We start from the raw sequence: 144,179 nt of genomic DNA, 5'->3' as shown, positions 1-144,179 counted from the left end.
GCACGTGGATGAAGCATTTCAGAGTTGGGATTCGAACGGGGGTCGCTAGAGACAACTGCCTCAGCGGTCAGCTTGAACACAGGTCGAACTGACAAATGTTCGAACATCATCAGTTGTGAGTAGTGTGTAATGTGTATTCATTCATAAGCAGGGGGAGGGGGGTTGGCGGCTGCATGGACATGTGTCTGAGATTATGTACAATTGATCAATGACACGTGTTATTGAACCGGCCTACTGAACCAGCCAATCACAACGCATCCCACTTAGCGTACTTAGCGTACGGCGTACTTAGCGTACGGCGTACTTAGCGTACGGCGTACTTAGCGTACGGCGTACTTAGCGTACGGCGTACTTAACATACGACTGAACGGCAAGTCATCCTTCTGGACCCAGGAACCGAGATGTGACACCCAACCCGTCCTCCTAATAACACGTCGCATTTTGACGTATAGTCCACCCAAGTCCAAAAATCGTCGTACTAGAAAATGGCAGCGGCTCGCGAAATCGACATACTGTCCCGTTATTCTGTTTTGGGTCCTCTGATAGGTTAGGATAAAGGGGGCACTTTAGTACGACACTTTCTTGACGCTGGGGAACCCAAGGAGGACGGGCTGGCCAGTGACGTACTGGAGTAGAGAGAGAGAACAACAATGTGTGCAGGCGATGAGTCACAATAACGTGGCTGAAGTATGTTGACCAGACCACACACTAGAAATTGAAGGGACGACGACGTTTCGGTCCGTCCTGGACCATTCTCAAGTCGATTGTGAATGGTCAATCACTTGAGACCGACAATCGACTTGAGAATGGTCCAGGACGGACCGAAACGTCGTCGTCCCTTCAATTTCTAGTGTGTGGTCTGGTCAACAACAATGTGTCACTATTTGTGACCCGAAAGGTAACACTGGTTAGGAGTTACGGACCATTACAATGTGCCTGAGACTATATGTGTACCAATAGGCCACGATAGTGTACCATCATTGTGCCAGAGAATCCGGTTAAACCAAACTGTGGTTCGGTTTAACCTGATTATGTGCCATACTGTGCCATAACTCTACCAGTTAACCAAACCACTGTGTCATAACTGTACCAGTTAACCAAACAACTGTGCCATAACTGTACCAGTTAATCAAATATCTGTGCCATAACTGTACCAGTTAATCAAATATCTGTGTCATAACTGTACCAGTTAACCAAACCACTGTTCCATAACTGTACCAGTTAATCAAGCAACTGTGTCATAACTGTACCAGTTAACCAAACCACCACAGTACCAGTGCACCACCACCACCACCACCACAGTACCAGTGCACCACCACCACCACCACCACCACCACCACCACCACCACCACCACCACCACCACAGTACCAGTGCACCACCACCACCACCACCACCACAGTACCAGTGCACCACCACCACCACCACCACCACAGTACCAGTGCACCACCACCACCACCACCACAGTACCAATGCACCACCACCACCACCACCACCACCACAGTACCAGTACACCACCACCACCACAGTACCAGTACACCACCACCACCACCACCACCACCACAGCACCAGTGCACCACCACCACCACAGTACCAGTGCACCACCACCACCACCACCACAGTACCAGTGCACCACCACCACCACCACCACAGTACCAGTGCACCACCTCCACCACCACCACCACCACCACCACAGTACCAGTGCACCACCACCACCACCACCACCACCACAGTACCAGTGCACCACCACCACCACCACCACAGTACCAGTGCACCACCACCACCACCACCACAGTACCAGTGCACCACCACCACCACCACCACAGTACCAGTGCACCACCACCACCACCACCACAGTACCAGTGCACCACCACCACCACCACCACAGTACCAGTGCACCACCACCACCACAGTACCAGTGCACCACCACCACCACCACCACCACCACAGTACCAGTGCACCACCACCACCACCACAGTACCAGTGCACCACCACCACCACCACCACAGTACCAGTGCACCAAGCAACAACTGCACCACTCAGGGAATCGGAAAAGCAGTAAAGGTAAAGTTATTCTCTCATGCGGGATGAAGGGACCAGGATGGTAAATATTTTAAGACTTTTAACTTCTCGTTGCTCGGGGCCCTAAAAATAAAGCTCAATAAAGCATTTACCTCATTTTTCTTTATTTCTCAATTTCTTTCTACTGTTCTAATTATTAAAAATCATGAACTTAGTAATGTTATAATGAGTGTCATCAATAATAATGTCATTATAATGAGTGATCATAATTATAGACATAATAATGTCATCATAACATTATAATAATACTAGTCATCATAATGAGTCATCATACTATCAATAGTGTATGAGGTAGCTCAAGCTCTTCTCACCCTGTTCACTACGTGTTCATATATATATATATATATATATATATATATATATATATATATATATATAACTGAAAACTCACACCCCAGAAGTGACTCGAACCCATACTCCCACAACTGGTATGTACAGGGACGCCTTAATCCGCTTGACCATCACGACCGGACATAAGGAAGTGATAGCCGAGGCTATATGAACCACTTCCCCGCCGGCACTCGGATGGTAATCTTGGGCATAGCATTTTATCAAATCACCTCATTCTTTGGGGCACACGTGAGGAACACAAATGCAAACAAGCCTGAATGGTCCCCAGGACTATATACAACTGAAAACTCACACCCCAGAAGTGACTCGAACCCATACTCCCACAACTGGTATGTACAGGGACGCCTTAATCCGCTTGACCATCACGACCGGACATAAGGAAGTGATAGCCGAGGCTATATGAACCACTTCCCCGCCGGCACTCGGATGGTAATCTTGGGCATAGCATTTTATCAAATCACCTCATTCTTTGGGGCACACGTGAGGAACACAAATGCAAACAAGCCTGAATGGTCCCCAGGACTATATACAACTGAAAACTCACACCCCAGAAGTGACTCGAACCCATACTCCCACAACTGGTATGTACAGGGACGCCTTAATCCGCTTGACCATCACGACCGGACATAAGGAAGTGATAGCCGAGGCTATATGAACCACTTCCCCGCCGGCACTCGGATGGTAATCTTGGGCATAGCATTTTATCAAATCACCTCATTCTTTGGGGCACACGTGAGGAACACAAAAGCAAACAAGCCTGAATGGTCCCCAGGACTATATACAACTGAAAACTCACACCCCAGAAGTGACTCGAACCCATACTCCCACAACTGGTATGTACAGGGACGCCTTAATCCGCTTGACCATCACGACCGGACATAAGGAAGTGATAGCCGAGGCTATATGAACCACTTCCCCGCCGGCACTCGGATGGTAATCTTGGGCATAGCATTTTATCAAATCACCTCATTCTTTGGGGCACACGTGAGGAACACAAAGGTTCATATAGCCTCGGCTATCACTTCCTTATGTCCGGTCGTGATGGTCAAGCGGATTAAGGCGTCCCTGTACATACCAGTTGTGGGAGTATGGGTTCGAGTCACTTCTGGGGTGTGAGTTTTCAGTTGTATATAGTCCTGGGGACCATTCAGGCTTGTTTGCTTTTGTGTTCCTCACGTGTGCCCCAAAGAATGAGGTGATTTGATAAAATGCTATGCCCAAGATTACCATCCGAGTGCCGGCGGGGAAGTGGTTCATATAGCCTCGGCTATCACTTCCTTATGTCCGGTCGTGATGGTCAAGCGGATTAAGGCGTCCCTGTACATACCAGTTGTGGGAGTATGGGTTCGAGTCACTTCTGGGGTGTGAGTTTTCAGTTGTATATAGTCCTGGGGACCATTCAGGCTTGTTTGCATTTGTGTTCCTCACGTGTGCCCCAAAGAATGAGGTGATTTGATAAAATGCTATGCCCAAGATTACCATCCGAGTGCCGGCGGGGAAGTGGTTCATATAGCCTCGGCTATCACTTCCTTATGTCCGGTCGTGATGGTCAAGCGGATTAAGGCGTCCCTGTACATACCAGTTGTGGGAGTATGGGTTCGAGTCACTTCTGGGGTGTGAGTTTTCAGTTGTATATAGTCCTGGGGACCATTCAGGCTTGTTTGCATTTGTGTTCCTCACGTGTGCCCCAAAGAATGAGGTGATTTGATAAAATGCTATGCCCAAGATTACCATCCGAGTGCCGGCGGGGAAGTGGTTCATATAGCCTCGGCTATCACTTCCTTATGTCCGGTCGTGATGGTCAAGCGGATTAAGGCGTCCCTGTACATACCAGTTGTGGGAGTATGGGTTCGAGTCACTTCTGGGGTGTGAGTTTTCAGTTGTATATAGTCCTGGGGACCATTCAGGCTTGTTTGCATTTGTGTTCCTCACGTGTGCCCCAAAGAATGAGGTGATTTGATAAAATGCTATGCCCAAGATTACCATCCGAGTGCCGGCGGGGAAGTGGTTCATATAGCCTCGGCTATCACTTCCTTATGTCCGGTCGTGATGGTCAAGCGGATTAAGGCGTCCCTGTACATACCAGTTGTGGGAGTATGGGTTCGAGTCACTTCTGGGGTGTGAGTTTTCAGTTGTATATAGTCCTGGGGACCATTCAGGCTTGTTTGCATATATATATATATATATATATATATATATATATATATATATATATATATATATATATATAAGATGTACATTTCTTCCTTTACACATGCAGTATATTACCAGACATACACTCAAATACATTTATAACTTGGTACACAGACAATTTGCAATAGACATTCAGACAAATCAACAAAAGGTTACAATCTTGGTGCAAAATTCTTATTATATCTCTCCAGAATATCACCAATCATTCTGTTGTGACACGTCCAGGCTATTTGTTCAGGAACAGTGCTTATCTCTATATACATTATAGAAACAGTGTTTATATGTATATTAATTAGCAGGCAATCAGGACATAATGGGTGAGGGTGAGACCTTAACATACCGCATAGTTTGCACTTGGTGTCATTATCGTTAACACCTATTTCACATTCCCAGTAATATTTGTACCCAAGCCTGTAATTATCATTTGCCTGTAATTACCCAAGCCTGTAATTACCCAAGCCTGTAATTATCATTATATACTATTATTTGTATAGAGTCCGGGATCAAAATATAGCTACTAACCAAACTTAAATATTTTTAGGCCTCGTATAGCACAAATATGTACTATATTAGGCCTAAGAGAGCGCGTATTAGGCTTAGGACTAGGACTGATAGGAGAGCGTAGGTTAGGGTTAAAGTATGTCTAATAACTATTGCCAAATTTCCGGTTGGTCCAAATTCAGTAATACAAAAGTCAACTTTCTGGACGTCCATCACGACAAAATGGTACATTCGAGCACATAGTACTTTCATAGTACATAGTACATAGAAAGTACAGGTACTTTCATTTTAGGAGGGCGGGCTGCTGGGTCAGACTCGCCACTCTGGCAACTGTAAACCGCTCCTAACATGTATTAATACAAATTCGTTAAGTTTATACATGCCTACAGAATCTTCAGTATATTATAAATTTGATTTTGACAAGTATTTATGCATTTTTCTGATTGAACCGGGCACATTAAGCGAGAAAGATTGTAAATAATGATAGTGATGATTAGGCGAATCTGGCGAAGTTGTTTTTCTTGTTAAAAGTGACGTTCCCAGAGAAGAGTAGGGGAAACAAGAGGCAATTATTTTCTCAATCTCTCTTTTTCCCTGTTTCGATCTCACTCTCTCCCTCTCTCTCCCTCTCACTCTCTCTCCCTCTCACTCTCTCTCCCTCTCACTCTCTCTCCCTCTCACTCTCCCTCTCCCTCTCACTCTCCCTCTCCCTCTCACTCTCTCTCCCTCTCACTCTCTCCCTCTCACTCTCCCTCTCCCCAGGCAGACAATCGTCGAGACGTTTATATATTCTCCTCATCGGCTCCACATTTCCCAGGACGCGGCGGGTATTGGAACAAATTTTCCCGCCAATAATCGACCTTCGCGGACCATGATGTCGTCTTTATATCTTTTATAACATGTGACGGTCAGTTGGTTTTTATTTCATCGCCAATATCCCATCAAATCAAATTATACATTCACAGATTTGGAATATATAACTGTCATTCTTGATTCTCGTTTCCTAGTTTATCTTTTATCAATTATATATCTTTTAAATTTGTAGGTCTTCAACGGTTTAAAAATTTACAAGGTGTTTTATTGGTTTTATTACTGCGTGCGGTTTATTTTGTCATGAGTTTATCTTCCTTAATTTAGCCTGGTGGGCGCTCTGAGCAGCTGCCTGCCTCATTCATCATTCATACTCATCTCCCACCGCCTCGTTGTCTTACACAGAGCCATACACTGTTGTTGTTGTTAGTTAGCTACTCAGGGCAAGATGTCCGTGTAGCACGGGCTATGGTGAGCCCGTAGTTGTGAGTGCGGTTATTGGCGGTAACCTTGTTACTGTGATATTTGGGTCAGTTTCATATATTGTTATTACTTGTGGCTTATGTACGGCGTTGAGGCAGGGTCTCCCTCTGTCAGTGTGAAGGTGAGGTCTTAGTCAGTCACACACACACACACACACACACACACACACACACACACACACACACACACACACACACACACAGACCAGTTGATTGACAGTTGAGAGGCGGGACCAAAGAGCCAAAGCTCAACCCCCGCAAGCACAATTAGGTGAGTACAATTAGGTGAGTACACACACAAGGCCTTCTACAAGGGCGCCGGTGGCTGAGCGAACAGCACGCTGGACGCGTGATCCTGTGGTCCGGGGTTCGATTCCGGGCGCCGGCGAGAAACAATGGGCAAAGTTTCTTTCACCCTAATGCCCCCTGTTACCTAGCAGTAAACAGGTACCTGGGAGTTAGTCAGCTGTCATAGGCTGCTTCCTGGGGTGTGTGTGTGGTGTGAAGAAAAAAAATAGTAGCTAGTAATAGTTGATTGACAGTTGAGAGGCGGACCGAAAGAGCAGAGCTCAACCTCCGCAAGCACAACTAGGTGAATACAACTAGGTGAAAACACACACACACACAATCACAGACAGAGTAGTTAATAAATGGAATACTTTAGGAAGTGATGTGGTGGAGACAGAATCCATACACAGTTTCAAGTGTAGATATGATAGAGCCCAATAGGCTCAAAAACCTGGACTTCAGTTGATTGACAGTTGAGAAGCGGGACCAAAGAGCCCGCAAGCACAACTCAACTCAACCCCCCACAAGCACAACTAGGTGAGTACACACACACATTCTTCTACAAATGCAAGCTCATGAAGACGGGTGGTGGTGGGGGAGGAGGCCAGACACAAGATACCATCTGGAAGGAGAAAAACTCCAGGAGTTGGACAAAGAAAACGACCTAAGGGGCTAAACATTCCACCAAACCTCTCTCCCGAGGGAAACATAGACAGAGTAACCCTCCGCGTGTGCAACCTTGCACACAACTGTACAACCAGCCTTCCAGAATCTCAACAACAACACGACAAAATGATGTCCGCCCCATGTTAGAACAGTTTAAGAGTATGAAGTGCCAGTATGGGACCTTTACCTCGCCAAACACGTCAAAACAATATAGTGTCAAAATATGCCACCAGACTGGGCTCAGAGCTGAAGACATGAGCTACGAGAACAGTCTAGAACAAACGATGAGTCGCACTAACGTGGCTGACGATATGATCACCAAACTACACATCGAAAAATGGAGAAATGACGACGTTTCGGTCCGTCCTGGACCATCATCACACGACCTGTTAATGGTCCAGGACAGACCGAAACGTCGTCGTTTCTCCATTTTCCAATGTGTGGTTTGGTCATCAGTATAGAGCAGAGGGTGTTAACCCGGGTAGCCATACCCTTTTGGAGTATGGCAACCAAATAATGGGGAAATGGGGCTCAGTCTTGAATTTTTAGGTAAGCTGTTCTTAAATTAGAATTAACTAATGCCGTTATCAAGACGGATTAAAGCGGTTCCCTGTTTGGGAACGCACATAAACAACAGTAACAATCTCGCTAATTGTAGCTAGCTTGTATATCTGTGATTGGCCCTCTTTCTATAAATAAATGATAAAATCCCTTATGATTATTCCTTTCCTCCGCCCTATCCTAAATCCTTATCCTGATCCTTCCCTCCGTCCCATCCCAAATCCTTATCCTGATCCTTCCCTCCGTCCCATCCCAAATCCTTATCCTGATCCTTCCCTCCGTCCCATCCCAGATCCTTATCCTGATCCCTTCCAAGTGCTATATAGCCGTGATGGCTTGGCGCTTCTCCTGATGTTCTTCCCTTCCCATCTTTCAGCTGGTAGAAGTTATCTATATACACTAATAAAACCAAGCTAGTGACATCTTTTGAAGTCAAACAGGTGCCTACCAGGACTAGTGACGACCATTTCCAGAGTGTGGCGAGGTGTGAGTGGTCATGTTGGGTCATTCACTGGAAGGGGGGGGGGGGGTGTAATGGTAAAAAGGTTCTGGGGCCAGATTCACGAAAGCACTTACGCAAGCACTTACGAACGTATACATCTTTTCTCAATCTTTGGCGGCTTTGTTTACAATTATTAAACAGTTAATGAGCTCCGGAGCCCCAGGAGGCTGTTTATAACAATAACAACAGTTGAATGGGAAGTTTTCATGCTTGTAAACTGTTTAATAAATGTAATCAAAGCTGCCAAAGATTGAGAAAAGATGTACAGGTTCGTAAGTGTTTGCGTAAGTGCTTTCGTGAATCTGGCCCCTGATTTTAGAATATGTTCACTGTAACCCCAGAACTGAAGTTCAACTCCCTACAAGAATCATAATGTTATTTTTTTACGTTTTATTACTTTAATTTTGTAAAAGCTGAGTCGCCCACGCCGACCCATAGTAAACAAAACTTGCCTTGGTTTAATAATAAATAATAATTATTTATCCCTAGCATACGAGTACAAATTAAAAATATACGATGCATCGTTATGACGAGCCCATAATATGGGCAGAGTTATCGTCATGGGTGAGTCAATGGGGGAAGAACTATTGTATTGGCTGAGTCCACATCTGAGGAGATATCGCCTTGACTGCATCCACATACGACACTCTCACCTTGGCCAAGTCCACAGCACCGCTCTTGTGCCAGGTAAGTCCACTACGGGCTCACCATGGCCCGTGCTACTTGCCCCGCTCCTGTGCCAGATAAGTTACGGGCTCACCATAGCCCGTGCTACTTGGAACTTGTTCCGAGTAGCTTAATGTATAACAACAACATAAGGAAGCCGGTCGGCCGAGCGGACAGCAGGCTGGACTTGTGATCCTGTGGTCCCGGGGTCGATCCTGGGCGCCGGCGAGAAACAATGGGCAGAGTTTCTTTCACCCTATGCCCCTGTTACCTAGCAGTAAAATAGGTACCTGGGTGTTAGTCAGCTGTCAGCTGTTAGTTCCTGGGGGTGGAGGCCTGGTCGAGGACCGGGCCGCGGGGACACTAAAGCCCCGAAATCATCTCAAGATAACATTGGCCAAGTCCACATAAGAGAAGCTAGAGGCTGAATCCACATAAGAGGAAAATCTATTGTCTTGGTTGAATGCACATAAGGACGATAGCTGCAATCTTGCTAGCTACACGAGTGAGGCGGAGCACCACGACCAAACAAGAGGTGTTCTAGGGAGCGTCCCTATACCCTGCGTCATCAGCCGCAGCGATCACACAAGCAGAACACAATCACTTGCTCCCACATCCAATGGGCTGAGACACACTTGAGTCTCTGACATGCTTGGGAGTAACGGGGTGAGTGCGAGGGTCTCAACAAACACTCACAGCCATCATAGCCCTCCAAGCTCACACCCGCCTACACCGCCTACAGTACTAGGTAATGTACCGTGTTTGAACAATATTGGTAGAGCTCCGTTCGCAATTCCATTTGTGCATTATGACCTACGATTACCATTACTTAAATTTATAATACCATTCCTGACTTTTAGTAAAGTAATTTTGTCTCGTTCCAGGTGGAAGATCTTGCGCCTCTGAATTCGCATAATGGTTCTTATCTTGAGATGATTTCGGGGCTTAGCGTCCCCGCGGCCCGGTCCTCGACAAGACCTCCTTTTTGTTACACACCACCCAGGAAGCAGTCCGTAGCAGGTGTCTAACTCCCAGGTACCTATTTACTGCTAGGTGAACAGGCGCATCAGGGTGAAAGAAACTCTGCTCATTTGTTTCCGCCTTCGCCGGAGATCGAACCCAAAATCTTAGGACTACGAATCCCGAGCGCTGTCCACTCAGCCGTCGGGCCCCCATAGTGGTACCGCAGCCCATCCTCCAAACAAAGAGGTTATCTTGAGGTGATTTTAGGGCTTTAGTGTCCCCGCGGCCCAGTCCTCGACCAGGCCTCCACCCCCAGGAAGCAGCCCGTGACAGCTGACTAACACCCAGGTACCTATTTACTGCTAGGTAACAGGGGTATCAGGGTGAAAGAAACATTTTTGCCCATTTGTCTCCGCCGGGGATCGAACCCGGAACCTCAGGACTACGAATCCGAAGCGCTGTCCACCCAGCTGTCAGGCTCCCAAGACCCAAAAGTAATTCCATCCACCCGCCAAACCCCCTGTTTATGAATGAAAAACAGTTTACACACGACTCACAACTGCTGACGTTCAAACACTTCCGGAACAAGTGCTTCACTGACGACTTTTGTTCGAACCACAACGCTATAAATGCTTCACCCACGTACTACAAATACAAATAATCACCAACAGAACCTAAACATCTAACCTAACCTATGCCTATATATGCACAATATGCTAATATATTATAATATTAATTTATATTTGAGAAAATTCCTGTTTTGAATGAACAGCATGTTAAAATTGATGAACGCGTCTGGGGAGGACGGCCGCTGTCTTAAAGAGCCTAGTGTGAGGACAGGTTGCATAAACAGGGAGTTTGGCGGGTCAACCCGTCCTTGTCTGCAGGCGACGAGTCACAATAACGTGGCTAAATTATGTTGACCAGACCACACACTAGAAGGTGAAGGGACGACGACGTTTCGGTCCGTCCTGGACCATTCTCAAGTCGATTGTGTCTGTTACGAAACAGGTGACAACATTGTTGAAAATGTTCAGTTTCGCAAGTCACTCAGCACCGCCACGACTGGTCAAGACATTATGCAACTGTGTGTGGATTCTTGTGCTGTTTGCAATGATGGCGGCCCAGCCATGGTGGTAAGTCGCGTGGGATTTTGTACTTGAGTGAAGAGGTCAACATTATGTTGCCATCTCTTTCTTTGATTCTTGCATACAGAGAACTTACCGATACAAGACATACATCCAGAGCCTCACTCAGCACTACGACCTACGTGAGGTCCAGTCTGCAGTATATAGCCCCAGCCTGGAACCCAACCTAAAGAAGCATGAAGTCAAACTAGAAAAATCAAAAGCTTTGCAATAAGGCTCATGCCAGAACTTTGATAGAAGCTCGAGGAGTTTTACATCATGGCAATTGAGGAGAGACTGAACATAGGAGACATGATAAGGGCACTTGGAAGGGGTCAGGATAAGGATCTGGGATGGAACGGGGGGGAAGGAATGGTGCCCAACCACTTGGACGGTCGGAGATTGAACGCTGACCTACATGAAGCGAGACCGTCGCTCTACCGTCCACCCCAAGTGGTTGGGCTAGACTAGAGGGAGAGTTGCCAGATAAAATATGCCAGAAAAAATATAAGAGCTAAAAGTTGTATGACAAAAACCAGGAGGATTAATTAGGATTCATTGCTCTATACTACCAACAACTGACAAGGCGGGACCTAGAAGCTAGCGCTCGACTCTACACTCCATTTAAGTGCACACACGCAGGTCCTAGAGGACTGTGCCCAGGGATTGTAGTCCAAAGGGCCCAGGGATTGTAGTCCAAAGGGCCCAGGTTCGATTTTCGGCCGAGGCAGAAACAAACGGGTACAATTTCTTTCACCTGATGCTCCTGTTCACCTAGCAGTAAATAGTTACCCTGGGAGTTAGACAGCTGCTACGGACTGCTTATTTGCGGTCATTTGTCCCTCAATAGATACCTTGGTGAATCCGATACCTTTGATATCGATCCACACCTTAAGCGTTTTTGCCCTCTTTACTTACTTTACTTTATCTTGACTTATACTTAGCGCCTTTTGAATCACCGGCCACTTTGATGGTGCTATATAGTCGCCCCGGCTACAAGATGGCTTGATGCCATCTTTTCATAATTACTTACGGGCTCCTTATTGGGGATGTGTGTGTGTGTGTGTGTACTCACCTAGTTGTGATTGCAGAGATTGAGCTCTGCTCTTTCGGCCCGTCACTCAACTGTCAATCAATCAACTGTTACTAACTGTTACAATCACAGTCTCTGTGGTGTAGTGGTAAGACACTCGCCTGGCGTTCCGCGAGCGCTGTGTCATGGGTTCGTATCCTGGCCGGGGAGGATTTACTGGGCGCAATTCTTTAACTGTAGCCTCTGTTTAACGCAACAGTAAAATGTGTACTTGGATGAAAAAACTATTCTTCGCGGTGGGGATCGTATTCCAGGGACCTGCCTGAAACGCTACGCGTACTAGTGGCTGTACAAGAATGTAACAACTCTTGTATATATCTCAAAAAAAAGAACTAACTAATGTTGTTTTCAAATACACACACACACACACACACACACACACACACACACACACACACACACACACACACACACACACACACACACACACACACACACACACACACTGGACAAACACAAAATAAACCCCCAAATATTCCCCGAGCTAACCCCCCGCCTGGGCTAGCAACAATGACGGCGGTCGGGGGAGGTCTTTAGCCAAGTTTGGAGCAGCGGCCGGCGCGCCACACCATCAAACAGTGATGTAGACCCTCCCATGATGGAAAATTAAAATCGCAAAACCGACCTGTTTTACGGTGTCCTCTCGACCCGGGTGCCGGGGGAGGGATGGGGGCTTTGGGTGGGTATATTTGCATATTTGAAAGAGAGAGTGAGAGGGAGAGAGAGGGAGAGAGAGGGAGAGAGAGGGAGAGAGGGAGAGATAGACGTGCAGGACATTATACCGACGATGGTCTCTCCCTTCCTCACTATCTACCCTAACAAAGACTAAGATAAAACCAGGCACAGTAGTAAAGCTCTTGCAAGAAGGGTTCTTCCGGAGCTTCCTCCAGAGAAGGAGGAAAGAGGTGCTTACAGGAGGATTCTAGGGAGGAGGAGGTAGGTACTAGGGCTTTTAGAAGATTTTCTTGAAGAGGGACAGTAGGCTTTTCAGATGGGCGTTCAGTTGGAGATCTAGATGAGAGTTCAATTGGACCTGCTGGTGGACTTCCAGTTGGACCTGCTGGTGGACTTCCACTTGAACCTGCCGGTAGACTTACAGTTGGACCTGCTGGTGGACTTCCACTTGAACCTGCTGGTGGACTTCCACTTGAACCTGCTGGTGGCCTTCCAGACAATATAACCAGCATCAGGCCCTGCTAGTAAACGTCTACTATAGTTTGCCTTTCAATTTTCCTTCTGTTTGATTTCCCGAGAAGGTTTATTGGAGCTTCTACTAGCCTCCTGGTAGAGCTACCAACCACCTATTCCTACTATGTCAAGTTTCTAGCACATTTCATCGTACTAGCAGCGAACTTCCAGTGCTTTCTAGCCTTGCAGCCTTACACTCTTACTAGTTTTCCAGCCTATCAGCATTTCGGTCTGTCATACATCCAGTCTAACGACATTTTCTGCCTAGGAACATTTCATTCTACCGGACCTCTAGTTTATCAACCTTCCAGTGAGGCAGCCTTCGATTCTAGTGACCTTTAAGTACTGTGGGCAGTCCTGTCCAACAGGCTTTCAGCGTCCATCCAACGAGCTTCCAGGGGTCTTCCAGGCTAGCGGAGCGCCTCGATTGGGTTCGTTAGCCCGTGGGTGACCAGTCCAGCGGAAGGCTAAGGAGCAGAGCGGACGGAATAACAAAATGATTCGCATGTATAGTCCTGGGCCATCCGAGGCGAAGTCTCTGGATGGCTGGAATATTGCGGACTCTCTCTCTCTCTGGCACGTGTGTGTGTGTGTGTGTGTGTGTGTGTGTGTGTGTGTGTGTGTGTGTGTGTGTGTGTGTGTGTGTGTGTGTGTGTGTGTGTGTGTGTGTGTGTGTGAGAGAGAGAGAGAGAGAGGTATATATACTGTATAAAATATTTTCTACCGTTGCCGTTCTCGAACTTTTATCCACGTTAGTGCCTTGAATATCAAAAAATGAAATAAAATAGTTCCGAAACGCTGAAAAATATCTTCCAATTTGGTAACGTTCTTCAGGTTAATTGTATTTAAGTTGCTCTTGTGTTATGCATATTTGATGTTGAGTTGAAAGGCGGGAGTGAGGAGTGGACTCGGGCTGGTGGTATTGGTTCCAGCAACACACCATTCAATATCCTCCAGTCAAATTTCCAGAATGGCTTTTAAAAGTTCCATGTTAAGGTATTAATGTAGTTCCAAAAATGTTCCATGGGCGAGTCCCGAGGTCAGTGGATATGAGAGTCACCATAAAGCCTCCGAGAGAAGTCATAGCTGGCTATGCTGCCCCCTGAGTTTCTCCAATTCCTTAGGAAGTTGTAATGCAACTCTCGGAATTCCGATACAAAGATTTCAATATAACCAGCAAGAGACCGCGGCAGAGTATTGATGTTCTAAACGGCGAGGCTGATGCTCATCTTCAAATTTATGACATTTTTAATCATTCACTATGGCATGAAAATTAAAATTTAATGATATATTCTTTTTCAGTATTCACTTTTATTTCATTTCTTAATTTGAAGTGAAGTACAAAAATACGAATAACTTAGTAATGTCGACATATTGTACAATACCTGAGCGCATTTTCAACATTCCCCAGGATGTAAGTGAGCAGTTGAAACACATCGCACAGTTCACAACTGAGAATGGCGGGAAAAAATATTCGTCTAGGTTGTCTATTACGAAAGTCTGTCACAATATCCCAAATGTTTACAGTCATAGTTCTGTGGCTGTTCATTAATGCGTAACACTCTTTAACAAATTTATATTTGTTGTTACTATGTGGTGTTATTTACTAATTGCATTTGCCTTCGAAAAATAGAAAATATTATTTTATTCCCCACGAACCATTGGGAGCCGAGTGGACAGCACGCTGGACTTGTGATCCTGTGGTCCTGGATTCGATCCCAGGCGCCGGCGAGAAACAATGTGCAGAGTTTCTTTCACCCAATGCCCCTGTTTCCTAGCAGTAAAAATAGGTACCTGGGTGTTAGTCAGCTGTCACGGGCTGCTTCCTAGGGGTGGAGGCCTGGTCGAGGACCGGGCCGCGGGGACACTAAAAGCCCCGAAATCATCTCAAGATAACCTCAAGATAGAACCTTTTGCTTTGGTGATCAGTATAGTGATACTGTGAAATTTGCCTATTTTCTATAACATTCCAGATAGATTATGTGCTGAGTAAACTTGTGGTAACTCTATAATGGTAACTAGTATCCGTCTCTTCTCCCGCTGGAACACTCGGTGCACCTCACATAGGATCACAACAGCCTCAGGACCTGCTGGACGCCTTCAAGTATGGTAAGTACGGCTGGAAGGTCATCAGAAACCTCACAATGGTGGCATTCCTCAGCGGTTTTTACCAACTTCCACGCATCTTTGCCTTTGTGACAACATGGACACCAATAACAATAAAAAGACACAAAATCGCCCGTTTTCTCATTGGAAATAGGTAAATTTTGCAATATTGTCTAATATTGAAATATAATAATGTAATATTGAATAATAAAATATTCAATAATGCAATATTGAAATATTGTCAATTGTGTCTTGATCACAAGGGCAAAATTTGAGGGAATAAAATCCATAATTTTCAGGTATAAGCAATTAGGAAATAACACTTATTACCCTGGAACCAAACTATAGTAAAATAAGTAGGTGAGAGAATGAACAAATCCACAAGGGCCGTGACGAGGATTCGAACCTGCGTCCGGGAGCATCCCAGACACTGCCTTAGGTGGGAGAAGCAGTGTATACCATGCAGATGTCGCGGCGTGCTCCAGCCTACGTAACAGAAAATTAACAATTAAATATCAAATACTTAAAATAAAAAAACTCGCAGAACTGGCCAGTAACAGTGGCTATATATTTAAACCGCAGGGCTGTCAAAAAACAGGAAAAAAAAACATATGATTATTCAGTCAAATTCCAGTAACAATTGTGCCATTGTCTTTGTTAACTAGAGTCATACGAGTGCGTATTGTATCGAAGTGTGAGTTACATCCAGGAATTCGTAAAAAATAATAATCCATATACATTGGAAAACACGTTGATGGCATCAACCTGAGAGATCTAACCCCCCCCCCTCCCCCCCCAAGCTCTCCCATCGTTCAACTACACAAAAAGCTGTTACAAAAGTTTGTTTATTTGACTTTGTATTTACGACATTCTGCATGCAGAGAATATGTTGGGAAAGTCACTTTCAAATGGCGTCGTAATATTGTCTGGCTGTTGATCCACCACTGAGGGTAAAGGAAGTGCAGAGCGCTGCTCTCTACTGCAATTATCAAAACTTGTGTACAGTTATTAAACCAACAATGCACTGAACGGTGTGAACGATGCACATTCAACGCACATGGCGTAGTCGTTCACTGGTATGCTGGCGTAAGCAAAGTTATTAAGAGCTCGTGAATGGCATTGTAATCGAAGGAGGTTACCTTCTCCAACGGCATCTCCCCTCCACACAATTGTTTCCCTGAAACTCCATAATTGTATATGTATTTTAAACCCAATTGTGGTACGTGTTTTGCAAAACTTTTATAGCCTAAATATTTAATATAGGTGTAAATTTACAATGATAACGCGATATATCTTCGGAGCTGCATCGAACCAGCGTCCTGGAACACCCTAGACGCACGCTGTACCCATGGACCATGCTAAAGCCTTGACCACCTGGGTGGGGGGGGGGCAGGTCGCTGATTCGATCTCGTTGTCCTGCTCCAAAGATTTTCTCACATTTGAAAATTCAAAATTATAATTTTTTTTATTAATTCACATGGCTCCAATTACATATTTGATAAAAGTCGTCCCGATGCGGAAAAAGTATTACATAAATACGACCAGCTAGTGTTCAAAGACAGTAAGATGAACTCAGATGCCTCGAAGCACTCTGAGAAATTCCCTCTTTATTTTTTTGTATTGAAAATATTTCTACTATTCCTTCTTTTAACTTAGTTTTAATTCAGAATATAACTTGTCAAAGATTATCTGTACAAAGCCTAGCGAGGTGTCAATTTTCTGACTGCTGACATGACGCCTTCAAAAGATGTATATTTTTCTTATTCATGTGGGCACTGAACACTGCAGCAACTCCATCAACAATAAACAATTGTTAGAGAAAAGATGATATTGAATTGTAGCACTAAAAGATACCTGCAGCCATGTCGATTAGCTAGAATAAGAGCCAATGGAGCAAGTTTCGCTGTTAAAGTTTACTGTTCGTTATTACCATGAAGCTGTGCATAAAACATGGTAATTACTTAATACACATGAACGTGGAAGTAATGGTAATTACTTCCATGGGCAAGTTACTGACAGGATTTACACCGAGTAGCTGCTAGATAGCCTAGCCTCTGAACCATCGCTTCATAACACATTTTATTTATTTATTTATTTATTTATTTATTTATTTATTTATTTATTTATTTACAAGAAGGTATATTGGGTTTGTGAAAGTACATAACATTAGTGTTCTTACAATCTTACAAAGCCACTAACACGCACAGCGTTTCGGGCAGTTCCTGAATCTAACAGATAAGATTATTAAGAGGTATATTGTAGCAAAATTTTAATTTAACATAATAATTACAATATAAATTGATGGGGATTATTACACTGGTGAAGTTGCATGTCTTAAGTACTAATAATGGGGGAGTGGGTAGCACAAGATACAGTGTGAGTTTGAGGCATAAGGTAGGAAACTATGAGAATGAAATTAGGTATTTTTTTATTTTACTTTTAAATAAGGCAATGGTTGCTCATTTTTTAATTCATTAGGGATTGAGTTCCATAGACTGGGTACTTTTATTTGGTTGGACAATTTTTTAATTCATTAGGGAGTGAGTCCCATACACTGGATCCTTTTATTTGCATGGAGTGTTTGCACAGATTTAGTTTGATTCTGCGGATATCAAAGAGATATTTATTTCTGGTGTGGTACTCATAATACAGCCGTTAAGGCTGTTACATAATATCGAATTAATATACAGTTTATCCTCCTAAAATGAGAGTACTTTAAACTATTTGGTCGTAAGTTCCAGTATGTAGTGATGGACTAACATATAGTAGAATTTTGTTTTATTGAATTTGGACAAATCGGAAACGTTTTTATTGGCAATATATATATAAAATCTAACCTAACCTCTCCTAACAATCTTAGGTCCAGTACACGCTATCTTAGACCTAATATAGTATATGTATGTGCTATACTAGGCCTAGGAATATTTACTTTTGATTTTTAGCTTTATTTTTTATAGTCTATAAAATTAAGAGTACAAAATTCTACTATCTGCTGATCAATCACGTCAAAATGGTACTTTCGTCTTAATAGTTACAAAAAGTGTTATCATTTAAGGAGAATGGGCTGTATAATAGGTAGCTGTTGGGCAACTTATTCAAAATAATAACAAAATTTAATTGTTAGAAATGTATAATATATAGCACTATGTATGTGTATAATATGTATAAATAAAAGATACAGTGTTTGTATATGGATGAAGGTCAGGCGTTTGGTGCTAGCATCACCCAAAAGGGATATTTTTGGGAAGAGGGAAAGAGAGGGGAAGATAGGGAAAGATAAATCACAGAGGGAGGGAGGGAGGGAGGGAAGGAGATGAGGGATAGGGAAAGATAGATCATAGAGGGAGGAGACAGACCCAGGCTTAACTGGGAAACCCCCTAGTATATGTGTGTATATATGTATGTATGTATAACTTCCATGGGGAATATCGTGGTCTCCCTGCTACCCTCTTTCCGCGTGAATCCGCCATTGCATTTCAATTCTGACATACGACAACTTCAAAATTCTGTATAAAAATAATAAAAACGGATCCAAAATGAGGAACACTCGAGATTTCAGTGACTTTTAAGTATACAGAAATTACAGGGCGCAGGACAGACATCTCTTCAAACAAGGCATGACAGGTCATATCTCATCAAAACTTTTAAAATGCTGAAGAGGCTCACAAAATTTAAATCCTAATAATTTCTTAGAGATGTCAAATATTACACTGACAAGAGATATCAGCATTGGGCCTCGCTCTACTGGCAAGCCTCATCAAACAGGAATCTGATATGTAACTCAGACTGAAGGAATCTTCCACCACCGCTGATGTTGGAGACCATCACCCCACCACCGCTGATGTTGGAGACCATCACCCCACCACCGCTGATGTTGGAGACCATCACCCCACCACCGCTGATGTTGGAGACCATCACCCCACCACCGCTGATGTTGGAGACCATCACCCCACCACCACTGATGTTGGAGCCCATCACCCCACCACCGCTGATGCTGGAGACCATCACCCCCACCACCGCTGATGTTGGAGACCATCACCCCCACCACCGCTGATGTTGGAGACCATCACCCCCACCACCGCTGATGTTGGAGACCATCACCCCCACCACCGCTGATGTTGGAGACCATCACCCCCACCACCGCTGATGCTGTAGGAGCCTACCTCTCCCCCCCCCTACCCCATCCCCCCGGCGCACCAGTGACAGTCAGCCCTAGTTAAGATCCCCTGTCGAAGCTTGACTGGTCCTCGACATGGGCTGGACGTATCGACTGCGGCAGTCCTCTATCCTCCCCCCACCTAACCCCTCTCCGCCTGACAGACACTCCGTCATATTACCCAGAATCCAATGTCTATATTCATTTACACCAGAGGTCCTTAATTAACCGAGAGGTGGTATCCATACCCGAGGGGCGGTATCCATACCCAAGGGGAGGGGGGGTAGTATATAGGAACCACATAATGTGGAGGTATGGGACTACATCTCTGAACAATTAAAACACACTTGATATCGCCGTTATCAATGCGGACTGAAAGGGGGGGGGGTTCCATGTTTTCATTCCACTATAATAACAAACGCCTCATTAGTTCTACCTAGCGTGTGTATTTGTGATTTACTGTTCTTCAGTAAATATATAAATTACATTTTTTATTATTATAATATATTATTATAATTAAAGATAAATAATAATACTAATAATAATTATTACAGTATTACTCTAATTTAATTATAATTATAATAATAACAACTGTAATTATTAAGTATTAAGTATTATACTTAATTAAGTATTACTCTTATTTAATTATAATTATAATAATAACAACTATAATTATAGCACTAAAATATTAAGAGCGACAGCCAGAATAAATTAACATAAACAACAGTCAAATTCTAAACAGCTTTAATAACAACAGCGCCCAAAATAAATACAAAACAAAAATACCACTACTTCATTAATAATGAACATGGATCAATCCCTCGGGCGGGCGGCCGGCCAGCTTGGACTCCACTGCCGTATTGAGGAATTAAACACACTCCCGCATGTTTGTTGGTAATATATCTCACCAATGTGCATTGTATATGCAAACGCTTGTGTTTATTTTTCCAGTGCGCACACACCCGTAATCACAACTCAAAAAACCAGAGGCAGTGCCGGAATATATATTATATATTTTTTATATATTGTGTGTGTATGTAATATATATATATATATATATATATATATATATATATATATATATATATATATATATATATATATATATATAATTGATTTAAAAAATATATGGATGGGAGTACCACCTCTGGCTGGAAGAAGGGGACGCTTAGCCTCGGAGAAAAGCACACATAACGCATTAGAAGGGATGTTTTGGTCCCATCCAATACAGTTTCTATGTTCTTTTCCCCTACCACTCCCTTCCTTTTGTGTTTTGTGCGTTATTAAATATTTAACGGTTACAAGATGTACATAAATTAATACAAAGAGTGTTTAAAGGTTATGGATCTCTTGGAGCTCCTCCGCTTTCAGACAGGAACGAGGACACAGTATATATATAGGTGAAAAACAGGTTCCTATAAACCTTTTCTCCATTTTTGTTGGCATTACTTAATAAACACACTCTATCGCTTTGTCTCTCTCAATGGGGAAGGGTGGTGTATATATGTATTCACCTAGTTGTGCTTGCGGGGGTTGAGCTTTGCTCTTTCGGCCCGCATCTCAACTGTCAATTAACTGTTACTAACTACTAACTATTTTTTCCACACACACACACACGTGTGTGTGTGTGTGTAATTACCTAAGTGTAATTACCTAAGTGTAGTTACAGGATGAGAGCTACGCTCGTGGTGTCCCGTCTTCCCAGCACTCTTTGTCATATAACGCTTTGAAACTACTGACGGTCTTGGCCTCCACCACCTTCTCACTTAACTTGTTCCAACCGTCTACCACTCTATTTGCGATGGTGAATTTTCTTATATTTCTTCGGCATCTGTGTTTAGCTAGTTTAAATCTATGACCTCTTGTTCTTGAAGTGCCAGGTCTCAGGAAATCTTCCCTGTCGATTTTATCAATTCCTGTTACTATTTTGTATGTAGTGATCATATCACCTCTTTTTCTTCTGTCTTCTAGTTTTGGCATGTTTAATGCTTCCAACCTCTCCTCGTAGCTCTTGCCCTTCAGTTCTGGGAGCCACTTCGTAGCATGTCTTTGCACCTTTTCCAGTTTGTTGATGTGCTTCTTAAGATATGGGCACCACACAACAACTGCATATTCTAGCTTTGGAATAACAAAAGTCAAGAACAATTTCTTTAGTATATCGCCATCCATGTATTTAAATGCAATTCTGAAGTTAGAAAGCATAGCATAGGCTCCTTTCACAATATTCTTTATGTGGTCCTCAGGTGATAGTTTTCTATCTAGAACCACCCCTAGATCTCTTTCTTTATCAGAATTATTTAAAGATTTCTCACATAATATATAGGTTGTGTGGGGTCTATGTTCTCCTATTCCACATTCCATAACATGACATTTAATAAGAATTCCAGAGAACAACATAGAGCACATAGAGGTGTCTAGAGACGAAGTGGAAAAATGCTCAAGGAGCTAAATAAGAACAAAGCAGTTGGTCCAGATGGAGTTTCACCATGGGTTCTGAGAGAATGTGCACCTAAGCTCAGCATTCCACTTCAACTAATTTTTCAGGCATCCCTGTTTACAGGAGTTGTAGCTGATGTGTGGAAAAAAGCTAACATAGTTCCAATCTACAAAAGTGGAAGCAGGGAAGACCCCCCTTAATTATAGACCGGTATCATTGACAAGTGTAATAGTCAAAATATTGGAAAAAATAATTAAAATTAAATGGGTAGAATACCTGGAGAGAAATAATATAATATCAGACAGACAGTATGGTTTTCGATCTGGAAGATCCTGTGTATCGAATTTACTCAGTTTCTATGATCGAGCAACAAAGATATTACAGGAAAGAGATGGTTGGGTTGACTGCATCTATCTGGACCTAAAAAAAGCTTTTGACAGAGTTCCACATAAGAGGTTGTTCTGGAAACTGGAAAATATTTGAGGGGTGACAGGCAAGCTTCAAACATGGAAGAAAAATTTTCTGACATAGAAAAATGAGGGCAGTGATCAGAGGCAATGTATCGGACTAGAGAAATGTCACAAGTGGAGTACCACAGGGTTCAGTTCTTGCACCAGTGATGTTTATTGTGTACATAAATGATCTACCAGTTGGTATACAGAATTATATGAACATGTTTGCTGATGATGCTAAAATAATAGGAAGGATAAGAAACTTTGATTATTGCCATGCCCTTCAAGATGACCTGGACAAAATAAGTATATGGAGCACCACTTGGCAAATGGGATTTAATGTGAATAAATGCCATGTTATGGAATGTGGAATTGGAAAACATAGACCCGACACAACCTTCAAATTATGTGATAAATCTTTAAAGAATTCTGACAAAGTAAGGGATCTAGGGGTGGTTCTAGATAGAAATCTGTCACCTGAGAATAACATTAAGAACATTGTGCGAGGAGCCTATGCTACACTTTCTAACTTAAGAATTGCTTTTAAATACATGGATGGTGAAATACTAAAAAAATTGTTCACTACTTTTGTTAGACCAAAGCTGGAATATGCAGCGATTGTATGGTGCCCATATCTTAAGAAGCACATCAACAAACTGGAAAAGGTGCAACGACATGCTACTTAGTGGCTCCCTGAACTGAAGGACAAGAGCTACGAGGAGAGGTTAGAGGCATTACATATGCAAAAACTAGAAGATAGAAGAAAAAGAGGCGATATGATCACTACATACAAAATAGAAACAGGAATCGCTAAAATTGATAGGGAACCTGAGTTCCGGAGTTTATAGTTTGCGAGACCCGGAACTTCAAGAACAAGAGGTCATAGGTTTAAACTCACAAAACAATCTGGAGAGAGAGAGAGTGAGAGAGAGAGAGAGAGAGAGAGAGAGAGAGAGAGAGAGAGAGAGAGAGAGAGAGAGAGAGAGAGAGAGAGAGGGAGAGAGAGAGAGGGAGAGAGAGAGAGAGAGAGAGAGAGAGAGAGAGAGAGAGAGAGAGAGAGAGAGAGAGAGAGAGAGAGAGAGAGAGAGAGAGAGAGAGAGAGAGAGAGAGAGAGAGAATATGAGAGAATATGAGAGAATATGAGAGAATATGAGAGAATATGAGAGAATACGCTTATTTTAAAGCCTCACGCCATTTCTAAAAATGTCATTTGAACATCAGATTTCCAAAAATAAGCAAAAAAAGTTGCTGAACAGATCTAAGACTAAAAAACTGTAAGTGTTCACGTACTCACCGCATGATGGGAGAGCGAGTGGGCGTGGAGGTCACAAGTAATCTCAGTTATCACCACTCAGGTTTCCTACAATGATACAAGCACAAGATTTTCATGAGTAATTGGTTCTCAAAACCCCTGACCCTAGCTATTTACACACAGATAGTGGGTGTAGTTGAAATTGAAATAAGTTTATTGAGGTAAAATACACACAAAGGGATGAGGTAGCTCAAGCTATTCTCACCCCGTTCAGTACATCGTGTTAATACATACATAGATACACATCACAAGCAATAAACGTATTACCGAACATTCTGAGAGATAAACATATACATTTCCTTGGGTGTAGTCGTAATGATTCAAACATAAAAGGCTCTAAATATTATTTAGGCTTAGTTACCAAGCTATGTGGAATGTTAATGTCGATATACCGCCAATCTACAGTATATATACTATAGTATAAACCAAGCTGCAGGTGTCAGCCATCTTCAGCGTCTTACTGGGTTGGCGTTCGATTCCCGATGGTCCAAGTGGTTGGGCCGCGTTCCTTCTCTCCTTCGTCTTATCACAGCTCCTCTCCCATCGCCATACCCTTCCTGGTGATACACAGTCATACAGGTTTGGCATTTGATCTTTATAATTACCTTACCTGGGTGCTGGAGGACGACGGCCCGCCCAGTGACCCCAAGCATGGCGCCCGCCTGCAGTACACTGCTGCAGCTTTTAGTCTTTTAAACTTCTAACTGGATACATCTTAACTGCTTTCTTGCGTTCCATATCAACAGTAACTGTTCACAAGTGTTATTTAATATATCCAGGCAACTTAGGCCTTTGGTGGCCGCAGATATTAATATTTTTGTGAGGCACTCCAAGCACTGTGGTAAGGTAAACATGGCGAGGCAGGGACCATCTTCCCGCGTCTTCGTCAACGTGCACCGAAAGTTTTGTACCTCATGTCTACCACCTCTAGTGGCCTCCATGGGGACAGGAAGACGGCGACTTTCCCCCCATTAGTCCTGATAATTTTTTCCCAACTGAATTAGGTTGACCCACGCTTAAATTTTCGTATTTATTAGATTACATGCAGGTTCTAAGATTTGAGAAAAGTACAATTGACCTATTCTGTTGTATCTCCTATCTTAACAGCTAAGATATTTGCGCCCTTAATGGCAACACATTGCAAACTGTATATGTATATGAGTACAATACAACAGCAAATTGATATTATGCTACGTTATAAGCTATGAAAATAAGACTGAACCTTATAAAACTCGATAGCAGGAACTTTATTCACATATATATCATTTAACAATGAGTCAAACACTTCAATTGGGAGCAAAAATAGTTGAATTTATATATTATATTGCAAGAACGAATGTCATTCCAGGACTGAATGATCATATTTTATTTACAGTAAAGTGTATAGATAATCCTGATGCATAGATTTACCATTTAGTTCCTGCTACCTAGCAACAAGACAAACTAGACAGCGGAGTGGTGACTATAAGTTACGTCTGGAACTACACTATATGCTCACGGGCTATTCATGCCCGTGCCACCTCTTGGGTGGCTTAACCTTCATCAATCAATCATCACTATATACGACTGGTGGTAGTTACAGCCTTGCTCCTGTGCCAGTAAGTCCACAACGGGCTCACCATAGCCCGTGCTACTTGAAACTTTTTGTTCCAGGTAGCGAATCTTTAACAACAACAACAGCACACTATACAACTAATTTTGCCACGTCAGTGTATAGATTTGTATAGTGCCTGTGTACGGAAGTGTGTTCAGCAAATTGAATTTGAGCTGTGGACTGTGACTGAAGTTAAATTTTTATATTTTTGCCATGCTGTTATTTGAAATTTTCTAATGGGACTATAAAGGGAAGAGGTAATGGTTGAAGAATGTTGTCTCATTTACTGTTTTTATAGTGTATTAGCCTGGAGTTTATTGTATAGGTAGATATGAAATGGTTATAAAAGGCTATATTAAACTTCTGAATATAAAGTATATTATCTGAATATAACTGAAGGCAACTTATAAATTTTTTGAAGAGTAGTCTCCTAGCTGTTGTCTTTGTTCACAGGGTACGAGCTCTCGCTCCCACAGCTCATCCCATATGTCTTGTTCGACGTTCTAAATTGTCAAATTCAAATTCAAAATTACGGGGTGAGAATAGCTTGAGCTATCTCATCCCTTTGTGTGTATTTTACCTCAATAAACTTATTTCAATTCAAAATTAAAATTTTTATTCAGGTAAATGTACATACATAGAAGATGAGTTACAAACGTAATGTTGGATTTATATATAGAACTAGTACATACAATACCTAAAGCCACTAATAAACACAGCGTTTCCGGCAAGTGTCACTGATCTCGGTGATGGTAGGAAGCCGCGCTGGCTTGCGGAAGGTTCCTCGATCCATTCTTCCTAGGGAATTTTTCAGCTGTATTTCGAGCTGTGACAATCTTGGTATAAACGGCTTATGAGGGTCCCGGTAATACAGTTGGGTTCGTTTTCCACTCACAATCAGGAATTCCGGGTTCGAATCCCGGGCGGGACAGATGGTTGGGCGCATTTCCTTGGTTCAGCCAATCACTTGGGCTGGACGGTCGAGCGACGATCTTGCTTCATGGTCATGCAGTTCGGCAATCAATTCCCGACCGTCCAAGCGGTTAGGCACCATCCCTTCTCTCTATCCCATCCCGAATCTTTATTCTGGTTATTTCCAAGTGCTTTATAGTCGTAATGGCTTGGTGCATTCTCCTGATAGTTCCCTTCCTTTCCTATCACCTAATACTCCTGTTCACCTAACAGTAAATAGGTACCCAGGAGTTAGCTTCTCGTGGGACTGCATCCTGGGAAGGGTCAGTAGTTTGACCTTTGGGGAGGCCCTCGATGTAAGCCTAACGTGTATATACACTGGCTTCCTGTTCCCGACAAAATGAATTATTTTTATAATTATGCGGGCGAGATTTCATGCTCAGTTCTACACTGAGGCATGAGCTCGAAGCTATTTACCTCTTTTGGGTGTATACGTTGGACCTATCAAAGGATGTGGTCTGGATGTTCCAAGTTCCAAGTCTTAGAACTTGGTTAGTATTTTAAAAGCCTCGTCGTGTCTTGTTAATTGATGAGGCTCGCTTGCAGCCCTTCCTGGTACAATATGTGAATTAATTAATTAACCTAATTCTAGGATGATTTTCATATATTTGCGCTTTGCATTTCCCTGTTCAATATATCTCTTTAGGTAAGGTCTCCATACTTGTATACAAACTGCTCCTCTAAAATAATTCATCGCACGCATTCCGACAAAACCACGTTTTCCATGCGTGGATTCGTTATGTTAAATCTGTCTGGTATGTTTACGCATTTTAGTAGACCTCATTTTGTCCATATTGGCAGCTCACGAAGGCGGGCTGTTCAAACAGTAGCCCAGGCGGTGGTGAGGGGGGGGGGTTCAAAGAGAGATTTGTAGTTGGATAATCACTCATTTCCATGAAGTCAAAAAATTTCGTTTGGTTATCCCTAGTTTCATTCGTAATTTTGTTTAAAGCATCTCTAGCTTGCTAAAAAATTTTCAGCCCAAGAGACCAAGTCTTAAATCCTCTTTTTTTATATACTGCAAAGCTGTGCTGTCACTAAGGTAGCTGTGACACTGTTGTCCTACATGCGAGGTCTTTTTCAATAGTAAAATGTTTACCAGTTATTTGACTAAAGTTTGTGTACTGGTATATTTTTTGCAAGGCTGTAATATCATTTTTCATATATGCATTCCCATCATCTTTTTATCGTCCAAGAGTTTTATGATGTGATTTGTAACATCATCTACATTGATGCCTATGATTTCCCACTGTTGAGAACAGGCACCCTGTTAACCTAATCAAGAGCCCCACTAGGCCAAATACCAACCTTTTCCAGGATACAACCCCCCCTAACAATTGCCTACCTCCCTGGTACCTACTTGCTGCTAGACAGAGGCATCAGGTTGAAGGAATTATTTCCAAATATTTCTCCAATCGGATTTTATTCCACTCAGGACAATTCTGTTCTACATGTTTTGGTCATTGTCGTATACATTTCAGTATTTTACTATTAATTCCATGAATGTAATTTCTAGGACAGTATTTTGTGTGGTACTTTATCAAAAGCCTTTGTGAAATGTATGTACACCCTACTGGGAATTAACTTGGTCTGCACAGTTGGCTACTGTTTCCACACATGTGAGCAGGTGTTAAACAGATTTGACAAAACAATTTTGATGTTTTTGCAAAATTGTACTTCAACATGGCAGATAATTTCTTCCTCTCAGGATTCTCCACTCTGAGTGCTTGCAGATGAGAGGTTAGAAAGATTGTTCTGTAATTTTCTTTCTTAAAGATAACTATATTAGCATACTGTCAATCTCAAGAGCAATTTTCCTTGGAAAAGGGATTTTTCCATAGTTGTTAGAAACAAAAAATTCATCAGCAAGCTCCTTCAAAATGTTGAGCTAAACTCCATCCATTCTTCAAACTTTAGTACTTTTCTTATAGTGGCTAAAATACAGTATGGCACAGAATATTCAGAATTTCAAGGATGCTGTATACAGGATGCTAATACAACATTAGATTCCATGCTTTAGTTAGTGAAATTTGTCTTAATACTTTTAACACTTTTTACAAAGTTCTCTTTTTTTTTTTTAATATTCGTTTATGCTTGGCTTATGACGTTTGATAAGCTAACCTATTAATTCATGTTCCATGAGTCCGATTCCCTGAGTATGGTATGGCAGGTTTCATATCCCAGAAAGGAATTGTGGGTAATAAAGATTTTGTTTGGTTTTCCAGATATACAATAATTCTATATGTATGATAGTGGGCATGAGTACACTTTGAATGAATTCTATGTGCAGTTTATGGAAAAGTGATCACCTCCATGAAGTTCATCTTTAACCATCCATGTGACTTTTGGGCTAGCAATTTGAGTAGATACTAAGGTCTATGCTATAATGTATATTTTAGTAGATTCGATGGTATGTGGTGAAGCTATCACTGAATAGACAATGTTGGCATTACATTTTTCAGTTATCTAAGGTGATTAAGGTGAGAGATAAGATTTAGTGAGGTAAGCCCACTGGGCCTAGCTTCCCTACCCAACAAAATTCCAACTGTCATAGAGATAAATACTAACTGAGCAAAGGGCCTCATCCTAATCACAAAGCAGCAGCTAAATCTGAACAAAGGCACCCAATTATACTAGAATAGCTGGATACTTTCTAGTTTCATATCTGTAAATCTAAAAATTAGGTTTGCCCAACAATTAATTTCCAGAAATATTTCAGTTTTCTTTCTCCCTTACTAAACCCCTAATTTACTCATGAACCAATCTACATCCACTATCCTGCTATCCACATGTTTAAATTCATTGCATTTTTGCAGTTACAGTTATATAGTGATTCCTTTATCCTTCGGAGCTTAAATACAAAGATTACATGCTGGGACTTATTTATTATATCCAAAGAACATATACCAACTAAGAACAACATCACTACAAATCCTTCACACTTTCCCTATTTATCAAGTGCTATATACTGTACGAGTTCTGTCTTTTCTCTGTGTTCATTCTCACCCTAGAGTAAATACTAAACAAATCCACAAGGGCCGTGATGAGGGCTCGAACATACATCCAAGAGGATCCTAGACGCGCCTTAATCGACTGTGCCACGACATGGTATACCATGTCGTGATTTCTGTGTGTAGTAAATAGTTATCTTTATCCTACATATTTAGTTCATTTATATTTTTGTCCTATACATTCTCTTGTTCATAAAAGTACTACAGTATATTAATTACATCTCCACTTTTGGTCCTCCACATCCCTTACCTTCTTATGAAACATGCTTACTAAGTCTCCTACCAGTATTATTATTTTAACTTCCATCAATATTCAGTTAGAAAATGTTCAAAGGAACCTACGAAGCAAAACTGTTGCAGTATGAGGTACAGTCTCTAACAAGCTCTGGTTTTATTTTCTGAAATGTTGCCTACTGTACCAGTTCTCAGCAATTATGTTGGATTTGGCCACTATGTCTGCTCTAATTCCAGTATTATTCAGCCATTTGTTTCAATATTTTGTTCTATAACATAAATTTCAGAATTTTTTTAAATTCCAGCACTATGGGCAATAATCTCGCACAAAAATAGGTAATGCTGAATTTTATTCTAGTAATTTTGCTTGCAAAAGCACATTTCTGCATGTATATTTTTGCGGTCACAAATATGTTTTAGAATATATCCCTAAATTCATGATGTAGCATACTTCAACAAAAGGAAAATGGGTGGAAACATTCAGATGCAAGAAAATAAAGGGTCTGGTATTATGTACTAAATATAAAAAAAATTTACATTTCAGCATATATATATATACAATGGTACATCAAATATTTTGTGTATTACAAATAAACAAGTTGCTGTTTTCAAAAATAAAATTCAAAGTAGCAACATAATTCATCAATTTTTTTCCCTCTTCTCTCAACATTCAAAAGTTGTGAAATAATGTAGCACTTGTAAGGGTGCAAGACCACATACTGCTGGATAAAATGCTGAATGCAACAGACAACAGTTACACTTTTGTTTCAGTCAAACTATTATATAAATACTATCCAAAAAACCATGTGATAAGAGGTATCAAAATATCTTAAATCTTAAAAGTAAATGGGGTAAATTCTTGGACGATAATAATCTTGGATAAAGTCCCTGCAACAACGATTTGCAGTGGCTCCGGGTCGTCCGCTGCCGTCACTGATACTGTCAACACTGGTGGTACAGTACTTGTATTTCATGTGTTGACCTAACCTTTATATACCCTTTTATAACCTTTACTATCCAGGACCTGATTTACCATATTTAAACATTTAATTTTTTGCCATGCACATAATTCTTTCACCACAAAACTGGAAGTACAGAATCTATTCACACTAGTCTAAAACCAAAATAAACCTAGTTAAATATCACCCAAAATCCAATTTTAAAAGTTATTTTTCCTTTGAGAGCATTTGCATAAAAAATGTTTGATGGCAACTTCAACTTATTTCAAGTAACTTTTTGCTTGTATGGATAAATAAAATATTATATAAAAAAAAAGTGACAACTATATTCTGGATAACATAGTAACAGTGTGGCCATACTGTGAAACCCATGCTGAATTTCATTTCATTACAAGATACTCAGGTTTCTAAACACTGTTAACCTAATATACCACAACCATGAACAACAATGTTCGGCCAGTGTTATTGCTAGTCTTCATAATCTGAAAGTTGAGCCATTACCAATATCAGATCCTCAAGTAATACTCTGATCTACCAATGATAAAGTTTCGGATTGATAAGCAATTGTCAACTTATAATTTTATAACAACAATGATTACCTCTATTGCTGCTAGCATTCATTGACAACTCATACTGGCAAGATCAAATGGTTTTCCAATTACAGGCATTTTGTTTTGATCTGTAGACATGTCCTCAATCATAAACTATACATCAATAATTAGCTCTTCAATATCTTCTAAGCAATCAATTATCAATGTTTGAGCACTAAACTGGAAAAAACAGATATTATGGAGATCACATATTGGATTATTAACAAGAAAAATAGAAAATATCAATAATATACACATCTGAATTTTTTCATATTACAGTACAGGTATTGCATAGCAGCAAAATTTATGTAGTGGAGGATATGATTGGTATTGGTGCCATTGATATGTTACTAGACCACTTAGCTATTTTCATCAGACCGCTAGAGGTCACCTTTAATACTAGATCTTTAAAGTAAATGCTATCAGCAGTGTACAGCCTCTTTAAGAGAATACGACTTCTGGCAATATTACTATTGCCAGAAGAGTAATATTACTAAGGCTGGTCACATAGCATATCAACACTGATAAAGCTCATTGTGGTTCTAACAAAAACAGACATATGACATACACGGCAAGGTAAGACCAGGCCTTACAGACCTCAGCTACACACGCTGGGGAGGAGAATCACAAGTAACCTTCTTGGGGCAACTTCCTGATTTAGAAAAAAAGTAAGATTCAAAAGGCATATACAGTACTGTATTAGGATGGGGAAAGATATGAAGGTAAAGTAGTGGAGTGAATATTAATGTACACTTCATTTGAGCTTTTCCTTATTATAATTTCATCAAATCTGGGTTATAGCTAGGAAATAAATATTATGACAAAAAAAAAAATGGGAAGCATCCCCCGCAAGCTGATTACTAAGTAGTGTGTATAAAAGCCACGAACTTGATTCAACTCCAAACTAAACTCACTCCGGACACCCATTCAGATGATGTGAGCTCTGGAGCCATATGCCTGGAATCATTTTAGACAGCGATCAAAGTAAACATTGCCAATGTAGCCACCCTTCATACTCTTAACCACATTCTGTTCAAATAACCGTCGGTTATTCTGTAACACTTCTGCTGCCTCCTTGTTCAATGGGTCCTCAGGATTTGGTTCCTGCAAAAGAAGGGTATTTTATATTTAAACCTTTCACTTATTTAATATTAAAATTATAATTCCTAAGCATTAAGTGTAATTCAATCAGCATTACATTATATATTCCACTGGTTAAATATCCATGATAAAAAAAAGTGTAAAGATTGAAATATTAAAAAATAAACAAATACTAACAAGGAAAAGATACTGAAGCCCATAGACTATAGAGTTGATGGTTAGGACAGGTTTCCAGTCCTCGCGTAGAATGTTAAGGCAGACGTTTCCCTCCAGGTCAATGTTGGGGTGGTATACCTGATTAAATGCTTTGAAATTAGGTCAACTAATAAATATTAGATAAGTCATGTCATTAATCATATCAACATCAATGTGGCCCACTTCACATCATCCACATCAGTGGGGCCTGATGTACACCAGCCACATCAGTGTGGCCTACTTCATACCAGCCCCATCAGTGTGGTCCACTTCACACCAGCCACATCAGTGTGGTCCACTTCATACCAGCCACATCAGTGTAAGTAATAATCAAAAGAAGGCACCAAGCTGGGAAGATTAGCACCAACAAAAATCTCCCAGGAAAAAAAAAAAATCCACCACCAATGTGTGCAAGCTTGCTTCTATACATTTGTGTAAAGATATGCTAAAATTATTTTAAGTTTAAGAAAAATCAAAATGAAGATTTATGGATGTCCGTCGGACACACATTTTGTGTCCAAAATTAAGATACCGTATTTGTTAAAATTCAATTTTTTTCCAATCATTATGGGACATATTTTAAAATGTGCGTCAACATCTTCCCATTTTCTGTGATGGCCCATGTGGCATCACAGCACCGCCTCCCACATGGTAGGCCCATTGTTATCGTGTCTACTCTCGTGACCGCTGCGGCCTCCCCTCGTTTTTCGTCAGCTATATCTGTTACTGCCTTTATAAACACTCGACATTTACTCCAAGATGGATAGTGATCACAAACAGAGTCATTCCAGGACAAAAACAGTGAAAGGAACACATCAGAGGGAGAAGCTAAGTAGTGTTCTCCAAAAGTACAGCAAAAATAAAACAAAGATAAATTATCTACCAGTAGATAAAACTGTATTCAGAAAGAAGGACAATACTTTTATAACTCTGTGGAAAGATAAGCGAGTTGTTTCACTCATCACAACTTGCAACAATGCAGATACATAATACGTGAAACAAAGGAAACGAGTACGCAAACCTGACGGAATATCTTCATTGCAACAGGTAACTGTGAAGAAACCAAAGGCAATCTGTGACTACAATAACCACATGAAAGGTGTTGATCACTTCGACCAAATGGTCAAATATTATCATTTCACACGGAAATGTCACAAATGGACAAAGAAAATCATGTTTTACTTTCTGCAAATGGCTATCCATAATGCGTTTGTGTTATACAAGTACTACATAACTGATACAAAGAAACTCATTGCTCCAGTTAAATGAAGTAATCATTTGGTCACTACTGAAGTTTGAGTATAAGAATTGGCCTCTCCAAAATGACATCATCATATATGCTGGTGATGTGCATGACAATGAGAGAAGATCTACTGGCGACAATGTTTGCAACACCCGGACCATCAGGTGTGAGATGGCCACTACTCCCTTCTTCGCCTTGAGATGAAAATTCCTCAACTGACTCAGAAGATGAGGGTCAGACTATTCCTTGTGGTGCTGCTGCTAGGAGAAACCTTGGTATTGTGGATAAACCAGAACATCTAAACAGGAACTTGAACAATTCCCTAATTTGCATCAAGAAAGGTCTGTAGTGTCGTGTCTGCTACAAGTCTGGTAAAAGGAAGGACACCAGGTATAAGTGCAAGTTGTGTGGTGTGGCACTGTGTGCTGCACCATGCTTTGGCTTGTACCAGCGCAAAAGGACATATCCACTGGATAAGCAGTAATACTTACCCCATCCACTCAACATGGGTTGAGAAACTTCAAGAAACCTTTTCCTGGAGCAAGTGGAGTGGTTCAACCTAATGCTCAACTCATACTCTACAAACATCGCTGGGTGGAGAGTACAGACATATTTTTTCATTTATTATACAATGATATTGTAGTATAAACACTTATGAGAAGGAAGCAACACAAAAACGAATGATATTGTGTCACAAAAATGCCGGGAATGAAAACCAATGTAAAATAATGACAAAAAGCTGGCTTTTCACATGGCAATATTCTTTATCTTATGGTATTGGTAATGTTGTTCGTCCATTTGCCCTTATATGCATATATCCCTTTAGAGTATTCTATTGTGAACAATTTGATACCCAAAATGAACGACGTAACACAGAAACTGAGGTGATCAAACTGAAGAGAGTACACACATTTAAGTGCGGGTGTGCAAATGGGTGCTCACTCACAGATAACGCTAGCCGGATTTTCTGGTTTGCTGTGGGTAGCACGCCTGTTTGTTTTATCTTATATGCATAAATACCTTTAGTGAATTTTATTGTGAACAATTTGATACCAAAATGAACAACGTAACACGAAAATTGATGTGAGAAAACTGAAAAGAGTATACACATTTTAGTGTAAGTGTTGTGGGTGTGAGGATGGGAGCTCGCTCACGGGTAATGCTTGGCCGATTTCCGAGTTTGCTGCGGGTGGCATACTGGGCTTTTTTACCTTATTTGCATGTATCCCTTTAGAGAATTCTATTAGGAACAATCAATTTGATACCAAAATGAACGATGTAACACGAAAATTGACGTGAGAAAACTGAAGAGAGTATACACATTTAAGTGTGGGTGCGCGCTGACGGGAAACGCCAGGCCCACCTTGGGGTTGGGCAGCACACGCCGTGCAGCTCAAAGTGTTAAGAAGGATATTACTCTTATGTTTATGAACTAAATGACGATAGTATATTAAGAACATTTTACTATCATCCAAAATTATAGATATAACATTTTTAATAGTTACACCCAAACAATAAATCAATATAAAGTACAATATATAGCACAAAACTGAAAATATTATGAACACTACATACCATTGTTTCACATTTAACTTTGGGTGGTTCATGTGGATAGTTTGGGCCAACTTTGAAGCTGAAGACAAAGCGCCCTCCCCGGTAGAAGCCCTGTTGATGTTCAAATTTATAATTGTTAGACTTGATATCAGCCCATAAAGTCTTTCCAACAGATCTCTTTATAATACAAGCTGAATAAAATTTAATATAATAAAATTTTAAAGCTGTGAATAATGTTAGTGAATATAACTTTGATGTTTCTAGCTCACTTTTCCTACAATACATTTTCACCATCTCTATGAATGTGCCTCCCCACCACACGAAAGTGGGACATGAGATAACGAAGATGCATAACATGCTCTACATTGGGTTAAAAGTGCTATGAAATACAGTATTGTACTATTGGTTCAAAAGACCCCTGATTTAACGTGTAAACACATTCCTTCAGACAATATAGAATTGAACAATACAAATTTTAACCCATCAGCATTGCTAAGCATAAATGAAAGCATTTTACATGCCTGGTTTGTTCTGATCTGGCACCAATCTTAGATTCATGACACAATTATGATTTTTGCCAGCATTTTTTTCATGGGTACCATTTCTATTAATGTTAATTTTCTACTTTTCCCAGGAAAACAAGCCTATCTACCAATTGTCTCCCAGTAAAAGGGCCAGCTATTATACACTGTACACCTACCTATCAAATTACATGCAAACATGAGGAGCCAATCTGTATATGTGTACCTACAATGGGGAATTCATTAGTTCCTTGGTGAGCTCACTCACATTTTTGTAAATACTCATTGGCCTGAAATTGTTATTGCATTGGAAAGATGCCTCACTCCTGAGAACTTCTTAAGATTATTGGCTACACCTCATGGATGCATCTTAAAAGGCTGGGCATTGTAAGGGGACTAATAGATAACCTCAATAAATCTGTACAGTCATCCCTGATCACCTGGAAATAATTTTTTATAACTACTGTACTGTGGAAGCTCAGTGTACGAATTTAATCCGTTCCAAGAAATGGATCGTAAACCAAATATTCGTACACCAAACCTAGGATTGGCATGTAGTTTTAATGTTCAAACCTCAATGACATGAAGATGACCCAATCAACTTTCTGATAAATAATCTAGACTTACTCCAACTACAACATTATTTTCATATCATTATAATTAATATTACCCCCTGCATTAAGATATAATTAAAAGGCTAACACATCTCCAGTGGCAGACTTTCTACAATGCCTTACCTCATCTGGACATATGATTAATTTGAAGTTGAGAAGATCATCAGGATCTGGGAATTCTGTGTCACAAGTTTTAGGCAATGTCAGCTCATTGATATCTGAAAATATAATGAATATTTAGCTATGAAAATAGTGACAGTCTGAGCTGTTATTTATAAGTTGTACAGTACTGTATCTGAAAAATGTATCCATTTCATTGTATGTTAGTTTTTGCTTCAGATGCAATGCATAAGCGTTTCATTTACCCCAGAGATGGCACTCAGAAAATATTAATTACAGAATTGCATAGCTCTACCTATTTTATACAACACATTCATCCTATAATTATCATTAAAGCTTAAAATAAATCCTTAAAAATTTACACATGTTTTTTATCAAAATCATTATTATTTGTTATTAAGGCATGTTTCAAATGCATACAAAAGAAATAACTGGAAAAATAGTGAGGTAAATCATTAAATCCTTAAGAAAAACTAAAACCAAAGTGTACAGGACAATCAATCAAGAAAATTAAGAGGTCACCACTGTTAAAACCTACATTTTCCTTTACACTAAAAACAAACTCTGCTCATGGAATGGGGAACAGAAAAGAAGCTAGCACATCAGCACTGAAATGGTCCAATGATGCTAAAACATGTCATTTGTGTTTCCAAAGTATAATGTAAATATTTTGACATAAAATGTGACATCAGTCTTGAAATTACTGAAAGTCATTTAACAAAAATTATTAGTTTGCATTGTAGTGACTTCAGTACCCCCCTACAACACAGCGAAGATCAGGGAAAATGGCAGAGGAGCAAGAGGGAGGTAACCAACAAGAGGGGAGACAACAAGCAGGTAATCATGAGACCAGGCTCTCTCTCACTCCCTCCTTACGTTTGTACAGTTATAGAATGTATGTGTGTGTGTGTGTGTTAATCAGTAACTTGTGTTTTCTTATCCCATGTCTGGTGTATATTAGGGCACTTAAGAGGTGTAATTACCTAAGTGTTATTACAGGATGAGAGCTATGCTCGTGGTGTCCCGTATTCCCAGCACTGTCATATAATACTTTGAAACTACTGACGGTTTTGGCCTCCACCACCACCTCATTTAGCTTGTTCCAACCGTCTACCACTGTATTTGCAAAAGAATATCTTCTAATGTTTTTGCAGCACATATGTTTCCTTAGCTTGAGTTTGTGTCCTCTAGTTCTTGAAGTTCAGATCTCAGGAATTCTTCCTTATCAATTTTATCGAGTCCTGTTACTATTTTGTACGAAGTGATCATATCGCCTCTTTTTCTTCGATCTTCTAGTTTTGGCATATTTAACGCCTCTAACCTCTCCTCGTAGCTCTTGTCCTTCAGTTCTGGGAGCCACTTAGTGGCATGTCTTTGCACCTCTTCCAGTTTGTTGATGTGCTTCTTAAGATATGGGCACCACACAACCGCTGCATATTCTAACTTTGGCCTAACAAAAGTCGTGAACAATTTCTTTAGTATTTCGCCATCCATGTATTTAAAAGCAATTCTGAAGTTAGAAAGAGTAGCATAAGCTCCTAGCATAACGTTCTTTATGTGGTCCTCGGTTGATAGTTTTCTATCTAGAACCACCCCTAGATCTCTTTCTTTATCAAAAGTCTTTAAAGATTTCCCACATAATTTATAGGTTGTGTGGGGTCTATGTTCTTCTATTCCACATTCCATAACATGGCCTTTATGCACATTAAATTCCATTTGCCACGTGGTGCTCCATATACTTATTTTGTCCAGGTTATCTTGAAGGGCATTACAATCATCTAAGTTTCTTATCCTTCCTATTATCTTAGCATCATCAGCAAACAGGTTAATGTAATTCTGTATTCCATCTGGCAGATCATTTATGTAGACAATGAACATCACTGGTGCAAGAAGTGAACCCCTGTGGTACTCCACTTGTGACATTTCTCCAGTCTGATAAATTACCTCTGATTACTGCCCTCATTTTTCTATCGGTTAGAATATTTTTCATCCATGTTAGAAGCTTACCTGTCACCCCCCTCCAATATGTTTCAGTTTCCAGAACAACCTCTTATTTGGAACTCTGTCGAACGCTTTTTTTTAAATCCAGATGTAGTCAACCCAACCATCTCTTTACTGTAAAATCTCTGTGGCTTAATCATAGAAACTGAGTAAATTCAATACATAGGATCTTCCAGATTGAAAACCATACTGTCTGTGTGATAATATATTGTTTCTCTCCAGGTGTTCCTCCCATTTAATTATTTTTTCCAATATTCTGACTACTACACTTGTCAATGATACAGGTCTAGTATTGAGGGGGGTCTTCCCTGCTGCCACTTTTGTATATTGGAACTGTTAGCCTTTTTCCACACATCTGCAATAACTCCTGTACACAGGGATTCCTGAAAAATCAGCTGAAGTGGAATGCTGAGCTCAGGTGCACATTCTCTCAGAACCCATGGTGAAACTCTATCTGGGCCAACTGCTTTGTTCTTACTTAGCTCCAAGAGCATTTTTATCACTTCGTCTCTAAACACCTCTATGTACTCTTTGTTGTTCTCTGTAATTCTTATTTTGTCTGGTTCTCTGAAGATTTCATTTTGTACAAACTAACTTTGGAACTTTTTGTTTAATGTTCACACATTTCCTTTTCACTTTTCATGATTATCTCCCATTTTCAATCTCTAAATATTATCCTTTACCTGCAGCTTGCTGTTAATGAATTTATAGAAAAGGCCTGGATCTGATTTACATTTGTCTGCTATACCGTTCTCAAAGTTCCTTTCTGCCTCTCTCCTTACTGTCGTGTAGTTATTTCTCGCATCTTTGTATCGCTGGTATGTTTGGGGGTTTGGCCTCTTCCTATAATGATCCCATGCTTGTGTCTTTTGATCTCTAGCCCTCTCACAATTTCTGTTGAACTGACCCTGTTTCCTAGGTCTGCATCTTTTGTTTTGGTATAAATTAGTGTGCAGAGCACTAAACTTTTTTGAGCAGTGTGGACATAGATTTATCTGGAGGCCAACTAAAGTATCAGGCTAGTATCCAAAGATCATCTTGGCCAAAATGACCCATCACTCAAGATGATAATGACTCTGTGAATATTTTCATTACGCTCTGTAAATTACTTTCCGGAGAAGCATGAAAGTTATGTTTGTTTGCATTTTACTGTGATATAGATTGATCAAGTGTACACAGTTCCATATATTTTATTTATATTTATGTTTAAAAACAGTTGAGGGATTTTGAAAAATATTAGGAATGTGATATATTCATAACCAGTTATATATTCAGCCCTGTCACCCACAACCTATTATCAAAACACTTTTTTTCATCAAAACTTTAGCAAATTCATTCGCAAATACTTTAACATCTCATTTATAGTTGTAATGTAAAGCTGAGAAAACCTGAAGAAAAAAGATTATGAACATTTTAGGTGTTGCTGAGCAGGACCTTAAGATGACCAGCACATTTACGGTTGGGTACAAACCTACGGGTTGGAATGTTAAAGTGTTAACAACCAAAAGATCAATTCAGAATAAAGGATATTTCTAAGATCATAAATTTAGTTTCCCTCAGATGAGGAATTCTTCTAGGAGGTATGCACATTGCCCTACTAAATTCCCATTTCTGGGGAGAGGAAGCCTGTACTTAGGCTTATCCAGGTCCACCTAGGTCAACTATGGGCCTTCCCCAGGATGCAACCCGCAGTAATTGCTTAACTCCCAGTTACCTACACAGTTGTAATGAAATAAAAATCCTTGTCACGGCCCTTGTGGATTTGCCCAGTTACCTATCTTACTGCTAGGTGAACAAAGTTATCGGTTAAAAATAAACATGCCCAACCGTTCCTTTCCTGCCCAGAGATTGAACCCTTATCCCTCAGTAGAGAGCTGGAAGTGTAGACTAGTGTTACAAGGTCATATAGGTTATGCAGCACTACAAGTGTCTTATCTTCACAAGACTACACCCGGACTGACTGGTACAGCACATGCAACACTTCAATGAACACTTACAGCGTTCAGTTGTGCGATAAAATTGACCCTATGGGGGTCGACTCCCCCCCCCCCCCTGTCCCCAAAAATCTTTGGCTAGTCATGGTGCCACAACCCGTGGTCATCTGCACACGCTAACACGCGTCATGTCACTAAATGAACAAATTCATTACCTTAATATGACAGTAGCAGCCGACACAAAAGCTGTAACATTGTGTAGGTAATTAATTAATAATTAAAATAATTCAGCTGGTTACCCACCTTTCGTGATTCTTAGCTGGGCCGCTGAGGCTCGCTTCTGTGTCCCTTGTTTGGGAACATCGCTGCCATCCTTTTTCTGATTTTTCATAGAAAACAACTTAATCATAGTGAATAATTGTAGTATAACGGCTTACAATTAAAGAACAAGTGATTCTTTCGCTACGAAAACGTCATTTATTAGGGAAGAGCTTCTCCCCATCCGATTGTTTTGCTTCCTCCTCACTGATCGCTTGGTTCCTTTTCAAATAATAAAAAAATTCCAAGTATCATTATGATTACTCACATTTAAAATGTATTTAAAATGTACTTTAAAAATGCGCTTAAATCTTTTCTGATAAACGCCACATTACGATGTTAAATTTTTTTAACATGAATATGATAAATGCATACTGACTCGTGCTGCAGTGGCATGTGTGGCTCAAGCAATATTTTGAATGAGATTAAATTTGAGTGATATTTTTTACATGAGATTAAGTGAGATGATAATAGGGTAGTGAGGAAGGAAGGGGCTTTTGAGGACTCGGACGCATCCTTAACGGGACTGATCGATTCGTACATAACCGTTTCGTATAAAGTCTGTTCGCCAGTTACAGCCGCGCTCCTGTACCATGATGTATCTCTCATATATTAGGTCTCTGATTGATTATGCTGCACCCATGCTTGCTCTAGTGCCTGAGAGAATGCTTGGAGGGCTGGAAAAGATGCAAAACGAACCCATGAGGATTATCCTCGGATGCCCCCGTACAACTAAATTACTAAACATGAGGAAGGAACTGAATATTTCATGTGTAAGTGATCGTATCACTGAAATTAATGCTTTAATTGGTATCAAGATGCTTAGGCTAACCCACCCTAACCCCTGCACTGAAGCCCTCCAAGCCTTCTTCCTTGAAAATCAGCATCCCTCCAAATGGATTACCGTAACTGCCAATGTGCTCAGAATGTATAAAATAAAAAATAAAATAAATAAAATGTTTATTTAGGTAAGGTACATACATACAATAATTTTTTACAAAGATTGGTTGACTTATAGGTAGAGCTAGTACATACAATGCCTAAAGCCACTATTACGCAAAGCGTTTCGGGCATGATAAACTTAAATGACAAGCTTAATACTAATTGAGCATAATGAGTAGAATGAAAACAAGAAATGAAAACATAGATGAAAAAGCAGCACAAATACAATAATGTCGACAAACAGCGCTCTTTAAAAAAAACAGACATTGGTTGACAATAGAAGGGTAAGGTAGGTTACAGGGAATTTATTAGGTATAGCTTCGTTTTTAACTTAAACTGGTTGAGAGAGGTACAGTCTTTAACATGGTTGGGAAGGTCAACAAATGGGTTAACAATGCATTTGGAGCGAGTATATTATTGGGATAATCTACTCGCTACAATGCCATCGAGCTACAATAATCTACAATATTTTATTTTATAAATTTCGGAGACTTGAGGCAAAGTGAAATTCACACCAGTTACTCCATCTATCATCATTCTATTATGCATGAAGAACCGCACGTCTATGGGTCATCCAATAAAGTTAGCAGACTTCTAGATGTTACCACTGCTAGGCTTAGGCTCGGCTACAAGTACCTCTGGGAGTTTGTAACATCTGCTGATGTAGATTTGACTAAATGTAAACTCTGTCAGCAGAACTATTCGCACACTTTGCGTCATTATATAATGGAATGTGAAAAAATCGCGGAATTTAGAGATAACACCATCAATAGTGTCCAAGAAATGTGTAAGTACTTCATTCATAATGATGTGCTGCCCGAAATTTTAGAGAAGTATCCAAAATTTGCTTACTGTAGGTAATGCATGCACATGACTAAAGCTGCCGCCCAGTTGGGTGGGTGTGGAGCAAGACTAGTAACTGTGTGACTCACTATAGATGTAAAGTGCCTCGTATAGTGACTGTTGTGAGCCTCTTGTAATGTCACTTCTGACACCTCTTTGTGTCACTTGTGACACAAAGATTATTGATGTGTGTAATTCTGTGGGTGATTAGATATGTATGTGTATGTATATGTGTATACGTATATATATATATGTACATGTATGTATGAGGGTGTGTACATGTGTATATAACATTGATAATTTTGTAACTAGCGTCAAACATTGTCATTTGCTTAGCTAAACGAACTAGAGGGTTCAGTTCCTGAACCGATTATGTGCCTCTGTAATCCTTTACACCACCGCCCATGGGATGGGTATGGGGCGCATAATAAAGAAAGAAATTGTCCTGTGCCAATTCAATTTCTTTCTTTATTATACACCCCATACCCATCCCATGGGCGGGGGTGTAAAGGATTACAGAGACACATAATCGGTTCAGGAACTGAACCCTCTAGTTCGTTTAGCTAAGCAAATAACAATGTTTGACGCTAGTTACAAAATTATCAATGTTGTATACACATGTACACACCCTCATACATACGTGTACATATATATATATATATATATATATATATATATATATATATATATATATATATATATATATATATATATATATATATATATATATATAACAATGTCAGACCACGGAGGAATATATGAAACAGGAAATTTCCTTAAGTACTTTCGTATATTAAATACATCTTCAGAAGGAATCCAAGGATGAAGGAATGAAGATGTATTTAATATACGAAAGTACTTAAGGAAATTTCCTGTTTCATTTTCCTCCGTGGTCTGACATTGTCACATTCTTAATCACGTGTTTATTTTCGTGATATGCACATATATATATATATATATATATATATATATATATATATATATATATATATATATATATATATATATATATATATATATATATACGTATACACATATACATACACATACATATCTAATCACCCACACAAATACACACATCAATAATCTTTGCGTCACAAGTGACACAAAGAGGTGTCACTTGTGACATTACAAGAGGCTCACAACAGTCACTATACGAGGCACTTTACATCTATAGTGAGTCACACAGTTACTAGTCTTGCTGCACACCCACCCAACTGGGCGGCAGCTTTAGTCATGTGCATACATTACCTACAGTAAGCAAATTTTGGATACTTCGCTAAAATTTCGGGCAGCACATCATAGGTGAGAACTTTATATATATATGTATGTTTATATTATTATATATTTATCATAATTCATATATGCTGGCTTATGTGCACTGCTGTTATCGTCTTCTAAGTCAATAAAATGATCAAAACCGAGGACATAGAATTTGATAATAGTTAAGAATATGAATAAATAGATAGCACATGATCATATAATTAGCGCATGTCTTCAAATAATATCTAAGTCAGGCTCTTTTAATTTGTCTTTATACAATTTAATGAATAAACAGGTTTTCGTGCCTTAACATCTTTATATTAAATGGTTCCAATTTTCAAGAAGGGAGATAGATCACTTGCGTCAAACTATCGGCCAATTTGCTTAACGTCTATTGTGGGAAAGTTACTTGAATCGATAATTGCAAATACCATTCGTCTTCATCTTGAAAAATATAAATTAATAAATGATTCACAACTGATTGATTGCAGTGACAGCTTGATTGGTAATTTAAAAAAGATTAATAGGCACAATACAGCATATTGGTGGCACATACAAGAAGACAGCAATGATCACAATGGTTAAACACTGATCTACAAATCCCGAAGCTTAGTTAGTTTAGTTCATTTATTATGCACCCCATACCCATCTCGTGGGCGGTAGTGGAAAGGGTTACAGAGGCACATAATGGGCTCAGGGACTGAACCCCACAATTCATTTAGCTAAGCAAATTACAATCTTGATGAGTTAGTTACAAAATTCAGTATAAGTCGTCACATCATAAATGGGTTCGAGATCGACCACAAGTACAATTTCTAAATTAAGCAACTGACATATGTAGAGAGCTAGTGTCAATTGATATGTTTGTCCTGCACACCGCCCCCCATCCAGTGGGCAGCGGTGGATAGGTTACAATCACTTAGTTACTATCTACAGTTAGCAAACTGGGGATATTTAGCTAAAATTTCTGACTAAAATCCTATGTTCCCTGAAATACGACCCCTGCGAAGAATCGTTTTCACAACCAAGTACCCATTTTACTGCTGAGTTATAGTTAAGGATTTGCGCCTAGTAAATCCTCCCCCGGCCAGTCAATAGTATCAATAAGTAACAGCTTATGCCATCTGTTGACATCAAATTACACTATCAAGAAACCCCCATGGAAAATACAGCTGGCGCCATCTGTTAGCCCGACATTGCACTATCAATAGCCAAACAGCAGCCAATAAGAAGTTGTGTTAAAGTAAGAATTCCCGAGGCTCCATGTCATTGGTAGAAATTCTTTGATGACATTCACCACAACACCCAATCACAGGAAGGGATCAGCTAAAGGCTCCATCCATTTTATAAATCATCTTTATTCAGCACACCAGCCTTGCTCATAACATTCTGCTTCAACTTTAATCTACCTGAAAAGTGAAGTGTTAATTATTTAAAAGTGATAATTAAATATTGCAGGATATAACAGGTGTTACAGAAAAATGACCTGGCTACCTAACTTATGACGTCGTCATAGAGGGGTTGCCTTCAACAAATAATATCGATGATACGATGCCCGCCCTCTTACATGTTATTAAATTATTCTGTTCGATGGAAATTTCTGTCAGGTACAAGCCAAAGAGGTTGTTGCAAAAAAATACGTTAATAACGACGTATTTGTTAGTTTGCATTTCATTCATAAAAAGTGTTGCCATTCCCTGCAACAGCTAATCACAGGGAGGTATTTGCTAAGCTCCGCCTCCTCATTTACGTCGTCCGGAGCGTTCAGTCGGTGGGTTATGGTTCTCTGTTTCATCACTTTTGAGTAGCGAATAATACATTATTTACATTTTATAAGTAATATAATTAAAAGTGGATTATAAGTAAATTATAAAGCTTACAATAATTAGCACAACTGAAGTAGATAATAGGCAAATTATAAGGCTTACAATAGGTGGCATTGTAAATGAATTAATTGTACTAAATGGTAATGTACTGTTACCTGTACAGAAGAAATAAATCCCAGTGTCCTACTTGCCTTATTTTGAACATTTAAACTTGAAGTGATAGTGAGTCTTCTTCCGTGTTTATTTCCCTCCCGATTTTCGTATCGTCGGCAAATGTGCAAATATTGCTGCTCAAACCTGAATCTAAATCATTTATATATATTATGAATTACAGAGGTCCCAGAACAGAGCCTTGAGGCACTCTACTTACAACATTTTCCCACTTTGACTTAACCCCGATTTACACTGTTTGTTTCCTTTGGTATAGCCATGCCTTAATCCAACTTAATATAGCACCACCAGGAGCACATTTCAACTGGCGTACACGGTGCCTTAAACCACTCGACCATCAGTGACCGTACAAAAGGCAGTGGTAGCCGAGGCTATTTGTGCTGGGGTTGAGCTTTTCTCTTTCGGCCCGCCTCTCAACTGTCAATCAACTGTTACTAACTACTATATTTTTTTTTCTCACACACCCCTAGGAAGCAGCTCCGTAACAGCTGTCTAACTCCCAGGTACCTATTTACTGCTAGATAACACGGGCATTCAGGGTGAAAGAAACTTTGCTCATTTGTTTCTGCCTGGTCCGGGAATCGAACCCGGGCCACAGAATTACGAGTCCTTCGTGCTGTCCACTCAGCTAGCAGACTCCTAATATATAAGTAATATATATGTGTGTGTGTGTGTGCTTATGAATAACATGAAAATTTAGATAATTTATAACCAAAAAGAAAAAATGTAACAGTAAATTACTTAAGCAATTTCGTGTTAATCAACACTCTATAAGACGTATATCATGATATATTCATGATATAGAACAAGGAAGTGTTTAAGAAATTTCTTCTTTTATTTTTCCTTCATGGTCATGCATTTTCATATAATTTGCATATATTTTCGGATTATAGTCATTAATATCTAAGGATCTTTGAGTGAAATGTTGTTTATTTGTAGTTTATATTTTTATTGCAACTAAAAAAAATATTATTATAATGTTTCGATTATTCTTGAGGTCCAGAAATTCTCATCTTATTCATGAGTGGGCCAGAAATTTATTCCCTTAAATAAATAAGCATTATTATCATTATGATTGACTAAACCTGCCCGAAACGCTATGCGTGCTAGTGGCGTTACAAGAATGTAAAAATATCAATGCTATGTACGCTCATAAACCCAATGTACCTTCTTGTATATATATGAATAAATAAATAAATAAATAAATAAATAAAATATAGTCCTTGAAGGCGAGATCAGTCGTGAACGTCAGCTAGCGAACAAGTACAAGAGTGCCAAGAATACTTTAGCATAAAAGACATGTGGAGACAGACGTGTGGCTTCTGACTTTGTTTTATTTATTAATATTACATGTTAGGCATTTACTTTTAATACATATTATTATATGAAAATATAACTATCACATAGGATTTTTATCCAAAATCTGACCATAGTCTAGTGTTTTGTGCGTTGGATCATGTTCGTGGGCCTTCCGATGTGTAGTGTTTACACCGGCCGTCGTCGTTCTTGTCAAGTACGTCCGGATTATGTCCCTCACATCACTGACCTTCATTTAATAACTATTTTCCAGTTTAGTATAAGAAACTGAAAAATAAACAGCATTTTATTGTGGTTTGTAATATTGACCAACATAAATATATATATATATATATATATATAAGAAACATAAAAATTGTGAGTCTGATATGTAAATATGTGCGTGATCCGTCTTGTGGATCAAGTGACTTAGTGTCTGTATTTACATGGTGGTGGAGGTGGAGTGGTCGCCGCCTCCCTCCACACTACTGTCTCTCTCGCTCTCTCTCTCAACATTCCCACACTTTCTCGCACCATATCGTCCCCGCTACATCTCTGCCCTCCTTGTCTCCACGTCCAGGTCAAATGTCAAATATCAGGTGAGCCGGGTCATGTTTTTGGTCTGCGAACATTCTCTTTTTGGGTCGTGACCTTAGGCTGGGGGCCCCTGAACTTGACCTCTGGTAGTGCAGGTCAGGCCTAGGCCCCGAACTTGACCTCTGGCAGTGCAGGTCAGGCCGAGGCCCCGAACTTGACCTCTGACAGTGCAGGTCAGGCCGAGGCCCCGAACTTGACCTCTGGCAGTGCAGGTCAGGCCGAGGCCCCGAACTTGACCTCTGGCAGTGCAGATCAGGCCGAGGCCCCGAACCTGACCTCTGGCACTGCAGGTCAGGCCGAGGCCCTGAACTTGACCTCTGGCACTGCAGGTCAGGCCGAGGCCCTGACCTTGACCTCTGGCAGTGCAGGTCAGACTAGGAACTGAGCAAACTGAATTTGACTTCAGGCTGGGGCAGAGCATGTTAGGCTTGAACACCAGGTCTTGTGCAAGACAGGCCAGGTTGGAACACTGGGCCCCTGACCTTGGGTAGAGGTCAAGCTTAAGATCTTGACCTCTTGGCTAAGGGGGAATTTTTAGTACATTATAAACTGTAGCAAAGTGACAAATAAAGACTTTATAACAGTTTTTCTTTCAAGTTTTGCCTCATTAAACTGTTAAATAACTCTCCTAATTATATTTACTTTGCCTGAAATGCACTCTGTATTAGTTGGTTTATGTAATGTATATTTTGTACCTCTGAATTCTGAACTGTATCATGTATCAAATTTACTTATAAACAAATTTTTTATATAAATACAGTACAGTATTATTATTATTATTTATTATTATTAATAGACCCCCAGCAAATGGCACCAGTCCTCACCCCAAAAAAGCAGTGGAGAAACTGCACCTGCATGTGTAAGCATGCATAAACACTACTATTTCACCTTCCCTCAACAGGCACTGCTTTAGCAACCCAGACTCGAAAAATTACCCGGGACAGGGTAACACTCGAATGGAGTCTGGCTAAAAACTCAGAGAAGTTTAAATATTTGAGCTTACTGGTCTTCACTAGCAGCATCAGGGAATGAGACTCCTGAAAGGATGCCAAAAATATTAAACTGAAGTAGCAGAGAACACTTAAGGTAATCAGTACACACGTTCGTGAAACATAATAAGCATGACCCCTCTACTTGTGAACTTGGGTCCAGGTGGGGAGACGGCCACTTTCCTGCTGATTTCTGGTCGTGGCAGAAGCTGTCTTGTTGGCCAGCTACCTGGTGACATTCGGGTTACTGTGTTGATAGGTGGTGGTGAAATTTGAGTTCTACATGAACTCAACTTAGTCCATATAGTTCATATAGTTCAATTTATCCCAAGTCGAGCCTGGATTTGAGTGTTTTGTGACTATCCATAGCATGTGGTTCACCTTAGAAGTCAGACAAGCTCTGATCCCTATGCGTTTCCTGACTCGTTGAGGAGGTAAGTTAGTGTGAAATGGCACTTGCTCTCAGTGGGTAAGAGATAAAGGTACAGTACTAAACTAATCAGAAGATGCCAAGCTCCTCTTTTCAGCAAAACTCAGATAGCAGTAGGCTGGCAAATTGCAAATATAACAGCCATCTATTATCTGGTAGTTTAATGTGATTATGAAAATTGCATACCTGTTGTACAATATAAAAAGAACCTTTAAAGATATTGTATCATCTTTTAACAGCTCCGGAACAAAGTGCGGTATTTCACACAAGTCGCTAAGATAAAAAATTAACCTAAACGTTGATCATGTGTTTTTAAGTTTGCTTAGTCCAATCTACACCTTTAAACTGCATAATCAGCTTTACAAATCTGACAGTTTTCTCTGACCAAACATACTAAACAAATTCAAGCTACTATAATTATTGTTTCCTTTTAGGTATAGTATCTTTCATATCTGCACGTGTAAGGCTAATACTGTATATGTGACAAGTTCCTCATAATCCTTTTAATTTTTGTCCATGCTATGGGTGATAGTTTTACTTTATCAGGTAGTAAACTGATAAAGCTGTATCAGTTTACTACAGTAAACTGATAAACTGCCATGTAGTTTACTGCAGTAAACAGTAGTAAACTGCATGGCAACTTTTCCATAGAGTTTACTACAATTTAAAGCAATAATATTTGTTACAAAAATTAATGAGAATTTAAGGTGAAAATGATGGGTCTGGAGCAAAGGAAATTAAAGGAGACAATTTGGTCATTATGCATTATTAGTGTACAGTAAGTTGCACATTTTGTAATGCAACATACTCTCTTAATGTAAATGTAGGTAGGGGTGAAATGTTTCAAAGTGCCACATTAACCTAAACCCCAAAATATTTTGTGAATTTCAAAGGCTGACTGGTATAATCATGCTAAATTTTAAGGGAAAGTGGTATTTGATGAAATTTAAAATTAGTTTAGAGGTTTCTGTATATGAAAATAAGATTATTCAGAATAAATCTTCTCTACAACAGAAATATGAAGAGGAAAGAAGGGATGAAGGATCTAGATGGAGATATTGGTGATGAAGATTTCTCTCGTGATGTCTCCTCCAATGATTTATCTGGTCCAGAGCACTCCCCAGTCACAAGTGGCCCAGTGCATGACTGGGAAGCAGAGAAAACAACAGAGACTGACTTCTTCGATGATGGTACTATGACATACTTCTGGTGAGTACATCCTGTAGTTGCAGCATTTGTTAACTAATTTAACCTTTAGCTAGTGATTGATTTGATTTTTATGTCTCTGCTGCTCTGCAGTACTAGCCATAATTAAGCATGTTGGTGTCATGATATAAAGACCATACATAAAAAATGAAAAAATTACATTTTGATCCATCTTGAACCATTATGGTCCAGGATGAACCAAAACATTATCATTGTTTCTTCATTTTCTGATGTGTAGTTTGGATATCATATTTGCAGCCACATTATTGTGACTCATTGTCTGCATATTGCTGTCTTTTTTTCATTCTGTGGAAGATACAGTGCTTCTGTTTTTAGTACAATTTTATTTTTGTGTAACTGATAGGCCTTAAACTGTGGCTAAGATGGAAAAAAGTTACTCTCCTGTGTCTTTAAAGATAAACTATTACAGTATTAAAATTGGAAGATTTCAATGCAAACATCTCTGAAAACAGTAACATGTCTTCTCCTTGACTCTATTTTACTTAAAGCCAAGAAGACAGTGTCACTGCACAAACACTATCTCCACTTTTGGGATTATTTCCATGTTATAGTTAAAATCAAATTAGTAAATAACCAGAGAGAAAGATACAATGACAGTATGGCTTTCGAACAGGAAGATCCTCTGTAACAAATCTACTTATTGTAGTTTTTATGAAAGAGCCACAGAGTCTACAGGAAAGGATGGTTTGGTTGACTGTTTATCTGGAACTAAAATTGGCTTTTGATAGAGTATCACACAAGTGGTTGTTCTGGAAGCTGGAACATGCTATAGGGGTGACATAAAACCTGCTGACAAATGGAAAATTTTCTGACAAAAAGATGAGGGCAGTAATCAGAGGCAATATACCAGACTGGAGGAGTATTACTAGCGGAGTACCACAGCATTCACGTCTAACACCATTAATGTTCATCTTCTATATAAATGAAATGATCTACCAGTAGGAATGCAGCACTATGTGAACATGCTGCTGATTGTAAGCCATCAGCGAAGTTAAATTGTAAGATAAATTATATAATGAATTACTATAAAAGAGACTTGAATGATTATCATGCCCTTTAAGATGATCTGGACAAAATAAGTGTATGAAGCAACACTTGGCAAATAGAATTCAATGTGAATAAATTCCATGTTATAGAATGTGGAATGGGAAGAATAGGCCACACATAACCTACAAATTATGTGGAAAGGCATTAAAGAACTCTTGACAAAGAGATCTAGGGTTGGTTCTGGATAGTAAGCTGTCATTGGAGGACTGCATAAAGGACATTTGCAAGGAAACTGTTCATGCCTTTTGTGAGGCCAAAATTAGAATATGCAGTAGTTGTATGGTGCCTACATCTTAAGAAGCACATCAATAAACTGGAAAAGGAGCAAAAGTATGCTTAGAAGTGACTTTCAGAACTGGAAAAACAAGGGCTAAGAGGAGAAGTTAGAAGTGTTAAATATGTCAAAGCTAGAAGATAGAAGAATAAAAAGAAGTGATCATTGTATACATAATAGTAACAGGAATTGGCAAAATTGCCAAAGAGGAATTCTTGAAATCTGCAACTTCAAGAACAAAAGGTCATGGATTCAAGATAAGGAAACAAAGGTGCCGGAGAATTATTAGAAAGTTTTCTTTTGCAAACAAAGTGATAGACGGTTGGAACAAGTTAAGTGAGAAGGTGGCGGAGGCCAAAACCATCAGTAGTTTCAACACGTCATATGACAGAGCACGGGGAAGACGGGTATGGCTCTCATATTCAGAAGATGATGGACTACTACTTCATCCTCGTCTATTACTACTACAGTACAAAGCTTACCTTCCTAGGAAGACCAACATATGCGCATGCACACACTTCCTGTCCTGCAGCCACCTCCATCCCTGTTGGTGTTGCAATGTAGATACGTATTAACACTTTTCTTGTACATTATTCTGTACATAGTTCAGTTATTCTTGTCATTTTTTCTTTACTGTTCTTTATGATAGTGTGATAAAGAAAATAAAGCCAATAACAATACATACGTAACACAATTATATATATACAGTACTGTAATACAATTTTCATATATAGAATTATGACTAGCATGTAATATTCTGTAGCAGATGTTCCCAGTGTTCTTTAAATTTTTCACTTGAAGGTATTAAACATTTGAAAATGTTTTTCCCATAATGTTATTTCCAATGAGGTCACCGCCTCAAGAAAGGTAACTTCCAATGTGGTACTGTACAAGGTTTCCAAGATATAGAAGATAAATATGTATAACAAATCATACAAAGATATTACAGAACACTGAGTAAACTAAGTTGAAGAAATTACTGATGATCAATTTAAGAAGTTCAAAATTAAATGAAATTAATTATTCAAATTTGGCCTTTAGTACATCATTTTTATAATTTTTGTTTAGATATGTAAAACTGTTAAAGGACATACAAAACAACTTTTATCAGTTAACTAGTCTCAATGTAAGTCTTTCTGACTCACTCGCTCACTCCGTCTGTGTGTTCATCTCTCCTTCCTTCTTGTCTCTTGAGAAATAACATAATTGTTGGAGTAATGTGCCCTGTAACTGTAAACATGTATCTTCTGTTTCTAGGCGAGCCCACACATTAACAACACTGGTGTTCATGATATGCTTCTTGCTATATGAAGCCCTAACTCCTCCTGATGAGGACATGGTTGACAATACGAAGAGGTATGTTATCATAATAGCTCAGGTTATGTTATCTTAATAGCTCAGGTTATGTTATCATAATAGCTCGGAAACATTTTCCTCTGTCAGTAGGAAAAGTGTTTCGGTAGTCAAGATTCACTAGATATTATCACTGCATAACCTATACACATGTCATTGCAGAGATTTGTATGTGATTTTAAGAATTTATATTAATTTTATACTGTATTGTAGTACAGCATTTATATACAATTTTAAGAAGCTATCCTTCTGTCTTAGTTAATATAGTGGAAGAAATGTCTTGCTGACATAAAATCAAAATACAGTATTTACTCTAGTGGTGCCGTAGAAGCTATGAGCTGCAATCACTAAACTGTTACAAATTTTCTCCAAGTGATCCTCAGAAACATACCACTAACAACCTTAGCAGTCTATTATTAATTATATTGAAGCTTCACTTGTACACTACTCTAGCTGGAGGTCAAAATAAAAGAATATAGTGTATATATATACTATACTCTATAGTATATATAGAGAGTATATATATATATATATATATATATATATATAATATAGAGAACACCCCTACCATTCCCCCAAACGAGTGGGGGATGTTTGGGGTGAACGAGCTGGTGATAATTTCAAGAGATTTCGATCATTTGTTTACACTGTTGGGGGAGTTCTTTTAGCTGTTCTCAAGGCTGCAGTCTCGTTTGAAGCCAGCAGTGGTTGTTTTGTTTTGTTTTGCTGACTTTCTGGGTGCCTTCTCCAGTGGTGGTGTATATAACTAAATAAATGTCACCTCTCCCTGTGCCTCTGTGAGGGTTCTGGTGCTTATAGAACTTTGTAGCTGATGCAACTTAGCAGATGGTACACTATCAGTGACAGTAGCTTCAGGGACCCACTGGGGCTCATCCAGAAATTGGTGCTTCTTTATATTCAATGGTGGTAGGTTCAAGACAATTTACACATCCTACTTAGATCAATCCTGGAATTGCAGCACTGCCATGGAACACATCTATAGAAGTGGAATAGACAAGGTTGATAATACTGTCCTGTGTCTTCCAACTGAAAGAGAATTTGACAAGAGGATAGACATAGAAGTTGGAAACTAGGTTATTTTAGGCATTATTGCATTTTACACTAATGCAATAATGCTGTTTATTCCTATAATATTTATCATAGAATGTTAACACACTTATTGTTGAACAGTAGTTGCTGTATAATGTTTGCGTTCAATGTAAGAAATTTAAACTAATTACAAGTACAATATGTTATTTGTAGTGAATAATGATAAGGAGGGAATTATTGGCTGACTATATTAGGGCAAAATTAACATCTTACATTTTATTTTAAATGCATATTTTCCCCTCCCCCAGAGGTTTGGTTGCAAGTGTGTCTGCCTTTATCCTCTTAGGAGTAACTGTGACCCCAGATGGGCCATTCAAGCGGCCACACCCAGCCATATGGAGATTCACCTTCATCATATCCATTGTTTATGAACTCGGCCTAATATTTATGCTATATCAAGTATGTCAAAAACTCTGCTCTTCATACTAGTTGGTTTGGTGATGCTTTAATGAATTTAAATTGTGGGATATTAATTATTTTTTTATGCAACCATTTCTGTTCAAAATCTTTTTTTATAAAAAATAAAAGAAAATATGAGACAAGACTGACTAGATAAAGTTCACAGTGATGTCAAGGTTCAGTCACTGATAAAGAGATGTGATATGGTCATATTTAAGGTACATTAGCTTATTTAATTCTGTTTTTGATTGCAATAGTTTGAATCATTCTAATGTAATTAACCTGTTTATTGGCCATTTTTGTTAGCATATTTTCTTTTGTGAATTAGGGAAAGTGTTTCATTCATTCTGACAAAATCTAATTAGGGCACACTGCCATTCCTCTGAATCCACATTCTCATTCATGTCTGTATCATGTAAGTGGTTCCATTGCCTAGAAAAATTTGCAATTGAGGAGTTTCCAAAATAGTGGACCCACATTTAAACATTACAATGTTCATGCCAAACATTATTTAACTTTAATGAAATTGTTTTCCTTGTAACGCTTTTTTTTCTGTAAAATCCTAAGAATTTGAGCAATCACGATGCATGCAGGGTATCAAGGCACACACATTATTGTAAAATTTGCAAAAGACTACGTTTGTGTACCTCCTCTACTGATAATTCTTTGTTTCGGTTATCGGTTGCTAATACCTTACCTAAATTAGTATTTTTTATTTGTTTATGGGAATGCACGTACAATATTATAGTGTATTTAATTTTTATAATCTCCTTGCAGAGTGCATCTGGTGCCCGGCAACTATTAAAACACATAGACCCCAAACTTGGAAAGCCCATGGAGGAGAAGGATTATGGGGGAAACTGTCGATTATATGATGATGACAACCCAGAAGATCCATATCATAACATATGGGTAAATAGATTGCATTATGTACTGTATCTATGATTAGTATTAAGTTAGAGCACTGATTTTAATCCTTTAATTTCTAGACACAGATAAATGTAATTAATTTTTGGTGCATAATAAATGAACTAAACTTATCTAACTGCCTGAAATCAAACAATAAATTTAAAGATGTTGCTCAGAAACTCATCATATATATTTGTGGCAATTACACTACAGTACTCATTACATTTATTGTACTCATTACATCACCCTGTGCTCATTACTCATTTTCCAGACATGAAATTCATTGCATTTCACTAAATTGAATCCTTTAGATATCTGATTGTCAGCTGAACCTGGTTTTACTCAAGTAAAATAGAACTGTATACAGTACTAATTTATTTTATGGAACACCTTAAATATTATCTTGTAATATTTTTTGATTGAGAAAGTGTATGGCAAAGTTAATACAGATCAAATTTTGTGTGTGTAATGAAAATGTAGGTTGGCAGAGTTTTGTTAAATGCTGTGAAAAATTAATTCAGTGTAAGAAATAGGACTTGGGTAGGCATTAATGGTGTTATGTGATTTATATTAATACATTGGTGTATACCAAGGCTGTGAAGATATCACATTGGTTATTCAATACGCACATGCATCGAGTTGTCTGGGAGGTCGAGTAAGGATGTTAGTGGCGTAAATCAGGTGTGATGTCGTAATGAGTTATTGGAGTATGTCAGGTTTGATATACAGTATGTAGATAATTGTTCCTTTAGCAGTGACAGATTCGTATAGGTTGATTTAATATTTCATAGATGTGTGTGAAAAGACTGTAAAAAGTGAATGTGTACAAAAATGAAGTTATGGTGGCGGAGAGAGAGTAGTAGATTGTGTTTGTAAAATATGAATGATGGGGATGTATGAGCATGAAGAAATTGTGAAGTAGAGCAATATAAATGAATAATCTGAGAATTTTATTGGTACATAGTGTTATGAGAGTAGACAGAGTAAAATGTGATGGCAAGATGTGGAGTGAAAAAATCAATAACCCACAAGATTAAGAATATTTTGAGATGGTTTGGAAATTAAGAAGTTGAATGGGAGAGTGTATTTGAGGGTAAGAGGAGAGGAAGACCAGGAAGAATAAGATATAATTATCAGGAAAAATCACTAAGTCAATATATAGCACTTAGAAAGGGTATGAAGATAAGGATTTAGGATAGAATGGATGAAAGGAATGGTGCCGAACCACATGGACAGTTGGGGATTGAACAATGACCTGTGGAAAGCGAGGCCATCGCTCAACCGTTCTGTCCAAGTGATTGGAAGCCCAGGAAGAGTGTGTAATTACCTAAGTGTAGTTACAGGATGAGAGCTACGCTCGTGGTGTCCTGTTTCCCATTTCTGTCATATAACGTTTTGAAATACTGACGATTTTAGCCTCAACCACCTTCTCTCTTAACTTGTTCTAACTGTCTACCACTCTGTTTGCAAAAGAAACTTTCTAATATTTTTTTGGCACCTTTGTTTCCTTGGCTTAAATCTGTCTTCTTGTTCTTGAAGTTGCTGGTTTCAGGCATTCCTCTTTACCAATAGGGTTGATTCCTGTTAATCTTTTGTAAACGATGATCATATTTCCTCTTTTTCGTCTGTCTTGTCGTTTTGGCATATTTAATGCCACTAGCCTCTCGTCGTAACTCTTGTTTTTCAGTTCTGGAAGTCATTGTGTAGAATGCCATTGCACCTTTTCCAGTTTATTGATGCACTTCGTGAGATATGGGCACCATACAACTGCTGCATTTTCCAATTTTGGTCTCACAAGAGTCTTGAACAGTTTCTTTAGTATTTCATCATCCATATAATTAAAAGCAAGTCTGAAGTTGGAAAGCAACGCATATATACTGCTCCTCTCGCAGTATTCTTTAAGTGTTCCTCTGGTGACAGTTTACTGTCCAAAACCACCGCTAGATCTCATTCTTTATTCTTTAGTTCCTTAATTCCTTTCTACAAAATTTGCAAATTGTGTGTGGTCTATTTTTCTCCGATTTCACATTCCATAACATGGCATTTATTCACGTTGAATTCCATTTGCCCCTTATCGCTCCAAGCACTTATTTTATTTAGATAATTTTGAAGGGCATGACAGTCGTCTGCATCTCTTATCTTCCCCAGTATCTTAGCATCATTCGCAAACATGTTCGTGTAATTCTGTATTCCTTCTGGTAGATTATTTATGTAGACAATAAACATTACTGGTGCAAAAACTGAATCCTGTGGTACTCCACTAGTAACACTTCTCCAGTCAAATATATTGCCTCTGATTACCGTGTGTACAGTATATGGTGAGTGTAAGTGAACAGCACATGGGATATGGTAATTAGCAGGACTGGATGGAAGTAGTTTGTAAGGATGAAGTGAATATATTTGTAGTGTATTGCATATGACCATTCATGAAAATCTCTGTACATCAGGGGCCAGATTCATAAAGCAGCTATGCAAACACTCGCGAACCTCTCCTGTCTTTTCTCGATCTGTGGTGGTTTTGTTTACAATTATTAAACAGTTAATGAGCTCCAAAGCACCAGGAGGCTGTTTATAACAATAACAACAGTTGATTGGGAAGTTTTCATACTTGTAAACTGTTTAATAAATGTAACCAAACCCGACAGAGATTGAGGAAAGACGTACGCGTTTGTAAGTACTTGAATAACTACTTTGTGAATCTGGTCCCAGGATTTAAGAATCAGGGTATTCCTGTGAAGTGATGGAAAGTATTAGTGCATATTTAACCATGATGTTATATACTGTAGTGTGAATGATTATTAATTAAGTACTGTCCCTACATCCTTCTTTTATTATATTATTAGTTTTTCCTTAGTTGAAACTTCCCCATCCTATGAAAATGGAAAATGATTTAATTATAATACATGTACATTATGTATCAGAATGGTGAGAAACCTCAATTTTGTGGAAGGGTTTTTTGTTTGTGCCATGTATGTATGTATGTGTGTAGTAAATCCATTTGCACATATCTGTCTGGACACATTTAAACTGATGCATAGTAACATTTAGAAATTTCTCCTCATGACCATATTTTTTTGTAGTGATGGCATTTGTGTCCATTGATGAGGACTTTGTATCACAAGTATATTGAATTGTCTTAATAAGGTGTTTATTTCAGTTAAATTCTCATTAAGGCAAATTTTCAGGATAAATTAGACCTATTTGTGCCACTGCATTTCTTTGGCTGGTGGTTGAAGACACTGCTGCTGCGTGACTGGTGGCTCTGCTGGGTTATCTCGGTCATGTTTGAGATTCTCGAGTACACGCTAGAGCACCAGCTGCCCAACTTCTCAGAGTGCTGGTGGGATCATGTAAGTCTGGTTCAGTGATGGGCTCAGTGTCTGTTAGACTTTACTGGTCAATTTTGGTTTTAATTGTTGTGATATATTATTTAATTCCCTTTTTCCCCTTATAGTGCCAAGACATGATTCACTCTTTTCTTTTCCTGTAGTATGTATGTTTGTTTATCTAATTGTGCTTAACTAGTTGTCTGAAAAACAAGGTTCAGCTCTAGAGCTCTGCTTCCTGGCTATTAAACCTCCTAACATTCCAGTACAATGTATGTCATGCTTGCTCGAAGCTGTGAATGGTGGCGGCTTTCACCACCTATGGTTAAAGCTCATTCTTCTTTTTCATAGCAATTAATCCATACAGTGCACATTTTTTATATTTCTATGGTTTGTATGTTTCCAACTTCCACCTGTGTTCCTTATTCTGTTGTCTCTCACCAGGCAAAGACTTTCTATACACCTATCCATTCCCCTTAGTATCATGTACTAGTATATTGTGATCCAATTGCCTCTGGTTCTTCTCACTTCTAATACCTTTAGATTTGATTCACTTAGCCTGTTCTCATAGCACATCTTTTTTCTCCCTGGTACTGCTCTTGTGACATATCTTTGTATTTATAAAATTCTCTACTTGTGCTTTATCAGGTTTGGGTTCCATGATGGAGCTGCATATTTTGTGTGTGATTATGAGGACTTTAAGGAGGCACAGAGACCTATGATTGTCACCAACATATGGCAACATTGACTGGGATCAATCAGGCTCCTTCATTTTTTTTTGGGGGGGGGGGGTCAGAGAACCTGGGGTGAACATTTCATGGCTTGGAAATAGTTTTCTAGGCACATGGACAGAGGTTGCATGGCATATCTCAGGCCTATTTCCTCAAGTCAACTGCTATCATGTTGTACTGCCAAACAGTTAAGCTCCTTTCACGTCAAAAACTTCTCATACTAGCTTCATACGGAGTGGGCTAAATTGGTGTGGATGAGTTATCTTTGTTTAAGATAATGGGTTTGACCATCTGCAATTCTGTTGTGAACTTCGTTTCAGCATGTCGTGTCTACAGGTGTGTGGCTTTCAGTTTCAGGAGTCTGCTTTGAGTCTCCTTGTTGCTCTCCACACCTATCTCTTGTCTTTCACAAGGAGAAGGTGCAGTGGGTGTTGAGTGATGTGTGTGTGTCCCCTAATTATTTAACTAGGTGTTCTAGCTGAAGCTTACTCCACCATTTTTCAGGAGAAAGGGAGTTTGTGGTTCTTATTTTTTAATGCCTGTGTGGGATAGTCTCTGGTTTGCTGCTTTTCTGAGTAAGGCCAGTTATTCTTGGTGGCCTTTAAAGTTGGAATGGGTGTGCTTTGTCCACTTCAAGGAGGTCGTGTCTTTGCAATCATTAGATCTTTCAACCCCTTCTTCATTGCACGCCTTGACGACAGTATGGAAGAAAGATGTACAAGTTTTTCATCGGACTTGGCAATCACAGGTGGTTATTCAGGGTCTGTCTTAGACTTGGTCTTCTCATTTCCTTAGATTTGTTGGCAAAAGGCAGCTAACTACTCCAGTCCTCAACAGCCATATTGAGAAGATGTTGAACCAGGAGTGATTGCTGTTATAGATTCTAATCAGGTTTAGCCAAGGCTCTTTTTCTCATTGTGAGAATGGCTAATTTCTGAGTTACTTACAGTATGTACTGTATTGCTATAAGTGGTAATTGTAATCTTCCTTCTCTTCAGGGAAGATTTATATCTCCTGCTAGAATGCTGATAATACTGTACTTTTTAAATGTGTCAATTTTAATATTTCTTTTTAATATTGGATACATTTCCCTGTTCCTGATTGTTTTCTGGATGTTCCAGGACTATCTCAGGTGATGGGTCCTGCACTAACGTTTTTGTTACATAGAGAATAGTAATTAATTCAGAACAGTTGTTAGTGGTCATATTCGGTCTCATTAGAGTTGGCACAAGCACTAAGTGAAGTAACAGACCTCTAAACATTTCTCTTGCTAATATTTCAAACCTTAAATCTATAAAGAAAACAAGCCAAAATTTCCTTTTCTTATGTGGGAAGAGTTGGTGACTAGTATGCTATAAATGCTTTTGCTATTTTGAATACAATACATTATTGCTGATCTTGTCATTTTATTTGATCATTACTTTCTGGGGGGAGCCCCGTCGGCTCCCCGGAGCTTTACCGGCTGATATGCTAATGTCAGACTTTGGCATCAGTCATGTGTATGGAGTTCTAGGGCCTACCGGGGACCACGAGCCAGAACCTGGCCCCCTCAGAGAGGCAAGGGGAGCAATGGCCTATAGAAACCCCCGTGTGGTTGGAAGCATTCTATGTCTGCCATCGACCGGGTCAAGCATCCAGAAAGGTAAGCATTCCAAAACAAACCCCTATTCTGGTGAAAATTGCTACCTAAGCCGAACTAGTGAATAGAACTCTTCAACAGAAAACACGGAAACTAGTATGACGTCATACGTCACCGCGCCGCTGTCTGCGCAGCTCCCCCCTCCCCGGGAGGGGGAAGGGGGAGCCCCAGACCTCCCACGCCGGCTATCCACCCATCAGTTCTTCGGCTGATGCTATAGGCAATGGTTATGTGCTCCGGCTCCAGTGGTTGTTTCAGCACTGTACCTAGAGTGTGGTGTCTGTTTTCTAGGTGGTGCGTGAGCCGGGTGTGATTCTTCAGTACTCGGGCTGCATGCGCCTAGGGTTCCCTTCCCTAGGTGCCCTGTAAGTACTGCCCTTGGGGTTTGGGGCCACCTTCCACAAGTTCCTTGGGTCCTGCCCCTGCTTGGCCGTTTACCGCTTGGTTTTCGGCCGCTCTTTGTGTGCTCGGGTGTTCTGTCTCCCTTGTTCGCCTTAGAGTAAGGGGCAGTGTTTGCACTGGTGGGGCGCGGGGTACTGTGCAGCTTGTCTTTACCAATCATAGCGGCCGGCTCTGTTCCGCTTGGGTACGCTGTCCTCTTGCGGGGTTTTCTTTTTCTTTTGTTTATATACCTGGTGGGGGGGTCTGCCTTCGTTCTTGCCCCTTGTGTCCCTTGTGTTCTGAGTATTTCTGGTGGTACCCCCTGCTAGGTCCCCGTGAGTGTACACGTCCCGGGGGTTCAGCTCTTAGAAAGTTGTTTGGTAGCTTGGGTGCCGGTTAGCAGTACCCTGCCTGGGATTACCTGAGCGCGAGTCCTCTTAAAGTAAACGCTCGGGACCCTGGGAAACCCCTGGGGGCGCGCGGGTCCGATGGATGTGACCCCAGAGCCCCCCCCTCGCTTCCAGCGAGTTTGAGGGTTGCTCTCACCTTTTGTCTCTGGGTGACTCTCTGTTTTGCCTCCGTCTGCTGCCTGTGGGGTCGGTGACACCTTCGACCCGGTGTCCTGCGAGTTTGGTTGCTCGTTGTGGCTCGGTTACCCAGTTGTGCTAACAAAGCGGGTGCGGGCAGCAGGGGCGTTGCACTTGAGCCTTGGTGGTGGCAACGTTCTCGTGGTTTCCTCCCCGGGAGCCCCGGGGCTGCCCCGTTGTATTTCGTTTTTCCCCTGGTTCACCCTTCCTGCCTGCATCCGGTTCCTTACCGTCTGTAGGTTCAGGGCGGGGTGCTTCTTTGTCTCGGTCTGTTGCAGTTGTTCGGGCCCCTTGGTTCGGGTCCTGTTCTGGCGGCGACCCTTCCGCCTTCTTTGGTTTTCCTAGCTTGCCCTGCCGGTTGTTGTTGTTGTTTTATTTTTTTTGGGGGGGTTCTTGCGATGTCTCGCGTCGGACCCGTCGTTTCTGAACTCCTGGCGGGCTTGCATGCTTCGGAGTTTTTCTGTTCGGCAGACGTTCCATCTCCTTGTGCCGCCTGGGTTTCGGTGGTCGCGCCCGAGATCTTCTCGCGGCTCCGCCTTTTTCCTGGGCTCGGGAGGGCCTTGTCGGGGCTGCTTATGTTCTGCCTCGTGGTCTCGCCTCCGGTTGGTGGTCGGGTGGCTTCGTGGTAGGTGTCCCACCTGCGTGTTTCTTGGCGGCAGTATGGGGTATTTTGGCGGTCCTTCCTTTTCCTGTCCCTTCTTCGGTGGGTCCTTCTTGTTGGCTTGGTTTACTCTCGGCTTGGTTTTCTAGTGGGGGTTGGGGGCCGTCGTCTTGCCACATACTGTCGCCTCTTTTCGTGCGGCGCAGGCGGAGCCGCTTCAGCTTGCTTTCGGTCTTGGTGTTGCTTCTGCACCGTTAGTCAGCTGTCTTGTGCGTCATTTCACCTCCGGCCTGTTCGTGCGCCGCTTGCACCATCCTGGTCTCTGGTCAGCGTGCTCTGTCTTCTCCTCGGTTGGTAGTGCCCCTTCGGTTCCGGTGTGTTTTTTCGTCGGCTCTTTCCTTTGGGCCTTTGCCTCTGGGGGTCGGTTCGCTGTGTTTTCTTGCTCCTTCGGTTTTAGCGTTTTGGTTGTTTGATGGCAGCAGTCTCCATCTTTTCTGGCGCGGGGTGGGGCTGCTGCATTCTGGAGGGGTCCAGGGTTTGTTGGTGCTTTGTTGGTCGGGCCGGGGGTGTGTCGTTTTTGTGTTCAGTGGCGGCCCTCTGCTGTTGTTTGCGTGCCACGGCGTTTGGGTCTGGAGCGCGTTTTGCGTTGATCCGGTTCTGTTCTTCCCGGTTCGCGGGTGATGGTGTCCCGGGTGGTCAGCCGTGTTCTTGTGGCTAAGCTGCCTGTGTTCTTCCCTCATGCCTGTGGCGTTCGTGGCTTCGCTGCTCTCGCTGCCGTCTGGGCGACGTGGCCTTGCAGTCTTTCGGGCATGGATTTTTGGTGTTCGTGCAGGGGCCTTGCTGCTCGTGGTTCTCGTGTTGTTCCCGGGATTTTCGGGGCTGTGGTGCCTTGGGTTGGCGTTTGCTGCCGGTTGTCTCGCCTCCTTGGGGGGTGCGTGGTGTCCGCCTCCCGGTTTTGTCCCTTTGACCTTCCTCTGTGGGTAGTTAGCTCCGGGGAGCCGACGGGGCTCCCCCCAGAAAACCAGCGTTGAATGTAATGAAACGCCATTTTCTGGGTGAGACCCGGAGGCTCCCCGGCAACCCTCCCTCCCTCCGGTCGGCGTTTTTCGCGTGTTTTGACATCCAGCCTCAGAACTGATGGGTGGATAGCCGGCGTGGGAGGTCTGGGGCTCCCCCTTCCCCCTCCCGGGGAGGGGGGAGCTGCGCAGACAGCGGCGCGGTGACGTATGACGTCATACTAGTTTCCGTGTTTTCTGTTGAAGAGTTCTATTCACTAGTTCGGCTTAGGTAGCAATTTTCACCAGAATAGGGGTTTGTTTTGGAATGCTTACCTTTCTGGATGCTTGACCCGGTCGATGGCAGACATAGAATGCTTCCAACCACACGGGGGTTTCTATAGGCCATTGCTCCCCTTGCCTCTCTGAGGGGGCCAGGTTCTGGCTCGTGGTCCCCGGTAGGCCCTAGAACTCCATACACATGACTGATGCCAAAGTCTGACATTAGCATATCAGCCGGTAAAGCTCCGGGGAGCCTCCGGGTCTCACCCAGAAAATGGCGTTTCATTACATTCAACGCTGGTTTTTTTGTCTGCATTAACACTTGTTGAGTTGTGTGTGTGTAGTTCATATATTTACATATATATCCAGTTTATTAATACATTTACTCCACATTCCTCTGTGAAGCACAAGTTTCTTAGTCTTGAAATGATTTTCACCTTTGATATTTGCTGTCAGTGTTAATTTCTATATTTCACATTGCTGAAATACTGAACATGTTTGCAATTCTAATTGTTCTATGAATTCCATGTTGCACTTGTATTTTGCATTTAAGTATTTATGGTGCATGCAGCATCTGGTTTATGAAAAATTTCCTGAACTTCTGTAAGGTTATTATAATTTTTGGCCAAAATAGTGGCATGCATCAGCAACCATGTGTGGTGTGTCTCCTCCATACTCCACCTTGCTGTACAGCCTGACGTTAACTGCTGCTGGTTCAGGTATGCCTCTTGAAACATTTTTACCTAGGCACTTTCAGTATTTTTGACCTCCAAGCAGTAAATGCTACCATAACAAAACTGATACTTGTCTGTTGTATGTATTTTTATTACTTTTTTCTCTAGAATGGCTATTCTGGTTTTTAGCTCCAGAAGTTGAAGTGTAGGCAGAGCCTCTATACTCCACCTGGTGTCTGAATCATCATTTATTTTGGTATTAAGTTTGGATAACATTTCTTGCATGTTTTTCATAATACTAGCTTAATCGTCTTAATTTTTAATCGGTTATTTATTGTTAGATTTCTACATGTTTATATTTATTGGCATTAAAAAATTATATCAGTAGAGGGGGTAGAGGCATTGGTTATGTTCACATCTGGGAAATGTTTTCGTTTTAATATTAATGATCACTTAATGATTTGTAAAAATAATTTCATCTGCCTCATATTTCATCATGGGATTTAACTTTATTAATTCACATAGTTAAAAAGGGTAGATGGCTGTATGTTGACCTACAGTTGTACCCCAGGGAAATATTTTATGGTAATGTGCTGTAACTAAACCAACAAGTACTCCCGTTCCATTCATTTATCTATGTCCTGTCAGATACCAAAACCCCTCCACATCACTGTATATATATATCCCTCTCTGACAGTTAAAAAGAGGATTCATAGTTAAAATGTATTTAACTTTGTTTTGTGTAGGTTTTTATGTATTAATAGTGAGGCTACCATGTTCTGCTATTATGCCAGGACATAATGGTGAGCTACCATGTTCTGCTATTATGCCAGGACATAATGGTGAGCTACCATGTTCTGCTATTATGCCAGGACATAATGGTGAGCTACCATGTTCTGCTATTATGCCAGGACATAATGGTGAGCTACCATGTTCTGCTATTATGCCAGGACATAATGGTGAGCTACCATGTTCTGCTATTATGCCAGGACATAATGGTGAGTTACCATGTTCTGCTATTATGCCAGGACATAATGGTGAGCTACCATGTTCTGCTATTATGCCAGGACATAATGGTGAGCTACCATGTTCTGCTATTATGCCAGGACATAATGGTGAGCTACCATGTTCTGCTATTATGCCAGGACATAATGGTGAGTTACCATGTTCTGCTATTATGCCAGGACATAATGGTGAGCTACCATGTTCTGCTATTATGCCAGGACATAATGGTGAGCTACCATGTTCTGCTATTATGCCAGGACATAATGGTGAGCTACCATGTTCTGCTATTATGCCAGGACATAATGGGGAGGCTACTATGTTAATTTATTAATGATTTACTCATATACATACATATTTAATGAATTTAAATGTGCATTATGCTCTGAAATATTTGATTTTTTATCAAACACCGGTTATGCAAATATATTTTGAAATACATTCATTCAATATTATTTCCATTATATTTGTATTTAAATTGAAAACAAAATGTGTAAATGTACTGTTACAGTATAATACATGAAATGCACTTCTCTGACCAGTGCCTTAGTTTGTTCCTTTGGCCAAACATTACTGGCTGATAGGCAGAGTTTGCCACAGTTAGGGAAGGCTGACATTCTACAGAGATACAGTTGGGAATTTTTAAGTCATCCCTTCTGGATCACTACTAGTGCTGGGAGAGGCTGGAGAATACTCAATTCAATGCAGAATGTAGATAAAAATATTCACTACATTATTGCAAAATCATTTCCAGGTGCAACTTTCTGATACAAACATCACTAAGCTGTGCACATGCTAACTGCTTAGCAATCCAAAAGGTCATTACCACCATCTGCCACCAGTTGGCCTTATCAACATCAGCTCAAACTCGCCATTTAACACATGAATCCTAGGCTATGAGAACAATGACATGCCACCACCATCGAATGGGTGGTACAGGATGGAAGAAAGAGCAAGAACAAAAGCAACTAATTATTTTAGTTAAAAGTGCTTTTCATCTACAGTGCTGTAGTCTCGAAGTTAGATTTCTGACCTACCAGACTCGATTGCACCTTCAGGCAAGTACCAATGTAAACCAACCCTAACTACTGTAGAAGAGTGAGGCTCACCTAGGCTGCAGTGGTTTGAACAAGAGCCTGAACCAGAAGCTTGGCCATCTTGAGATGTTACCTTGATATGATTTCAGGGGCTTTAGTGTCCCCGCGGCCCGGTCCTTGACCAGGCCTCCACCCCCAGGAAGCAGCCCATGACAGCTGACTAACACCCAGGTACCTGTTTTACTGCTAGGTAACAGGGGCCATCTGGGTGAAAGAAACTCTGTCCATTGTTTCTCGCCGGCGCCCGGGATCGAACCCGGGACCACAGGATCACAAGTCCAGCATGCTGTCCGCTTGGCCAACCGGTTCATGAATAAGTTTGTGGCCATAGCTCACAAGTCAATCCTGGGCCCGGCCCGGGCTTGGGGTGTTGAACACGCAGAACCCTATCCAGGTACAATCCAGGCACACAAAAATGATGCTTGATCTGGGATAAGCAAATCATACTGTACCACCACATACCAGTGAAATGGTAACCAGCCTTATCCTTATCCATCCACAGCACAAATACATGCTAGATGACCCAAGGCCAATAAATAGTGACCGTACAGTACCGTACTTTAGTAGGAAAACCATGAGGAGAAATGCCACTGCTATTATACTAGTGAAATAGACTGTGTGAGAACCAGATGGTAAATTATATCTTGCCCAGTATAAATGAATGGGTCCCAACACAAGGTACAAAGTTCTGAGAATGTACAGTATAATGGGAACTCTCAAGAGGAGAATTGCCACTGCTGAAGGGTATGAACCAATTGGACATAGACGAGAACTTTGGTCTGCAGTTGGTAATACGTAGCTCGGAACCAACTTTAATAGTCTTCTACACACACAATTTTTGTCCATTGTTGTAGCATAAGCCTGCTGCACAAATGATACATACTTCCCTAAGGATAATACAGGGTACTTAGCTGAAAGTGCTGTAATTAGTCTTCTCTGACCACAACCTGCAGCCAAGGTCAACCAAGGATGGAATGTACTCATCTAGTTGTGCTTGTGGGTGTTGAGCCCATGATGAGATGAGGTTGGGTTGTAGGGTTTTTTGTCAGAGCTACCATCTGGTACCCATCTGTGGTAGCGAGCAAGTGGGTTGTTAGATAGCATGGTGGTGATGTGTGATTCCAAGGTGCACCTGGAAAGCCTTTTGAGGTAATGTAAAGCACTTTTCTGTCTACATTCTAGCTGGATAAAGTATTTTTCGGTGTCTCCTTAGCACCAGAATGGTCTAGTGTGAAAAATTCCCTGCTACTTGAGTGTGGAGTGTTAACCTGCTGTGGTTGCAGCAGATAAGATTAGATTAGATTAGACTAGACTACTAGACAGATTGGACCTGATGGCAGTATAATTTTGCATTAGTAAGTAACTGAATGGAATAGCTCTGAGACACTAAACTTTGTAGTTCTATGTACTCCTGGAAGCAGTGAAAGGACAACTTAAAATTCTGTAAAGCTTTTCATTTTAATAGATGTTTGAAATAAATGGATAAGTACTGAGTACAGTATATATTTACAGGCAGAGTTGATGAAAATCCATTGACATTTTTCTTTGAATAAAGCAAACAGCTGAATGTTCTTAATGCATGCAGCATTTTCACACATTTTTTTTGCACTGGATGTTTCTTCCAAAAAAAAAAAAAAATGGGAAGTCTGTTATTTTGATTAAGTATTTGAGATAATACCAGAGCAACAGTTGGATACCAGTGACGCTGTGTAGTATCAATGTTACAAAGGTTAAACTAGTTTTACCTCATGACTTAGCAATGTGTATAAATCAAGTTAATAAGAAGTATGGGAATAAGACAACTGTTTTAACAAATATAGGACACTATTTAATAACCCTGTCAATAGAAATGTCCAGTAATCAATATCCCTGTCAATAGTTAGAGCGTAAATAGAACAGTGAGTACACAGCTAATAATATTGTAGGACATTTTTTTGCATTTAACACTTTGCCTGGCCTGATGGGCAACCCACAGCGCACCGCAAGGTAGGCCGGGCGGTGCCCGTGAGCACACAACCCAATGTTAAACTCTTTCACTCGCAATGTTTATACTGTACTTACTAATAAGAATAAGCAAAAATTAATTGATGACGGCATTGACGTCATCTCCTGAACTACATGTATTGTTTTAATGACTCTGCTCCATCACAAAGCTAAAGTGTTAAAAATGCAAAAATAACACTTTAGGGCAGTCTTTTGCATTTTTTAAATTTCTGCTTTTTAGCTAATGGTAGTTAGTTGCTAATACTGAACAGTATATATAAATATAATAAGTTATGCTACGTTTGGGCAGACATTTTTCACTTTTATAATTGTTACTGGTATTCACTTTAATCCATAGTTTTACAATTGTATCATACCGGTATGGAAAATGTCTCTCATAAATGAAGCTGCTTGTTTATTTACTCATAATTTTGTAATTTTTTAGATTCATATGATTTCTGTGAAATATATATAAAGTAAAAGTTCTAAATTTGATTAACTCATACTGTTACATTTAATTATCATATTTTATTATTTTCACTTATTTCTGCAAACTGTACATAGCTGACATACACAACATCCACCTTTAGGCTTATGGATGAAGGTGGATGTTTTCCAGTATACTAAATTTCATTATAATGAAATTTTTAATTTTATTAAATAGCTACGAAGTTAAGCCAACTTGGTCACTCAGCCAAGTGTCATGCTCCTTCAAGAATACTGTGCTTCCTAGCTAGAACTGGTGCACCTGCCATCCTCGACACAGTAGGGATCTTTTGTAATGGATTTCGGTATGTATTAAGTCAAAGCAGGCACTATTATTTCACCCATCAGCCAAAAATGGGGCAGGGAGACATTGGGAAAACCCTGAATACAGCTCATAATTATCACCAAAAATACATTTATATATACTCAGACCTCCTGCAAGCATTGTTGAGATTCAGGTTTGTCAGTGATCATTGCTCTGCTAACCACAAACTAACCAACCGCTATTTAACCATCTTGTTACTATCCCTTCCCCACCCCCAAATGGCAGAGCAAACTATAAACATAGGAACCTGGTGAATCTACCCCACTCTTTGGTGCCTTCATGTGCTCATCTTCAGATCGGTGAGAGGCTAATTGTTTAGTTAAATAAATAGTTGCTTCATCTTGGGACTTTTGCCATCTTTTACAGGGACACAAGCTTTGATGGATGTGTATCGTTTGCATATCTGCCATGCCTTTGTGTGTCCTTCAAGCATCTACTGAGTTTGAAGCGGTCATCATTGTTGATAACCGCTTGTGTTAGTAGTGTGTTCCTCTGACTGCTGCTGCTCTTAAGTTGACCCTTCCTTTCGTTGTTCTTTGGGATCTTTTCCTTGCAACAGTGTTGGTGCTATGCATGCTCATTTGAATATTGTACTGTTGCCACAAGTGCTTGTGTGCACGTGTGGTTCATTCGAACGCTTGGGCTTAACATGGTCTTATTTTTTGGATGGGACCCCTCGGCAGCTCCCCCAAGCTTACCTTTGTATCACCAATCCCCAGCCCAACACACCAGGCTTCTGATTCATCTGTTGCCTACTTTGAGCCACCAGGAAAATCCCAAATTTTGTATCAGAAAACAAGTGAATAGTAACTGCATTAGAACACTTATATTTGAAAGGCTGACTCTCGATCCTCCAAGAACATCTTAGGGGAGCACTTGGTGGACAAATACAGAGCTTGGAAGCACCCACAGGGAATTTACCAGGAAAAGACATGGTCACTTGCAAAAAAAAATCCTTGAGACGGTCGGCTTTATAGCGCGGTCAATAGAGCTTCGGCCTCGTACACGTTGGGTCAGCAGTTTGAGTTTCCTAGAACTCAGTGTACCAGGACCCTAGTCCTGGTCCACTTCACCACCATATCAACACCTTTGCCTGGTGTAACCTGTCCAGTGTCTGTTGATTCTGCTTGACTCTCATCATTGGCTTGCTTTCAGTAATTGGGTGTAGGCTTTTCCTGGAACATTACATTCCACCAAGGGCCATTGCTTTTATAATTTTTTTAGTGCTTTACTAATCGTTTGTTCCAACCACATTACGTGTGTTGTAGCATTCCATTTCACTCTAAATCATGGCCAGGAATGCTTTCACAAAGTTTAGCTTTTATTTTCCTATACTCTGCCAGAGATCTCTGCTCTGAGGGACTGCTGGCCTTTTTGTGTATTTGAAAGATTTTCTGGTAATTATTCAGGGATGGATTAAGAGTTCTCCAGTGTGGCCCTTCCATCACTTCTGACCTGTTAGTGATGGTTGAATAGCACTTATTTTGGCAGTATGTATCCCCTAATAATGTACTTTACCATTAGAAAAAATCCCCACTGCATCTTCAATGGAGAGTCACACCGCTGGTTAAAAACAGTCCTTGAGGGAGCAAAACATTTACGAGTGTTACTTTGTGGCCTGCTCAGGCCTTTTTTTTTATTTATATAAATTACTATTAATGTATATATTATCTTAAAATACTTATTTTATATAGAAAGGCAGATCATGCATGGGCACATTCATTCAATGTAGTTTCATTTTCAAATATTTCATGTAGTTAGCCACAAGTCTGATTTTAGCTCCTGTATTGTTTGTAGTTATTTATTATTTTTCTTGTACATTTTCTAACAGTTTTCCGATCATCAATTTTTATTTTTTCTAGTGGATAATGGATGCCCTATTGTGTAATGGTCTGGGTATCTTCTGTGGGCTTCAATCTCTAAAGTATTTCTCCATGAAGACTTACCACTGGAGAGGCCTCTGGAACATCCCCACATACAGGTACCGTAGACCACTAAACCTGCTTCCAAGGAATAAGAAAAGCATGCTTTTGTCCATGTTGTGTGTCAGCACATTCTTTAATTTTGACTTGCAAGTGTACTACTTAGTGAAACGACATTTAAATCCTTTTATTTGGGTGGGAGGGAATATGCCTTTTAGATTAGTAAAAAATAGCTTACAGTAAGTTTTATTGTCTTGGAGCATGAGAAAACTGAATAGGATTATGGAAGATCCGACTGACCTGAATTCCCAGGGAGTATGTAATTTTTTTTTATTACACCTAAATAAGTGTGTATTGATAGCTTTTGTCACTTACAGAGGGAAGCTGCGACGTATTATGGCTCAATTTGGTCCATATGTATGGGTGGACTTTGATTGGAAACCTTTGTCATCCCTTGGACGTTGGTTCTCCATGCTTGGGATTATTGCCATGGTAAGTGAAAAAATTGCTACTTACCCGCCACACACACACACCTGAAAATACGACGTTGGTACAATGTTCGAACAAATTTAACACCTCCTAACCAGTTATAACAACCAATATAGCAAGTTGTAACAACGTTCTAATACGTCATAAACGCGTTAAGCCAAGATGTAACAATTTTATTACAAATTGTAACAAGCGGAAAATAGAGACAGTTTCGGTTTGTGTTTCCAGAGTAAGTACATCACATCAGAATATTAAAGAAAGCAGGGTACTAAAGTTAGGTGGATTTAAAGAAGGTGCTATGGAAAGTAAAGTTGATGAACCAAGTAAAAATATTTAGTGGAAAGTACAATAGGCAACCTCTGCCTAGCATGAGGATTTGGATAAGAGTGGTAGAGAATGCTTCTGTATACTAGTGCATCCTATTAAAATTCAGATGTCCCTATAAATACTGTATCTCCAAATAACATCAAAGTTTTGCTATTGCATCAGCTCTCCATAATCTGAAGTAGAGACAGTTTAATGGAAGTATTCACTGAAAAATCTGGATTGGGTACAATAACTTTTAGCCAATCAGATTTATTCACTATTTTTACAGTTAATGTACTGTAATTGTAGTAGTCAATATTATGATGGTTTTTAATAACCTAATATAAACTGTAAACTGTACCTAACAATTTGTATGTGACACTTCTGAGCATGGACTCTTCATTGCTTTCCTCGACAGGTCCTTGTACCCAGGTCATTGATAACACTGTGTCAAGGAACATTGCAAATGGTCCTGCCATGTAATTTAGAGGTGAGGAGACAGCGTATGTCACCTTTAAGCAGCAATTGTAAATGCAATACAAGCCAATTATCACTTACATACTCCTGAGGGAATTAGCCACAACCAAACTGCCAACAGGTGGTAGCTGGGCCTCCACTACAGGGGTCAGATTAACTGGCAATCTTCACATCTTGTTAGGTATCGCATCCAGCTCTGTACAGGCCGAATCAGTTAAGTTGACTTTACACTCCTGGAAACTGTGTGCAGGGAATACATTGCTTTAGAATTCACTGCAATGTATGGTGCTCAGGTGTTTGACTTGGACTATACACTGTATATCCACTTTATCTTTGTTTCAGGGTGTTCTTCCCTAGTGCTGATCATTGAGGGGGCCAATTGCCCTAAAATCTATCTATCTATTCTATTATTGTCTGATATAGCCATGATTTTTTTAGACTGTCTCTAGCCTAGACCTTGTTGCTGAGCTCTTTATTGTACACACACTGAGGCTAGTAGGCAGGCATGGCAGCTCTGTAGCCAGGTTTTCCTAGAGTGAAGGTGATTGATTTTGCTTTAGTCTAGGCCCTCGGACATTTTCTCTTTATTCTTGTCCTGCTTTTTGTGGCCAGGTGTGTCTTTTTGTGCATGTTCAGGATTTAGTGATCAGGATTCTGTTAATAACAGTGTTTTGGCTAGTGTTAGCAGTGTGCATAGTGATAATTGGGCAGCACTTAACTGTCTGGTGTTGAGTGTGTACTCAACTAGTTGTGCTTGTGGGGGCTTGAGCTTCGGCTCTTTGTTCCTGCCTCTCAACTGTCAATTAACTGGTATACAGGTTCCTAGGCCTATTGGGCACACTCATATCTACATTTGAAAATGTGTATGGAGTCTGCCTCCACCACATCATGTCCTAATGGGGTCTAGGGTTGTGCTTAATTCATTTGCTCCAAAATTATCACACCCCACCAGAACTGCTTAGTGGTTTGTAACAGTGCATAAACATGTAAATAGTTAATATAATGTATATATAGTGTAATAACCACAAAAATAGTATATTTTACTGTTCTAAAATTATATTGTGGTGCACATATCAGTGGCAAGTATATCTGTGTAATGCCAATGTTCTACACATTTTGTGATATAAATAACATTATTGACAGGTCAATATCTCATTGCACTGGAAAAAAAATCATGGTATTATAACAATAAAAATGCAAAGAAAGTAACATGTTTTCAATGCATTCAGTTAAAACTTGATGCAAAATGTGTGGGGCCAAGCTGTGCTCAGATCGCTGGTTACAAGATTATCTTCCTCCAGAACGTCTTAGTGCCTCCTAACAGTGTGTAAGCATGTCAGTAGGTATATACAACGTGTGTCTACAGTGTAATAACAAAAACTGCATCTTTCATTATATAAGAATATTTCCCCATGTTCTATGATATCATTTCCACTAATATTGACAACCCAATAGATAATTGCACTGACCAAATCTATAGAAAAAATATTTTAATACTGGTAGGAGAAAAAAAAAATTAAATGATTAAATGTGTGTAGCAACTCCCCCCATCCCTTCCTCCTGGAGTAACTCGACCCAGAATTTGCATTGTGAGCGATAAAGATTTCATGCTGTCATTGTGACTTCATCACAGCCGAGACAAGTAACTTAGAAATTTTATTTTATCTTTCCCATGATCATGGAATGCATTTTTAACAAAAATAGAAAAAGAACTTTTGTAATTTTTTCTTGTATACAGGACGGTTGTCGACTGTTTGTGAAGTTGAAGGGTTAAAGCAAATATGATAAATTTGTATGAAATACCCGAATTAATGCAATTCATCATGTGTTGCATTTTGCACATACTCCAGCATGTATACATACTGTACTGAATAATTAGCATATTTTGTGCCTTTGTTAGCTGAAAGAAGAGTATGACTGACTGTGGATAATAAAAGTAATAATGGATATAGAGATACAGTACATTATGGCCCAAGACAGCTACAGTATCGAAGACATTACCCCGCCAATTCATACCTGTAGTGCTTCAAGTTTTTTCTTTGACTGCATATAATATAAATCATTTTTGTTTTTTTCAGTTTCTCCTGGCAGAGCTCAACACATTTTATTTGAAGTTTGTGTTATGGGTAGAGCCAGGACACTGGGCTAACTTAGTACGTCTTGCCTTTATTTTGCCTTGGGGGGCTGTTGCCCTGAGAGAAGTGTTCCAGTTCCTGGATGATCCGTAAGTGTATTTGTTTATCATTTGCCAACGCCAATTTTGGCCAAATTATATTATCACTTCATTAATTTCTAAAGTAAATATTGTACTCGCAATACTGTAATTGGTTTGTTCTTGGGTTATCATAATTTAGAAACCTAAATGTTTTTGAACAGCAACATTAGAGAGTGACAATGTTACCATTGCCACTCTAATCATCATTACTATTATCATTATTATTCTTACTTTTAAGATTAGTTTAATGTACAAATGGGAGTTTCATGTTATCCTAAACCTAGCAGCTACCAGGGGAAAAGTCTCCCTGTAATGGACCATGTCTCTCTTATTCTGAAGGACACTGGGTATGGAAAAGTGTTAAATTTAGAAGATGAAATTTAACATTTAAATTTGAAAAAAAAAAAATTACTTCCGTCATTACAGAAATGCTGGGTTGAAGATTGAAGATAATTATGACCAGATAATTATATGAAAAGACTGGATAATTATGAATAATTATATGACCATGATAATTATGAAAAGACTGGACCAGGAAGTCTTTCGAAGCCTGAGATGTCACTACAGTACATGAATACATTCATGAGGAAGTGTGAAGAAGTTTAGCTCTTCTCACTATTAAGGACTGTGTAATATTGCAAAAGTTTGCAGTTTGGTTCAAATTTTCAATTTAACCACTGTGATGCACAGTGTTTATTGGGACATTTTCCCTGTGCACCGAAAGTCAGGTGCTCCCAAATTTTTTTTTATCTTTGTAAAATGATAAATTCCCTTCCCTGAACACGTACATGTAAAAAAAGATAAAAATAAATTCCACTTACTTTGGTTGTGGGGATGTGGAGAAGAGGGCGTGTTTCCTGTGACCACCCCAAGAGGTGGTCACACGGGCCACTCAAGCACTGCCAGTTGCCTCAAATATATTTTCAATTATTTGTTCTATGTATTTCCAATGCAGTTTTATTTGTTTGCTTTTTATCGTATATGATGCATGTTTGTGTCCTTTACATTATGTATACATTAGAACGTTCATAATGTTCCATGGAACTGCGATACATATTAGTAATGTGTCCTCAATAAATGTTTATTGTTGCAATATTACTTGTTCAAAATTCACTAAAATTACAATATGTACAGTTTCACACACTATTTACACAGTAACACACTGTATTACACACTCAGTACTTCGGAAGTGAGTGATAATCAAGAAAACAGTTCTTGGTACACAGACCAATTTCGCTCACGATCTTTGCACTGGGATCTTTGCACTTTGTAAATATGCATCAGGTTAATTAAAACAGATTTTCACTTCCTGTTTCTTTGTTCTGTGTTCTTGCAAATAACACACTCACGTACACCCTTGGCTTTAGTACCTGTAGGTGGTATATAGCGAAGCTTGTGAAGTGTTAGGTAGTGTTGAAAAGATCACTTTGTAAGGTATTCTGGAAGAGATTTAGGTATTTTGGAAGAGTTTCAGTCATTATGGAAGAGATTCAGCCATTCTGGAAGAGATTCGGCTATTCTTGACAACATCGATGGAAAACACCACCATGGAAGCCACTAACACTGTTCATCTATGCTACTTGTATCAGATACAACATCACTGAACCCAGAAAACGATTCATCTATGTATCATCTATAAAAAAAATTGTAGATAACATGGGTGAGCATGGGTGGAGCTCAGTTACAACTGATATGCTCGCTGTATCGTCCTCATTGGTGCTGTATCATTTGCATCCGACCCTTGTGTTATGTCCATATTGTGCCTAGCTTCATCAATATCATGACCCTTATGTTATTCAAACAATAAGGTCTAAATTTCACCCACAGAGAGCGATCTTTCAACACCGCTTCTGATAGGTGTTTGGGAGCCAGAAGCGTGTGCGCCACCCATGGTTGCTCACTTGGAACTGAGCCAGCCAGCAACCCTAGGACATTCTAGGGATTTTTTCCAATATGGCTGCCTCTCACTGGAGGTGCCAAGAATCCATTTCGTACATGACCTACGGCACAAGTGTTTTGAATGGGTACGAAATATTAAAAAGGTGTTTTCTCGGTTGGCGCAGCTTCCCATTGACTGAGTTTTCTCAGTTGGCGCAGCACAGTGGTTAAAGAAATGTTGGTTGAAAAAATTAGCTCGATTTATACTTGCTGATTTTGTTGGGAACTTTGGCAGTTTTATATCTAATACAAATAAGAGGCTACCCTGAGGTGGTTTCGGGGCTTAGCGTCCCTGCGGCCCGGCCCTCGACCAGGCCTCCAGATACAGTGGGTACCAGCACAAGAGAATGGTTAGATTTAGTGAAAGGCATTAAGGCTGCAGAAGTGATAAACTTACTAAATAGTCCTTAATAGTAAGAAGAGCTAAACTACTTCACACTTCCTCATGAATGTATTCATGTACTGTAGTGACATCTTAGGCTTTGAATGACTTCCTGGTCCAGTCTTTTCATAATTATCATGATCATATAATTATTCATAATTATCCAGTCTTTTCATATAATTATTCACAATTATCCAGTCTTTTCATATAATTATTCATAATTATCCAGTCTTTTCATATAATTATTCACAATTATCCAGTCTTTTCATATAATTATTCATAATTATCCAGTCTTTTCATATAATTATTCATAATTATCCAGTCTTTTCATATAATTATTCATAATTATCCAGTCTTTTCATATAATTATCTGGTCATAAATATCTTCAATTTTCAACCCAGCATTTTTGTTAGCTTCTAAATGACAGAAGTAATTTTTGTCAAATTTAAATGTTAAATTTAATCTTCTAAATCTATATCTTCTTTAACACAAAAATGGTTAGATTTGGTGAAAGGCATTAAGGCTCCAGAAGTAATAAAATTAATAATCTGAGAATCTTAAGCAGGACATTAATGAATGGATAGATTGACAATGATGCTCCTGCAATAAAAAAAATTATAATGGTGAAGATCCTACTATTATACTGTAGTTCTAAATCCTAAAAAACAATCCAAGGGGTACTAATGAACAAACCCTTAGAGTATTTTCAAAAGGAAGATTTTAAAGGATTAGAAGATTCAATTTATTTTGTTATCTAAGAAGGAATTCCTCTTAATAGGTAATTTGCCTATCATCTTCATAAGGTGCTTTTCTCTCATTCAGAAACATCACTGAAATTAAATAAAAACATATACTGTTGCATAAGCAGCCTTCTAAACCATCATTATTTCTATCCTTCCCTTGGACTTTAACGTGCCCAACACTATCATTATTCCATTCCTAAATGTGGGGTATCAAGTCCCGTTAGATGGATTATAGCACATTTTATTGTAAGTAAATTAAAGGAATTCATGCTTCCATATAGTTTAATGATGGTAATGAAATACAAGGTCTCGTATATGATTAACCTATGGTCCCAACATCAGTATGTACAAATGGTATTTGCAGCACTTAAATTTTTAATTCAAAACCAACATTAGAATTTAATGACTGTACTGTTTTTCAAGATGCAGAGAAGACTAGTAGCAAAATACCTTGCATCATGTTATGCATTTTTTATACATACAGTAATATGTAATATATATATATATATATATATATATATATATATATATATATATATATATATATATATATATATATATATATATATATATATATACACATACACATACATACACTGTATGTGAGTATAGTAGTGCACTGTATTCATTATTAAGTACTGGGTAATTCTTGTCTTAGTTATTTTATATGGAGTCATTCATTATATACATGGAGTGTGTAGCCTATATTGCCCTATATTGAACGTGGTATTAATCTTCCAGTGACTGTATGAAGTTTGGACGGCAGTCGTGGCTCTTCCTGGCCATCGTCACCACAGAACTGCTTATTGTTATTAAGTTCGGCTGGGAAACTGTGACCATTCCATTTCCGAGGTAATAAGTTTTGTTAAACAATCGTAATGAAATTTCTAAATGAATGAATAGATGTAAACATTGATCAGTGTTTATGAGATAAACTCTCATCAAAGTGCATGAGACATGTGCATGAAGATACGAAGGTTTCATATTTTAACATAACCGTTATAAAGTATAGTTAATTAAATTTTAGAAACGGATAATAAAACCTTAAAAATTTGCTCTCAAATTTTGACCTTGTATCATGTTCTAGTTTATTTTATAAATTTCTGCTTTCTTAAGTAATGGGTCACTTCAATACCAGTCATTAGTAGAGGCTGTATATGGAATTGGCTTCTATGGTTCATATTTTTTTGTTTTGAACATCAGTTGCTGTTAGTTACAGTATGAGGTTCTCATTATTTGTTCACAAATTGTTGCATTGTACCCAGGGAGTAGAGCAGCTTGGGGTTAAGCTCAGTACTGACTGCCCAAGTCATTAGTTGTACATGTAGCATGACAGATGATAGATTTTGATGTTTATATTTCAACTAATTTCTGGCCTGACAAAGCATAGTAATGAGCAAGGTTTACTGTAAGGTAGTAATGAGCAAGGTTTACTGTAAGGTAGTAATGAGCAAGGTTTACTGTAAGGTAGTAATGAGCAAGGTTTACTGTAAGGTAGTAATGAGCAAGGTTTACTGTAAGGTAGTAATGAGCAAGGTTTACTGTAAGATAGTAATGAGCAAGGTTTACTGTAAGATAGTAATGAGCAAAGGTTTATTGTAAGATAGTAATGAGCAAGATCTTTAATGGAAGAGGGAAGTGGAGTATTATTTATAGATAAGTCTGTACCATGAAGAGAAGGAGCAGACCAGATTATCTTTAGCTACAGCTACCGTAATACAAATTGCAACCACTATGCACATCTCTGGTGCTGTATAGAACAGCAGCATGAATATGTTGCATATGTATAGCATGTATAGACTTTGGAGGTGGCTATATTACTGATTTTTCTCTTCCAGCCATGTTGTAACATTGTGGATGGCCATATTCTTAATTCTGGTGCTATGGACTGTATGGAATTTCTACATTGATCCACACACTTTCAAGTAAGTGTCCATGATAGCTGTGGCATGGCAAAGCTGGATTTGTTTATGTACATCTGATTAGTGTGTTTTTTATGTGTTAAATAGGTGTGATGCTTATTATTTGTCTCATAATGTTTTTTTTCTTATCTTACAAATAAAGTTTCATTCATGAGTCAAAGGACACTGGAAAGTTGGAGGTGGTTAGCCCCAAGCACCTGGCCTCCAGCCTTGTACACACACACACACAATAACAGGCATTTTCTTGTAGGTACAGTATAGACCAGATGGTTACCTGATGGTGCCCGAGTTTGTCTGTGTCTCCTCTCTTTCCCCCCCCCCCCTTCCTTTTTACCCCCACCCCTCCCTCTCCATCCCTTTTTACCCTCACCCCTCCCCCTCCATCCCATTTTCCTCCACCCCTCCCCTCCATCCCTTTTCCCCACCCCTTTTTACCCTCACCCCTCCCCCTCCATCCCATTTTCCTCCACCCCTCCCCTCCATCCCTTTTCCCCACCCCTCCCCCTCCATCCCTTTTAGCAATTTAAAAAAAATCAGCAATTTCTCCTGCTTTAAAGGGAAAGAGAGTATTAAGCAGTACCCAAGGTAGGACAGCACAAGTGATTTGAATAGTACGAGAATTGTGATAGGATTCCTGAATTTGAGGGTTCTCGTAATTGTTCCCATCATTTTTCTAGCTGGTGCTATATTTGCTTGGTTATTTTCCCCTAAACATTAGGTTGTCAGACATCATTATTCTCAGATCTTTTACATGTTGCTTTCTTACTATGAGCTGATTTGATTGTTTTGTACCCTGTATTTTGTTTAACGTCTTCATTTCACCATACCTAAGTACTGTACCTGGTATTTATCACTGTTAAACATCATGTTATTTTCTGCTGGCTTTAATCAAAAACTTTATTATTAGCTTATAGTTTTTTAAAATCTTCTACAAAAGTAAGTTTCATTCTGAATTTTGTGTCGTCTGCAGAAGATGACACGAAGCTGTGACTTGTAATTATGTCTATATCTGATATGAGAATGAGGAAAAGCAGTGGTACATATGACTGTGCCCTGAGATAGAGCTTTTCACTGTGCTTGGACTTGATTTATTTGATTGACTGTTACTCTTTGCATTCTGTGTGACAAAACTTTTAATATCCATTGCCCTACGTTACCTGTTATACCTATTGACCTCATTTTATAGGCTATTACTCTATGGTTACATGTATCAAATGCCTTTGTAAAATTTGTGTATTCTATTTTTTTGTCACGTGCATCAGTGATTTTGTCATAGTGGTAAAGCAGCTGCAAGAGACATGATCTTTGGACTCTTAAATCTATGTTGACCTGGGTTGTGGAGGTCATTTGTCTTAATAAAACTGGAGATCTGACTTCTGATCACTCTCTCAAATACTTTTGTTATGTGGGATGATAGTGCAACTGGTCTACAATTCTTGGCCAATGCTTTGTTTCCTCCCTTGCATGGGACAGCTATATCTGGTGATTTCAGCACTTCTGGTATCTCTCCAGTGTTTAAGCTTTTTCTCCACACTACAACGAGTGTTTGTGCTACCGGCACTTTGCATTTCTTTATAAATATTTAATTTGAGGAGTCTGGACCCCGGGGCAATACGCTTAAAATATCTGAAAATTAAAGCCTTGGATAAATATTGTCTGTCAGGTTTAAGTAAACGTTAATGTTTTCTGGAAAAAAAAGCTTCTGCATAATAGTATTGTGGAATAAGAGCAAAAATATGTTTTGCATTAGATGCAAATATCCAAGAGCAAACATTTACTGAAGATTATATTGGAAATTTGAAAAGTTTGAAGTGTTTGATAGTTTTATGTATGACAAGTGTGGAATGAGTAAGGAATCTGCATCAAGTGATACTATAGCCCACATACTGTGCATAATTTTGACAATACTTTCTTTAGGTATGAATAGGTAAAAGATTTCAGCACTGTGAATGACATTTAGCATTTTATGAGATTATAGAGTTGACAGGTACATTGAAGAAGATAAGTGTTTCAGCACTTTACAATGCTAGTGGTAGTGGTGAAAATCAAGTGGTTCTCTAGAGTTGACAGCCAAAATAGCAGTGACAGTTGCCCTTTATTTAAACAGACTACACTAAACTGCATATTTGTGTATGTATGGAACAATGTTCAGCATATTCTAGAAATATATTCAGTATAAGTTTTGTGAGAGTGGATACCCTGTTGCTACAGGGTGCAGTTCTTTGTGGGTTCTGTTAAGTCCTTAAGTCTTGCAGAACTTGTTTGCTTGTTTACCCCGTCAGTCTAGAAATGAAAGATTGTCAGAGAATTAGAACAGTAGGTAAGTAAAGTTTCCCTAGAAAGTAACATAAGTGTTTGTAATACTATTCAAAAGGAAAAACTAAGTCAAAAGCACAGGTTAACTTGCTTTGTGTTTTGTGGGTCAAGAATATTAATTTTTGCTTTTATAGGCTAATATTTATGTTGAAATAGAAAAGTACATTAGTTTTTGGAACATAAGTTACATAATTTTTAGCAAATGCATTTACATGGTGGCATTAAGAAATCTTTTGTTTCAGGGTGGACTCCCAAGATGTTGAACGGCGGCGTGAACACTGGAGTCAAGTTAGAGCTATTGAGACCAAGCTAAGCCCTTCAGAATCCACGTTATTCATACCAAAGTTTTTTTTTGACAAGTTCTTGCAAAAAGGAAACAAAGAAGACTGATGTGTTTGTCATTAAAATCTAGAGATATACCACTTGACTACAAATTATGGTTGAAGAATATCATGAATGGTAATGTAATCTGAGAGTGCTAAACATGTAGCATTGCTAATTCTCACTATGTATAAATATATTAAATGGAGATGGTTACAAAAATTATATTATCCAATTAATTTTGTTATGCAGGATGATACCTGACCTTGTTTTTTTTTTTTTGTAATAGGGAATGTGTTGAAGCAGTGACTTGTGTAAATATTAAGCAATTCTCATAGTGCTTTTTATAGAAATTTAATAATTCAAAGAAATATGAATTGGATTTGAATTTAAATTATGGGGTATACTAATCCTTTTCTAACTTTATTATGTGCAAGAGGTTACAGTTGTAAAAAGAATTATCAGAAATTATAAAGCACATGTGATATTGTGGTTTTTTAATATGTGGTTTCTAAATATTTGAGGAAATTTGTGCGACCAGTGTAGCTGGCTAATTTGTGCAGTGAGGGATTACTTCAGTTAACAATCATCATGAATGCATATTATCATAATTTCTTTTGCAAATTTGGTAACATATGAATTCAACCAGTCTGCAGATATTTTGTCCTTTCTTGTTAGGTATTCCTAAATCTTATGGTTTTATTATGTTAATTTTATGTGCAAGGGGGCCCTTAAATTGCTCCTGAAGCCAGAGCCTTATGGACCACCCATGGCACAATACACATGCTGAGTTCCAGTTTACCTATTGTCACTGTGGTAAAGATCTTTGCAGATACATTGTCCACTATGTGACAAGACCATCTCGATTACCACAGAGTTACTGCTTTCACTTATACAAATGAACGGACTTACACGCTCGACATCCATGCATGTGATAATTGGAATCAGGAGGAAAATATATTTTTGCTCTGCTAACTACTACTAAGTAACTAACTGCTGCATCAATTTCCACTAGATGGCAGCACATATCATAAGAGTTGGAGGAGCATACAATCTTCATTTATTGCCTAGCAGTCCACCCTTACACACCATACATGCATGAGTGATTGTTCTGCAGGATGTTTGTCTGCACTAGTGGGTTCCATGTACTTGCTTAATGTTGTGGCTGCCCAATCATTTGTGTGTGTGTGTTTGGTTCTTGTTTACTTCATGTTGGTTTCAGGATTGCCTTCCCCGCTGCTGATTGCCTAAGCAATTAATTAATTGACATGTACCTTATAAAGCATGATTTGGTTTTTCTTATATTTTGCCATTCCTTGACAGTGTCTTGGCCACATGCCTTGGTATAGGGGTGCACTGTTCAGATGCTTTTCCAGAACTTAACCAGTGGTATGAATTTGTGTGGATTACAGATTTAGGGCCAAACACGTCATCTCCTTTGTGTAATTCCTCGGTTGCTCTGCCTAGTTAGATTTAACTTTAAAGTAAACCTGGCTTCTTTTTGTTTGAACATGTCATTTTTTCCTCAAAACCATCCTTTTATTTTTTTATACCACCCATTAATTATTTGTTATCCACAACTAATGGAAATAGTGTATAGATAACTGGCTGCTACAAATAATTACACCTATGGCTTTAAATTCAAATTTCAATGTAACAGAAAAATGGGAAGCATCCTTTGTACAATTATGTATCAGCCACATGAGGTCAACTCATAGGCAGTTAATGGATTGTAAGCCTGCCCCATAATATCCAAATTGCATTGTTCCACGTAGTCCTACACCTTCTTGTTGAACGACCTGATTCTCAGAATAATCGTAAGCTTTGCTTGCTTCCCATTTCCCCTTTCCTCCCCCCCCCCCTCCCCCAACAATGTCTTTTGGTACAATTCTAGATGATCCGACTACTTCAGCATCGAATAAATTGTTGTCGAGTGATTTTGAAAGATTTTTGAAGGGATAACAATATACATACTGGATGTACCATTCGGTTTGACTCGGCAGCAAGACATAGGCATCACCTGAAGACAGCCGTGAAAGTCTGAATGATTAGAATCGAAGCGGTTAGACATTTTCGTGCTTTAAAGGGTTAGATTTATCAAAGTAAGAATTGAAATAAAACAGGAGGGCCAGAAGACAGACAAATTAGATATCTATTTATCAACTGGAAAATAATAGTTTACCACATTGCTTTTTAAAGCATGTCCTTTTTTCAACTTCTGCTCAGTTATTCATTCCTCAGTCCATGCCCGTTGGCAGGATCGATGGTCTTCTGGTACTGGTAACAAACTGCGTGCTCTTAAGGGTATCATGTCACCATGGCCTTCCTCCTACCACCATAACAGGTGGTGGGAAACGGCTTTGGCAAAGTTACGTATTGGCCCCACACATTTAACTCGCAGGCACTTAATGGAGCGCCGCCCTGTTCCTTATTGTCAAAACTGCATTGTCCTTCTTACGGTCGTGCATATCCTTGTTGAATGTCCTAACTTCAAGGATGTGCTTGCGTCTTGCTTTGATACCTTTGATATCATTCGCCTTGTGCGCTTTTGTTCTCATTTTGGCATCCTTAGTGATATTTAGCGCCTTTTGAATATCCTGCACATATGATGGTGCTACATAGCCTTCCCAGCTTGGTGCCTCTTGATAAGTACTTACTTTTTAATTTAAAGCATGTGTGTTTAGACATGCAACTTCACATGAATCTTAATCATATAGAAAGCAATATTCCTCATATAGAAGAGTGTCATAGAGCAAGATAAAGAGATGAGGTTATTATATAAAAGCTGGGGACAGCATATAAATATACAGTAAGAGATGAGTAGAAAGAAAATTGATTTGGGCCTTGGTAATGTGGATATGTTGACCTTGTATTTTGTTTTGGCTGGTAAATAACCTATTCCTTAAATAAATAACCTTAATAACTTGTATTAAGATTAGAAAGTGGAAGTTCTTTTTACCTTCATTGCCTTTGTCTTCCAGCATTCTTCTTTTGTGCTTAATAGTGTTAATTTGTTTTATAAATCTTTGATGCTAGTAAATCCTATTATGTCAAATTTCATGTGCAAATTACATATATATATATTTGCAGCAATGTTTTAAGGTCTGTGGCACTGTGTGGAGATTGTCAAAATTTAAAATGTTGGTAAACTATACATGTACAATGTGAAGAAATCATTCAAAAAGCAATGTCTTTTGCATCTGATCACTTGTACAAGATGATGCCTGCTCAGAATTTGGACAAATTTTTATTCACTAACTTTGAGAGGAAGGATTCTTCTTGATATCTGTTACTATTGCTGTGGTCTAATTTGTTTCTTCCTGCTCAATCATCTTAAAAATTAGTAATGTACCTCTGAAACAAACGTCATTTGTTATGGATGACTGTACGGTGCCTTGCTGGCTGTTAAATCTTTTAAATAAAATCCTTTGGGTACAGAAATCCAATATTGGCCGGTTTTTTGTTTGTTTGTAGTGGTGGTAGTAGTAGTAGTAGTAGTAAACACAAGTAGATTTGTCTATGTACAGTACTAAGTCATAGTAGCATCGCCTTCAATGTACAGTACTAAGTCATAGTGGCATCGCCTTCAATGAAATGGCAGATTAAAGGGCAAAATTTGCCATTTGGAATATTCCCTTCTCTCAAGCATATTCCTCACATGTTACTACCCAATAATACATGCAGCGGTACGTACACAGAAAGCAAAGTGGGTACGTTTATCTAATAACTGACCCTACACCATGAACTGTGATATGAAACAGAACTGGAAATAGAAACTTCTTGAGTTTGCATATTGGTCACAATTAGCGCATGGCCGTTTGATGAAAAGAAACCCGCACCTTCCTGGCAAAATTGCCTTGGTAAACTAATAGCATACTTTGTTAGTATGATAAATTTGGTATACCATTGATGAATTACCTTTGGATATACATCATCAATAATGTATAAGTACAGTACCTCATTTTTACCTGTGGCTTCAATGGTGCTATATTGCCAGACTATAGTGGCTTAGCAGCACCTGATAATTACTCACTCTGTTACTTTACTCTTACAATAAGTAAAAAATAAAAACAAAGAATTGCATGTAATTTTGTAGTAAAAATGATTAGTGTATGTGCTAACATGCATGGGTACACATGAACGGATGCGTGCACCAGCATGTGTACTTGCGTTTGTATACAGTATTTGTGCTAGTTTTCATTTGACTAGTTATTGGATTCAGATATATATGCAATTGTGCAAATTCAGTATGTAATTGCACATGTTTTTTAAATTGTAATTAATGTTTAATATTTGATTTCCCTGCTTGCATAAGGACAATTCATTCCTCTAGCACTAAAATATAATGGCATCCCGAGATGGACAATCAAGGCAACTACTACATATAAATAATACTGTAGTTAACAATACAATTATTTTTTAAGGTTACTATATTATTAAAAAGTAGTGACCAGTTGTTCAAGTGTTCTCGTGCTTATTGATAATTCTTGTTAAAAAAAAAGTTACTTAAATTTACAGTATAAACATGTTGGGTTTCTTAGGCAAGATACAGCATATATTTACCAGAACAGAATGGTGAGAGTGATACAGGTAGAGAGCATTAGTTTGTAATATTCTCTTAAGAGTTTGTGTAGGTGTGAGTACTGTAGTTAGTAACTTAGTGGGACTTCAGTTCAGATATACTGTAGTGCAAGTTACTTATGTAGGTACGAAAATACCTATGCATTTACAGTCACAAGAACAGATCTCAAACATTTCTAATAAAGCAATTTTTTTTTTTAATTTTTTTATTATTCTGATTCCTGAGATTACTGCTGAATGAAAACCTAAATAAATTCAAAAGATTTGACAAACTAGAATGGGGACAGGTCCCATGTAATTCGGATTATTGAACGTAAACAGTACATATGCAGTACATATGTCTTTCTGCAACTGTATAGGCATATGTGATAATACAGTATTTGCACAAATATATGCATTTCCCTGTATGTAAACCATAACCAGAGTTTTGGACCTATATCAAAGTCTTGGATATGATTTCTAAGCCATTCCTTGAAGTTGAACCAGTATGTAAAAAAATAAGTACTGTATATAATGACTTTCACTGATAGAAGCACTGTGCAAAGATGCCACACGTTTCTCAAAAGATGTCATTGTAAATTTATTATGAGGTCAAGTAGCAGAGGAGTCTTAGAGACATCAGCTCCACAAAGGTGGATACTATGAGAAAAAGACAGAAGCTTCGATAAACTCGTCAATATGCTGATTTTTCAGCAGTCTTTGCTAACATGTCCTAGGTGGATATTTGGCCACATGGGCTTTGGTGATGTAACAGGGTTTGGCAGCCTGGTATTTAATTAATGCTCCTGGGCCTCAACATCCCTGTGTTGCCTTGGGTCATCTCTATCTTGGCCAGTTGTCTCTTCATCTTGAACATCTACAGTCTCTCCTCCTCCCTGGTAAGTAAGGTATTTTCTTCTCTGTGGGTAGTTAGCTTCAGGGGGCAACAAGAGGCTTCCCCAGAAAACCTACATTGAATGTGTGACGCGAAAAAGAACGGTTGTTAGTGCAGTCGCTATTAGGGCAGATGGAATGCCAGTCACACTAAACAAAAAGTAAAAAGTAAACATTAAAGTAAAAATAAAGTAGACTGCTTGCTGACGTCTCCACAGTGAAGTAACTGCAGGATAAAACATAGAGGACAAAAATTTAAATACTTTACTATGAAAAAAATGACTAACAAATACAATCAAATAAAAATAGCGCCTTCTAGTCTTGGCAATACAGTATTACAAAAACAAATAAACAAACAATTTAACGTAACGTTAAAGTAAAAACAATAAAATGGTGCGGGAATACTGAAGGCCAGGCTGCGTAAATCAACTACCATACAGAATCGTATGTTAGCAGATCCAGGCAGTTGAGCACTGAGGAGTATTCTGAATTGTGGTGGTTGTTGGCTTCTATTTATATGGGAACTGGACTAAGGTGGCGCTGGTGTCTTTGATAACTGGGAACCGGCTCTCACAAACTACCATTGCGCTTGTTCCCCGACTGGTGCTCCCAGCCACCAGGTGCGAGGGGCTAACGGGCCCTGGGGGAGGTAGACTGGTGGTGCACTGTCTAGACGTATGAGAAGTAGTAGTTGTTTCTCTTGCTGTAAATTCTTGAATATGCAGATGTCGTGTGGTAGAATAGGTGATGATGGAACAGGCTTAAATCTCCTTTTAAGAGAGATTCTCGTGACAAATGTAATGAAGTGTCTCTTTCTGGATGATCCCCAGTGGCTCCCTGATTCCCTCCCTCCCTTCCAGGTTCCCCAGTTGGTGTGTATTCTTCACATCTACTCCAGAACTGGCTTGGAAAGCTGGGGGAAGACCTGGAGCTCTACCCCCATCCTTACTGGCTTTGGCAGATTTAGTGCTAATGAGTATTCGCTAGTTTAGAGGGATTCATTTGCTTGCATTGCTTGGGGAGTTTGTTGGTTTCAAGGCATTGGTTTCTTTGAACCCAACAGTAGTCTGTTATTAGTTCACCAACTTTCTGGAGTGTTGGAGTGTAATTACCTAAGTGTAGTTACAGGATGAGAGCTACGCTCGTGGTGTCCCGTCTTCCCAGCACTCTTTGTCATATAACGCTTTGAAACTACTGACGGTCTTGGCCTCCACCACCTTCTCACTTAACTTGTTCCAACCGTCTACCACTCTATTTGCGAAGGTGAATTTTCTTATATTTCTTCGGCATCTGTGTTTAGCTAGTTTAAATCTATGACCTCTTGTTCTTGAAATTCCAGGTCTCAGGAAGTCTTCCCTGTCGATTTTATCAATTCCTGTTACTATTTTGTATGTAGTGATCATATCACCTCTTTTTCTTCTGTCTTCTAGTTTTGGCATATTTAATGCTTCTAACCTCTCCTCGTAGCTCTTGCCCTTCAGTTCTGGGAGCCACTTAGTAGCATGTCTTTGCACCTTTTCCAGTTTGTTGATGTGCTTCTTAAGATATGGGCACCACACAACAGCTGCATATTCTAGCTTTGGCCTAACAAAAGTCATGAACAATTTCTTTAGTATATCGCCATCCATGTATTTAAATGCAATTCTGAAGTTAGAAAAAGAAGATATAGTGTCACCCACTCTCTGTGCCTGTGTGAGGGTGGGGTTGGCCAGGTTCTGGCTCTAGTTCCCAGTACGCCAAACATAACTCCATGGCTAATGTGAACTAGTTGGGTTCACCCATCTAGTTCTCCCAACTGTTGGGAGCTATTTCAGTGAGAGCTTCTGGGAGTCGCCAAAGTTTATCCAGAAAGAGGCACTTCATAACATTCAAAGCTGTTCTTTTAATACTGACAAACATAAGTGAAATAGTTCAGGTATATCAAAACAAGAAATACTCAAAAGATTGCAGTGTGGTCATATAAAGTGATGTAATGTGACCATTTGGGCAAAGGTAATGAATATTGGTAGAATTCATATACAGTACCTGTATATAGAATTTTCACGATCTTTGCATTCTGTTGTACACTGCACCACAGTTTTGCCATTTTTGTTTTTTACAAAAATGTGTTGCTTATATTTGTGCAAATATGGGTAGTCCAAGCATAGAAGAAATGTCCATGTATTTTAATATTAAAAGAATTTGAGTATTGCATTTAAATTTTAAATGGTAGTGTTGGAATTTTTATTATGAACTTATTTTTAAAGATTACAGTACTCTTCAGAAAGTACAGTTCATACATTATTTCTTGCTCATTGTAGAAGGAAGAGATATACAAGTAAGAAAGTAGTTTAGTGTGTTATATAGGTTCAGGTGATGAACAATTGCCTTGAAGCAAAAACTTTAAAAGGTAAACAAATTATATATTTGCCCGACTTGAGTGCATGCAATGCTGTTTGGTGCTTAATAGGATTTGTGCTTGAATATAATAATAATTTAGATTCCAATGTGCATATTTAGCCCATCAGTCAGTATGTATAAAAAGTGGTGGAATAATAATTTTTTTTAGATTAAATTAGAAGTTAATTTTTATAGGTTTTTAAATAGCTTAGCATGTTAGATATATAAAGTTAAGGAAAACATGCCTTATTTAGGCATGCTTCAACTGTACATTCAAGTAAGACAATTTTCTTGCCAGCTAAAAATTATTGGTTAGATTGCTGTGAAACTTAAAATGTCTACTTAAACATCATCAGTTTGTATGAGTATACCCAGTTGAAGGCAAGGATCCCCTAATTGGTGCATCGAGATTGTCCTAGTCAAAGATGATGCACTGTGTTTGATCACCGATCCAGTCTCAAGTAAGTAATGTACATTATTATTACAGCACATTATATCCTTACTGGCAGCCTTCCAACCAATTCTAATGAACAAGAATGTCAAAATAAATAATCATTTGTGAAGTACAGTATCAGGATGTCATGGCAAGTGTGTGACAGAGGTTTGCTTGGGGATGTACTAAAGATGATTGTTAAGGTAGTTACCTGGAACAACCTCGTAGTACCGACAGTACTGTGTCTTGCTGACATAGTGCCATCAGCGAGTTAAGTCTACTGAGGATTCCAATGTTGAGGGTCCTGACATAAAGTCTTCACATAAAGTATGAAAGTTTTTATAACTAATGAATGAATTTGAGAGAAGATTCCTAAGATCATTAACATCAAGGTACACCTCCACTGTATGGTCCATGATGTTGGATCTTGATGGCTGGTTATGGAAAACCCAACAGTTATAAGTACAGTAACCTTTATCTCACAGGCATTGAATCCACATTGAAAGTGGGCAAAGAGGTGAGTTTGATATCAACAAAGGAACTGTGATTAATTAACCTAGACTAGAGTCTGAGGTTAGTGCTAGTGAAGGACATCTGTCAGTAGATGCTTTCCAAGCCCACGATGTTTGTGTTGTGTCGTTCATTATCCAAATTGTTGATACTCTGCAACCACCCCATCTTATAAGTGTAAACAAAGGGATTTATTTCAATTTATTCAAACAAGTAACAAATTTGCAAATCTGATTTGTGATAAATGTTGTTGCAACGTAGATCGTCAATTCTGAACCGAGTGAAGATGTGATATTGATTATATCAGCACGTCCACTATTATAAAAAAAAAAAGCCTTATACCTTAATATTTAAGCCTATCAGTCTACATCTACATGACCTAATGTTTTTTTTTTTATTTTTCTAATGTCCTTTTGCTTTTATATTTCCACAATGTGGTACCTTCTTTGAGCAGCTTGTATTTTATAAGTGTTTTTTTATGTCAATGGTAGTCATATACTGTAATATATTTACTGTTGCTCATATCAAGATAAAGTATTTTATCAAATAGTGGGTATGGAAGTTATAACAAAGATTGCAAAAATGTTCATTAAATTTCAACAGCAGCTGTATCTGCAAATAGAATAATGCTGTTTTGTTTCCTATAGTATGATGATAATTTATATAATTGTTAAAGTTGGTTGCAGAATACATCTTGGAAGGTTTGTTCTATATGGAAGAGAATCAGTTCTTGAGATCTTAGAATCAGAATTTTGAATATCTAAGCAGTTTTTTATAATCTGGGACCTAAATTATTATAGTTTTTGAAGTCTCATGAGTGTGATTCTTAGATTATGAGGTTTTTGGTTAAAAGGTCAGGTTAATCAAAGATGATGGTATTGCTCGCATTTCCTTGCTCAACGATGCAATGAGGAGCTCTCTAGCATCAACCCTCAGCACTTCCAAAACAATGGTGGTGTAACTATAGTGTTGTGAATTTTATATTAGCAAATGGGTAAGAGTAGATGGAGAATTACAAGCAGTACAGTACCATATGGTATACAGTTTCTTTTTAAGGACAGCTCAATATTTAAATACAGTACTCTTTGTTGTATGATAGCAAATCAAAGATATCAAATTAATTGTACTTGATATCTAGGGCAGTGCTAGCTAGAAGGAACATATTTCTTAAAGCATGAATAAGCACAATCACATTCTTGTATACCCGTGCCAGTTATTCCATCGTGCGGAACCTGATTTTTAAAAGCCTCACGTATTTGAAACATCTTTGCATCCAAGATTAACTGCTGGGTTTTTGTCTGATATGATAAGTATTGGTGTTTGCAAGTCATTGTGTTTTGTAAAAGCTGCCATGAGAAAACAATTTCAATATCATACTAAATAATTTTCAAGTAAACTTGCTAGGAAAGATTTCTTTTACTTTTAATTGTTAATTAGCAAACATTTTCCTATAATCTTTATTAAACAAGTTTCCTTATTTATTGGCATCAAATGAAGTAATGCTCAAAGAATGTTGATGTTAAAAAAAGTTAAATAATAGCTGGGCACTGAGGGCATCTTGGTATCTGTTCAGAGCTCTAGAAATACTTTTTAGGTATTCTTCCTGAATGGGAATACAGTACTATATGTTGAATATTTGACTTTTATGTTTTTCAGTCATATGATATATTTAGGTCAAGATGTATGATTTATTTGAATGTTACATTGTTTATTGTTATAACCTTGTACTGTACTCTATTCAGTTGATGCTATTAACAATATTGAGATTGTTGCTGTTACTTTTAAAAGTTTTTAATTTCACTAATGTTAACTTTGCAAACCTTTTAATTTAAAATACTGTATTCCATTAGAATAATTCTTTGTGTTCTAAAAATTATAATAAGTATTAAAAAGTTTTTTAAGCAATCTTAATATTCTATAACTAGCAAAAATTACATTATACATTTTACTTAAACTATCACAAGAGCCATATCATGTTATATAAGCATTCTCGTGAAACCACATTTATTCTTTCAGTGCTGTTTAAACTAGTCACTATTTTGGGTTGTACTATGTCATTTATTTTAATAATATATTGTCTAATGCTATTTATTTGCATGACTAAATTCTTACCTGTGTATTACCAGAATAAAGTTTGCTTCTAACATTCATGTACTGTACACTACAGAATACAAAGTTGCTTAGAGAGTAAAGATTTAATCATAGGTAAGGAGCAGCATATAATCATGTACAGTTTGTGGTTTATTGATACTTGTATGAAACTTTTAATGAGTTGAATGAGCCTTCTAGCTAGTAGCAACACAATGTACGATGACATTTCCTCACTGTATTATTATTATTAATATTGTACACATAACATGGAATGGACTTGATCACATATCATAGTTTAAAAAAAAATTCAAAGTTAGTAAGCTAGGGGATCCTACATTTTAAATATTATATAAAATTTGGTTGAAGTTGAATATTGTTATATTCAAATTTACATATCTTGTTAAAATATAATACTCAAACATTTGAGTTTACTGTACTGTGCTTTTTAGAACCCTATTATTATTATTATTATTATTATAATTGTGCTGTCTTTGTTGCAAGTAGAGTTCACTATGAAAACATAATGTATTACAAGATTTTAACTAAAATATATGAAAAATATGTATTGGAAAATGTATATTTTCATATACAGGTATTTGAAAATATTTGCTAAAGGAGGGTTCTATGAATACACGTATCATTAACCCTATTGCTCAAGTCTGGTTAATGTATTTCGTTATTTTGAAGGAGTGCACCATAGTTCAGCTGTTGACACTTTGAATGTGCTCAATTTCAAAAGTTGGAGCTCACTTTTGCAGGTGATTTGCACACAACTGGTCCCTTTTATCCAACCCTTCCTGCCTATTAGTTGCCATTATTACAGTATAGAAAATATTTAGTGAACTGTAGAAGAATGTATTGTATTGTAATGAATTATAAGGGAGAACAGTTTACTAAAAGTTATAAAACAACATTTGGGGCAAAAAACTTACAATAATATTCAACATCGGCATACACACCTGATCCTGAAGGAATTTTTGATTGGGGAACACAGTGACACAAGGTGATTACACTTTGATAAATATAGAACTGGAGTACCGTGGGAAATAATTTATTTATATAATTAGGAAAATATAAAATATGTTGTCACTGCTTGACAGAGAGAGATCTGAAAAATATAATAATTAAGTGAAGGACTGATATAATTGAAGAATTTTAGAGATTGAGATGTATCAAGCTTTTCATGATTTCCACTAATGAGGTAAAGTCCTGAGTTTACAAGTTAAATGTCATAGAAATATACATTACATGATCATTTTAATCTCAGTTTTTATTAACTGAAACAGTATTTGAGAATGTTTTAGTTATGTAGGTAAACTTGACATTGTATTATTTTACTGTATATTCAGGGCTTGAAATATGTTTAGATGGATAACAAATTATTATGGCAGTTAGTCCAATGAAAGTTAATTCATAATTAAACCCAATACTGTAATGGGATTTGTCTTTATACTTCTCACATAACTAGTTTTCCAAAATTCTTGAATTAGACAAAATAAGGAGGGGGGGGGGGTGATACCCTCTGCCAATTGAAACATGCCAATATTAATATGTTAAAAATTAATTGGGGTAAAAAAAATTGTAATACAGTAGATTTTGTAAGGGGGGGAAGTAGCAGACTAAAGGAGTATGGCCAGTTGTTTGGTCAGTGTAATGATGTACAATTTTGTATTTCTGTGCAGTCTTTATCAAAGAGTAATTTATTGCTGAAGGTATTTTTATATTCTATTTGAGTAAACTGACCTATTATTAACAGTGAAATAATTACATGAAGATTTCAAAGTGCCAGTATTTGGACTTTTAAAAAAACTCACTTTAAAGTTGTACCTTTGAAATAAGTTTTAATACTGTAATAAACAACATTAAAATTGTAATTGAAGTACAGTATATTTTAGTGAATGTGATATTTATTTAAAGTTTGACACCAGTGCAATTATTCCATTTAAAAAAATAGCTTGTTATGACTTGTTATATGATGATTTTTTGTTTCATGACACTTTAAATGATGGCCATGTGCTCAAAATACTCTTGCTGTCTGTGAGCATAAGCTTGCACATTTACCAGTACAGTATCATGGTACTGTACTGAATTGGTGACTAAACTACATATTGCCATAATGTCATTACCTAAGCACCAGTGTTTGTGAATCTCTGCTCGTGTTTGCCTCCATAGTTGACCACTTGTCTCGTCTTATGTAATTAGTGTCATTTTTCCCCAGTTCTTACCAGGTCAGTCAGTACTTTTAAAAGGTTTAACAAATAGGCTGTAAAGCTGTAGGTACAACCATAAGCTATTTCTATACTGTATTTATGTTCCTAACTTCTACAATATTATTGCAATTTTGGAGGTTGAATAAGTCTCCCTAGTTAATGTTGTGTTACTGTTATTTTTCACAATTGTCGAGTATATATTTGCTGCTTATAAGAGCAGATATAACTGTTAAAGCTAAGTGTTTAGGATTTGTTTAAATAATATTGATTTTGTTGTAAACTGATTGGTGTTTTGATGTCACTTGTGTTTTGGGAGCATGCTCATCAGAAGTTATACAGACTGAGGTTTATGATAAATTAAAAAAAAATCTTTAACTTGTTCTTCCTATTGTTTTAACAAAACTAATCAATATACTCTAGATGGAAAAAATATTAATGGACTGTATGGTCCATCCCGATTTATTATAAAGAAAAGCTTAATAAAACAAAATTAAGGATTTGAGCTTTAGTGAATAGCTAATTATAAGGACCAGTATTGTAGGCATGTATGGTAGCCTAATTACAAAAAAAAAAGTAATTAAAACTAAATAGATAGAATATCTTAAAAGAACTGACAACAGCAGACAGTATAGACTTCGAACTGGAAAGTCTTGCATAGCAAATTTACTTTGAGATCTTGTATGGGTTGGACTGACTGCATCTATCTGGACCTAACAAGGTTATTCATTGGTGACTAACTCAGCATAAAAAGAAAAGAGTAGTGATAAGAGTCCATGAATCAGACTTTACAATTATCACTAGAGTCCCCACAAGGTTTGGTACTAGCTCTAGTAAGGTTCACTGTCTGTAAATGATTTACCAGAAGGAATAGTGTTATATGAACATGCTGGCATGTGATGCTAGTCTACTAGGAAGAATAAAAGACTTGGATGATGACCATCATGTACCTAGATGAAATAAGAGCACATAAAAATACATGGCAAATGGAATTCAATGTGGATAAACTCCTCGTAATGGAGTGCAGAATAATTGAAATTAGGAAATAATTTAAAGTTTCAAATAATTGAAAAACATTCAACCTACAATTTAATTTTTTTTTTTTAAGATTTAAGGTTGATCCTATACAGTAAGAAGTCACTAGAAGACTATGTCAAAAGCATAGTACAAGTACCCTATGGTACTATGATTAATTTTAGAATAGCTAATTCCTATAACAAAACATTTAATGTTTACATTAAATGTTTACAGGAGCCTAGTAAGCCTTGAATTAAAATATGTAACAGTTGTATGGTACCAACGTCTTGAAAAGCATTACTGTATATTAAATTAGAAAAGTTGCAAAGATGTACTACTAAATGGCTCCTGGACTTAAAATACACAAACTGTGGGGAGAAGTTGTAGGCATTACACATGTCAAAACTAGCAGACAGCAAAAAGGTAATATGATCACCATGTAACTTTCCTTACAGGAATTAACAAAATCTATAAGGAGGAATTTGTTTTTTAAATGTGCAACATTGCAAACATCATATTCAAAATAATAAAAAAGTACCAAAAAGTTACATCAATTATATTTACAGAGGGGTAGACAGATGGAATGAATTAAATGTGAGGATAGTGTATGCCAAACCATAGGAAACTTTGAAACTTCACACAACAAAGATTCTAGAGAAAACAGGATACTGTACCACAAATGTACAGTAGCTTTTATCCTGTAACTTTACAATATAATCCTAAAGGACAGCAAGGGGTAGGTGGTGGGGAGCCAAGCATTCAGAAAGAAATGCTGTGGCATAAACAACACACTAGACAACTGTGGTTAAGGTAGTATTTTGAGCACAACTCTCATTTTCTTGTTGCCTGAAATAATCTCCCTTTTCTGACATTTTCTTAGTCCTTTATTTTGATGAACTCACTCTGCTGTTATGGTAATAACTCTTTCCTCCAATGCCAGATTCACCTCACAATTAATAGCATGTCGTCCTTGGCCACCAATTATTGCTTAAAATTCTTTACAACTAAGACTTGTGCTAGACTCTTATTCCGAGGCATACCGTCCCTCGATCCCCATTGTTATACTATGGTAATCTCCTTGTGCATAGTGATACTGCTGAACTCTTGGGGGGTTGCTCTTTGACATCTGTTTGTCTTGGTCACCCCATGTTACTCATTTCCAAGTTGAATGCTCTAAGGCCCATACCTTAGTCATGTCCTATACTTCCTGGGAAGCCCATAGATGAACATTCCTCTATTTCCACTCCTCTCTTGTTCTGTCCAAACTCGATAATCCTCCATTTCTCCCTCGAGCCTTCATCATCATCGTATACCCCTATACATAGGGCGCCTGACAGCTGAGTGGACAGCGCTTTGGATTCGTAGTCCTGAGGTTCCGGGTTCGATTCCTGGTGGAGGTGGAAACAAATGGGCAAAATGTTTCTTTCACCCTGATACCCTTGTTATCTAGCAGTAAATAGGTACCTGGGAGTTAGACAGCTGATACGGGCTGCTTCCTGGGGGGTGTGTAACAAAAAGGAGGCCTGGTCGAGGACCGGGCCGCAGGGAATGCTAAGCCCCGAAATCATCTCAAGATAACCTCAAGATACAGGGGGTTATACCTCAGTTCTGGAACCTTTTGTTTGCCTCCTGCCTAGAGCTTGTATGTTGAAACTTGCATCGTCTTTTCAGAATTGTAATGACTGTCACTGCCTTCGCTGCAACATCCCTACTCCCTCTAGTTCCATATTTTGGCTACTGCTGCTCAGGAAGGACCTGTTCCCGTGTGCCACCTTCAATTAACTTAAGGAAGGCTCGTTTGCATGCTTCTCTCTCAATTCACATTGGCCCACATGGTGAAGACATACTCCTGCTATTTTTGAAAACCCTTTTCCCTGAACATTTTTCCTCCCTCTCACACTTCATTGTTCTGTTTACAGATGGGTCTAAAGTCTATTTGATGGTGTTGGTTACCTCATTGTCTTCCTGATCATATATATAAGTGCTTCCTGCCTTCACAGATCAGCATATTGACAGTAGAACTTCATATAGGTCTGTATGCACTTCATCATCTGCTTTCTATGTCAATATTTACTTGTCATTGTGGTTGACTTGCAGTGCCCTCCATGGTTTTGGAAATCTTTTAACACTGTTTATTCTGCAGTGGTCAAAATTTAGTACTGTTTCTTATATCAGGCAGATATTAGACAGATGAATTTTGCTGGGTTCCCAGCCATATTGGAGTTACTGTGAATAAACGTGTGGACACCACTGCTAAGGAGAGCATTTTTGCTCGCAACATTTTCTGAAAAAGGGGGATCATTCAGATTTCTACCCAGTTTTTCATTCTGCAATCTGACTGTTGGCAAGATCATTAGGCTTGCATTACAGGTAATAAACTGTGCTCTTAAACATGATCTTTTCCCTTGGCCTTCCTCCTACCAACGTAATAAACTATGAGAAACAGCTTTGACTAGGTTTTTTGCAGTCACGCCTGCTAAACTCATGGTCACTTAATGGAACAATGTCCTGCTCTTTTTTTTTTTTTGTCTGAATGAATTGCATTTCTCACAATCATGCACTGCCTTACAGAATGTCCCAATTTTCAGGATGATTGTTTCTTGCTTTCCTGATGTCCCTAGGGGTCATTTGTCTTTCAGTAGAATCTTTGGTTAATCCAGTACCTTTGATATTGCTTGCCTTATGTCCTTTTGTTCTCTTCTTGGCATCTGAATAATATTTAGCACTTTTGAATATCCAGCAACAGAGGTGGTACTACATAATCTTCCCAGCTTGACACCTTCTCTTAATAATTACTTCATTGAATTGTAGGCGATGAGTCACAATAAATTGGCTGAAGATGTGATGACCAAAACCACACCAGTAGATGAAGAGAGAATGATTTGTAATTACCTAAGTGTAGTAACAGGATGAGAGCTATGCTCGTGGTGTCCCGTCTCCCCAGCACTCTTTGTTATATAACGCTTTGAAGCTACTGACGGTTTTGGCCTCCACCACCTTCTCACCTAACTTGTTCCAACCATCTACCACTCTGTTTGCAAAAGAGAATTTTCTTATATTTCTCTGGCAGATTTGTCTTGTTAGTTTAAATCTATGACCTCTTGTTCATGAAGTTCCGGGTCTCAGGAATTATTCTCTCTCAATTTTATCAATTCCTGTTAGTATTTTGTACGTAGTCATCATATCACCTCTGTTTCTTCTATCTTCTAGTTTTTGCATATTTAATGCCTCTAACCTCTCCTCGTAGCTCTTGTCCTTCAGTTCTAGGAGCCACTTGGTGTCATGTCTTTGCACCTTTTCCAGTTTGTTTATGTGCTTCTTAAGATATAGGCACCATACAACCGCTGCATATTCCAGCTTTTGTCTAACAAAAGCTGTGAAGAATTTTTTTAGTATTTAGCCATCCATGTATTTAAAAGCAATTCTAAAGTTAGAAAGTGTAGCATAGGCTCCTCACACAATGTTCTTAATGTGGTTCTCAGGTGACAGTTTTCTATCTAGAACCACCCCTAGATCCCTTTCTTTGTCAGAATTCTTTAAAGATTTCTCACATAATTTATAGGTTGTGTGGGGTCTATGTTCTCCTATTCCACATTCCATAACATGGCATTTATTCACATTAAATTCCATTTGCTAAGTGGTGCTCCATATACTTATTTTGTCCAGGTCTTCTTGGAGGGCATGACAATCATCAAAGTTGTTATCCTTCCTATTATCTTAGCATCATCAGCAAACATGTTCATATAATTCTGTATTCCATCTGGTAGATCATTTATGTAGACAATGAACATTACTGGTGCAAGAACTGAACCCTGTGGTACTCCACTTGTGACATTCCTCCAATTCGATACATTGCCTCTGATTACGGCCCTCATTTTTCTGTCAGTTAGGAAATTTTTCATCCAATTTAGAAGCTTACCTGTCATCCCTCCAATATGTTCCAGTCTCCAGAACAACCTCTTATGTGGAACTCTGTCAAAAGCCTTTTTTAGATCCAGATAGATACAGTCAACCCAAGCATCTGTTTCCTGTAAAATCTCTGTGGCTCGATCATAGAAACTGAGTAAATTCGTTACACAGGATCTTCTAGATCAAAAACCATACTGTCTGTCTAATATTATATCTTTTCTCCAGGTGTTCTACCCATTTAGTTTTAATTATTTTTTCCAATATTTTGACAATTACACTTGTCAAGGATACAGGTCTATAATTGAGGGGGTCTTCCCTGCTGCCACTTTTGTAGATTGGGACGATGTTAACCTTTTTCCACACATCAGCTACAACTCCTTTATACAGGGATGCCTGAAAAATCAGTTGAAGTGGAATGCTGAGCTCAGGTGCACATTCTCTCAGAACCCATGGTGAAACTCCATCTGGACCAACTGCTTTGTTCTTACTTAGCTCCTTTAGCATTATCTCAACTTCATCTCTAGACACCTCTATGTGCTCTATGATGTTCTCTGGAATTCTTATTGTGTCTGGTTCCCTGAAGATTTAATTTTGTACAAACACACTTTGGAACTTTTTGTTTAATGTTTCAGACATTTCCTTTTCATTTTCTGTGAATCTATTTTTCATTTTCAACCTCTGAATATTATCCTTTACCTGCAATTTTTTGTTTATAAATTTATAGAATAGACCTAGTTCTGATTTACATTTGTCCACAATCCCTTTTTCAAAAGTTCTTTCTGCCTCTCTCCTCACTGCCGTGTAGTTGTTTCTTGCATCTTTGTATCGCTGGTATGTTTGGGGGTTTGGCCTCTTCCTATATTGATTCCATTTTTGTACTGGCCCTCTCGCAATTTCTGTCGAACCAATCTGTTTCCTAATTCTGAATCTCTGCTTTGGAATAAATTTTTTTGTGCCTTTATCATATATTTCACAAAACTTGACATACATCTCATTTACTTCATGTCTTAACAGCAAGTCTTTCCAGTCAATTTCTTTAAAGAAATGTATGAGTTCCCCATAATAAACCTCTCTGAAATCAGGCTTTTCAACTGCTTCAACCTCATTTTCTTCCAAATTATAACGCATTGCATACTTTATTCCCAATAAGACATGGTTACTTTTACCTAAGGGAGGGAGGTACTGAATGTCAAATATCTCTTCCTCTTTCCTGGTAAATATCAAATCCAGCATGGAGGGAACATTCCCTTCCCTCATCCTCGTAGCTTGTTTAACATGTTGAAACATGAATGTTTCCAGGATGAGGTTTACGAATCTACAAGTCCGAAAAATCCTCCGTTCTAGCTTCATATGCCTCCCAGTCTATGGATTTTAAGTTGAAGTCGCCGACTACCAACAGTCGTGATCTATCTTTATCAGCTCTTGACTATAATTTCTCTCATTATTGCAATAAGACCCCTCTCGTCTATTATCTAGCTCTTCCTTTGTCCATGTGTTGCTTGGCGGTGGACTATGCATTTATGATCGTTAGTTTATCATCCTGATTGCATATCTCTAGTGCTATTATGTCAACGTCTCGTGGATTAGCAATTATTATTTCGTTTACCTTTAGGTGTTCTTTCACCAGCACAGCAACGCCACCACCTTTCCTAATTTTTCTGTCCCGTCTCCAGACCAAGTAGCCTCTTGGGAATATGACTTCATTTAAAATATCATCTTCAAGTTTTGCCTCCGTTCGTGATGACGATTGTGATCAAAGGATCACAATCGTCTTGATAATGGTCCAGGATGGACCGAAACGTCGTCGTCTCTTCATCTTCTGGTGTGTGGTTTGGTCTTCATTGAACTGTGGTCAAATGAGGTGAGGATTTAAGTTTATGCATTCTACAGATCTAGGTGGTAAATAGTGGGGAGTGTGTGACAAAAATAAGGAAGTAACGAGAGGAGTTAAAAATAAAAAAAATTAAGTAAAATTAATGATACCAAAGAAAAAGAATGTCTAACAGCAGTAAATGTAGCTGTACAGAAAAATAAGTAAAATACCTTATGACGGACTGGGAGTTGCAACACATCACTACCAATGACTGGATACAAAAACTAGAAAGCAACCAAACAAATGGAATAAGGAAGCAAGGAAGGAGAGAAAAATACAGTATAATGTTGAGGTGAATCATAATGTTCAGGGCTGAAATGAAAGAGCTCTCAGAAGAACTTGAGAAACTCCAAGGAACTCAGAAAGGAAAATAGAGAAAATGAAAAAAAAACTAGAAGTCATGAGATAGGATATAGAAAATAATGAACATGAATAACGTGGAAAAGAACACCAATGCAGAAAAATACAAACGAGGAAACAGCTACAGGCATGTATGAGACTGACATTTTTAATGGAAGATTATTATTTTTTTTTCAAAATACTGTAGTAGCAAACAAGATGAAGGAAAGAGTTACAAGAGTTGAAGAACTAGCAAGTCAGTGGGGAGTAGAGACAAGAAAAATAAAAAAAAAAGATAAAAACTTTTGAAGAAGCAACAGGATGTGTAGAGGTAGGAAGGGTAGGGTAATTGATACAGTATGTTGAAAGCTGTAAGAACTAAATAGGCAGGGAATTGCAACTAACAGGAAATAGGCTAAAAGTTCATAAAATCACAGCAAGTAGTGTGGTCAGTGAACTAAATCATGGCAAATACAACAAGTTGTATATGAGAGATGGAACAAGATATTAAAATGTGTAACTGACTAAGAACATGTTCATGGAAGAAACAAAAATGCTAGGAAATTATCTTAAGAGGAAGGTAAAAGATAGGTGTAATAAAGGGTATGCAAGGGGTAATATTGTAAAAGGAGTAAATGGGAATGAAAGAGAAAGTGAAAGAAAAAGAAAGATCAAGAGAAAAATGAATGGGTAAGCTTATTTTAGGTCACACTTGTTAGAAAGTTTAGAACATTTGAGTATGTACTGTAAAAGGGAAGCATCAACAGCAACAAAGCCAGGACTAAGCTTCATGTTGGGTAGGTTGTGTATCAGAGCAGATTCGACAAGACTGCGTCTGTGAAGAGTAGAGGCAGGAAAGATTATTTTAGAAGACCAATCAATAGGATGATTAGAATCTCTAACATGACAAGAGAGCATTGCTTGTGTCTGCAGATTTAACACTTCTTTTGTGTTCCTTAATTCTGTCATTAAGTGTACGGCCAGTTTCCCCAAAGTATTGGAGAGGACAAGATGAACAGGAAATAGAGTTGGCACCAGCAGCATTAGAAGCTGGAGAAGTGTGAACTTTATCAGCTTAGCAGAAGACAAGGTCAATTCACATGACCTGACCTGTTGCAATTAACACTATTAGAGGTGTGATTTTTTAATTGCTAAGAGGTGCCTGTCTGACGCCCTCAAATAACCTGTATGACTGACTCGTGTATGTAAAGTAAAATACGGTGTTACAACTCCTCACCTCTCTCTTGCCTTACTTATGCCCGTGCCTTTCTCGTTTCTTCACAATCAACTTGATAATGGTCCAGGACAGACCAAAACATCATTGTCTTTTTATCTCCTAGTGTGTGGTTTGGTCAACATTCTTCAGCCCCATTATTGTGACTCATCATCTGCACACACAAGGTGTCAGTGGGTATACAGTACTTAGTTTAAAATTAGACTGATAGTCTTTGGAATGGCTATTCTCAATAGTGGAAAGAAAGAAAAACCAAGATATATATACACACAACTAATCAAATTTTTCAGCTATGTTAACAGTAACTTTTTACAATTTAAACCGGGTAATTTACCCAAGTAATTTTTTACAAAATTAAATATGAATAATACCTGAATGTATCATTCATATTTGATTAAAATTTTTTACCCTTTACTTAAAAATCTGACACACTAAAAACAGTCATTGCATTATGAAATTAAGTACCATATCATTACTTTTTAGTATATTACTTTTTAGTATAAAAAAATAAAAAATAAATTGAAACAGCATGTCAGAAACTTTTATCTATCCCAACTTAAAAACTGTACACAGTACTGTACTGTACGTATAATATTTTTTTTTAATTTTTTTACCTTTTGTTACTGGATAGCAAGTTGCCCATGCCCATGCCTCCAAAGTATAAAAAATGGTTTTTATTCCCCATAAACCTTTTGCTTTTGTGACTAGTATAGTGATATTTTGAAATTGGCCTATATTCTATTACATTCCAGATAGATTACGTTCTGAGTAAACTTGTGGTAACTATAATGGTAACAAATATTCGTCCCTTTTCTTCTCCCCCCTTCCCGGTTCACTCGGTGCATCTCACATAGGATCACAATGGCATCGTGACCGTGCTGGACGCCTTGACATATGGTAAGTATGGCTGGAAGGTCATCAAAAACTTCATAATGGTGGCATTCCTGAGGGGTCTTCAAGGCAGGTTTTTACTAAGTTCCACGCATCTTTGCCTTTGTGACAACAGGGACACCCATAACAATAAAAAGACCCAAAATTGCCCGTTTTCTCATAGGAAACAGGTAAATTTTGAAATATGACTGTCTTGATCACAAGGGCAAAATTTGTGGAGGAATAATAGCATTTATTAAACTTTTCTGGCATAAGCAATTAGGAAATAACACCTTACTACCCATGAACAAAAATCATGTTACATTATTTATCCAATACAAAGTACTGAATGGCATGGCATGGCAATACAAAAATGATTATTCAAGTTTTATTGCAAAAGTATGTTATTCAGAACTATCTGATGAAGAATTTTCCTTCTTCCTTTTCTTCTTTTTCTTTTTACTCTTCTTGCATTTCTTCTTTGATTCTGAGTCTGAATCAGAATCTTTCTCATTTTGACTCTCTCTCTTTCTTTTCTTCTTCTTTTTATTCTTCTTTTTCTTCTTCTCTGTATTGGAAATATCAGTATCACTATCGTGCTTCTTATTTTTCTTTTTTTTCTTTTTAAGCGACTTCTTCAGGTGTTTGAGCATTTTATCCCTAGCTTCTTTGTCACTTGGAACATCATCACTGTCCTCTATCTCGGCATGGCTTCGCTTAGCAGATTCGTGTCTCTCGTCTCTTTCAGTCTTGTCTTGTCGTATATTCTTGCCATTTTTATTATCCCTGGACAAGTGTTTTGCTTCATCATGTCTATCTCTACTGTTGCCATCCAAATGTCTGTGAGGAGATCTTCTCTCTCTCTCCAAAGCTTGAGGTCGTCCATGATCTAGGTGTCGTGACTCTTTTTCTGAAGGCTGACCTTTTGCAACACTCTTATTCTTATTCTTTGAATGGTTACTGTATTCTTTGGTAGGATCATATCTTTGACCTCTTTTATCATCAATTCGTCGTCCACTATCATCAAAGAGCTCTACTCCTCGTCCTTTACCTCGCCATTTAATCTTTGAAACCGACTGACTAAAATCTACATGTATTCTACGGTCATCAATTAACACGTTATCCATCTTGAAGTAAGCATCTTCACAGGATTTTGTTTCAGCAAATTCTATAAATGCATAATGAAGTGAATTATTTGTTATTCTGTCACGTATCACCTCACATGACTTAATCTTCCCAAATCTACTGAATATAATTTCTAAATCTTCCGAGGTTGTAACTGGATTCAGCTTGCATACAAAAAGAACATTTTCTGGAGGTGCCATGTCAGCATCTGGTAAATCACCAACCATTTCAAGGATTGTAGCTCTAGCTTTGGCTTCCCTTTCTTCTATTTCTTCCTGTATTTCCAGCATTGTCTTACCTTCCGTGTCATCAATAGTCTCATCAGCTGCAATGTAATCTGATTCAAACACATCTCGGGTAGGTTTTGGAGACTCGTCAGGAAATTCAACCTCTTTTGGATCTGGGTACGGATCATCTAAAACAACTGTATGGGAGATTCGAATATCTTGGTATGGCCGATTCTTGTCATCAGTTAGTGTTTGATTCAGCTTGCAGATTACCTCCATTCCTTCAACAACTTTACCAAATACCAAGTGTTCAGCATCCAGTGAATCCAAGTTTTCGCCCAAAGTTATGAAGAACTGTGATCCAAATCTGTGTAAGAAAGTATAATGTTTATAATTATAATTATCACTCCATTTCCTACTTTGAAAGAGTGGAAAAGTAACAGCCTGAAACATATAAAAGAGTACAGTACTGTAATAATGTACAGAAAAAAACTCCCATTGATTCACCATATCTTTCACACTCTGCATTATGTAGAATTAGCACCATCACACTCCAGCAAAACATTCACAGCAGCACCGCACTGATTCATACAAGGTGTTAAGTGCATCCTGTGACTTGCCATATAATCAAAGGTCAAAAGTTCACTCCTTTTATACCAATTTCACCTTAAAAACCTTATATTTCTCCACCATTGTAACTTTACTTTTGTCTGCAATTCATTTTAAGTAGTCTATCCCACTCATGAAAACAAACTTTAAAATAATCTTTAGAAATCTGTCATCATTTTCTGCTAAGAGAACTACATCACCTGTATAAATCAAATCTGATACAATTTACTACTATCATGCTTTATCGTATACAATGTATGGTTCACACAGTTCTCTAATAGTCTTATCTTGACCTTTCTCATGACTGCATCCATTATACGTTCCAATCAACCATACCATTTATGGATACTTTCTGGCAAAGATAAAATAATAGACATGCGATAGAAATACCGGTTGTTCAACCAATTGTTTTGTAAAAATTAAATGAAAATATTGGGCTACCCAGGTATGAAAAACACGGATCCTCTTAAATTAAAAAAATATTGTTGACTATGTTGCTGAATTATTGAAATGCTTTATGTACTGGATTATGGTGTTTATGACTTTTCTAAAGTGGATTTATTATACTTGATTTATGGACATAAGAACAGAAGAAATTGCTACATCTAATTAACTTTCAACTGCTTCCACTCAAAAACATGTCTAACTTAAAACAATCAAATAACTTATGTTGCCTGGCAACATATAGTATTCATAATCATCAATCTTATTTCCAAGTTAGATTTTACCAAATTTCTTAAACCTAAACCTACCCAATTTATATAGCTTCATGTTTTATTTATAACACCCAATGTACAGTAGTACCATTTCATCCATTTGTATACTGTACTTCTATCATGTCCTCCTTACTGTTTCTCTCTCCGGACAATGAGCATTAAGCTTTTTTAATTACCCTGTAGTCTTCAAAGGGAGGTCATTAATTATCAAGACTAATTTTGCCATCCTTCTTTGGATATGAAAAAATATAATTGATGTTTATTCTATAGTACAATGCCCAAAGTTGAACTGCACAATCTATTGGGGTTTAACAAGGACAAGATAAAGTTGAAGAATAACATTAGATGTCTTATTACAAACACTTCTAAATATAAATCCCAGCATATTTGACTCATTTTAACATTAATACATTTATTTATTTGGATTAAGATCCCTAATAATTGTGACTCCTAGATGTTTCTTGCATTTAGATTTAGTAATTTAAAAATTGTTCAGCTTATATCTGACAAATTTATTATAATTTTCTAGGTGACAGGTTTCTTTGTGACTTGCTATTCTTGGTAATTTATAGGAATCTCCTTGGTTTATCTCTCTGCTATCTCTCTTCCATTTCTGTCCACTCATTTTTCCAGAGGCAGCCATCAGCCTTGGATCTAGTTTTTGATGTTCTGCCACATTATGGCTTTCTCATGAACATTCTGAAGTCTCATTTGGTGACAGTACACTTACACTTGTGGTTGGGACTGGTTTAGTACTCTAGGGTGGCTGCCATCTCTCACCTAGTTTGCTCTGAGCCAGTTGTGGGACACCTTCACCTTGTGCTCAACCAGCATTGGCTTTACCAGCTGGAGCTCCATCAGTTGCTGGAATACCTCAAATTCACTAGTGTGGAAAAACCCACCGAGTCAGTCTGGTTAAAGTTTTTTTGAGAACCAAACAACACACCAAAAGATAAGGAGACAATGATGTATTGGTCCGTCCTGGACCATTATCAAGTTGATTGTGATGGGAGTGATGGAGGTACGAGCATTAAGTAAGGCAAGATAGAGGTGAGGAGCAGGAGGAAAGTCTAAGAAGGTCAAAACAAGAAGAAAGGTACAGATAGGATGGGTGTAATAATAGGGTGTAAGATGGGGGTTATAATGGGTTTAAGAAAGGGAACACAAGAATAAGAGGAGAAAGAAAATGAAAGAAAAGGGGGCTAGGCTTATGTCAGGTCACATTTGTTAGAAAGGTTATAACATTTGAGTAAGTACTCTGAAAGGAAAGAGTCAACAGCAACAAAGCCAAGACTAAGGTTTATGTTGTGTATTAGAACCAAATTGACAAGATGTCATCTGTGAAGAGTAGAGGCAAGAAAGATTATTTTAGAAGACCAATCAATAGGATGATTAGAATCCCAAACATGACAGAAGAAAGCAGTGTTTGTGTCTGCAGACTTCAACACTTGTTTTGTGTTCTTTAAGTCTGTCATTAAGTGTGAGCAGTGTGAACCAGATTACTACAAAGAGTGTTAATTTAGTGAAAGGCGAGCTTTATGTCAAGAGGACAAAAGGTATTAGTGAAATTTTTGAGTTCAGATATGAAGGGAAGGCAAAGTAGTGCTAATAAGCATTGTGCTTATTCCTGTAAACAGGAAACAAGTTTGGGATAAAAGAATTTTAGTTTAGTTTGAGAATAGGCACAGTTGATAAAATGTAAGGAGTAACCAAGGAAAATTGCCAAGATAAGGAGTCAGAGTTTTAGCAAGACAGGAGGCAAGAGGATAGCTGACAGAGCCCATATAAGAAATGATAGGACGAAGAGGAACACCAGGTTTATGAGTCTTAGGTAGACCATAGAAATAAGGCAGAGAAGGGCAGATGACACAGAAACATTTTATTAAATCATAGACAGGAGGATAAAGACTAGAGAGCTGTCTTAGTTTGCAATTGAAGGAAGTTTTAAGATGATCTAAAGGGTTAGAGGCCAGAAGAGCATATGTGTGGGAGTCAGAGAGCAAGACATCAGCTTTCTGGAGGTAGTCCACATGATCAAGGACAACCACCGAATTGCCTTTGTCCTCATCCTCTGGTTAGTGGTTTAGTTCTCATATCTTCAAGCCATGTTATTGTGACTCATTGTCTGCTTAAAGGGTTTTTGTTGTTTTATCTGGTGGTCGGCTATATCATTCCATTCCCCTGCTGGTAAGGATTCTGAGGATAACCATAATTTTGCTTCTCAGTGTGCTTCTTGTTTGAGGTGTATTTAATGTTCTTATGAGCAGTCTCCCCCACATCCAACTGAATTTGAAGGAGTAGGTGAACAACAGCATATTTAATAATTTTCTATTGGAGTGATGGTAAAATGCTTAACTAAAATATAAGTTTTTAAAGTAGGTGTTGGTAGTGTGTGCTATCAAAATACCTTAAATTAGAAATGAGTGTATACTTATTTCTAAACAAAATGATTTTCATCACTATATATTAATATTTAGAATACTTTCTAGAGGAATTTACTATTATATAAAGTACACAAATCTTACAAATGACTGCCGCATGAAACCATAGATACAGTGCCAATGTGTGTGTGCTTGATTATTGGCAGCTTCTCTCCTTCATAAAAACTGGCTTGGTCTCCAAACATTTTCTTAAATATACATTCACCTAGAAAGAGAAATAAAATCAGAGAAATGTAAATAACATACAGTATTAGGTTAAGGAAAATTATACTAAGACTGAAGAAAATATCCTGTAAAGTGCTCAGATATAAACACATACATACTAATTTTATTTGTATATTATTTTTTACATTGCTGGACAATACCACTTAGTTACAATTTCCTGCTCCTCCCAAGAATGAGACCAGATACATGGTACAGCCTGGGCACACCCAAGATCTTGCATATCCACAGATATGAGGTCTCATCCACCTCTTATTCCATCTGAATCAGGCAGAATTTAAATACTATGGGGTTGCCCACTATGATATTCAAGATGCAACAAATGTGGACTACTATGAGGATTAAAGGCAAAGAATCCAGAAGAGTCCTTATGTCCAGAGTACATTGGGAAGAACCATCCAGATTAGGGCAATGGACCACTGGAATATTTTCATTGCTGCCATCTCTGCACATTAGTTGGAGCATATACAGAATTAACACTGAAGACCAATTGATGATAAACCAATGAGTGATGTGATGATAACTGGAGACAAAGACCCAGCAGGTACCGGACACATCAGTGAAGACCTCAAATGATGAAGTGAATTACCATGGGACCAAACCACATAAAGCCCAAAGAGGAAGCATCTAACAAAGAAGAGCACCCAAATACAGTAATGTGATTCCAGAACCTAAGAAACTGGTTCAGCATCTTCAGCCAGGCCTGGCTTAGACGAAACATTCCTCAAAGCTGAGGTGCTCAGGAGTTGCTCAAGATCCCAACAAGAAAGACTACACCTTCCAAAGATAAGGGGGGAATGAGAAACAAGCTGAAGCCAGCCGCACTAAGCCCTGTTCTTGACAGGTAAAGTGATGTCATTCAGGTGCTCTAGTGTAGATTAAGCTTTGGGCAGGGTTGCCCTCCCTCATACCTGAAGGTGAAAGTTACCCTGTACCTAACAGTAGAAATGGCAAAGGTAGCAGGAATATTCGGAGTAAACAAAATATATAGCATCCCATAAACTGTACTAAGCAGACTCAAGCCCAGCACTGTACTACATCGTCATTCTAACAATACAAGGGAACACCTAGGCTAAGATCAAGACTAGGTCCCAGGACCTTCATCCCAGGCTACAGTCAAAAGAAAACCTTGTCGCAACACATATACTAGATGTGCCCCTGATCAAAAGAAAACACAATAGTTATCAAGCTTTAAGCTGTCTAGTACTGTACTTTTATGTAAAATGAAGTACTGATTATCTGACAAAACTAGGACTATCAACTATGATTTATCTGGACATTTTTTGACACAAACAATAGAACACATATTTGCACACATTTTGATACTAAAATCACATGAAAGAGTAGTTTTAATAGCCTACTACTGTATACAGTATATATTTTAGTGTACCATATTGTTTAATTAGTTTTACAGTTATCATGAGAATATGTTTATATTAAATCCCTAATATCCAAACAACCTTTTGATAATTTGGAAAAAAGTATAATAAAATATCCCAAATACCGAATTAAAAATGGTATTCAGTTATTCAAGAATATTACCGTATCTGGATCGGTTTTCCTGCAGTTAATGAGCTGCCAGATGGTGGTTTTGGATAACTGAGTGCCACAAAATGGTATTCTACTACAAACTTTATTATAATGTATGCTACATAATTGGGAAAAAAAGATACTGTAATGATTATTATGACTGCGGCCTATGGCTGGGACTGTCTTACCCCCACGTCCAGTTGCAGATGGATCACCCATTTGAGCAATAAAGTTTCGTTCCACACTGAAGACCAAATTTAGGTTGTAGTACTTCATTTTGCACAGCTTCAGGAAGTTCATGCATGCTGCAAAGTTGTTAAAATGTGTACTATAAATATTAATAAATTTTAAGTAAATTTCATGTTTAATAATTATAACTCTAACAATAGCAGCATAGTAGTTATAGTATTATTAACTGATTCATGGCCAAGCACTGAAACTCATAGGATATTCAGTGCTTCCAAGGAGAAAATATTAGTGGATTATATACTACAGTAATATACATGACATTTGACCACCTTTTAACTGAAAATGCTGTACATGGTACCTGGAAGGGTTGTTGAGTACAGTAACAGTAAATTAACAGTGTATGACATTTCCTTAAAATTATCATTCCTAATAGTAAATTTAATTTAACACTTTTTTTAATTGCGGAGGGGGGGGGGGGGGGGGAAGCGCATCATGCATGTATTGAATCAATATAATCAAATTAATCTGTATGTACTGAGGCTGGACTTGGGTAAAAGAGCGTGGTGTGGGAACTCACTCCGAGGCCTGGCGTCTGTGAAGAGGTCTATGGTAATGTCCCCCACTGTCGTTTCTATCACAACAGACATCTTGTTCAGGCCTCACCCCAGGACTTCCCTGGGTCTCCCACTCCACTACTACTACTGGTAGGCTGCCACCAGCGGCAGCGTCGCCACTCCACCACTGAGGACGGAGGCACTCAGGGAAGGCACTCAGGGGCGCCGCTACTCCACAGCCTCACACAAACGTAAACACTCAACATTCGAGTCTAAGTGAGACTTCATCCATTAATCATTAACCCCTAACCACACCTCTACATACTGCGATAACGCCGATAAAAATATGGGATAACTTAAAAATATTATAAGCTGTTTAATTTGGCTGGTTTACTCCAAAAAACCCATAACAATAATTATCTCCTCTCTGAATAAAGAAATATATTTCTCAGCCTTTTACGGTAATGTTTAAATAATTAATAAGCCCTTATTAAATAACAAAATATAATTAAGTCCAAAATTATTGTGGTTAATGTGGCAAAAATGAATGTGAGAGGTGAGAGGAGTGAAGAGGCGGCGAGGAGCAGCAGTGGTGACGGGGCGGTAAAGAGTCCCTGGAGAAGAGGTGGAGGCGGCCCCAGCCACACCAGGAGCCACACACACAGCTGTCTGCACACCATGGTGGCCTGCAGCGGCCTCAGCTGGTGAGTGTGCGCCCCGGCCTGCCAGTCTTGGTACACCACAGGTGGGGCTGGCCGCCACCTGCTGGTCCTGCACCCATACCTGTGGGGGGGGCACGCTGCCCGCCTCACACCACCTTATTGTACATTATACCTCCTCCTGCCACATTATAATACCCTCATCATATCATAACGCCTCACACCACCTCATAACGCCTCACACCACCTCATAACGCCTCACACCACCCCACAACACATTACACCACCTCATAACACTACACCACCTCACAACACATTACACCACCTCATAACACCTTATGCCACCTCACAACACCTAACACCACCTTACACCCCACAACACCTTACACCACCTCGTAACACATTACACCACCTCATAACACATTATACCACCCCATAACACCTTATTCTGTAATGCCCAGAGAAAGTACACCCATGACTCACTATGGGAACCTCTTGGTAAGGTTATCTTGAGGTTATCTTGAGATGATTTCGGGGCTTTAGTGTCCCCGCGGCCCGGTCCTCGACCAGGCCTCCACCCCCAGGAAGCAGCCCGTGACAGCTGACTAACACCCAGGTACCTATTTACTGCTAGGTAACAGGGGCATAGGGTGAAAGAAACTCAGCCCATTGTTTCTCGCCGGCGCCCGGGATCGAACCCGGGACCACAGGATCACAAGTCCAGCGTGCTGTCCGCTCGGCCGACCGGCTCTCTTCAGGTCAGTCAAGTGACCTCAGATTCAGCTAGAGTTAATTGAAACATTTCCTGGCTACACCCTAGTCAGCTTGGTCATGTTTACGAATAATTCTGATAGTCTTGGCAAACAACTTAATGGTGCATCTTGAGTGTTTTTGCATACACCAGGGGGAGCTATCTCCTTTTAGTGCTGATGAACTGGTTAGGTGTGCCAAACACTTTTTCCTGGGTAGGCTGAATCAGCTGGGAACAGGACCATACCAAAAATTTTCCAACAAGAGTTTCAATGGTCACCCCCCTGATTTGGGAGGTTGCAAAAGATTGTATATATACCCCTGTAGGAGAGTTAGGAGATAGAGAGAGTGGGTGCTGGAGGATAGAGGTAGTGTGGGCCGCAGGTCATCAAGGGGCCTCAGGAGACAGTGAAATTCACCCATAGTCGTAGAGTAGGACCCAGAAGGTAATGTGTGTGTGTGTTCTTTGATATTTTCCATGCGTGATTAATAAACAATTGCCAGTGTTAGGGTAGGGACTTAGTTTGGGGAATATCATATTTTGTTCTTAATAAACCCATATTAAACTTTCCATCTGTCAATTAATGGAACCTCTAAATTCCTCTGAGTATAGTTTTGTTAACAACCGGTCCATAATTAATGACAGTTAGAACAGGACTCTCAAAGTCAAGCAATGCTTGACTTAAAATAAAATCTTAGTTATATCAAGCAATATAAAATTGTCTATAAAATGCAAATCAAATGAAGGGATTTCCATGAAAATAGGTGGCAAGGCAAATCAGGTTCTAAATAATTCTGATAATTGGAAGCATGAAAGTAACACATTTAAAATTATATACAGAACTTTACTTATCGGTCTCCGTGGTGTAGTGGTAAGACACTCGCCTGGCGTTCGGTGAGCGCTATGTCATGGGTTCGTATCCTGGCCGGGGAGGATTTACTGGGCGCAAATCCTTAACTGTAGCCTCTGTTTAACGCAACAGTAAAATGTGTACCTGGATGAAAAAACGATTCTTCGCGGCAGGGGATCGTATTCCAGGGACCTGCCCGAAACGCTACGCGTACTAGTGGCTGTACAAGAATGTAACAACTCTTGTATATATCTCAAAAAAAAAAAAAAAAAAAAAAAAAAAAACTATTCCTATTCAGAACACTGATAAGGTTAGCTATGCACGAGTTGCATTCCAGGTAATGAGAGCTTTCATTTTTTGTAGGCATGTACCGTACTTTTATTCTTATTTTAGATATAAACTTGTAACTGATAAATTGATAAAAAAGGTTATTTAATATGGTTAAGAGGAATGCTTTAAAAAAATTTTAAGGTCAAACTTTTTTTTAAATTTAATTAATAGCATATGTTTAATATTACCGGGAAGTGTTTATATCTATGCTGCTCTTACTTTATTTACAAAAGAATTATCAAAGGCTGTACTTGATGGCTTACTTGAATGTTTAATATGAGCAGTCATAAATAATTTTTAGTTACATTTGTCTAACTTCTTTAAGTATCTTATATTTCTCTAGATTTCAGACAAAATACCATGGCAGAAGGCAGTGGCAGCAGGTACCCCAGACAAGGGTGCTACAATTCTGGTTATGCAGCACCATCACTTCCCTATTCATCTGTACCAGTGACGGCGTTTCATACGCCTCGTCCCCAAGAGGTGTTTGGATTGCCTTTCCAAAGAGGCATCACATACACCCAGTACCAGGACAACACCCAGTATGCTGGGAACCCCCACCTGTCCTCTAGCACACATTATGAGAACACTCATTATCATGGCAATAATCAGTACCAAGGAAATATACCATTCCAGGACCGGACAAATATGCAGTATCAGTCCAGCTGTATGATGCAAAATGGTCCTGCACCTGCTGGCCAAATGCTTTATGAAAACAACTCAAATTTTAATGCCAGCCATAGTCCATTAACTCCAAATGTAGGGTACAATTTTGATGCCGTTAGGCAGTATGCCCCTGGATGGCAGAGTGGCAGAGTTGGACAAAGTATTATTTCAAATATGAGTTACCATAATGTGGTGAACCCCGAGCCAAATGAGCCTCGATCAGATGTGAATAGTGCTTCAGGTAGTAATTCTGCTGAAAAACAAAGAAAAAATTCATTACCAGGCACTGAAACGGCCTATCCAAATTTTGTTATTGATAGTTTTAATGTTAATGCACATACCGAGGAAAATTCGGCGGTTAGTAATGCAAATGAGAATTCTGCTCGTGGATACTCTGGGGATAAAACTAGTTTTGGTATTTCAAGTGATGGTGCAAAGTCAAAGGGTTTATCAAGAGGACGTGGAGGACAAAGCAAACGAGGAGGAGGAGGAAGGAGGAATTATACAAATGAAAAGCCACCTGGCCAGGGGTATGGTAATACCCAGAATTCCAGCAGTAGTTGGTATGATAGCCGATCAAACAATTTAGACGAGAGACAACGTGACCGGGACACTGCCCTTGCAGAGACTGCTGCATTTATGAAGAGCTTGAATGTTAGAAAGGGTGCAACTGTAAATGTGAAAGAAGAAACTAGTAATGATAGAAGACCTAGAAGTAGCTGGGGGAGACAAGATAGAGGAGCAGGAGGGCGTGGCGGAGGTAATAGACGTCAACAGAGAGACTATTTTGGCGAAGAAAAACAGGGAAAGGAATGGATAAATCGACAAGTGAGAACAGGAGATGAGAAAGGTCACAGTGAAAAGGTTAACAGTTATCCTGAACCAACTGATGGCAGGGAAAAACTACCGAGGAATGAGAGATCTGGCAATCGTGGTCGAGGAAATTGGCGCTCTCACAATCAGGATGTAAGCAGAACTTTTGATAACAGTGATTCAAGTAATTGGGAGGTAAATGCACACCTTAACCAGGACGAGAGTAAGACAGTTACAATTGGACCAGTGATAAATTCTAAGCCAGCTAGAGGAAGTGGTCGAGGAAGACAAGATAGGAGACTATGGGGTAATGGTGATAACAGCATTCCTGGCAGTGATATTGCTGGTAAGGGTGTGAAGAAAGAAAATCAATCCGATAAAGAAGTTAGTTTGCTGTCATCCTCCCGTACTGAGGTCGGAGGTAACTGAGGACGAGGAAACGCAGCGTGATCGTTTAACAGAACAGTTGACAAAGGGAACATACGAATGTATGGTTTGTTGTGATCGTATCAAGCAGCAGCATGCTATATGGCCCTGTGTCAATTGTTATAATTGTTTCCACCTTGGGTGCATTAAGAAGTGGGCCAAGACTTCTACTGGAGGTGAGCTTTTTATTTTTTTAATTTGGAAATTTTAATCATATTTATGTACAAATATATTTAGGTAAGGATACCTTATAGTTTTATTAATTTATATTTTCTGTAATGTTTTTATTTTTTTGTTTTCTATGTGATATCTTAATTTTTTTACTTAAAGGCTACAGTATTACCAGTATCTAAGTATTAACACTAAGTACAGTAGTACTGTCTCTTTAAATAAATTTAAAGGTGCTACAGTACATGTTAAACCTACAATGTTACCATGCATATTAATATCAGACTTAAAATTTTAATAGTTGGTGGACCCCAAAAATGAACCAACGAACATAGTGGCGGGGGGATGGGGGGGGGGCTAGGGAAACTATGCTGATTTTTTTTCTTGTAGAAATTGTTGCCTAATTCTATTGAAACGGGGGTTGTAATTTAGGCATCAATGTGCATATTTATATTGTACTTTCAAAATTTCTCATAAATAGATGATGATTCACTATCCAGATACGAGGATTCAGGTGTTTAAACACTGTGTAACGCTTTGTGTGGCCTCTCTCATATTTTGTCTAAATAAATATTGCATTAGACACCTAGCCAACAACTCTGAAAATAAAGAAATTGATGATGTTTTGGTCTGTCCAGGACCATTATTAAGTTGTGTAATGCAAAAGAGCAGTAGGGAAAGACAATTTACGAGGAAAGAGAGATGAGGTGAGAAGGTAGAAGTAGAGGCATAAGTTAAGATATCGGAAGAGCTTATAATAAGGTGACGGCAAGGTGGCACCCATAAGTATTGCATCTGCAGACATGACTGGTGTCATTTTATAAATAAATAACGCTTATGATGCTGTATTGTACATACCATCGGTGTTTCTGTGAAGGTACATACAGATATTTCAGTTTTCTCTTTTTATTTAGATATAAACAGTACTGTATTCTGCTCAGGAAGGTGCTTTTAATATAATCAAAACCTGATACTGTGTGTGTGTATAATATAATATAATATATACACACTTTCAATTTTCAGATTCAGGCTGGAGGTGTCCTGCATGCCAAGGCTCCACCCCAAAAGTTCCAAATGCATACAGATGTTTCTGTGGAAAAATGAGAGAACCGGAGTGGAATCGGCGTGACATGGCTCATTCTTGTGGAGAGGTGTGTGGGCGGAGTCGAAAAATTGAATGGTGCAAACACAAATGTAATATTCTTTGCCATCCAGGACCTTGTCCACCCTGTTCAGCCTTTATCAAAAAGTAAGTTTATTTTATTTAATTTTTTTAATTTTAATACTTTTTATTTGATAAGTGGACAAAGTGGATCAGGCTTCAGGTTCATTTTTGACTCAAAATCAGGAATTCTGGGTTCAAATCTCAGGTGGGACAGAAATGGGTGAGTGCATTTCATGTCACCTAATACCCTTGTTCACCTAGCATTAAATAGGTACCCAGGAGTTAAGTCAGCTTATTATGGGGTTGTATTCTGGGAAGGGTAAGTAATTTGACCTTGGGGGGACCTCAATATAAGCCTAGCATGTATATATACACTGGCTACTTGACCCCTGACACAATGAATAATTATCATCATTATATACCATAAAGCAAATGGTATCTTGTGATACCAGTCCAAAACCAGTCTATTTTGGGTTTTATATAGCCTAATTTATGGAAACTTCTAGCTTCTTATTAAAACTAGTTTTAGGCTGTATTTTGTTTCATAATTTTGATTAATCAAGATGTCTTTGAATTGAGTAAACATGTAGACTAGTGAGTCTATTATGACTGAGAGATCAGTCAGTCACTTATCTTCACTCTAAACCCTGTGTACTTTCTATTGTAAATTTGCATGTACAGTACAACAAATTACTTGGTCATATCTGATACTGAACTTGCATGCTCTTTCACAATTAAAATTAATGTAGTTCCTTATATTGGCAATAATTAAAGTAGGGTTTAGGAATTGACTTTCAGCGTTGTTTAGTGACTAGTTTTATAAATCGAAGTTGGAAACTAATATGTCTCGGTTCTGCATTAGGTAATGCAGAACTGTAATGTTTCCCACCCCTTTATGAATAACTGACTTGTGCAGCTTAATAATTAATGTATGTATACATATACAACATTGGACAGAAGTTCACTACAAAATTATTATAATTTATATTGACCTTATAGACTTCATAGTTACTTAACATCTTTTTAATGTAATTTCACCTGATGTTAGGTCGTGCCCTTGTGGAGCAGAATCGCGTGAAGTGAAGTGTAGTGTGACGGAGCCATTTATCTGTGACGGTGTATGTGGAAAGTTACTTAATTGTGAAGGACATAAGTGTGAGAAGAACTGCCATACAGGACCATGTGGTGACTGTCAACAACAGATCACACAGAGTAAGATATTATTTAATGATTACATTTATAAATTACTGGTCAGGAGGGTTCTAGTAACAGTATGCACATACTGTATTATGCATAGAGTATATGCATTCAGCCTAGTGCAAATCTGGCCCTTGGTCCTCATGTTCTAGCTATTGGCACCTGTTGTTTTTATATATACAGTAGATGTTCTTGTTTACTCTCCCACTTGCTCATGAAGCTATGGATGGAGGCGACCCACAAAAAGCTAGATGAAGGATGATATTCAGATTCCTCTCTCAGTACATTCTACTTATTTGGTTAATTACTCTCACTGCAAGTAAGCTTCCCTTCCCCATCTCAAGTTCAAGTAAGCTTATTGAGATCATTAAATACATCCCAAAAGGATAGTAGCTTAAGCTATTTCTACCCTCGTACTTCTTCCTCAAGGGGTTCACAATTCCATACAGTAAACAGATAATAATATGCATTACAAAAACATATACCTTAATTCAGTGGTCATCACATAGTAGATATTACAAAATATATTACAAGAATCTTAGTATTACACTCTTGGGGCAAAGTGTTTGATCCTCCCAAGAATTCTCTCCATCAAACAAGTCAAGATTCTTTCTAAGAATATAATAATAATGCACATTTTATTGCTCCGTTTTGCAACCCATTAACGTTCCAAGACTCATTATGATGATAAATGATTTGGCGGGTCGTATTCTGGGGAATATTAGGATTAAGTACTTGCCCGAAATGCTGTGCGTGCTAGTGGCTGTACAAGAATGTAAGAATTCTTGTGTATGTATAATAAAAAAATAAACTAAACAAATTATCCTTGCACAATAATTTTTCTGCGAGAAGTTTGAAGTCGCCTGATTTTACCGCTTTCTGCAAATTTGCCTAGACACTGACTCCCAACAATGTAGCGGCTCCTTCCTCGTCATTTGTGCAGTTAATAACATCAAAGGGGATTTTATTCTTAACCATGTCCTCCACTTCTATTTTTCTAAACAGCATTTCCTTACATTTTGCTACAGCATTTTCCACCACAGAGGGTCGAGTACTTCCCTCACCAAAGTATAGATCATTTTCCTGAAACTCTTACATCAGTGATACTCCATCCTCTTGGTCTCTTCTGCCTTTGTTTTCCTTACCACTTCACTCCCCGCTTTGCTCCGTCTACCTGCCATAGCTCTCTTTTCTAGTGCTTCAATTATCTTCAATAACTTTTTTAGATATTCCAAAAATCTGTGTATCAACCTCAGAGCACATAACAGTGTTCTGCACCTCATCACCACGAGGGTACACTTTTTCAACTTCATTTCCAACTACCACTAGGCTAACCATAATTGTTACAGTTCCTTTCTCCCAAATGGTGGTCACAGGAGCTATCGTCTCTTCATTATTTCTGCCTTGTTCCTGCTGTACAATCGTGCTTCCCTTCGGAGCTTTGTTTACCCTGATTGTGCATGCCAGTTTCGGATCACTCAGATGGGGCTTCATGGGACAGAGAGGAACCAGCATTATGGATGCCTTGACAATTGCAGCAAGATGGCAAAAATTATTCTCCTTTTTTCATTCTTGAATGTACACTCTTGCAAGTTGTGCTTTTTTTCTACAGTACTGACATCTGAAGTAAAACTGGCATTTTCAAGCCATATGTTAGCAACGAGAACACTTCATGCACAGTGTGGGCTCTCTGTATATTTTGCCATTTTCCTGAATCCAAGTCCATGCACAAGAAAGTCTTTCTGGAACCTCACCCTTTAACAAGGCATCAATCTAGTTTTGTTTCTCACCATGTACAATATTCGTATTAATTCACAACACTTTCACTGTTGAGATGAAAGTCAGGATCCAAGTATGTTGGCTGCTTAAAACCATAACCTTTGTGTAAATTATTCCTATTTCAGGAGTAACCCAAACAGTATTCTTAAATCTGTCAGTCGTTAGGTGTTCATCTGCCTCTTCTGTCCCAACTGTTATGTAGGGCCAGTGAACCACCCTCCATAAATAATTGTTCATATTCACCAAATTCCTTGACCTATTGAACTGTCCACTCCAGCTTCTGATGAAAGTTCTGTTGACATGTTGAAGAAAATAACAGCCGCTTCCTTCCATTAATGTGTGTTGCCATGTGTGGTCCTGTTGCATCCTGGTGAGGTTTTCCTGTTGAGATTGTCTTGAAGTTTGAAACCCTGGTGCCATCTGGTGTTGATCACTACACTTCTTTGGTCGTTTGTCCCTGTCAATCTCACACTCACTTAACTGTCTGCACATCATCGTTCATTTCTATTTTTTGTCATTTCTACTTGAAATGTCCTGGAATCATCTTGTCTGTCTTGTCATCCTCACCTTGACTCTGCAGACATAGCACAAGACCTTCTTTCACTCAGGCAGACCACCTCTGTCATTTCCTTGATACAGTCACTGACCACTTGGTTTGCTTAGCTGGTTACCACATGTTTGCAACTTTCAAGAGCAATCCAGAACACGTCTGTCTGCCACCGAGGTTGGGATAGGTTCCCCATCTCTTGATTCGTTCGCATTTCTAATATCTACCCATGTCCTCTTGCACTATTTTTAAAAGTCCTGAAAACAAGGCCTTCATCTCAAAAACTACCTGTCTCTTGGTGGTGCAAAAACTATAGGATCATAAGAAAATTTTTATTCAGATATAGAATAGTTTGGACCTTGCAGAGGAAATACCATGAATAGGTAATACTTTTATTTCTAGAAGCATCTGTCAGTTAGCTTTCTCGTGGTAAAATAATGTTGAATGGTAGCTAATTTCCTCCATTTACTACACCATTAAAACTAGAATATCTTGTCTGGGTATGCTGCTTTATTTTGTATTAATACAGCATCTTATAATAGCTTCTTTGCTTTGTCTCAAGTTACTTTTGATGAATTTATTTTAGTTTGTACTGTTTTGAGTTCAGTTCGTGTGATAGGTAGAGGGAGGGGCGAAAATTATGTAGATTTTGTTACTTGTATTGTAATAACAGTATTTATTTATTAATTTATTATGGATTTTTTTTCTCAATCTATTTAAACATTTTACTTTTAACTTGTAGAAAGTAATTCAAATCAATTTTTATTCTTTAATTTATGGAAGTGATCAATTCTAGGCTGCCATTGTGGAAAGAATACCCGTGAAGTCGCTTGCACCCAAGACATGTTTGGTATAATTGTGTACGGCTGTAAGGACAAGTGTTGCCGCACTCTGGAGTGTGGTAATCACCAGTGTGAAGCAGAGTGCCACCCCGGGGAATGCCAACCCTGCGAGAGAGCAGTAGATATCATCACACGCTGTCCCTGTGGTAAAGTGAGTTCCACGTTTTATTGTTTTACATTTCATAAATGAAAACTGGCTACCTTTCCCTAATCCCCTATACAGTATCTAATGCTGTATCAAATTTTCTGAGGTGTATCACTTGGTGACTTCATTAGGCAAGGTCCTGCAGCTTCCATGGATAGGACTTGCACAGCTAGGGCTGTTGAATATTCTTCTCTAGCACAACTGGGATATTGACCAGACCACACACTAGAAGTTGAAGGGACGGCAACGTTTCGGTCCGTCCTGGACCATTCTCACAATCGACTTGAGAATCGTCCAGGACGGACCGAAACATCGTCGTCCCTTCAACTTCTAGTGTGTGGTCTGGTCAACATACTTCAGCCACGTTATTGTGACTCATCGCCTGCACAACTGGGATATCTCTATGCATACCTGTTGGGCTATATTGGAGTAGAGAGATAATGCAGAATGCTCAGTCCAACCTGAAAATAAATGTAGAAATGCAACTAAATCCAAACCCTTGTCAGGGTTACTTGGCATCCAAGGATGCACCAAATAGAGCACTCACTAATAGCTAACTAGTCCACCCTGCCACTGCCCACGGCCAACACCAGGTGGCAACACCAGGTGTTGGATTCCCTGAATCTGTCTTCTTATTCTGACTGTTCCACAAGTACTGCAGAAATGATGAATTTTCTAGTTAACATATACAGTATTTGTAAATATGGATAAGAAGGAGGGGTAGTTAATCTGTTTATTTGTGACAAGACACTAATAAAATTAAAATGTGCATAAGTTTGTTGGAAGGCCTTGCCAAATCCTTAAAATATTTTTAGAATGGTTTGATTTGGTTCCCGACACTTAATACATAGCTGAATCAATGTACCTGTATATTGGATTATGTGGCGTTGCATTATCTTCTAACTGCCTTTTCATCTTACTCATTTGTTTTTTTTTCGTTAAATATTATTTGCTTGCCTTCTCACTTCTGATGTGTAATATAAAGTTCTTAATTTATAGTTTTTTAGTCATTGAATAGTAAACCATTATAAAGCAGCTCGGTTTTTTACCTCTTTAATAAAAGATAAATATGAACCTGGATACACAAAAATTTATATTTTTGGGTTTATTGTCAAATGCAACTTTTGTTCTCTTAGGTACCATTGGAAAAATTGTATGAAAGAGATGGTGCAATCCAACGAAAATCCTGCTCGGATCCAATACCCACCTGCAGTCAGTCGTGCCAGCACATTCTCAAATGTGGTGTTCCAGGTTCATTTCATGAGTGCCAAGCACTGTGTCATGAGGGCCCATGCCCGCCATGTCCTCTTGAGACCCCCGTCAAGTGCCGCTGTGGTGCCATGGATCACAATGTTCTGTGTTCAGAGCTGACAACAAAAGCTGACGAGGTTACTTGTAAGAAGCCTTGTAAAAAGGTAAGTGCTCTTCCCAAATTTAAATTTAGTTATAAAATGTTTGGTGTTTGAGGACATTACATTAGTAGAAAATTATGGATTGGTGTGTGTCCAAGCTTTCGTTGATAAATAGTAAACAGATTATTGAGGTACAGTAAATTCAAAATGCAGGATAATTTTCATCACCCCTTTTCTATACAGTGGTCCCCCCCCCCTCTCCTCATTGTCTGAAACTTCATTTTTCTGGATTCTCTGATTCTGTGGATATAGCTGAATCCATTTCTCCTTCCCCATGAACCAGGCATCCATTGGTTTAAGGTACCAGTTGATTCAGATAATCAGGGTTGCACTGTAATGTGTAATTTTCTTTAGCAACGTCACTGCTGTATCAACCCATTTGTTTCAATAATGCATCATTATACAACATTACATCATTACACTAATGCATATGTACTACTACAACAATTTTACAGGTAAAGTCAAATTTTTAATGCAAATTTTCATAACCTTTTTGTCTAGCTGCCCAAAATATTTTGTTTCATTTGTTAATTTCCTTTTAAAAATTCATATTTTATATATCTAAGACATAGCTTAATATAAATAAGTGTTAGGCATTATTTTAACTGGTGGTATCTGCCTCTTGGAGAATTTTTACTTTTAATTCTGAATATGATAAATGTTGCATGTGCATTAAGTGCACATGCAACAATATATTTTCTTATTGTATATTGTGATGGTTCTGACTGTTAATACAGCTAGAACTAACGGTTAACTTCTCTCTCATGATGATTGTCGAGTTACTTGTCTGATACACGCATACATTTTCAGTGTACTGTACTATAAAGTTAAAGAAATATGTTTATTTTGAAAGCATTCTTGCATTTCTTTCTCCATTTTCCTTCAATTTTATGGACCTTTTTGTTCTGCTGTTGTTGAATGGAAGGAATGCATTTCCTGTAGTTTAATGTGAAGTTCTTATACAGCTGCGTCACTGTGGGCGACACAAATGCACCACCAAATGCTGTATAGATGTGGACCACGTGTGTATGCTGGTGTGTGGGAGAATGCTGACGTGTGGCTTGCACAAATGTGAAGAGCCATGTCACCGTGGAAACTGTCCAAGGTCAGTCCATTGTTGATACAGCTATTGAGTACTTTGTATTCACTAACAGGAAACTTAATTAGCACATTAACCACTGCACTGTGCCAGACAACAAATGCTGTTTTGAGAGTTGTTGAGTTTGGAAACATTTTGACATTATCTTTACCTGAACATTTATAAAAACAACAAAAATATGTCCTTAACAATTGCACTATGAAGTTTTTGCCAAAAACAGGTGTGCAGTGCAGAGGTTAAGAAAAGATTTGATAAAATCATTTTGTCATTATAGTGGCTATTGATTTAATTTACCTATATTACCTAAAAAAAATTTATCTTAATTTTCTGTATTTTCAGTTTTGCATCTACTCAATCTATACCTATTCTTTTAAGAGTACTATTTACCTTTATCATGTTCTTTCCTCAATCTGCTCACTCCATCTACTCCCTTCATCTACTCTCTGGATGTGAAGCAAAATATCTATAGTTGTGAAGACACGGAGAATCAGTTTCAGCTAAAAAAAAAAAAAAAATTAACTGATGGAAGAAAAGGGGTTCAATGTGAATAAATTATCATAAGTGTAATAACAAATATTTAGAATAAATGAATTCCATATGTGCAGAATAGAGTGGCCTAGGATTATGGCAGTGAGAAAAATAATAAATGTTGATGTGCAGAAGTTTGCATCCTCTTCTCTGCATAGATATCCAGCAGTAGGAAAAATAGTCTCAAAAGTAATGAAACTGTTGAAAGTAATTTAAGCATTTTCTCCTGAGACCTCAAGATGCTGATCATGGCTAAGTAAAGTTGCACTCACCTGCAAGGTATTGCTTTGCAATTTCATATAAATTTGTAGAGATTGACCATTGAATCAAATTCTTGAAATTAATCAAAATCAGTTCTGATGGCAACAATTAAATGTTATATAATTTAAGTCTTGTATCTTTCAAAATGTGTTATAAATTCTTACTGGATTTTAGATGCTGGCAGACAAGCTTTGAAGAACTAACCTGCCATTGTGGTGCATCTGTAATTTATCCACCTGTGCCTTGTGGAACCAAACCTCCGGTCTGTGAAAATCCATGTCGACGTCCACATACCTGCCCTCATGAAGCAACGCATCTGTGTCATGCTGATGAACCTTGTCCACCTTGCACTATGCTTGTTGATAAGCCTTGTTTTGGAAATCATAAGGTAAGTGATATTGCTGTGTAAAAGTTTCATCAAAAAATAAAAAGGAAGAAATATTTTGTTTAGAAACTTGTATAGAAAAGTTTTTACTTTGTATATATAATCTTATTATTATTTATAGATAATGCTTCGAACCCTGTGCTACTTGACTGCCGTGTCATGTGGAGGAGCATGTGCGCGTCCCTTGCCTTGTGGATTACACAAATGTCAGCGCGTTTGCCATGAACAGCCATGTGTACCAGAAGGAACATTATGTACACAAAGGTGCTTAAAGCCTCGAGAATCGTGTGGCCATCCCTGCGCTAACCCATGCCATACTGCATCCTGTCCAGACACATCCTGCAAGGAGATGGTAAGTTAAGAGTTTGTGGATATGTGCATTTATATTTACAAGCTATTGTATTTTAAGAAAAAAAATGAATGTTGAGATGAAATACCAGGTAGGTGGGTGTGTGGTTGTAGACATATGATAGGGTGATATGTGCTGGTGATAAATAAAACATCTGCAATGATGCATGTATTTCTGAGTATAGGTTTTTCTTATTAGAGTTATAAGGGACTTATTAAGGAAAGTGTAAGTACATTATGGTGAATAGGCTTAGGACTAGTATGTCAAATTTAATGTATGCAGATGATTTTTTTTTTTATCAGCAATAAAATTTAGAGAGGCTGACAATTTTTTGTTATTATGAGAGAAGACTTGACTAATATTTTTTCTGAAAGGTGGCAGTTTAGGGAAGTTCAAATATTGACTTCTGTTGGGTGGTTTCTCATTCACATCCAAGAAGTTAACTACCAATAGGTAAAAATTGTGGTTTAAATGCTCCTATTGATGAAGTAATGATTTGTACAGGTTAAGATTTCCTGCGAGTGTGGGCATCGAAAAACTACTCTTCAATGCTCTGAGAATGATAGGGAATATCGTGCGCTGGCCACCTCCCTGCTGGCTTCTCAGATGCAGAACATGAATAATGGATGTTCTGTTGATCTCTCCGACATATTTACTGCTACTGCAAGACCTGACAAGCTCAGGAGGTACGTTCTTATTTTCTAATAAATAATTTTACTCCCTACTTAAACTTCTGAATTGAGTAAATGGGCATTGTATTACCATTTGACACGAAAATAGAACAGCTATTTGGTATACATATTGTTACTGGTATGGAGGCGTTACTTTTGCTATATGCACTCTTTAGATTTATCTTGTTTTTAATAGTGTCTTTCCTGTCTAGATAAAGTATAATTATGTCACATCACCATACCCAGAGTTATAGAACATAAGTATAAAGGTAGCTACAGAAGGCTTATTGGCCCATACGAGGCAGCTCCTATGCATAACCACCCAATCCCACTCATATACATGTTCAACCCACGTTTGAAACAATCAAGGGACCCCACCTCCACCACGTTACATGGTAATTGGTTCCACAAATCAATGAAACAATGGGTATAAATTGGATAAGTTTAGATTTAGGAAAGACCTGGGTAAATACTGGTTCAGTAATAATGAACCAGTATTTACCCAGGTCTTTCCTAAATCTAAACTTATCCAATTTATATCCATTGTTTCATGTTCTGTCTTGTGTTGATATTTTTAATACCTATTAATATCCCCCCTTTGTTATGCCCATTCATCCACTTATACACCTCTATCATGTCACCCATAATTCTTTGCCTTTCTACAAAATGTAATTTAAGCTTTGTCAATCTTTCTTTATATGACAGGTTTCTAATTTGGGGGATTAACTTTGTCATCCTACGCTGGCTGCATTCTAGTGAATTTATATCCATTTTATAGTACGGCGACCAAAACTGAACTGCATAATCTAAATGGGGCCTAACCAGACCAAGATATAGCTGAAGACCACCACCACCAGGTGTCTTATTACTAACACTTCAATTAATAAATCCCAGTGTCCTATTTACCTTATTATGAACATTTATTTATTGATTTTTTAGTTTTAAATTCTTACTAATCTAGTTAGCTCCCAGATCCCTTTCGCAATCCAGCTTTGCAATCTCAATACTATCTAGCTCGTATCTTGTAACTCTATCATCATTACCTAACCTCAAAACCTTACATTAAACTGCATCTGCCAATCTTTTGACCATTTCAAAAAACTATTTAGATCGTCTTGAAGAGATAGTGAGTCCCTTTTCGTGCTTATTTCCCTCCCGATTTTTGTATTGTCAGCAAATTTGCAAATATTGTTGCTCAAACCTGAATCTAAATCATTTATATATATTATGAATAACAGATGTCCCAGGACAGAGCCTTGAGGCACTCTGCTTACAACATTTTCCCAACTCTGATTTAACTCCATTTATACTAACTCTGTTTCCTATGGTATAGCCAAGCCCTAATCTAACTTAATATAGCACCCCACAATACCATGAGCCTCTATCTTTTTAATCAGTCATACAGGCTTATGTATACAGTATGGCAGGCATTACGTATAGTAGGCATACATATACAGTATGTCATTGATATTACAGTTCACTCTTCCTCATAATGTTGTTGTCAGTTTTTTTAAGTTCAGTCTTTCAAGTTTCATGACATCACTAAATTTGTTTTCTTTAACCAGGTGAACAAAATCAAATCATTGTTATCTGTAATTGTACTATGGAATAGTTAAATTTTATAGTCAAATTATTTTAAGATAATTGATCAATAATATGCCAAGTAGTCCTGACTGAATGATTCATTACCTCGCAGCAGAAAAACATCAAAGACTTATGAACAAGTGTTTACAAGGATTGAATAGTTGATTTCTTTCTTAATTGTTAGCTGAAGCAATAGCAATTTACGGGACAGTACATCCTTACCATTCTTGTATCCAATAACCATTCTGTTTTCATTTTTATCTTGGTAGATTGCCATGCAATGAAGAGTGTCAAACAGTGGAACGTAACAGGCGGCTAGCATTAGCTCTGCAGATAGAGAACCCTGAAGCCCGTGAGAAACTTGGTAACTCCTCCATACTCTACTCTGATTTCATGAAGGACGAATCTCGCAAGGATCCAAATCTTGCCAAGATGGTTCATGATGCACTGACAGATTTGGTCTTGAAGTCCAAGGAGGTATGGCAAAGGAATGTTATTATTGGTAGGTAATTTAACTAAAAAGTAAGACCAAGTCTAGTTGAGGAATTAGACCTTTTTATTATCTTTATTTGGATCTATTTCCTTTTGAGAGGGTTACCTTTCCTTGAGGTACTTCTGGGGCTTAGTGTCCCGTGACCCATTTATCAACCAGGCCTCCTGGTTGCTGGACTGGTCAACCAGGCTGTTGGATGCAGCTGCTCGCAGCCTGACATACGAATCGCAGCCTGGTTGATCAGGTATCCTTTGGAGGTGCTTATCCAGTTCTCTCTTGAACACTGTGAGGGGTCGGCCAGTTATGCCCCGTATGTGTTAGACTGTTCAACACACTTCCAGTCTCCTCTATCAACTCCAGTTGATAGTTCTCTCTGAGTACCTGTTGCACCTCTGCTTTTCAACGGGGGTATTCTGCACATCCTGCCATGCCTCCTGGTCTCATGTGATGTTATTTCTGTGTGCAGGTTTGGGACCAGCTCCTCTATAATATTTTCCACGTATAAATTATTATGTATCTCTCCCACCTGCGCTCAAGAGAATACAGATTTAGGCTCTTTAGTCGGTCCCAGTAGTTTAAATGTTTTACTGAGTGGATTCTAGCTGTAAAGGATCTCTGCATGCTCTCCAGGTCAGCAATTTCTCCAGCTTTGAAAGGGGCTGTCATTGTGCAGCAGTATTCCATTCTAGAGAGCACTTGCGTCTTGAAAAGTATCATCGGTATAGCATCTCTAGTGTGAAAGGTTCTTGTTATCCAACCTGTCATTTTTCTTGCAGTTGTGATGGCTACTTTGTGTTCTTTGAAGGTAAGGTCTTCCGACATGAGTTTATCCAAATCCTTTACATTGCCTTTTCGTTCTATGTTAAGATTTGACCAAGTTTTGTATGTGGTTTCCGTTTTTATATATTCATTTTTTTCCGTAGCGCATGAGCTGGAACTTATCTTCGTTAAACACCATATTATTTTCTGAAGCCCATAGAAAGACCTTGGCAACAGAATTTTCTCAAAAGATGTCAAAGCATTAAATTTTCTGCCTAAGAGAGCCATATTCTTAATTTGACATTATATATATTAACATCTAGATTTTGGCTAATATAAAGAAGAATGTGTGTGTAAAATAAAGGTTACCTCGTTCAGCATATGAAGGATTTGAGAAAGTAGAAGAGGAAAATGTAAAGGCAAAGACAATAATGGGGTAAGGGTACATATAAAAGAACACTGGGGTATGGAGGTAACTGGAGCAGACCACCAAGTGCCACTGCAGTGTGGGTAGAGCTAAACAAGAAAACGGTGTAAAGCTGGCTGGTAACATCTTTTAAGCTAAAAACTTGGAGCCTATTTGATCTGAACTGATCGGCTTTATGCAACGAGTTTGTATGACAAATTTGTCTACTTATTTTACCTATGGTTTTGTTTGTGCTTTTCCAGGCTTTGCTCAAGGGAGTGGGGTAGGAGTCCATTAACAAAATTTTCTTAATTTTATCAGTTATTCTCTCCCTTGCTGTAGCAAGCAAGGTTTGAAAGAGTTGAAGTATTTGAGGTGTTCTAAGGTTCTTTAAACTTTTCCTATTTTTCTAGCTATTAATTAAAATTTTCAGTTTAGGCTCATCATAGTACTGATTCTGTCAAACTTGGGACATGCACTGTATTAATTTTCTTTTCTTTTGACTCATTAATGTATTGATAAACTCATAAATTATATTAGGAATATTGTAGTTAATTTGTTTAAATTTACAGGTACAGAATTTTTATACTAGATTTCAGTATAGTCTATGAAATTATTACCTGCCCTTTTCTCACTGTTAACCTTCATTTATTCACATTTATATAAACTGATAGTGCTAAATGGTCAAAGATTAGATCATCCATCCTATCAGAAATTTGGGTTGTGTATGATAATCTACAGCTAATACACTTACTGATTACTCGTGCATAGACATGCATTGTTTGACCCTTACTGATAATTTTAACATTTTGAATTGAAGTGTTAGGGGCCACGTTATTCTTTTGGGGTTTGTATCCATTTGGCTGGTTCAGCATTGGTGTTACAAAGTGTTTGATATTTTTGACATTATATGGTCATTATATGACCTAAGTTTGTTGTACTGCTACTTATATGACAGGTAGTTGGCAGGTCTCCTTTGATTATCTTTGAGGTACAGCCATCATGTGGTGGCTGTGTGTGGTAACTTCTCATGTGTTACAGAAGTCACTGGCCTTGTCTTGCTTCTGCTTGTTTAGTAGTTGTCAAAAGTTTTATATTTGTAGTGTGATGCTTTCCCAAACATTTCATGGAAAGCTTGCATATCTAGTGATCTCTCTCCACCTGATGCTGATCATACATATGGAATTTCAGAGACAACAGGGGTGGCCATCTGGGTAAAAAATACCAAGTAACATCCCAGAAAACAGCAGACTGCAGAATCGACATGAAACTAGATGGGTATGCCATGCTGCTTGTTCAGCATCTTAAGCCGAATGCTATAGCCTCTTTTTGTTCGGCCTTAGCTGGACCGCTGTTGTTGCCATGGGTGTTGATTTTTCTTTTCCTTCTTTGGTTCTTGGTCATCCTTTCAATCCATGATCGCTTTTTTAAGACATTCTATTCTTTCTCCCCTGACGAGCGGTTTCCTCGCATGCAGCCTTCTTCTCTGGTGACGAATGAGACAGTTGGCTTCTGGGTGGTGTCCTTTGGCTTTGGTTTCATAGTTTGTTCGACCAGGGATACATTGTTCAAGGGGTAGAGTCATTTGTTGATCTGGTCTCCTTGGTCCTATTTCACCCATCACCCATCTCTGGCTGTCCTTAGAATCATAAAATCTAGCCAGCATGCAGTCTTCCTTTGGGCATTAACATGCCCAAAGGAAGACCGTTTGAAAGTTTGTGGTTTTGGCCACTGTATTATCTCGCTTGTCCTCGAGCTGATATCTGGGCTTGGGGGGTTTGGAGGACCCCCAGGGTCTTGGGTGATTCTTTACCTGGTCAGTGTCTGGTCCCCATCAAGCTTGTTTTATCCTAAGTAGTGTTTCTTGTCCTGGTCTCTTTCTTTCAGGAGGTTTGATCTTTGCTCTCCTCCTCCCATGAGAGTTCCATTGTTGCCTTCTCTTCAGGTTAGTTGGCAATGTGGAGCCACTGTTTGACCCTTCCAGAAAACTAGCATTGATTGTAATGAAAGGCCTTCTTTCTGGGTGGGCCTCTGTGGCTTCCTAGATCCTCCTCTGCCTACCAACCAAGTGCATCGGTTGGTTCCTAGGATCCAGACTAACGATGGCTGACAGCTCCTGTCGTGGTGCCACTTAGTGATGGCCAGCTGTAACTAGAGGAATGGGAAGGGGTATGACCAAACAACTGGATGGATCATTTACCAAGTTGTTTGCTGCATTGTTTTATTTTCTGTAAACCTTGTAGTTGTCTGTTTTGCTTCACAACCTTTCTGGGGGTTTGTTTCATTGGTGAGGAGGGGTGATGACACCACTGCTCCCTGCTCCTCTTGAGGTGGCCCAGGTTTTGCCCTCTTGATCATCCTAGGGCTGATGTGACTTATATGTGTGTGGAGATATCTCTTTGTTACAAGTAACAGTGAACTGCCAAGTACCTCCCTCCCCAAGAAAGGGGCATTTTATTACAATCAATGCTGGTTTTATTTATTTGAAATGGTACTTGATACATTTGGTTAATAGGTGTGAAGCATTGTAGTATTGAATAATTTTTGGTTCATTTTGCTCACTCGTAATTCAGTGACGATTCATGTCATTTAAATGTTTTCGTTGGGTAATGTATTGAAAAGTGATTGCTAAATATTTGTTAATATGTGATCCAAAGTAATATATTTTTTGTTTCCAGTCCAAGCAAAAGAGTTGTATTCATTCATTTGCGCCAATGAACCGAGAAAAGCGTCAGTTTGTCCATGAGTATTGTGAACATTTTGGATGCCAGAGTCAATCTTATGACGACGAACCAAAAAAGAATGTTGTTGCCACAGCTGTACGAGGGTCGGTAAGCAAAACTAAAATCTTTGTTACTACTTTGTGCCTTCTCTAGATGTACGTATTTATCTTATTGTTTTTAAACATCACTCATTAACTGCATATTATTTGTTTTTCTTCATCTTTTTATGCCCTTGAAATTTTTAACCTTTTCATTTCTAATTCTGGAATTTTGTGTTGAACTCTCATTTTGACCCATGGTTTCAACCCGACCAAAAATAAAAGCTGCGGCAAAAAAAAATGAGTCAAAACTTGACACGAGGCTGTGCCTGTGTATGCAGCTTGATATGCCAAATGTTTCCAAAATGAATAGGTATACGTATTTCCTATCACTTAATCCACACAAAAGACTTCAATACAGATTCATAATAAATTTAGCTGTACTCACCTAGTTGTGCTTGCAGGGGGTTGAGCTTTGTCTCTTTGGTCCCTGCCTCTCAGCCGTCAATCAACTGGTATACAGATTCCTGAGCCTATGGGGCTCTATCATACCTATATTTGAAACTTTGTATGGAGCCAGCCTCCACCACATCACTTCCTAGTGCATTCCATTTATTAACTACTCTGACGCTGAAAAAATTCTTTCTGACATCTCTGTGGCTCATCTGGGCACTAAGTTTCCACCTGTGTCCCTTTGTTCGTGTTCCACCCGTGCTGAAGAGTTTGTCTTTGTCCACCCTGTCAATTCCCCTGGGAATTTTGTAGGAGGTTATCATGTCTCCCTTTACTCCTATGTTTTCCAGGGACGTGAGGTTCAACTCCTTTAGCCTTTCCTCGTAGCTCATTCCTCTCACAGTACACTATTTTATTCTTGTATTCCCTCTTATTTAGTCTTTCATATTTCATTAAGTTGTCCATCTTGTGTATTTCCAAATCTCTTGGTTTTTTTTAATCAAATTTACCCTTTCATGTTGCAAAGAATGAAGGCCTAATTGGTTTTGAGGTGGTAATTTGTATTAAATAAATCATGAGGCATTCGTTAAAAATATTAATCATTTCAGTATTTGTTTTCATAGGAATTATCTTTTGCTAAATTTGTTTTACTTTTTCTGTGTATCAGTGCTGCCTACCACCAATGAGCGTGTTGACAGTGATTCAACGAGAACAAGGCCAAAGGAAAGTACCTGCTCCAGTCTGGACTCGCAAGTCTCCTGTGAAGTAAGTGTTAGAAATATTCATGCATGATTATGGCAATGGGAGGAGGTAATATACATTTAGAAAATTAAAGGGAGGAGTGTGTCTTTCCTGGTTTTGGCCTGCCTGTTTGCCCTTGCTGAAGTCAATCTGACTTCAGCAAGGGCATATATATATATATATATATATATTGCCCTTGCAATATATATATATATATTGCAAGGGCAATATATATATATATATATATATATATATATATATATATATATATATATATATATATATATATATATATATATATATATATAAAATGTGTGTGTGTATGTACAGAAGTGTCAGCATTATCATATGCTCTCAGAGTGCTAGTGTAGTTAATAGTACAGTATGGTACTTTCTCGGCCATCAAGAAGTGTTCTACTCCACTATCCTTACTTAAATGTATTGATTGCTGTAATTGCCTAGTTGTTCTCGCCAGGGTTAAGCTTTAGCTCTTTAATCCCATCTCTCAACTGTCAATCAACTGGCACTGACAGTCGGCTGTACTCGCCTAGTTGTGCTTGCGGGGGGTTGAGCTTTGGCTCTTTGGTCCCGCCTCTCAACTGTCAATCAACTGGTATGCAGATTCCTGAGCCTACTGGGCCCTATCATACCTACTTTTGAAACTGTGTATGGAGTCTGCCTCCACTACATCACTGCCTAATGCATTCCATTTGTTAACTACTGACACTGAAAATATTCTTTCTAATGTCTTTCTATATTTAAAGAAAATATTCTCTTTCTATTTGCTCTAATGTCTTTGTGGCTCATTTGGGTACTAAGTTTCCACCTGTGTCCCCTTGTTCGTGTTCCACCCATGCTAAAGAGTTTGTCTTTGTCCACCCTGTCAATTCCCCTGAGAATTTTGTATGTGGTTATCATGTCTCCCCTTACTTTTCTGTCTTCCAAGGACATGAGTTTCAGCTCCTTTAGCCTTTCTTCATAGCTCATACCTCTCAGTTCTGGGACGAGTCTGATGGCATACTGCTGAATCTTCTCTTTGTCGTGTTTAACTAGGTATGGGCTCCAAGGTGGAGCTGCATATTCCAGGATTGGTCTGACATAAGTTGTATATAGGATCCTGAACGATTCCTTACACAAGTTTCTAAAGGCAGTTCTTACGTTGGCCAGTCTAGCATATGCCGCTGATGCCCCCCCCCCCAATCTTTCTATTTGACTTGCAGGATTTTTACCTCCCTGATGGTACCTTGTGTTCAGCCTTCTGCTCCCTTTGCCTAATTTCATTACTTTGCACTTTCCTGAGTTGAACTTTAGTAGCCATTTTAGTGTGTTTAGCAGACTGTGACCTCTGCTAGTTTTTCTTTGGCAGTTTTTACCCATAATGCTAAACATGGAGAAAGAATAATGATAATGAATGGAAATGAACGTGTGGTTGTGGTCAATTGTTCTCTTGGTGATTACATCCAATTTTAGAACTGCCATTATGTTACTTCAAATGTGGGTTTAATAATTGAGGATCTAGTAGTCTGAAGTACTGTTCTGTACATATATTTAGGGAGCTAGGGGCTTAAAAATAATATAGTTGATGTAGATCAATGTTAAGCTAATATTGCTACTAATAATGTTACAAAGTGGCTTGTTGAGCTCAACAAGCCACAAGCTGCAAAATATTATGCACGAGATTATCAATAATTGGGTAAATTTGTATTTAAGATTTTACACTGTTATAATGGTTGTATTTGCCCTCATATAAGACACTCCTAAAGTGACGTTCAAGTGGTTATGTAGGGGGGAAAGCTTATGATTTCGGTCATGTAAACACAATACATATTTGATTGATGGTGAAGCAAAAGATATATCCTATTTGCTGGCAAATACAGTATCTTAGTTGTCATGTCTATATCAATTACTTTTGACTATGTAGCTAAAATGATGAACAGAAAATTTGTGTTGAAAAAGGAGAGATATAAGCAAGGTGAAGTATGACGTGGGTTATTGCCTTAGCGATGTGCTGTATTACATCTTTTGGAAATGTCATTAATAAATGTGAAGAAAGGTAGTGCAGTATCATTATGAATGAATACAAGTAATTTACTAGAGAAAAAACAGTAGTGTATTGCAAAATCTTGGTAAGTAAATAATGTCACTTTGAATTGTATTATCTCTGTATATATACACTATATCCGAATAACAAACAAATTCCACACTTTACAGCGATGCTCGGCAAGGAATGCAGAAATTAGAAAAGTCAAACTCTGTTAAAAAAGAAGGTGATCCAGCAGCTGCCAAACCACCTCCCATAGATTACTTTGACTTTGAGGAATAATAAAAAAAAGTTATGATTAGAAAAATCAACTAAATTCTATATATTAATTATAGTATTTCCATAATAAACCTATTTTATATTCCCCACTGAATATTAACAAGAGGCACTAAGAGTTTAGGTTTAATACAGGTAGTTAATTCATGTGTCTCTCTTGGACTTGGAGCTGATGTTTTCACTTGACTTTTCAGCTAGTTATAATGTCCTTGTGTCCTGGTGGGAATGGATTTTCATTAATTTTTTTTTCTAAAGCAGTTGTAATGTCTTTAAAAGATAATGTAAAGTTAAGAATTGCCACTTTATTTTTAAAGTGATATTATTGTCATATAAAGGTGTGTGTATATAGACGTGTAATCTTATGTTATATCATTTATAACCAAGAGCAAACACAGTTTACTTATAGACCTAACTATATATTTGTATCAGCATTTCATTCCTTTAGTAAACTACTCATAAATGGGAATTACTGTATTTATTCTTAAACAAGTAAGTTATGACAGTATTGCAAATACAGGTATGAGTTGAGGAAGGAGGTCTGTGGATGAAGTCACTTTAGCTGGAAATTGATTCTTGTAAGAGATGTTATTTCCAAAATGCCATGGTTTATAGTGAAGAGCTTGTGTTAGGTACGCCTGAACTAGTGAGTGAAGGGACATGCTGCGGCCAGATGCGTGAAATACTGTACAGTTGGTCTTGCAGTTAGCATAGTGAAAAACATGAAATCAAAGTAAATGTTAATAGACTTTGGAGTTATTTAGCAACTTATATATTATATTAAATAATGTAATATTTGTAGATAATGATATTGCAGTGTTAGATTTTGTATAATATGCAAATTTATTACCTAGCCAGTGTATTTTGTATTATAGGTGCTGTAATTCAACTACTGGTGTGTTAACGAGTGAGGGGGTTTGTTTGAGCACTAGTGTCAGAGGACATTAATATTGTTACTGCTATGACAAAAGGTGCATGTTCAAAGTGTTCACCTTCAAGATCATTACATAATATACACCTAGTCTGCAGGAAATGATTGTATATGTTTTAATGAAAACAAATTCTAATGGAAGCTTAAGACATTGATCAGTAGTAATTAAAACACAGCAATAATTTAGATGTTGAAGGGATTCCATTGATTTTTGAAGTGATAATACTGTCATTATTAGACATATAAATTATAAATCCTGTAGGAGTATTTCTTGAGATTCATGACATACACTGTATAGTACAGTATATTGAAATATTTGGGTAAGCTGTGCTACAAAATTAAACTCGTAAGAATTTAATCACAAGTAGCCTATTGTAATTCATTTTTATCTATGGTGATTTGATACTAGAAATGGTACTGCTTCATAAAGATTATTTATATACAGTATATTATATTATCACCATGTTATTAAAGTTTTGTTTAGCAGGCATGGAAGTAGAAAATGGGGTTATGACAATGCATAAATAATACCAATACTATTTTACTCATTTTCTAAGTTGCAGAATAATTTTGCTTTCTCTTCACAGATAGTTTCCAGGTTAATCTTAAATTGTGGAAAAATTTAAATGTTCATGAGCTTCCTCTTAGGATAAATAGTCTTGGCTCGGTGCCTTCTTTTGATAATTACTTACTTCTTCTGGGATATAAATAATAATTTATCAGATTAGGCTTTAAGAGTATATAACTAACTTAAATTAAATTTATAATTTATGTGGCATTAAACAATGGCTTCAGGGATATTGCATAATAATTTTCCATCATTACAAATACTAGTATGTTAAGGGCCCATAGATAGCTTTTGAAAGTTGTTCAACGTCAACCCATTTTTTTTTTTACTAGTTGTATATGAGTAGGGTTTCATCTGGTCCAAGTCTCGGCATCGTAGCATAAATAGGAAGGGAGAAAAAAATATTGAATTATGCTTCAAAAATTTTCTAAAATGGTCAAAAATGATTATCAAACACAAGTGTCAACTAAAATCATGTCGTTGACTCTCAGCTATCATAATAGCATATATTAAAAAATAAATAAAATTAGTTTTATTAAAAAAAATTAAGTTAAATTTTTTTTTTTTTTTTTTTTCAATTTTGTTCTTATTTGTTAAACTTACATGAAACTTACACCTTGTATGTAAAGTTTATCTCTAAAATCAGGAGTCGGTGTTTTTTCCAAAGTTCATTTATTGATTTTATAATAACAAAAGATGATATATTTGCATAATTTTGGGGGGAACTTTGTCTATTTGTCTTGGGAAAACTAAAGATGTTTTGGGAAATCCCCGGCCCCAGATTCTTTATTGTATGCTAATGTGTCAAGAAAATTGTCATAGAAATGATTTCATTTGAAGCTTGTGGTTGTTATACGAATTTGAAAATGTGTAAAATTTGTTGAAAAAAATAAAAACAAAAATCAAATCTCCCTTTCTATTTAGGCTGCAGTACTGAAACTTGGAACAATTGCAGCCCTTTTCATATACAATTAGTCAAAAAATATTGGTTGACTTTGAACAACTTTTAAAAAACTATCTATTGGCCCCCTTAATATAGTAGCTGGTGAACAGCAGTGTCTTGCAAATTAATTTAAGGAAGTTAAAGATGTAACTTTTATTTATATATACATGTAGCGCACAGTTTGCCTGAAATGGCTGGACAGAACAATGTACTTTGCCCGGGATTACCTTAGCTTTGCCCTCTGGTTAGAGTAATGCAATAACACACACATAGGAATGGTGACTGCATTGTTCTCTGGTTTAAAGGTACCAGATGTCTTGCACATGTCACAGATAATATCCACAGTGACTGAGACAGTTATTATGGATAACCTGAATTACTGTTCCTCTAACTTAATTTTACGTGTTATAGTCAACTCGGATTAATTTGTTGTGCATATTGCTATGTAACCATACTAGTTTAATATACAGCCACTTATATATTAGTGTTATACATTTATTTTGGGGTCTACATACCTACACAGGTTATGTCCTAATTTTGTTATTGGGAATAAATACAAAAATTTGAATTTCAAATTTTGGGCACAATTACGTGTGTAATTTCATAACTTTAGGCACAATTACATGTGTAATTATACCTGAAGGCTTCCTGGCAAGTATTCTTCCATCTCCAGCAAAGTAAAATAATATCTAATGCACAATGGCTCCTGATTTTCTCAAAATAATATCTTTAAAACTTGTAAACAGTAGAAGCAAGAGCTCAAGCTATGTGGTATAGTGCCAGCTAGACTACATTGCTCAGTGATAGAATATTATTCCCAGAGTGCTTCATTTGCGTGTGCTCACAGCCTTTACTGTGTTTGTATTTTTGTCATAAAGTTTACATAGTAAGTCTGTGGTAAATTACAATGATAGAAGCATTGGTAGGTAAAGATCATTAGTGTATCATACAGTAGTATGGTTAACACTTGTACTCAAATTATTTTTTAAAATTCCACAATATTGTCTCTTTTTCTACCTTACTGTGAATGTCGAAAAAAAGTTCTTTTATCCAACTATGGCATAAAATGTTGCAAATTTCAGCAAATGCCTTCACAGTCATAGTGAGAGATTTTCTGTAAAAATATATTTATTGTGAACAAAAATACTGAGCATCTGCATGTGTGTCATTGTGTACAGAAAGATGTAAATTGTAGGCATTTGCTGTACGCTCATGATTTTCCTTGTGTTGAAAAACAGGCAGGGAATCTTGATGCTCGCCATTTGTTTTGTATATAGTAAGAGGAATATATTTTGATATTAAACTGGTAATTTGTACTTGATTGTTTTTATTGTTTTTTTACTAAATACTGAATTGAAATGAGGATAGTTACTTGATATATCTTATCTACTTCTCTGCCACAAATCTTTAGTTATGCAAAAAATTATTGTTTGCCATCATTGGCCATCTTGTATTAGCATGTTGGGGTTAATTTTTGACACTTGTTTATCTTGGTTACCCCATTTCTCTTACCTTCAAGTCAAATGCTCTAAGGCCCTTTCATTGCTTCGAGCCTTGTCCCGTACTTCCTCTCCTTCGACCCTTCGTAATGTTGAATTAGCTTTGCACCATGCTGGGTTTGGCACCTTGGGCACCTTGGCTTTGGTGCCTTTCATTCATCCCATATCCAGAGCTTATGTTGAAACAGGTGTCTTGTCTCTACATTATCGTTGGAATTGTTACTGCCTTCGCTACCTTGCAAGGTCTCTGCAACATCCTCATTCTCGCTTTTGCTGGGCTTTGGCTGTTGCCCCTCTGGTTGGCCCTGTTCCCTTTTGCCACCTTCCTTTTTCTCTTAGGATGTCTCTTACAAGCCTCCCTTTTGGTTTGTGTTAGCAATGTTTCTCCTCGTGTCGTTCCATCCGTACCTCTATGGCGGGTTTCCTTGTGACATTTTGTTTTTGACCCCACATGGTAAAGGCTTCTTCCCCCTTCCATTGTTCTGAAAGGGCATTTCCTTGAACAATTTTCTTTGCACTTGCATTCTGTTGCCTCTCTTTGCAAATGGGTCTAAATCTGCTGATGGTGTTGGATACAATGTTGTTTTCCCAGACCAAACCTATATGAGCTGCCTGCATCTGGAGAGCATCATCTTCTTGGCTGGACTGTATGCAGTATTGTATGCCCTTTGTCGATTGATTTTCCGTTGGCAGCACTCCTTTGTCATTGTGCACTCTTGTAGTGCTCTCATGACTTTGGAGTAATTTAATACTATGCATTCTGTGGTAGTCGAAATCCAATGTTGGCTGTTTTTAATCTCTGGAAGATTTAAGCAGGTTGAGTTTTGCTGGGTTCCCAGCCACATTGGTATTTCCTTAAATGAGTATGCAGATACTGCTGCTAAGGATGCTATTTCTTGTCCTGCTTCCTGAAAAGCCCATTCCTTGTGATTTCTACCCAGTCATTCATTCCTCGATCCGTGACTGTTGGCAGGTCATTGGTCTTGAGTTACTTGAAATATCCCTTGGCCTTCCTCCCACCATAAACGGTGGTGAGAAACGGCCTGGCAAGGTTGCGTATTGGCTGTGTACATTTAACCCACAGGCACTTAATGGAATGCTGCCTAGCTCTTTATTGTCCAAACTGCATTGTTCCCCTTATAGTTGTACATCTCCTTGTTGAATATCCTGATCTTCAGGACGTTTGTGTGACTTGCTTCACTACTGTCCCTCGATAGAATCATTGGTGAATCCAATACCTTTGATATCGCTTGTCTTGTGCACTTTTGTTATTGTATTGGCATCCTTAGTGATATTTAGCATCTTTGATGGTGCTACATGGTCTTTCCAGCTTGTCGCCTTCTTTTGATGATAAACAGAAGATTACGAAGTTGTTGCCCAGTGTACTTCTGGCATGTTTTTACGATTTGGATTAGAAAACACAAGAGACTTTAGTGTTCTGTTGGATATTACTGTACTTTAATAAACAAACACTGGTGATCTGTCTCTAACGTGCTTTTCCAGCTGTAAACGTTCTGAGTTCCTGGGCCACTCAGTAATGTGAATTTTTTTTATAATCATTGTATGTTTTCTAAGTTTTTTGGGATGGTTATTACTATAAAATTTGATCTCAAAATGTTCACAAATGAATTCTCTAGAGAATGGATGTAAAAACAAAAGTGTACTGATAATAGATTATATGGGACAACAATGAATATACAAATGTTAATGAATTGGTCAGTTGAGGTGTTTTAGTGTCATCAGAACTTGAAAGTGTTAAATTAATTAATTAATGTAACATATTCAACTTTTACAAGAAGCTTCTGCAAGAAGGCCATTTCAAGTGTGATTGCTGTGTAATGACTTTAGTTCAAGTGATGGTGATCTCAAAATGGACTTTGCAACAGTAAAATTATCCCTGAAAAGCTGTTCGTATTTGCACTATGCGCTTTTGTTCTTGTATTGGCATTCTTTGTGATATTTAACGCCTTTTTAAATATCCTGCACATTTGATGGTGCTGCATAGCCTTCCCGGCTTGGTGCCTTCTTTTGATAATGATTTTGATTTTTTGATAATTACGTGCTTGCTTGTCAAGATTGTTCATCTGTATTTAGCATAATATTTTGGCACAAATAATAGATTTTTTTGTTTGCTTAACTAGATTTAAACAATGTGAATTTGCATAAGATAATATCAGACAAATTTAAAGGAAAAAATGAATTTCATTTTGTACTTGATACACCGAAGATACCGAGTATGTTAAGGTGTGCATTCTTAGTCTTCAGATAGACACTAGATAACTGAAAGGTTTTACTGTTGAACCATGAGCCCATCCATCTCCAAACTACTGTATTTCATTAACATTAAAGCTTTGTTTAAGGAAATGACCACTGAATACATCACAGTACAGCAAATGGCGGGAGTGGGAAGGGAAGGGGGTATCTCAATTACAAGACATGAATTAGAGGAGAGGACTTGTACATAAAAACTCCTCATTGTCTTGAGGAGAGATTTTTAGTGAAAGAAAGAGAAAAAAAAAAGAGAAGAAATCACTAGTTCTAGTTTGGGCGCACACAACAGAGTAGGGGTGTGATTTTTTTTTTTTTTTTTTTTTACCTGTTGATGGAGAATCGAACCCTATCAAGTCCCCTTGCACCATTAATCCTTAAAAGTGATTTTAAAACATTTATTATTAAATATTAACAAACCAGCTCGTATAGAATCACAATTGTGTCTGATTGTGACACATATCATGTGATTGTATATATCATTTTCTCTGCATTTCATCCCTTTACCTTGAACTGGACTGGCAGGTTCTTCACCTTCATAACAGTAAACATTTCCACATTTTATTCCATCTATTTACTCCACCGCTACCTATACACAGCTGGCACTAGGACAAAGCAGATTGGAAAACTACAGCTTTCTCTCTCTTTTTTTTTCCTCTGTTCCAACTGTTCTTTTAGTCTGTTATCCATTGATAAAATCCTCTGCGAATCTGCCTCTTCTATTTAAATCATTTTGTCTTTCTGCTCATGTATTTGCATTTCTAATGATCTACAA

General features: G+C 38.4%; 4 protein-coding genes across 6 annotated transcripts; 2 read left to right on the top strand and 2 right to left on the bottom strand.

The window, feature by feature from the left end:
* Nucleotides 1–30,076: 30,076 nt before the first annotated feature.
* On the bottom strand, nucleotides 30,077–41,118 carry UbcE2M (NEDD8-conjugating enzyme UbcE2M). The gene is made up of 5 exons (XM_045762751.2): nucleotides 40,881–41,118; nucleotides 36,646–36,740; nucleotides 35,409–35,498; nucleotides 32,573–32,689; nucleotides 30,077–32,398 (listed from the first exon to the last, which is right to left on the bottom strand). Exons 1-5 carry the CDS (start codon nucleotides 40,984–40,986, stop codon nucleotides 32,258–32,260), a joined length of 549 nt encoding a protein of 182 aa, XP_045618707.1. The 5' UTR covers nucleotides 40,987–41,118; the 3' UTR covers nucleotides 30,077–32,257.
* Nucleotides 41,119–47,658: 6,540 nt separating this feature from the next.
* Nucleotides 47,659–87,490, top strand: LOC123770675 (phosphatidylserine synthase 2). 3 transcript variants are annotated; one of them, XM_045762753.2, is made up of 13 exons: nucleotides 47,668–47,835; nucleotides 48,735–48,919; nucleotides 50,267–50,461; nucleotides 53,058–53,156; nucleotides 54,512–54,662; nucleotides 55,440–55,574; nucleotides 58,757–58,921; nucleotides 71,543–71,661; nucleotides 71,980–72,094; nucleotides 74,953–75,098; nucleotides 78,895–79,005; nucleotides 79,992–80,078; nucleotides 82,634–85,656. In XM_045762753.2, exons 3-13 carry the CDS (start codon nucleotides 50,271–50,273, stop codon nucleotides 82,779–82,781), a joined length of 1,467 nt encoding a protein of 488 aa, XP_045618709.2. In that variant the 5' UTR covers nucleotides 47,668–47,835; nucleotides 48,735–48,919; nucleotides 50,267–50,270; the 3' UTR covers nucleotides 82,782–85,656. The 3 variants fall into 3 exon arrangements, with proteins under 3 accessions (XP_045618708.2, XP_045618709.2, XP_045618710.2); XM_045762752.2 differs by lacking the exon at nucleotides 48,735–48,919 and having other exon boundaries at nucleotides 47,659–47,835; nucleotides 82,634–87,490; XM_045762754.2 differs by lacking the exons at nucleotides 48,735–48,919; nucleotides 58,757–58,921 and having other exon boundaries at nucleotides 47,686–47,835; nucleotides 82,634–82,935.
* Nucleotides 87,491–105,402: 17,912 nt separating this feature from the next.
* On the bottom strand, nucleotides 105,403–112,909 carry LOC123770677 (peptidyl-prolyl cis-trans isomerase sig-7). Its single transcript, XM_045762758.2, has 4 exons — nucleotides 112,665–112,909; nucleotides 112,087–112,203; nucleotides 110,231–110,351; nucleotides 105,403–106,747 (listed from the first exon to the last, which is right to left on the bottom strand). The coding sequence occupies exons 1-4, from the start codon at nucleotides 112,732–112,734 to the stop codon at nucleotides 105,433–105,435; spliced, it is 1,623 nt and encodes a 540-aa protein (XP_045618714.1). The 5' UTR covers nucleotides 112,735–112,909; the 3' UTR covers nucleotides 105,403–105,432.
* Nucleotides 112,910–114,036: 1,127 nt separating this feature from the next.
* Nucleotides 114,037–137,355, top strand: LOC123770676 (protein shuttle craft). Its single transcript, XM_069305752.1, is given in 15 exon segments — nucleotides 114,037–114,058; nucleotides 115,575–117,136; nucleotides 117,138–117,312; nucleotides 118,328–118,553; nucleotides 119,518–119,681; nucleotides 122,789–122,985; nucleotides 124,116–124,394; nucleotides 125,357–125,496; nucleotides 126,454–126,667; nucleotides 126,786–127,016; nucleotides 127,518–127,699; nucleotides 129,538–129,745; nucleotides 133,605–133,757; nucleotides 134,808–134,905; nucleotides 137,093–137,355. Coding segments are annotated over 14 exon segments (3,924 nt in total). The 5' UTR covers nucleotides 114,037–114,058; nucleotides 115,575–115,591; the 3' UTR covers nucleotides 137,205–137,355.
* The last annotated feature ends 6,824 nt before the right edge of the window (nucleotides 137,356–144,179 follow it).

Source organism: Procambarus clarkii, chromosome 56 (assembly GCF_040958095.1).
Source record: "Procambarus clarkii isolate CNS0578487 chromosome 56, FALCON_Pclarkii_2.0, whole genome shotgun sequence".
NCBI lineage: Eukaryota > Metazoa > Arthropoda > Malacostraca > Decapoda > Cambaridae > Procambarus > Procambarus clarkii.
This window is presented reverse-complemented; position numbering and strand designations above follow the sequence as displayed.

Coding starts and splice junctions, on each gene's coding strand:
- UbcE2M (XM_045762751.2), bottom strand. CDS start 40,986: ATGATTAAGTTGTTTTCTATGAAAAATCAGAAAAAGGATGGCAGCGAT. Junction 32,690..35,408: donor AAGTTAAATGTGAAACAATG/GTATGTAGTGTT, acceptor GCATTTAATCAG/GTATACCACCCCAACATTGA. Junction 32,399..32,572: donor GGCTTCAGTATCTTTTCCTT/GTTAGTATTTGT, acceptor CTTCTTTTGCAG/GAACCAAATCCTGAGGACCC.
- LOC123770677 (XM_045762758.2), bottom strand. CDS start 112,734: ATGTCTGTTGTGATAGAAACGACAGTGGGGGACATTACCATAGACCTC. Junction 112,204..112,664: donor CACAGACGCCAGGCCTCGGA/GTGAGTTCCCAC, acceptor ACAACTTTGCAG/CATGCATGAACTTCCTGAAG. Junction 106,748..110,230: donor GTTTCATGCGGCAGTCATTT/GTAAGATTTGTG, acceptor TTTCTTACACAG/ATTTGGATCACAGTTCTTCA.
- LOC123770675 (XM_045762752.2), top strand. Junction 53,157..54,511: donor ATGGTTGACAATACGAAGAG/GTATGTTATCAT, acceptor CCCCTCCCCCAG/AGGTTTGGTTGCAAGTGTGT. Junction 54,663..55,439: donor TAATATTTATGCTATATCAA/GTATGTCAAAAA, acceptor ATCTCCTTGCAG/AGTGCATCTGGTGCCCGGCA.